This window comes from Xiphophorus maculatus, chromosome 2, assembly GCF_002775205.1.
Source record: "Xiphophorus maculatus strain JP 163 A chromosome 2, X_maculatus-5.0-male, whole genome shotgun sequence".
Taxonomy (NCBI): Eukaryota; Metazoa; Chordata; class Actinopteri; order Cyprinodontiformes; family Poeciliidae; genus Xiphophorus; species Xiphophorus maculatus.
Genome location: NC_036444.1, coordinates 11,684,920 through 11,799,492, shown reverse-complemented (window position 1 = coordinate 11,799,492; position 114,573 = coordinate 11,684,920). Strand labels below are relative to the sequence as shown.

General features: G+C 38.1%; 3 protein-coding genes across 4 annotated transcripts; 1 reads left to right on the top strand and 2 right to left on the bottom strand.

Moving 5' to 3' along the window:
* The first annotated feature begins 48,372 nt into the window (after nt 1–48,372).
* Nucleotides 48,373–97,926, top strand: LOC102237526 (metabotropic glutamate receptor 3-like). 2 transcript variants are annotated; one of them, XM_023351448.1, is made up of 14 exons: nt 48,373–48,520; nt 51,464–51,524; nt 68,528–68,584; nt 72,064–72,623; nt 73,365–73,508; nt 77,443–77,712; nt 78,105–78,705; nt 86,368–86,610; nt 86,706–86,895; nt 87,284–87,593; nt 87,711–87,904; nt 88,010–88,142; nt 90,946–91,123; nt 93,049–97,926. In XM_023351448.1, exons 4-14 carry the CDS (start codon nt 72,312–72,314, stop codon nt 93,123–93,125), a joined length of 2,652 nt encoding a protein of 883 aa, XP_023207216.1. In that variant the 5' UTR covers nt 48,373–48,520; nt 51,464–51,524; nt 68,528–68,584; nt 72,064–72,311; the 3' UTR covers nt 93,126–97,926. The 2 variants fall into 2 exon arrangements, with proteins under 2 accessions (XP_023207216.1, XP_023207210.1); XM_023351442.1 differs by having other exon boundaries at nt 72,061–72,623.
* LOC106700194 lies at nt 57,167–60,307 on the bottom strand. Its single transcript, XM_023349779.1, has one exon. The coding sequence runs from the start codon at nt 60,227–60,229 to the stop codon at nt 57,167–57,169; it is 3,063 nt and encodes a 1,020-aa protein (XP_023205547.1). The 5' UTR covers nt 60,230–60,307.
* A 2,496-nt stretch (nt 97,927–100,422) lies between the features above and the next one.
* On the bottom strand, nt 100,423–114,286 carry LOC102237262 (UPF0577 protein KIAA1324-like). The gene is made up of 22 exons (XM_005802011.2): nt 113,974–114,286; nt 111,949–112,069; nt 110,171–110,360; nt 109,947–110,094; nt 109,739–109,828; nt 109,114–109,219; nt 108,832–108,984; nt 107,575–107,663; nt 107,303–107,483; nt 107,092–107,220; nt 105,744–105,834; nt 105,551–105,653; nt 105,326–105,463; nt 104,783–105,046; nt 104,512–104,685; nt 104,226–104,412; nt 103,633–103,729; nt 103,424–103,525; nt 103,168–103,294; nt 102,007–102,185; nt 101,213–101,381; nt 100,423–101,118 (listed from the first exon to the last, which is right to left on the bottom strand). The coding sequence occupies exons 1-22, from the start codon at nt 114,067–114,069 to the stop codon at nt 101,050–101,052; spliced, it is 3,003 nt and encodes a 1,000-aa protein (XP_005802068.1). The 5' UTR covers nt 114,070–114,286; the 3' UTR covers nt 100,423–101,049.
* Between the last annotated feature and the right edge of the window lie 287 nt (nt 114,287–114,573).

The following is a 114,573-nucleotide window of genomic DNA, read 5'->3' as shown; positions in this document are numbered from 1 at the left end:
TGTCAGGGTGTGCACTTCCTCAGGATGACACACGCACAATAGAAAAACTATTAGTGATGAGCAGCAATGATGACATAAATTGTAAAGAGGAGCTTAGTCTATTTCATCCCGGCCCACTCAGCCGGGAGTTACATTAAATGCTGGGGGACCATGTATGAAAGTGTATTCATCCTTTTTTAAGGCGATAAATACATGCAAATACTAACACTTTACAGCTTAGAGTATCACCCTACCTGTTTTACACATTTAGAGACTCTATTTTTCCCCTTTATCTTTGCAAAGTAGCTCAGTTTAGTCCACGTAGGCATGGAATTGAAATGGATTTTCCTTTTCAAGTAACTCTGAAAAGCATAAACCCCTGTCCTTTCAAATCACTGTTGTGTGTGTTTGTCTGTTGCATAAAATCTCAGTAAAATACAGTTTGAAAGCTTATGAATGTTTTTTTCAAGCCAATGTGATCCCTATCAAATCTCAAGCAACAAATATTGTCCCCTGTATGTGGGTTTATAATCACAAATTGCCCCATTGTACTATTTTTGTGGTGCTGTATACTTCAAAAAGGAACAAAAGTATTATGTTAGAATTCACCCAGCCAGATAAAACCATGATGATTTCATGTAACATGTCATGGCAATCTAATTGAATAAGAGGACCAGAAGCTGATTAGGAATAGCATATTAATGCAACTTTTAGCATCACTTTTGACACCAGTCATTTAATATTTTTTATACTTTAAGTTGTGTTTTTTGTTGATTTCCTCTTTACAAATGAAGTGGGGGTTTTTTCTGTATTGGATGTGGAAGTAGTTTCTCAGAAGTCACAATATTCCACAAACCTCACAGGTTTCTTTTTTTTTCTTCTGGAAATCAGTTCTGGGGGAAAGAGAAAAACCTCACAGAGACACCATAACAAAAAATAATTTATTTGGTTCCCACTTGTAAATCACTTGTCTCATTTTTATTAGCAATTTTTTAGTCATTTTTGCACTATGTAAAAAAATATGGTTTAACTCAAAATGCAACTCTTTATATGCCAGAACCTGTCATGTGAAGATTTGCGCAGAAATACAAAAAAAATATATAGATACATATGCTGGCGATTCTTCAATAAACATTAGTGTAAAATCACATGATTTTGCAAAAAAAAAAAAAGGAGTCCCAGTAATTTTCACAATATCTAATTGTGTTGATGCTTCCAATGTTAAATGGATTAGGTGGGAAGCTGCAGAAGTTTCCAACAATTAACCAGTCTGGAAAGTGATTTCCATTCTGTGAAACTGTTGGGGCTAACTTTTAGCAGACGATTACAGACATCCAGGGAGCGCAGATTTCTCTGCAATGATACATTTTTAAGAGTAAATAGCCCAACTGTGACTGGGAAATATGTCCTTTTGGATTAGTAAGAGCAAAAATATCATGTTATAGTGTACAGCTTATATTCTCTTTTTGTCAGCTGGTAAAATACTCAGGTTTAACCTTTAGTCTTGACTCAGCTAAAGGATCTCCTGGAATGAAATAAGAGTACAGGAATTTACATATTATTTGCCATTAATTAGTAACTTTGCAATACTTCTTTGTTTAAAGAAGGAAACAGCTTTTCTTACATGCCTATGTGTATTCCAAGGGGAGATGGCCTTTTGCACAGGAACACATGCAGTGTATGGGGCACAATGCACAGCAATCTGAGAGTAATTTCCACACTAATCGCCCAAGATCTCAAGAGGGCAGTCATCCAGGCTCGATCACACAGGGAGTTTAACACCCACACACAAACACGCACACTGCCCTCCAAGCTTTAGTGCTACACTTTAACTGATTGATCTCAATAACAGGAGCTGCCAACAGGCTAGTCCTACTCCAAAGCAAATGGAGCAGAGCTAATTGCCAATGATTGTCTCTTATCAATGAATAGGGATCAGAATCATTTATTAGCCATCAAGTAGATGTGTCACAAGGAATGAAGGGGCCTGAAAATTCCCAGACAACTGAAATATACAAGAAGAGAAGCAGATGCACAAAGGTATATATGTCAACAATTGGTGTATAGGAGTATTGGAAATGGGCATTATTAATGTAAGGGTGTTTAAGGATCAGGGCATCTGTAATGTACTGTCAATAAAAGACACTTTGTTGGTTGCTTGATCTTTATAGGTTCAAAATCATATATTTAGTTTGTAGAGTAAAAACATTGTTTTATCAAAGAGTGGATTAAAATGTGACATAAATTTTGCATTTTGGAATCTGATACCCAAATATGAATGTGTCAACTGATCTGAGGACTCACAACATGAGAAATAAAAACAGGTGCGCATAAACTGACTGAAAGAAAACAATGGTTACTGCATTTTTCTAACTGGGAGGCAAACAATTGAAGCCTCTAACATCACAGTCTTGTACGAACAATAAACCCAGAGTCCAATTAGAGGCATTCTCACAAACACACACACATACTTCAAAAGAAACATTTGGAATTTGCTAAGCCATACTGCCAAAGGTAAATACAAAACATACTGCCCCATTATCCTGAAACTGCAACAAAAACATAAACTCAGAGAGTGGGAAGGGGAGTATGGTGAGAAAATGAGTTTGTTTTCCACTACATTTATTTGTTTTGGGTTTTTTTTCTGGAATCTGTTAGTGTGCAGTAAGTGTCTGAGCATGGGATTATTTATTTATTTATCCATGTACAGGTTTGTAGGTTGCACAGAAACAGTCTCAGTAGTTAGGATAAAAAGATCTGAAGTACAAGCTGGAAAGATATGAGAGCTAGTATGAGAGAACCATGACCAACATGTAAAATTCATTAATGTTTTTGTTGTCAAGTTAGCTTGCAAGACGAGAGACAATCTTTTTTACACTGCTTATATATCAGTTGAATCAGGAAGATTCAACTGATTTGTTGAAACAGACACACTGTGGCTGTTTTATTCTTCTACATGCTGCCAGACAACTGATTTAAAACAATTGTCTGGCAGCATAGACAGACAATTTATGATGCCAGATTTTTGTCACTATAACAAAATTTGCATTGATTTTCTCAAAGTAACTGCTCTAAGAAAGTCAATTATGTTGTAACTAACTGTTGTTGAGGAATACGTCATAATCAGTTTTCTACATTTAAGTGGAAGATTTTAGGCCCACTCTTCTTTCCAGAATTGTTTTAATTTAGCCAAAATGGAGAATTTTCAAGCATGGATGACCTGTTTAAAGTCAGACCACAGCATCTCGATTGGATTTCAGGAACAGACTTTAATTAAGTCTCTCCAAAACTTTTAGTGTGAAGTTTAAAAGTGGACTGACTTTAGATTTTTGTCCTGTGGTAAATTGTTATATCACAACTGGACAACATTCTCCTTCATAAATTTAAGTTAGAAAGCAGAATTAATGGTTCCTGGAATAATATCAAGTTTACCAGGTCATGAAGCAGCAAAGCAGCCCAAGGTCATCACACTGCAACCACCATGTTTGGTATTCTGTTTCTAAAATGTTGTACTAGCTAAATAGCTTTTCTCCACTGTAAAAAAGGCAAACTGTTTTCACAACATTGTACATATACCACACAATTAATATATTGTGGAAAAAGAAATGTATTGAATGTTGTCAAATGCTGCCATGAATTATTCTTAATATTTATAATGTTCAAATGGTGAAATCCTTAGAAAGCACAAATTAAGGAAATAATATGCTACCTGTAATGCTTTTATGTCTACTGGTTAATCAATCAGGTTAATCAATCTGATTGATTAATCAATCAATCTGATTGATTAACCTGTCCACTTAGTAAATGAAGAATTCCACTATGGATTTTTATTTTTTTATTTTTTGGTAATATTCTAAAGAAAACTGTCCACTAAAAAGACTGTGATAGCCACGATGCTTAAGCTTTAAAATGGAAAGAGGATTTTGGAGATTAATGCTCAGACACCTTTACCATCTCAAGTCATACATAAGTTATAACTGTGGGTTAGGTCATGCTTTTCCTTACATCAGATCCAGACACACTGTATAAAAAGTGCATCCAGATTAAATAGCTCATCTGACATCTGTCCCAAATCCTGACAGGTCTTCACATTCCTCCCTTGTGAGAAAAACATCTGGGGATCTCATCTGGTTAGTCAACGGTGCTTCCTAGAAGAAAGAGAAGAAAGACAAAGAGGAATAGAGTGTGAATTAGACCCTTAGGGGTAGGAGGTAGACATGCAACCTCAGATTGTCAGTAAGTCTTTCAACAAAACACATCTAACAACATTCTCCCCTGTGTCACGTGTGAGTGGTGTTTGTGTGTCTGTGTGATACAGTCCAGCTGTGTTCTGTGTTAAATTATCAAGGAGACCTCCTCCCTCCACTACCAGTTTGGACTGCATAAATCCAGAATCTTTAGTAATAGTTCAAAAATCTGACATTTTTATATTTAATTTTACCTCCAGTGTTTATTAAAAGATGACTGTTCAGTAAAAACAAATGTAAGAATGTGAAATATGTTGGCAGAAATCTAAGCCGATGACTTTAACCTCTTGACTACCCAACTCTTGGGTGAGGTTTGGAAACAGTAACAGATAAATAAATGTTGTGTGACAGATCTCACCTATAATTACATAAACCTTTGCTAATTCAAAAAACGCATCTGCTCCTTTCTGCATGCTTATTAACAAGTCTGAAGAATATGGGACCTTCAGGATGTCAAACATGCATCACTAAGTGAAATATCAAACTGGCACTGAGACACAGTAATCCATAAGATGTGTGAGCTTTTGTGTTCTTTTTGGTCAACAGTAGACACCAATACTGGCCTTGACTGAGGCAGGTAAGGCTTAAAGTGTTTTAAATATTGTTTGGGCATCTTCTGTTACCTCATGGGTGAGTTGTCAATGTACTCTTGGAGTTTCACTTTTGTAGATGGTGAAAAATTTAAGGGAAGCCAAAACAGATAACAAAAAAATTAAATACCCAAAGAAAACTTTATGTTGGTAAATATTTTTTCATGGCACATATGTATGTGCCATGAAACTGTAAAACAACTGAAATATAAGCAGTATAAAAAAGATTGTCTCCCATCTTGCAAGCTAACTTGACAACAAAAACATCACTAGAAGTGCTGGAGTTAGTCCATTTTGACATTTACCTATGCAGTCTAGAGATAGGCCAAATGACCTGAAGGATTGCTTTTGTTCTGTAAATAAGGCCATTACCTTACAAGTACCCTGGTAATGGCCTCAACGCATCTCACAGTTGCACAATTGTTCCTTAGACTTCGACTTAGACTGGATAATGCAGCACATCAGCTGCAAAAGGTCACATCTCTCCAAAAACACTTCATGTATGCTTCAAAACTAGACTGAAGAGCATTACCAACAGGAGATCTGATCTCCTGTTGGTATCATAGATACCCACCCCCAACATGGACTATTCACACTCCTACCTTCTGGCCTGACGGTCAACGACCACATTTACAATTGAAGAATGGATGCTAATTTGAGCCATCAGAGTCGTCAGTTTGGACTCAGGTTCTTTTGGCCCTGTTTCAGTAAGTCTGGGGAGAAATCGAAAACCTAGTTAATGAATTTTACATGTTGGTCATGGTTCTCTCATACTAACTCTCATATCTTTCCAGCTTGTACTTCAGATCTTTTTAACCTAACTACTGAGACTGTTTCTGTGCAACCTACAAACCTGTACACGAAAACTGTAAAACAGCTGAAACACTGACTTCCTTTAAATCTCAACTGAAAACCCACCTGTTTAGAATTGTATTTGAAATGTAATCAATTACAAATTTATTGATGTAACTTGACTTAATGATTGATTCTATATTGCATTGTGATTCTGTGTTTGTAATGATGTAAAGCACTTTGAAATGTCTTGCTGCTGAAATGTGCTATACAAATAAAATTTGATTGATTGATTGATTGATTGATTGATTGATTGATTGATTGATTGATTGATTGATTGATTGATTGATTGATTGATTGATTGATTGATTGATTGATTGATTGATTGATTGATTGATTGATTGATTGATTGATTGATTGATTGATTGATTGATTGATTGATGTGTGGGTATATGTTGAACTTTGTAAGTATTAAATATGGGTGCATGAAGTATTTTAGCAACTCACCCAACCTTTAACAAATCTACCTACATAATAATTTTTTAAAAGATGAAATAACTGGTACTGTAAAAAACGAGAGAGAGAACCCATAAACTGATACTTCGTAAAGATCTCAGTTCTCTGTAAGACAAATGCTCTAAAATGTGATCTGGAATTATTTACTTTTGAACATGGAAACAACAGGAAAGAACAGGCAATCTCATCATATAAGAAGGTAGTGTTTAGTGTGTTTGTATTTCTATATGGGTCAGATGCAGCAGCTTATTCAAGTTTCTGTTGCATAGTTTTACTTTTGTCATCAGCAGATTGATCATTTCTCCGTTATTCGCTTTCCTTCTTGTCCAACACTTTTGATACATATCTAAATCTAAAAGCAATCAGAGTGTGGGAGAGGAAGAAAAATGTGAGACAACTGCAGATAAGTTTGATCAGGCTGAGTTTACAGAAGAGTTTTCACAGATTACCAAACATCTAAGTTCACTAAGTGAGGGACTCATCCCTAAGGTGGGCCCACATTCATAAACACAGACCAGTTGCTTGCAAAGACAGAACTGAGGTTCAGCACACTAGAGCAAACATTTGTTGACCTGACTCCAGCAAATAAATAGTGTGTGGACACACTATTTACTTGCTGGAATTCCAGAAAAATACATTTGATTGTTTTAAATTTGTGTACACTCTTTGCTGTTTTAGTACATTTTAAGTCTTGTTAAGTACCGTGGTCATTAAATGTAAGCAGACACAGAATAAAAGAAGGATAAACAAAGGCAGAAAAATAAACCAAAATGTGAAATACATTCATATAGACATTTTATTCTTCATTGTTATGCTGCAAATGTTTAGGTTTGGGGACAGTCTGATGTGCCAATGAAACTTTTGCTTACTGTAGAATAGCCCCTCTGCCGTTTTCCCATGGTGCTTGTGTATTTCTTTCAAAGGAAATACCAGAAAGTATGTAATTCATTTAACTTAATCAAGCACCAGCTGTCCTCTGTTTCGAGCTGCTAACCCTTCACGCAAAGTTGGAGGAGACACGCTAACACTAGAAACAAAGTTGGACTGTGATCAAGTTACTGATACAAGCTAGCATCAACTCCACTGTTACTTTTAATCCTCTTTAACATTCCACTGATCCCCCACCATTCAGTCTGTTGATATTGGGCTTGTATTTCTGCACCCATTCATTACAACAATAGGATCCATTTACATGACCTTCCTGAAAGTCTCAGAGGAAAATACTGATGATAATGTTCACGCTCACTGAAGCGTGACTCCTATATCCCCAAAGTCTGCCTCAGGTGTGTTTTCAATTTCCATGCTTCACTTTAGGACACTCAGTATAGATGTCGGTGGGAGCTTGGTTTGCTGGCAGCAATAAATCACTCTATTAAAGTATTTTAAAACAATTGAGAACAATCAAGAGCAGTTAATCACCCAATTACCAATGTGTTCTTATTACTGTTGAGCCCTTGCACTGTTAAAGAAAATTCTTGTGCTAATATGGTCACAATTCATTCTGAGGTGACTCTATAACTCATTCAGGTCCTCTATAAACTGTAGACTTAACTGACCAATTTGAGCAAATTGGAAACAATTTACAGCAGTTAGAAGAGTTAATAAAATTGAAGACATTTTATTCAGTAGTTTACAAGAGATCCAAGACGTAGACACATGTTGGTTGAAAGGCTGTGCATGAGCATGGATCTGGATCTGTAAATAGTTGCGTAAAACTCGAACGACATTTGTAATAAGGGCCTCACAGAAAGCCGCAGATGGAAAATGACCAGCTGAACAGGCCAGACCTGGCCATTAAAACACCTTTACGTCCATTAGGCAATAATGAGTGCTGTGTTAAGCTGCTGTCTGGTACACTCTGACTGCCACCACAGAGCCCAAACCCTTACTGCAGAGGAAATGAGGAATGATTTGTACAATGAGTCACTGTGAAGTGAAAGCAGGAATTGGACAAACTGGAATAATGTGGTAGGAGTGGTGGCAGGGTTTCCCTCAACGGTGGCACTCATTAACCTAAAGGGTGTTGGTGCTGAAACAGGAAATGACTTGTACCGGGTTCATCTCTAAGCAAGTGTGGTGGCGTATGGGAAAGATAAAGTTGCAGCCCTCGGTTCTAAATGTGGACTTTCACTCTCTGTGGTACAAATCCCTTTTTGCCCCATGTTAGCACACCTCCCTGCTGCACACTGTCACAGCCTGGTAACACTAAATTGTTTCACGGAACAATAATCTTCAGCAGCTCATTGCATGAATACAGCTATACCACTGTGTGGAAAACAGTAGCAAATATGTGTTCGGTAAGTAATCTTGAACTGTTAAACCCATGTAACTGCCAAGTTGCAGCGTATAGAATTGTACTGAATTTCAGGTGGTTTTTCTGGCCAAGATAATTATTTGCAAAGTGACCTTATCTATGGTTCTGTAATTCAACAACTTCATTTCCAACATGTTTTGTCTAAATCTTATGTGTTTTGCCTGACGTACCTACATTCTGTTTAGATGGTGTTTGCCAAAGCTACTTCAGTCTGAATGCTTGTTCTACAATTCATTGGATTAGGACAAATGTCACAGTTTTGCATTGTAGGATGTGGGAAGTTCAAATAAAAATAATGGTCAAAACAATCATTTTGCTGTGCATCCTTTCACGTCATCTTCTGCAAACAACAGTATTCATTGACATTGGACCATCTGACTTTGACACTTTCATATGACAGTAAAGAGGAAGGAGAGAAACAGAACAGAGTTAAGAAAAAGAAAAGGAGTGATAAAGTTTGTAATAGGAAACCCTTTATCTGCTTATCGTCTCCAGTAATGGTCATTAGCTGAGCTTGTGGTTGCTTGCAGTAAATTTTTAACCTTTCAAATCACAGGGTCAATTTCAAGATTCAGTTAGGAGGTGGTTATAAATCTGTGGGGTTTTATTTTTTTCTTCCTCAAGGGATAGCTCATTATATTGGAGCAATGCCACCAAAACCAATACCATATGGCTCTTAAAAGAAGAAATGCAATTAGCAAACTAACAAGTTTATTTGAGGTCCCTAATTTTCAACAGTGACATATAAAATAGATATAAAGGTTGCACGTTGTGCAATAAGACTATACAAATAAAGACTGGTTCCTCTGTAATATCTACAAAACCCAGTGTTGTGGTACATACCATAATATGCTTTTTTTCCATTACACAAACACATTTTTGTAGGTGTTCATGTACCTCACATGGTCAATCAATGCAAATGTTAAAACTGGTTTAGTAGCTCAAATAAATTGAACTATCATGAAGATGCCCAATTAAATCCTACCCTCCTGATCGCTGGGAATCTAGACCCTAATCTAGCTGTCACCTGGTAAAAGGCAAAATATGCCTTGAACAACTCACCAGTCCATCTGACGGTAAACACAAAGAGACACAATCACACACTTTGATACACACTCATTAATAAGGTCAGTTATTGATCTTGAAATTACTTTTTACCTGATTTTAGACTCTAGAAGAAAAAATAGACTACCTGGGGAAAGAAAAATTGTATTTAGTTGGAAAACATGAAAACTCCACGAAGAAAGTGCAGCATAAATTAGAAGCAAATATATAAATTCTGACGGATAAGTCAGCATACAGTACATTTTTTAAATTTGATGACACTATTTATTTTTCGGATTTTATGTGCATTTCCCATGAATTTCCCTGCACATTTAATCTGATTAGTTTCCTGTCTCTGTGCAAACCACAGAGATGCAAATCATTTTCATGCATTTAAATAGGATTCTAGCAGTTTATAAGTTGAAGGTCTATGTGAACCAATAATTATTACTTTAAGGACACCAATCGAGCTGATAAAAAAACAACAAAAAGAAACACCACTTTAAAAAGGCAAAGTTAAGGTCTATGATTACAGAGATAGCTGGCTTCATATGTAAACTTGTCACTTCTCTCCATATCTATCTGTCTGCCACTTTCTTTCTTGAGATATTGCCAAAAAAGCATTTATCTCAAGTGAATCCAAAGTCAGTTCATACTTGCAAACTTCAGGGACAATTTTCCACAGCTGACTCTTCATTCCAAAAGCACAAGTTGTGCAGGTGGTTACTCTAAGATAAAAGGTTGCATGAAGCGCATTAGAAACTGCCAGCCATCTGGCAGTCGGGGATTCAAGTGATCCCACTACATGAAAGAAAATAATATTGCAAGTCACAGAATCATTTTTTTTTGTTGTTGTTTTCAGCAATAGTTCTTAATCTCAGGCCATAAAGAGGTAACCACTGCTGGGCAAAGATCAAGAAAAAAAATATATTTAGTCAATACTAAATGTAATTTTTTTGCCAATATAAATTACACAAATTGAGCAAATACTAACTGTTCAAAGACAGAACTGATCTGCACATATAACTATCTATATAACATACAGTATAGCCACACTTAGAGTGAATGCAAGAAATAAGAGAAGACATCAACCCAGTTATAGACATATCTTCTTTTACATCTGTCCCTATGTCAAACCAGCTGCAGAATTGTCTCTAGTCTCATCTCTAGTGGGTGGAAGACCCCCCATGAATCAAGACTTCAATGAGTTAATGGCAACAAAAAAGGGCAAGGATCTTTATAGAAAGCTAGAGTTAAAATCCAGGAAATTCAGAGAATGCAATAGCCTGAGGCTGGTAATCAATCACAAGGTGTCCACCATGGGGTCACCTGAATACTTATGTATGAGAGTGTGTAAGAAAGTATTAATTGTTTCTAGTTCGCTATCAAGAGTTTTTTTTTTGTTGTTGTTGTTGTTGTTGGTTTTGTTTTGTTTTTCTTGATTGATCTCTGGAAATAATGGAAAGCCAGATTTCTGGCTAGCATTTCGGCTAGCCAGCTGTTTCATCTGCTTTCATAAAAAACAAGTGTTTATATTCAATGCAATGTAATCTAATGTATCCAAAGTTAGAACATATTATTGGCAGTTCTCTCATTGAAAGCTTAACATGCCTTGCTCTTTACTTCTTGACCCTTTTGCCCTTGTGTGAGTATTAGCTTTCAGTTGCTCCCATAGTTTTTTTTTAAGATACACTGTGTATTTCATTCAGTCATTCAGTTATTTTGCATTGTCACTAAATTTCCTTTCAAACTCCATGCTTACTTTGACATGTGTAATATGTGGTTCTATTTATGCAATTAATTCAAAGTAAAATCTACACTTCATCTACACTGTAAGTATTCAGGGTACAAAAGAGGACCACAATTAGTCAGCATTGAGGAAATATCTTATCCTAATGCCTGTAACATGTGTCACTAGTTAGAACTGAAGTAGATTAATTCTTTCTGCAGACAGTCTACAAGATCAGATTTAGCCATCACAGCAGCAATATATCACGTTAATATGGAATGTTTTGCAGCTGATTAGCTTCCTGTCTCAATGTGCATGCAGGCACACCACACAGATGCAGGCTTCCATACACACCAGAAATAAAGAGAAAAATACATTTTTCTCAGGGAATGAGACTTTCAAGTTTTCAAGTGAAATCATTTGCAGCTTGATACATCACACCTGTTCAACTGACACATGAGCTGAATAAAAAAAGAAGACAGCTCATTAGATGCACAATCTCCTGCTGTTTATCACTTTCTGACTGAAGTTCACCAACTGCCTCGTGTGATTTCTGTTCTTTCTCCTGACTCTTAAAAAAGACATAGCTTGCAGCTACGGTGAATGTACCGTATCACTGCCTGAGACACACCAAGCTTTCATCTTACCCCTCCACCATGCAGCAAGTATGTTGACATTATTTGCTTATGAAGGATATTGTTTTCATAATGTTGCCATTACTGTCAGGTCAAATGTAGGTTTGAGAAAACATGCTGTCGATTCAATAGTCTGGAAAAAATTAAGAGAATAACACTTGAGCAGTGCAGAACTTGTTTCCGCTTTCCTGTTTGACATGAATGCAGGTAATATATCCACAAGAAAAGTAGATAATAATACAGCCCCTTACCCTCTCCAAATACTGATTTCAGTATTATTAAAATGCTAAAAACTGCTTTGCAGTCAATGGTCTAGGAAAACTTTAAGGACTTTAAAATCTACCTTTTTTATGGAATACCTGAGATGATTTTTTTCTATAAAGTAAGAAGTAAAGAAAAACAACACGCTGGCTAAGAAATTATGTCCATGATGAAATGTTATATTTTGCAGGTACAAAATCTTTGTGCTTTTTTATGTGAAATTTATAGTTTCATTTTAATTTTGTTTGTTTCCAATGTGTATTGAACTTCACTGGCCTGTGAGTCAATGTGTCTTTCTAAAAAAACATAAAACAAGCAAATGTGACTTTTTTTTGGTTTGTTTTTTTTATTGTTTTTTTCTTTGCTTCTTTCTTTGTCTCTTTACAGAAAGTATGCTGGCAAATTTATCCCTTAGCCAATTTGTTCTTTTTGGGACAAGTAGAAGTTTTAGTTTATTCATCCGTACTTTTCTGGAATAAATTGCAACCGTCTGAAACTGGGAGTTTTGCACGAATTCATAGTCACCAGGAGCATTTTGTGCCTGCTTTGATAATTAAGTAGCAGAAGTGTCTTCCATTGTAAGGAAATGTGGTCAATTTTTGTCAATTTTCAAGCATGTTAAGATTATTGTGGTATGAAAGTATGCGTCTTTTGCATTCTTTGTTCATGTCTATTTTATACTGCTATCATGTTTTAAATAAAAAATGCTAAAGAAAACAAACTTCTGTCTACCCACGTGGTACAATGTTTTGTTTATTTGTTTGATGTCTAAAGTTTCTTTTAATTTAAGTCAGCTTGTTCCACCTGGGAAATAAACATAGTAAATGGAAATTCCATTTAATATTAAAAAACATTCTGAAAGTGGATTAACAATCCCATTTAGTCCTTTCTGGAAGTCTGGAGATCATAACAATCTCACGTCTTTATATCATGTTAAGTTTACATAAAGTCATTCAGAGTCAGTTTATTTAATCAAGACATAATTGTAAAACCAAATAAATAAATAAATACATACAAAGAAATTAATACTTGGGGGCACCACTGCATTACACCAACTCAAGAATTCAATACAATATCCTTAAAATATACAATTCCAATTGTATACTGTTACAGGTATAGTATAAAGTTCCCATTTTAATTGTTAGTCTTCAGAGCTCACTATATAAACAGCTGTTGTCTTCTTTATTAACAATACAAGCCTGGAGTGTTCTGCATAGGGACACAATAACACAAATGGTTCAATAAATGCACAGCCTCCTGTGTAAAGCCGCTTTCAGATTAATGGCTACCAACCACAATGAGAAAAGGAAGGTTTTATGAATTGAACTTCAATGTTTCAACAATCAAATGACAATGTTGTGTGCTTCACGGCTTCCTTTCAAGGATCACTTGGAAATAACTGAGCATCACTCCCACTCTCTTGTTACCAACATTGTTTCATGAGCTCACTTTCCCTTTGAGACCACTAAATTTTACTATAACTTTTCAAAGGAAATGGTCTGTTGACTACCCAAAAAGGACCCAGTGTCTTGGGAGTGACTGAAAGGAATGAGAGGACAGATGGAGCCAAAAAGGAACTGAAACCTTTGATGTCTGGTCAGTGAAATAGTCTGATTATGTGTTTGATGTCTGTGAGCCACACATACCTTAAACAATATAAAATATGTATATCACATTAACATTTTTTATAAAGGCAATTTGACAAGATCTTTCATCTGCAGATGAAACATTGTAGTTTAGACAAATAGCTCAAAATCTAGTGTTTGATTAAAAACACATTATTAGTCTAAACTTTATTTTTTTATTATAGTTTTATAAATCTGAAAGATTTAGTTTATTGGAAGATCCTGTCACTCATGGAAGCTAACATAAATACTATAAGACTGTATTACGAAAGCCAAACAGTGTCCACAGAGGAGTTCTTTTCAAAGTGACTGATATCTTGGTGGCGAGGACTAGAGGTTATACAGGATCTTAAGCAAAGATTTCAGTCCCAACTGAGTAGATATTTGGTATTATCTTGCGATCATCTAAAATCTTCTCAGGTGTTATGTTGAGCCCAACAGGTCAAGTCATTTAGGCTTTTAAAAGCCTCAAGGCCTGAAACTTCTGAGTAGGTTGGATTAAAAATACTCCTATTCAAGTATTGCTGAAGTAAATAACTGTGAAGCAGCCTCTGAATGCATTTCTTTACTCGTATACTTCTTTACCTTTCAACACAAAAACAACCTAAATGGGTGTCTTAAAAAGCTTGAAGTATGACGACACTTGTAGGAGCTTTTTTCTCCTAAAAAAGCTGTTAAAAGTATTAAAATACATCCCCTTTTTTATCGCAATAGCATCTCAAACAAAAATGTTTAGAAACTCAGCATTTAGTTTAAGTAAATTTATTCACTGGGTAAAAAACTCTGAAACCAAGAAGAGACACATTTTATAGAAATACCTTTTTGCAATTCACAATTAGCTGCATCTCTGACAGTTTCTTAGTAATAAACCCTAACAGAAATATTATTTTATTTTCCACTTAGATTTTGGAGATCACTAGTATTTATGACTTTTTATACATTTTTCAACACTTCCTGTTTCTCTGGTGTGAAAAACTGAAGTGATCTGACAGAAACCTGTTTCTTTTACAAACTCTTCAAAATGGAAAAAACAAGCAACAACATTTAATTAAGGCCTACGTTTGTTAATCTAACCGATTTCAACTCTGGTCATTTATATAATCCCAGAATATAATAATTTAAACCTGGGGCAATAAACAAGACAAACTTATTTTGGTACATTTTGGTCAACTTCAGATACATTTTTATACATTTGATCCTAAAAATAACTGTGCATTCAAAGTCAGCTGAATATATAAAACTTGGGGACTTATTAGTGATGAAATATCTTAGAGAAAAGCTACTTGTCTATATAGTTAGATCATTATTGCCACAGTTCCTTTAAATAAAGCAGGTTGGGGACTTGAATTAGTGTTCCTGCTATGCACAATCAGAAGACCAAAGATCATGATTTGAGAACTCCAACTAACCTTACAGTGTGAAAACATGCTGCTGTGAGAATCGATTAAGTTTTTTAGGCCTTTTATTACACAGTTACCGACAGTGCAATTAATCATGGAGTGTTGATTGTTTCTCCACTCCAGGAAGTTTTAAACTTGTGTTAGGTATGTTTTTCTCCCAATAAAAGGGTGAAGAAGATTCCATTTGAAAATAAAAGTAGACCCTGAATCCTGAATTTCAGAATTCCATTATATAATATGGCTGCTGTGCATCAAAAACTTACAGAAAGTTGCCAATAAACTATTAGAACTTCTGATGAGTTGCATCTTCTTAAATCAGTAATACATAAAGTGCTGGACAATACCTATGTGTACCTTTAGTATTTACACGTATAAAATAGAAAGAGTTACAGTAATAGTGTCTTGCATTGCTATGTTGTATCAAAAAAAGACACACACACAAAAAAATTAAAATAAGAACAAATAACTTCCTCCCAGAATGCATTCAACTCAGTGTTGACATCAATCTCAGATTCAAGCTCCAACTTTTGAAACAAATCAAATGGAGCATAGGAGCTCTCTTTTTGACACAAGCACACACACACCCATGCGCACGCCTACCTGTGAATACAAAGAGACATACAGATTCAAAACTCCCCTGATAATGCTACAATTAAGCCTAACCACATGGAGGCCATTGACTGTGAAATTGAAAACACTGACAGGGATGCCATTACCATGTCAGCAATATAACGTTATGACAGCAGTTCAGTATGGGATCAGGTCATACTTATGTGAGCAGTCAGTCCCAAAATAAAATAATTTATTCACCCTGTTTTGGTACCCATGTGCACATATGTGTCATAGAAAAATCTGCAGTCAATTACCATAAATGTGGTAATGTTTGGAACACTTTAGATCTAGATGTCACATTAGGTAATACAATAAGAGATCCTTGAGTAAACAGGTAATTACCATTAAACCCTGAAAATAAAGCTGCTTAAATTCTAGTGTAAGCTAGAAATAGTCAGACAGCTGCTACCAAGTTAAAGCTGAAGTAACAATCACAGTTTGACATATAATGAAAAAAGTGCGGGTACTGGCAGAGAAAAAAACAAGTATTGTCTTGCAAAAAAGCCTTAACTATACCACATTTTGTCATATTGCAAGCATAAAACACAATAAAATTACATTTATTGAGATGGTGAACCATAAACACAAATAGAGGAGAATTTATTTTCATTTTATTATTTCTATTGTTATTTATTTTCCATTTGACCTGAAAAGTCTCACATGGATCTGTATTCAGTCCTTTTTAATCTGATGTCCCTAAAGAATGAATTGCAATTACTGTTTCTACAAGGTGGCTAAATTGGCAATAGAGTCAATTTAATTTCAGCATAAATAGTTGATCTTTGAAGACCTTTAAGGCTTGTTAGAAAATATTAAGTAACATACAGGATCATTAAGAATGAAAGACACTTATTTCTCAGAAGAAATGTTCTGAAGAAGTTTAAAGCATACTTGGCTTATGAAATAATGTCCCAAGCTGAAGAAATTTTGTGGAGCAGTACTCGATGCATGACACAAACATGGAAAAAATGTGGCACATCTGCAAACACACTAAGACATGGGTATCCGCCCAGGCTGACAGGTCGGGCAAGAGGAACATTAATCAGAGAAGCCAACAAGAGGCCCATGAATAACTCTTGAAATCCACAGCTCAGGTGTAATAATCAACTGGGTTAGTGAGTGTAATTGGGTGAAAATGGCTGTAGTTAAAACACTATGGTATGACTTGAAAAGCACTATAAAAATGTAATCACTTTATCATTTGTGTTTTAAACTGACCTATTCACAGTACAGATCTACTTAATATCCAATTCTGGCAATTCTTGTCTCTACATCTGGAAAGCTGGTGAAGATCTAGCCAAAAAACATTTAACTATAATTGCACTGAAAGATGATTTTACAAATTATTGACTCCCAGGACTAAATATAAATATAAATGGACACCGCAATTTCCATTTTTTATTTGTTTTATTTTTAAGTTGTTTTTTTGTTTAGTTTTTTTTTTTTTTTGCAAAACAAAGTTTGAAAACCACTTCAAAGTTATGGATCACTGAAACGGTTTAAGTCGAACACTTTTATAGAGTTCACTCAATGTAAAGTAACAACCTACTTAATTTTGTTTAAACAAGTGCTGCCTTTTATTAACACACAATAAATTCAACTTTGTCGAATTGTGACAAACATTGCCCCCTTTCCTCCAAATAAATAACAAACACTCACATTCACACACATCTACTCGCTAATTGCCATACACAAGCAACTTGATAATATCTGACCAAGCTCTTTCATCTACAATGTTTTGCTTCTGTATCCTTTTCCAACTCCAGGGCTCTTGGCTATTTGTGTTACCTGTCCCTGTAGCCTCAAGGCTCTAAAAACAGACCAGCAACAAATTTTAATCCTCTTTCCTCTGGCTCCATGTTCCAAAGATAAGTCAGAAGGACGTATGCCTCTTGGGGGTTCAAGCCATGCCCTCTGTTTTGGTCTTTAAAGAATACCTAAGAGAACCACAATTTTTCTCTCTGTAGCTTAACCCTCCTTCCCCTCGTTTGTCACTGTGCCTCCCCGATGACAGCAGGCTCACTGCTCTGCTTTTTGCTTCAACCGTGATAGACTACACATAAAGTTTACATTTCACCACCACTTACTTGATGTCATGATAATGCCTGACTCGAGTCCGGACAGTCTTTATAAATTCACTTAGGTGTCAAAATTGCAATCTCTTTAGTATTTTACCATGTAGGATCAAACCGAAGGGAGGAACTGGGAGAGTCAGGGCTGTCTGCAGGGATTCATGAGAACCCACAGGGCCCAGTGTTGATATACTGATCTGTCATCTCTCTCTGTCTTGTTATGTTCTGTCTGCCCAATAGGGGTTGTGACATCCCCCCTGCCTAATGCGCATTTAATGTCTCGTCAACCCTGTCAACACACAGTTAGGATGAAATTTGCTCTGCCTTTTTGCTGGACGTGCTGTTTTGCTTTGAGAATAGTGAAGCTGTGGGTGTGTGCTCTGTCTGTCTGTCTCTTTGTACCCCACATCCATCCTGTTTCTTCATTCTATCACCCCTATTCTCCTTTGGTTTATGTTTTTTCTCCCCAGTTCTTTGTCATAGCTTGTCCTATCGCTTCTAAGGGTGTCTATCTTGTGACACGAGAGCACCGCAGAGAAAGAGTGTGTATGTTTGTGTTCATGAGAATGTGTGTGTGTGTGTTTCACCCAGCGTCATCTTATTACATCGTAATCAGAATACTAGCACCCAACAGCGGGGAGCAAATCACATTAAGATAATTGGGAAACACTTCATGCTGGACAGCTGGGGCTTGTGTAGAATTGATTAAATAAATTTGATGTCACAGAAAAATACAGCTATTCTAGGCCTGCATCTGTGTGAGTGGGCGAGTCTCTTCCTGTGTACATGGGCATACAGACACATCAAGATTTTTAAAAAGATTCTAGGCCTCTAACTTTAAAAAAAATAAATAAAGAGAAATCAAAGCACAACAAAGGGAAAATTTCATGCACTCCCTTTGGGAGAATCTAAAACTGGTAAACAAGCAGAGAACATTTTTTCGATAAAATCTTCAATACTTAACACGGCCACCAGATGACACTATTAACTCTTTGTTATTATTTTTACTCTTTCTGACAAACTTTGTGCTTGAAAAAAATTCGACATAGAATTAAAGTGTCATTTTACCACAGTTCGATCAGCATCTAAATTAAATTAACTTCAAAACTAAACATAATAATTCTTTTAAGATGAATTATTGTAAAAAATTATTCAATAACTAAGATAGATTTGTTTAGTCATCAAATTGTTTTTAGGGCAATAAAACAAAAAAAAAAGTAAATGTAGAACTTGTTTCTAAACAGCAGAAAGTTCTCCGTGAGTCACCCTATTTCTGTTTAACAGAGGACTTATGGGCTTAAACCAAAATTATGCAAATGAGGAGCAAGTAATCAAAGTTCAAACTGAATTGTTCAAGAGTGTACTGAACTGGAATAAAAAGACGTAGAAGAAATTACTTGAGTTTGTCATCACTGTGGCAAATTAGGCAAGCATGGCCTAAATGGATCACAAAGCATGTGCACATTACATGGTTGTGTGTTGGAAGGGTGCTTGAGTGTGTGTATATTTCTCGTGTATATTTATCTGCATTCATGTGAGCGTGCAATAATTTATCCCTACACACACACGGTATATGTTTCTGCCTCTGCGCAGAAATGAGAGACTTAGATACACAACATTGCTTCCATCTTTTTAATGGCGTACATTCTACTCCTCCCTGTGTTGTCATGGTGATGTGTCCCTTCCCAACCTTTTTTTAGATAGGTATGTGGGGTTTGTTTCTGCTTCAATATATGACACACATGCAGCAGAGCAACCACTGAAGATATAACATATTACAAACTGAAAGACAATGTGGACAGGCTGGGGAAGGGTGGACCATAATACCAAATATATTTAGTTTATCGTTATAAGGACATGTTACATTTACACTCACCGGCTGCTTTATTACATACACCTCATAATTTTTTTTTTACATAAATATTGAATAAACCAATCATAAGGAAGGAAACTGCTGATCTACTGAGATTTTCACACCTAACCAACTCTCGGTTTAATCAAGAATCAAGTGTGTGGCAGTTGGGTGGACCATGTTATCTTGTTAATGTCAGAGATCATTAAAACATTTTGTTCAAAATGACAGAAATGCTCAAGCAACCACCTGTTACAAACAAGGTATTTTTCACACAATCTCTGAATGTACGACATCATAAGCAATAAAGTAGATTGGCTATAGCTACAGAGTTCCACACTGGCTGCCAACCCTATTAACTAAGAACTGGACCCCGAGGCTACAAATTCACCTAAATTCACAAGTTATGGAAAAAAATAGCAAGTCTTGATTTTAGCTGCAACATTCAGTCAATCAAAAGATGGATCCATTCTGTCTTGTAACAACAGTTCCAGGTTTTGGTAGTAATGGAGATTTTCTCAGGCTTTGGGGTCCTTAGTTCAAGGTGAACCTTAGTGTCCACCCACTTATGGAAACAGAATACCCGTCTCTGGATTACTATGTCCAGAAAAAGAATGTCCCATGTGACAATGTGCCATGGGCGCCGTCTCAGACTGTTATTTTAAAGACACAATAATGGACCTTACCAAGCTCCGCCCACAACCGACCCACGTGACCGCAAGTCTCACAAGCAAAGCCTCGCGGCGCGTTGTTTCTATGTAAACATGACTGGATTAGTGCATCATTTCTACCGGATTTTCACAATATATCAGCTACTACAATGGACAGAGGAACTAACAAGTTCAGGTCATCATCTGGGAGGAGGTTACTGGTTTCTCAGTCACAAGCTGGTTGCAAACCTGAGGCCAGCAGGTGTCAGTCAGTTTTGTAGATCTGAAATTTGGTTTGATGACGTCAATATGAGAAGGTACAGACTGATAGGAGGAACCAAAGAGCTCTGTAAAGGTAAAGGCAAATCTTCTGAAGTTGGGATATAAGTAATTTAATTTCACATAATTATCGCGGTAGAAGCCATTTGTTTGTTAAAATTTTATGAAATATATTTGTTCTATTTGATGTTTGTTGTCAATGACGTAAACCCAACGTTTAGAAACTACAGCGGCTGTAACGCGCCACAGCAAAGGTAAAATAACCCGAACAGGTGATCAACTCAAAACCACTCCTACCTTTTTACTCTCTCTCTCTCTCTTTGTAGTTTAAGCACACCTGTTACCGTGGCAACCGCCTGCTCCCAGCAAGACGAGAAAAGATGAAAACATAACATTCAGTCCGTTACGATATCAAGTTTCCAGGCTTGATATTTATTTCTCGATTATTAATCAGCGCTTCCCTGAACACAGCGATGGTTGATTGACTAGCTGTACTTGGTGCTAGAGTGGCTAACACGAGTAACAGTTTAGTCCAAAGCCTTTTCTGCTAAAATAAAATCTTTAGTGTATGTCAGATACAGTAGACATTGCATATTGATCTGTTTAGCTAATGTAAGACTGTGTAGCAGACAGGCTTCAAGGTGTAGAAGTTGTATCAGTTCTGCCTTTATGCTGTACTTAGCTAACGGGAAGCTAAGTGTGTTTGTGAGATGGCCACGCACGTGACCACGTAGAATGGGCATCAGCCAATGAAAAGCGGCCACTCTGGTAAGGTCCATAGGTTTTTGGCACATCAGTGGACCCCACAGTCACCTGGTCTCAGTCCGTTAGAGTAGCTTTGAGATGGGGTGGATGGGGAGATTTAAGGATGTATAGCAGACAAATCTGCTGCAGTTGTACAATGCTGTGAAGTCAAAACAAACGTATTAGGAATGTCTAAAATATTGTCTTTAGCTTGTGTCATAATAAATGAGAAAGTTCTGGTGACAAAAGAGGTCCAACCTACATAAGAAGGTACCTAAGAAAGTGACTAGGGACTATATTCTTATTCTGATGCCAAATTTAAAGGCATCATGAAGCATTGTACATTTAACCTAACACTTATTTTTAAGTTAATTTGAGATATTCTGGTTTCTTTTACATTATTTTTTTATATGTAAACTGTCCTACATCATACATCCAAATGTTCCACCACCTAAATTGCAACCTAACTGAATAAAATGCAGGGGTTGATATGTGCTGAATCGATTAGGAGGAGATGTGAGGACTTGGCCGCTGAGAGGGCTTTAAACACCCAACTGATCTTATTTAGATTTAGTCAAGGAGAAGAGACGGGCAAAAGCAGAATTGTGGATAGACAGGCTTGGCTGTCTTATCTGGAGCCTGTGGTCACATCCGCTTTTCACACCTTCTGTTCTATCTTGTGCTCACACAGACAGATAAACACACATGCAGACAGATGAACGCACACACACGCATAAAATTTAGGACATTGGAACTAATATGAATAGTCGCAAAATGATTAATTACCATGTGTATTGAAAGTAGTTTCACTGAATTAATACATGTGCTGGTTGTTTAGGGTCCTTTGCACAACACTGATGCAGACAATAGCAAATTTATTTTGCATGTGCAAAATTTAACACACCTGTAACAACTCTATTATCTCCATCTGTAGCCTGTTTCCTGTTTCCAATTCCCTGTTGTGTCTTGTTGCTGAATAAAGGCTTTGTTCCATACAAATACACACAGCCACATTGAGCAAAAAAAACCCTTTGCACTTTGTCTGAATGAGTAGTTTCCAATTACATTTCAACAGGAAGCAAATTAGAGAGAGGAGTCTGCTGCTGATGAGAAGTGTGTGTCTGTATGCCAGGTGCAGTTGAGAGCTTGTTTTGCATATCAGAGAAGTGTGATTATGAGTAGAGCCATGCATACTCTGCATTAGTGGACATAATGACCAAATGAGGGATGACTAAATAAGAGGTTAGCACACAGACACACACACAAACAGCACAACACAATTAAAGTAAATGAACTCACAAAAAATTCTGTTACTGTACACATGGAGTGCAGGGTCATCAGAAACGGAGAAGAGCGTGTAAGTGGAAGCGACGGCGGCGATGGATGTGCATCTCCATAAAACCTGTTCTACCTTTGGAACCCCGTTTGCATATTGAGAGTTGCTGACTGAAGTCTTGCCACATCGTTAGCAAATGAAAAGTAGTTTAGCATGAGAATGAGTTTAGGGGTCACAGGACGAGAGATTGCAGAGAGACGAAACTGATTCCACTCAGTCTGTAATTGGCAGAGAAGAAGAAAGAGGATAAGGAATGATAAGGCAAAAGAGAAATACTTATTTAATTTGTTTAGTAAGGACTGCATTTTACAGAGCTTCTAGTATCTTAATCTGCCTTTTTTTTTAACAACACCTGTCTGCATAATAAATGCATTGTTTCTGGACCTAGGCATCTGATATTGAAATTAGACCTGGCTTTGGTTAGCTTTCAGGTTCAGAAAGATATTTGCATCACAAGGGGTTCCACATTCTCATCTAACACATTTTCTCACCACAGTTGCATCTTTGTAGTGTTATTTATCTATATTTAATAATTATTTTGCTTGTCTTAGGGGTAATTTCAAATTAGAATAGAGTAAACTGAAAGATAAATGTTTTGGTTTTCTTTGAAGTTCCTCTAATTATTTCTGGATTATTATTAGAAAATGTATTGCCATATTCAGTTGTTTATTGCTGTTAGAGTTTTGTTCATTCATTTGCAGATAGTTTATTCTTGTTCTTTGTGCATTTGGCTGTAATTCTCCTGCATAACTTTTAGTCTTTTTCCACTTGGTTTGTACTTTCTTTGGGTGTAGTCCAACTTAGTTTGTGTTAATTATTAATCTTTTCTTAATCTCCCTCCTTGCTCGGTTCCACAGCTGTTCCTAATGCCCTGATTACCTCACCTGGATTCAATGTCATGCTCTGTTCTTCTATCAAGAGTAGAGACACGACAAGATCACTGGTTCTCATTGTTCTTTACTGGTTCATCTGCTAAATACAGCTCATTGTGGTCCTCCAGATTTTTTTTCTACTTTTTTAGTTTTATTATCTTCAGTTATTATCTCTGGATTGTGGACCTTCTACTTTCTTTTAGTAAGTTGCATTTTGTTTTATTAAACTTTTTTTTTTTTTTTTGCTCTGCTTCTGATGCCCTTTGTCTGCCTGGATCATCCACAACCAACCACTGATAACTGAGTAAGTACCACTTTACTGCTCATTTTTAATACACAGAATATTTGTTGAGGTTGGCTTATCTGTTTAAGAACAGATTGCTTTTGTCAATAGACAAATAGCTGTTAATATCACAAGTTTTACACATTAAAGTCATGTATCATTAATGTAACTTTCAGAAATTGAGTTTCTGAAAGAAAAACATTAAATTGTTTTATTATAGAATCTGTGTAACACGAACAGATTATAACCTCTCTTTAAAATCTTGGTGTACCGCAATTTAAAGTGCAAACTTTCAGTGTTGTCATGGTTGACTTGCTGCCAAGAAATCAATTTACAAGGAACAAGAAGGAAGTGTAAAAGTGATTACTTTGGGAGCAACAGTGGTAGGAGTTTATCCTGTAATTGGTGGGTTGCAGGTTCGATCCCTCACTCTGTTTGTCTCTTTCGTTTTGTCCAGATACTTTACCCGGCCTGCCTGCTGGTGATGGTCAGACAGTCCAGTGGTACTAGTGCATGGCAGCCTCACCTCTTTCAGAATGTCTCTGGGTAGCGATGGCTACAATGCAATAGCTTGCCACCATCTTGTCACCTCTGTCACTCATCAAGCTGTTTGTTTCTTATCCTAATAAAAAATACTAATAAAAGAACTTTTGAATATGTTGTAAGCTAAATTGACCAATTCATGAATATGCAGCAAGCACTATTGCAAAATCTAAAGAAGACATATAATATGAAAGCATACTCAAGTGCTGTCATTTAATCCTTATTGTGTTCTAATAGCTTCATGTGCTTAACATTTCCTGTCCATATAGTTTCCACTACACATCTGTTTCTTTTGGTAGTTAAATGTTCTAGCAAATTATGAAGATTAATACTAAATTAATTAAGTCCTTAATTTAAATCAGAATTACAATATATTTTAATAAATATTCCTAAAGTCTCAAATTTACACATTGTTTCCATTTAGTGTAGTTCTAACAGTAGTTTGAGCAAAATCCCAATATCAGAAATACAGTGTCATCACATTACCCCATTCTTATACAGTTGACACTGACCACATGACACACAATTACTGTAAATCGTCAGCTGTCAAAGGGTTTACAAATTATTCTATAATGCAAATTAATCTATGAAGAGACAAATGGGAGGTACCTGAACTTTTCACACACAAACGTTCAGCAAATAATTTTCCAATATAATGAATTTTATTTCCCCACTGGAACAATTATTAATTACAAGAAGTAAGGCATCCTACATGTTTTTTTTACTTGAGAAACAAATATTGTACAGTAAAATGTGTTTATCTTTCTCATTTCTGTAGTAATTGGCTCTTTGTATACAAGAAAATAAAAAAGGAATTTCTCTTTACTGGACCTGATGCATATGACCAATCTACACTGACTGTAAATATTTATTATATCAAGACATTTAACCAAAAATGTTAAAATAAGATAGTTTAATACATGCCATCAGATGTCTTTGGGTCAAATCAAAGAGGGAATGGAAAACAATCTCCTTCCTAGTTCAGGTTGGAGGACTTGTTGGACAGAACAGTCGCAAGAGCAATCAGTAATCAAGATCAACACCAGTCCAAACCAATTTACACAGCCTTAGTAGACCTGACATGCTCTGCTGCTCACCCCTCACTCTTTCTCCCTGCATTGCTTTTTTTTTTGTCTTTTTTCTGTTCTTCTTTCTCTCTCTGCCTTTTTTTATACGTAATCTCTCTTGGCCGGGTTTTTCCATGAAGCGCAAAGTCATTAAGTGAGAGGCGACTTTGCAGTGATGGTTCAGCCTGAGAGAACACCGTCTCTCACCAAGGCTGCACACGGATTAGCTTATTACAGGTCAAACACCTTCCCTTGCAGCAAAAGCAGAGAACAAATCTAAAGGGCAGTCAGGTAAAGTTCTCAATAAGACAAACAATAATTCTACAAGTGTAAATTCAAGATGAAGTTAACCAGGTGAAAACACAAAAGCCTTATGAAACTTACCAGGAATGGTTTATTAATTGCATATGAGACCAACAAGCTATAACAGCTGACACCTGAAGTTCAGTGTTGTGTGCCTGTCTCGGTGTGTGGAGAGAGTGGCTCATTAAACCCACTGGAGACATGGTGGCCTGGCCAATACTCTGAATTCTCTTTTACTTTCAATTCACAAATTTCTAATATCCCCAGTCAACTCCTCAGCTCTTGATTGGTTGATACATGTGAAATTTTAAAAGTATTTTGCAAAATCATGTTCTACTATTCTGCTCTAAAGGGTAGTTTTAATACTGGGATAGAGCAACAGGGAAAAACACCACATCACTTTGCTTTTTCTGTTTGTGTGGTAGAGTGTCTTAGGAGATTTCCAATACAGCGAAAAAGAAAGTCCCTGTGCAGTACATAATTGGAGGTGTCCATAGCCTCTGCAGACAACATCCACTACATATTAAAATTGTTACCCACCTTTCTCCTCCTACCCATCCAGTTAACCAGTTGGAGGTGAGTATATGTACACTTCTGATCTCTATTATAAACACACAGACACTGCCATTAGGCTAGGTAGAACACAATGTAAAAGCAAAAATATTCCAACTCTCCAAGACTGCAAGTTAAACTAAATGCTCCAAGTTAAACTAAATGCTCCAAGTTAAACTAAATGCAAACAAGTGTCCCACATATTCATCCAGCAATTATTCCTACATGCAGTGAAATAAAGTTCAAACAAACTTTTAAAGATATGTTACTTGCCTGGACAGGCTAATCTTTGACAGAGAAAATCTGTCTCGTCTCACATCTTCTGGAGTTATCATCAAGAATGATGTGAATATTTATGAGCTGAGAAGAATGAGACACAGTCACATCTAAAATATGAATTTCCTAATCAGAGCTAATAAATATTTGACTTGTGCAGGCTATTGTGCAGATTAATAGATATTCTGGAATAAATTCTTAATGTGAAACAGCCTATACAGGACAGTGCCCCTTTTGGGTTTGAGACATTTTTGTCACTTAGTCCTGACAATGTCATTTCGGAGTTTCCCTATTTTCTGTACAGTCTTTCCAATACGGGGAGAAAAAACTGGATGTCACTTTCTACCCTATGAAATCCACAATTTTAATTACATTTTACCCCAAATATGTTTGAGATTTTTACTGTGGAGTTTTTTTTTTTTTTTTTTTTTTAGATTTAGATTTATTCATACAAATTTCTTCCTCCTGTGATCATGTCTATCCCTTACTTTTCTTCTTCTCTCTTTTGTGATGTCCTAGTTCTCTACTTTTGACAATACCTTGTTCCTTCAACTTTGTCAAGAATTTAACATCTTACTGCCCTCTGCTCACAAGAAAAAAAAAGGAAACAAGAGACCATCCATTTTTCACCTGTGTGTATTGGATTTAGATGTTAAAGCCTTTAAGCCTTTCTAACAGCCATTCATAAAATAGTAGTGTATGAAATGAACCTTTCAAGACATAAAAGGTTTCATTTTGCTCTTAACTTAAGCATTTTGAATTGTTTTCATTTTCAGGGCTCAACATGGAGAGACAAAAACCTTGTGAGTGTCTCAGATTTTACTTCGTCATTGTTCCCAAATAGTCAGCAGCTTCTCAACATCTGGGTTATGTGTTTATCATTACAATATGCTATCATGTGCCCCTTTATTAGGTTTATTTATGATACAATTCATGGACACTCAATCATATTAGGAAAAACACTCTTTTAAGCAGTTTAAAAAAACACACAGAAAACATACACCCATCTCCAAATGTCTGAATGTCATACATTCAGGTGCACTGATCAGAAACACTCATTGTTAATATGTTTTCTAAGGTAGACAATAGGATGTAGGCATAACATGTCAGGATTTTTTCCAGCCTATTCCAGTAATTGGGACAAATTAGGGACACAAAACCGGATTAAGAACTGATTACAGCAGGTTTAGACCTTTAAACTGTGGTGCTGAACTTACCAGAGCATAACTTCAGCACCACCAGCTGCTGGAAATGTTGAGTAATGAGAAAAGCTAAGAGGGACTTTTTGAAACTGAAAATCAAAAACAAAATCAGGGAAAAGGAATTTGAAAAAAAAGAATTGAGCTGAGGATAAAACTGGCAGAAAACAGGACTGTACATCAAAAGAGAATCTGCCAGAAATTATGAAAGAAAGAAATTATTATTAGCATTATGTGGAATGAGTTGAGATGATGGTAGCTCAGGACATCATTGTAAATTACCAATAACAGAGTCAAACAGAAATTTAAAAAGAATAATTCAAACTTTACAAAATGGACAGGAGGGACATGAGTCATGGAAAAGCCCCTGAAAATAAAACAAGAAATAAACATCAACTAAACAAACAGAAGAAAAGCAAACACAGGACTCAATCCCAGCTGCAATAAACAAAAGAAAAGGCTCCAAACTAAAGATAAGATTCAAAGCATTCACCAACAATGAATTGAAAAGCCAGGCAATAATGATAAGAACAATCAAGACCAGGTCAGGGGATAATCATAGAACATGGTGCACAGGACACAGCATGGACCAATATTAAACTCAGTTTTAAGTTAATTTTAATGTGTGTGTGCAATTAAAATTATGGAAGATCCACAAGAGGTAATTCAAAAAATGAATAGGTTTTTTAATATTCTTATTGTATATTCGACAACTGAATTTGACATTGTCACTTGTCAAAGCAAATTATACTTTTTCTATTTATTAATGAACTGGATGATCATGAGTTATGGTAAGTAATGCTTTTGTAAATTAAGCATTACTTTTGGCTTTTACCGTGACTGTAAAGTGTTAAAGTCTGTTCCTCTGAACAAAATTCATTCAAAATCTTTTTATGAACAGAAAGTTGGGAAGTCTGACGAGCGGAGAAACTAGGAAAATGCAGTCAGTAGCGTGAAGGGGGAAGAGAAAGGTACTCAATCTTTTGAGGTCTAACAATAGAAACCTGGAGTCAGAGCCAGAATGGAGTCGATTTGAATTCCCTCAGACTGCCTATAAACAGGACCGCATGCTGCTAGTGATAAACTGGTGGTATTTATTCATGTACCTCATCCCATCCACTGAAGCGGTCCATATGTCAGCATCCAGCCAATTGAACGAAACTGTAAAAAAAAAAACTGCACTCAGAGAGACAGATAAAGTAACTCTATTAGTATGTATAAGCAGGTTCCTTTAATGGTGTGTGTGATTGGGTGTCATTGTGTATATGTTCATTTTCACTACCTTTTAGCAGAACCCAAACAGAAAAACACTCAGCTAAAAATAGAGCACACCTGTGCACTATTTTGTAAACACTTAAGTGGGGGTGTGTTAATTGGTGCACCCCAGATTGCCAAATACGATATGAAAATGTGATATGAAGGGACTTCCCTCTCCTCTCATTATCATTACAGATACATAACCATAGCTGCTGTACTTTTATGAAAAGATCAGAGTCCTGACTGATGAATGTAAATGAAATTTACTGCTGAGCTTGTGATATGTCTGTTGCATGGCAATCAGCGAGAAGAGGCAAAACTGATCATTTGTCTGTGCATTTCAAGGTGAGGTTAGTCCACTGTGAATGACATATGCTTCAAGTTTAAAAAGAGTTAGATGCCTGTACAAAAGAAGGAGCAGAATGTGAGGTAAAATTAGATAAAGAAAGTGCCTGCGTGACACCTTAAGCTCTGACACAGTAGAGTGAAGTCAGCCTTCAGTCATGGATCAAGGCTATGCAAAGAAGCCCCACTGAGTATGAAAGGTGCATAGAGCTGTGCGGGAGAGTAAATCAGCTCAACATAAAAGTACACTCATGGACTGACTTGTATTTGTTAGTTTGGAGAATAGTGCATTACTTATTTTTAGAAAAGTATAAAATACTTATTCAACTGGAAAAAGGATTTTGTTGTATTAATTTTTTGTACTGATTATGAAGGGATAAAGAATTTTGTTTTTGTTTAGGACATACAATTAGGTGTTTCAAGTCACTCAAAATCCCAAAAGTATAAAGATTTGGCTTTGATCAAGGGTTGAAAACTTATAAATCAGTGAAACGAATGTTTATTTCCCTTCAGTTGAGGTGTCAAAGCAGAACTTGGACCAATAAGTCAGATTTGGACTTGTTGAAGCTGCCGTCACTCTGTATCATGTCTTGAAAAGTGTTCTGGCATTTCTAAAACTGCATTAAAGTGAATTCAAATATAAAGAAATTAAACATTTCTGCCACAGATATAAGAATGGATCATGTTGGATGTTTCCCTTTCATGCAGAGCATCTTGCTAAATTATTCGCACACATAAGCTTATTCATGTTTTGTCATTTTATAGCCATTTTTCTAAGTCTAACTGAGTCACAAATCATACTTCTTGCAGTTTATATGGAAAACATTTGACTGCTATTTATAATTTTTCTTCCACTAAAGTAACCAGAATGCATTACTTCATGTTGATCAGCAACAAATAAATCCAGAAAAAAATAAAATTATTCTATATGGAAAATTATAGGTACATAATTCATGTATACCTTCATGTTGAATCTCCTGGAGAATGAAAAGAATTCCCTGGCATGGCAGAACATTCCCTGGCATGTCCACTGAAAGACTTTGACTTTCATGGAATCTTGAACACTTGAAAATATAGACAAACGGGACGGCTTCTATCAAAGAAAAATGGTTTATAACTGTCATTCAAGCATCACACTATAACAATTCACTGCTCGCTCTAACAGACGTGTTTATCTCAGATAGTAAAGCTGCAGAAAGTAACTTGCATTTCTATCTTAAAACAGCTTCAATATTCAGAAAAAGTTCAGGTTGCAACACAAAGAAAGTTAAACTTCAGGTAAATCCTTGTTAAATTGAAAGTGTGAGACACTATAGGAGGGTTACTTCAGTTCAATGCTGTCTCTCAACTCTGTCTCTGTTTGTCTCCCACTTTCTGTCTGCTTCATCTGACAACACATCCATCCAGCAACATGCAACTCTTGGCTTGATGCTTAGTGCATTTCTATCACATATCAACTACTCCTGTACCAAATGCACAGGAATAAATAATAACAGCAGGAAGACACACACACACAAGCCTTTTGGGGGGGGGGGAGTCACTGACTAGTCTAAAAGCTACACACATTTAGAAATACATATTTCTGTGAGACAAAACTTATTGGTTATCTAATAGCTTTTGAAAATGTGTGGGAAGTGAGGTTTTCAGAAAGATGCATAACAGTAGGAAATAATGAGAGTTGATCAAATAGCGAGGTCATGTATCTGAAAACAAAATGCCATTTTTTAAAAAGAAAAATTCAAGGACAAACATTGCATTTGATTTATTCTGTTTCTCGGAAAACTGAAAAGCTGAACAATTTCTGTAGCTAAACTGAAGTGAAAAGAAATTATGGCACAGAAATCTTCAGGTGTGATCTTCTCTTTATCTTTTGTCCTTCCATGCTGTGATGTAATGATTTATTGCTGTGTTATCTCTCACTGGATTTCAATCCACCACCTAACAAAAAGGTCCAAGTAAAAACACCAATGCAGTAATAGAAGGTAGATTTTGTGGGTAATAAGGTGAGGACATGTGATGTATATGACTCATCACGACAGCAGTTTGAGAGATTTATGAAGTCAAAGCTGCCACTGTGCAGCTGAAAATTGTAAACTATTCCTGTAGCTTTACTTAGCACAGCTGAGCAGTGTCGAGGTAGCAGCTTTTATCTTCTTCTAGAATCTAATGTAGACACACATGTGGGCGTCTGCACAGTCACATACATAAAGCCAGATTCCCTCAAGCAAAGCAAGGTGTGCTATCCAGATTCCCCATACTTTTCTGAGATCAAACTGCTCCTCTCTCAAAGAGGAGACAGTTCCCCCTACCCTGCCCTCGACTCAGCAAGGAGGAGAGGGGAGGAGGGAGTGAGGAGAGCTGAGGTAACGGCAAAAAGAAATGAAAGAAAGGTGGGGAAGAAACTGAGCAAATGCAAAAATAATACACATAAATACACATGGCCATATGAGACTTTCTAAACACTCCATGGCAAAATAACTAAAGGTAAACTAATCCACAATCAACACAAAGGTAGTCCCAGGCTCTTTTCAATTTAAACAGCCCATTTTAAATTGAAAAAAAAATAATAATAGTGATGAAACTAAACAACACATGAAACATCAAGTAATTACTCACAGCTATAATTCAATTAACTTCAGTATATTTATATATGTAGAAAGGTGATCATTTGGGTAACATTAATATTTTGCTTTCCCCCCCCCCTCTGTCTATTTGGGTTTAGTTAAGATTGATGTGTTCCATGTTTATTTAGTTTTTGAGTCATTTTTGATTTTATTCATGTTTAGTTGTGAAGTTGAGGCTCTTACCCATGATGTCGCTCGAGCCAGAAATGACCACTCACTAATGGCACAGGTGTTTTCCATTAGCTGCAGTGTGATGGAAGGAAAACAGGAAATAGGAAGTGGACCAGGGATTGAGATTCCAGCAAGAAATGAATGCCTGTTTGTTTCTTTTCCTCTCCATTTGTACTACGGCAAAAAGATAAAACGTTAGAATTTAGACTTATGTGCAACACAATAGTCTCTGAGTCAAAATCTGTATGCAAATTCATCATGCAAGCTGCATTTGTAAATATACAGCCATTCAGTACTTAAAATTAACATCTTATAATCCTTTTGACAATGCCTTTTTACAATACATTATCATTTAGCCAAAGATTGCTTCAGAATGACTGACAGTTCCTATGCCAGTCTGATGGTGCTATGATGGATAAAGAATTCCTAAAAAAGGTCAGAGAGAAACTAAATCTTCACATCAAAACAGACAACAAAATCAACATTTGAAGCTGAACATCCCTACTTCCATGGCTAAGAATGGCTTTTTATTTGCTTTTTCCTCTAAGAAGATTAGTACTAAGATGTAAAAATACCCTCAGATTAGGGTGCATTCAGTTGTACTAATGCAACATTTATTACTTCCTTAACCACCTTACTACAGTTGCTGTAATCCCGCCAGCATTTATCTATCATCTACACATAGGCTCCTTTCTATAAGATATAGACATGCTTAGTTCACAAATATGGAATAGCCATTAAACGACAGAAGTGAAACATAATCTGCAGAACTACCTTTTCAAAGGTTACTCAAAATGGCTTTGTAGGATGAAAGAATTTGCTAAAGCAGACTCTCACTCAAGCAAGCAGTGGTCCAGTGATGTCAATAATCATATTTTTTGTTATTTTGAAATTTGAAATTTCTTAAAATGTGAATATTAACTGTGGATTGTGTCAAAGTTAAATGTAAATGTTGTATTCATTGATAAAGTGATTCCATGCAAAACCAGGGAATAATCAATGCATGATGAATTTAATTCTGTAAGGATCAGATTGTATAATATATTGTAGGATCTATGAAGCTCTTAAGAATAACTCACTAGAAATAATTTTTATAGCTTTGACACTGTGTTGCCTTTTTCAAATAATATCTGAAAAGCGCTGAGAATGAGCTTTTAAATTAAGTTGATCTTGTCCTGGTTTTGTTGGTTATTTCAAAAACTGACAGTTCTGAGAAAAAGATTGAACTAGATCTCAAGATGCCGAAAAACAGATCCAAAAGCACTGCTTAATTCCTGAAAGTCGACATAAATTTTGAAGAAATGTGTGAAATTAAATAAAAGGTTTAAAAAGATCAACTGCTTTATTACTTTTCATATCTCCCCCATGCTGTATATTAAAAGTCTTATGAGACTGAAAATTGCAGGAAATGAAGTTCACTTCTAACAGTTCAGAGAATGCAAAGTATTAGAGTCTCTTAGAAAACAATTAACTTTTGTGGATGATTTATTCTTCCTCTTTGTTTCAGTATAACAAAATGGGAGAAAAGTTTAAAATCTGATCCCAGGAATACAAGAAAACTAGGAGAGAAGGTTGAACTTGGTTCAACTTGAAATTCTGAAACATTTAGAGACTGAAGTAGAGATATTTTGAAGAAATCCTGAAACTGTTTTGTTGTCTGATATGTGTGGGAACAGCCTCTTTGCCAACTGATGCCAAGTTCACAGAGCAAGGTTTTTATACCGATTATTGTTTCTTCCAACAATCTTAAGGATGTCCTGATTACTGGCATGGTTCTTAAGATAATCTTAAGAAATGTTCCTGCTGTGTGTCAATGTTAAGAGTGATCTGATTAGCACAGAAAAATGTTGATCAATCAATGCTGGCTATTCCAACTCCACTGAAATGTATCTGAGTGAGATGGTTTTATACCCAAACGCACAATCTGTGACGTAGACATCAACAACGCAGTGCTGTTGGAATGGAAAAATTTGATTGCAGTAGCCACCGTTCAATGCATGAAAGTCAGCACTAACATAGTTTTAGGCCTATTGGAGAATAAAACTAATTTACACAGAAATGTAAAAATTTGCACAGAAATATATTGATAGCACCCTTAAGGACCGATTTAGACAGCTTACCTGCAAAAAAAAAAAGTTGATTTGGGGCTTGGTTACTCTTTGATGCAATTTAAGGCTCTAAATATGACACAATCAATTTAATTACTTGTAATGGCCTTCAGACACCCTGGTTAACATTGTGGTTATTCATGCATCCTTGCAGTTTTAATTGTTTTACTCTGGGATACTTGGAGGTGAACAGAAAATAGTGCATCACTAGTTGATCTGGTGATGTTCTCAGAGAACTTTAAATGCTGCAGTGTAGTAATTTAAAACATAATTGTCATTTGGGACAATAGAAACTTACTTGTCAAATGAAATTTATAAGAATCGACACAGCCACCTACACTTTAGAAACACATAGATTTCAACCAGTTAATTTCACCAACCAAACAGCAGTTTGCCTGAATGTCTATGGCACTTCAGATGGTCACATATGGACAAAATTTCATAATTTAATCTTCGCCAGCTCTTAGTTTTTATAGTCTAATAAAAGTGTCATAATTTGTGTTGAATCCTGAGAAATAAGCTTTTTGTGCTGTCCAGACAGCTCTCTGAAAAAAAGAAAAGTACGGTATTCTAAAATCCGGTTACATTTGAGAAGCTATGATTAGTGAACATGAACATAATTTAGTGCAGTTTTAATTTCATAAACACTACAAACCACGAAACAAGAAGCATTAAAGAAAACATTCAAACATCACCAGCAATCAGTTTTATTACAATAATCTAAAAAGTTAATTCTATACTTACTTCATAATAAGTGCTAGTATGAATAAAAAGAAGATGACAAGAAGTAAAAAGCATAAATTGACTTCCTAGCATCATCAATACTTTAAGCTGCAATGTTTCGATTTATACTCTGTTTATGTAAATGCTGATATGAGTATCTGTCACTCTATTTAATATCGTATGATTAATTTATGCCGTCCCACATTCGGGTAACTCATCTCCATGACTTCCTGGCAAACGTTGTTAGGGGACTGACAGATTTGCAAATATGAGCATGATGGGGTTTTTTATTAGTGTGTTTTTTATTTTTTGTTGATGATGATTTTAGCTGTTTTGGAAAGGGAGATTAAGTATTCAGATGAGTCATGAGATTATTAATGTTGTATAAATGCACACATACAAACACACCCCCACACACACTAAAAATTATGTTCCACTTTAAAAATTGTGAATCTCCTTAAGGAAAGGGAGTGTTTTATTAAAATGTATTAACATTTGTTAATACATTTAACAAAGTATTTAAGAAGCTGCCACCGTCTATAAAACTATTCATATCCCTTAAATCTCTTCACATTTTGTCACACTACAGCTATCACTATCAGTGCATTTTATTCGGATCTTATATGACAAATTAAAACAATGTTAAGGTAAAAGATGAATTGATTTTACATTTTTCTTATGAATAAGATCTTAAAACTGTAGCTTGCATTTCTGTTTCACCACTCAAGTCAATATTTAGTCGCATTTTGCTGCGATTAAAGCTCTAACTGTTTTAGGGTACGTTACCCTATTGTACCTGCAGTGACTGAAAGTTTTGGCTCAAGTTAAGTCAGATTGGAATTTTCAAGAATTGCAACAGATTTCCATTTAGGGTTAGGGCTAGACTTTAAATGTGCCTTTCTAACAAATGAGTTTTGATCTAACCATTGTAACTATGGTTGTGTATTTAGGATTGATTTTCTGCTGGACAGTGAAAGTCCTTCCCTGTCTTAAATAGGTTTTGTTACTGGATTGCCCTGTCTTTAGCTTAATCCATTTTTTCAATCCACAGTGTCTGAAAAATATTCTTAATTAAGAAAAGCATCCCCTTATTATGATACTGCCACTTACTGTATATGTTCCATAATGGGAGCAGCATGTTCAGGGTGATGGGCAGTGCTAGTTTTTCCCAACACATGTGTGGTAGTCAAAGGCTATCAAAAGTATAAGTCTGTTGTAATCTGTGAAGAGCACGTTGTTCCACCTTTGCAATGTCTCCTGCATGACTTGTGCATACATACTTAGGTCTGTTTGTGTGTCTTGAGCACATGCAATTACCTGTGAGCTTCAATGCCTGGTGGCAGTGTCATCATGACGGTTAGAGGATATTGGCCCCAGCAGGAGCAGCAGATATCTCAGCACTGCCGTAGGGCTGTCTAATAGTGCAGAAAATAAAGGCTGGGAAAGTCATTAAGGCTCGTTTACAATGTGTTGCTACTAAGTGCTCTAATTTAGGCATGAGACTGACTTTGGATCTGCTACTTTAGTTTGTATGCTGGCGTAAAAAAATGGTTCATGTCACAGCCTCGCTTTAATCAGTATATTTGTATAACTGTAGTGAGAATGTCCAGTTGTAAAGTCATAAATCACATGTATCACCTGGAAAATGTATGTCCAAAAACAAATTAAACAAAATTTGTGATTACAGTCTACACACGCTGGTGAAGATTCAAGGTTTTTTATTTGAAATTCAACTTTTGATCTATCTGGGTACACACCTTAAATCTGCTTGGGGGAACTTGAAAGACAGAGTTGAAACCATATATTTACATAAATGGAATAGAAAGATGCCTGCAATTGTTTTTTCACAGTCTGAAGTTAAATCAAGTAAAATACATTCATAAGTGTGTCTCCAAATTAACTCTTATCCTATCAGTGGATCAGAGCTGTGACATCATCTGGGTTTTCCTTCATTGTTTAGAGAAACATTAATCATTCTGTATGTACATTTCTGAATTTGAAGAAAATTGCAAGAAAATCTCTTAAAAAAAAAACGTTCTCACTAGGTTTTCGGACAATCAGCAAATATAAATAATTTTGATAATTTTAACTGATTTAAAACAAGAGACGTTTGGTCTGATTCAACTTCAGACATTGAGAAAAATGCATGTGTCTTTTTGTTTGGTGTATGTAAATTTTGAATTTGAATTCTTCCTGAAAAAAAAAGAAAATATCACAAATAATTTTTAGTGTTTATCTGTATTGACATCTTGTCATGTGACTAACTATATTTCTAATACTAGACTTTAATGGAAATGCATTGCTGCATATGAATCATCATATCATTCATTAACATTGGCTCACCAGGTGCACCGGAGTATCTGGCTTGTTTAACTTAATAAGTGAAGAGGCAATCTTGGGGCTGTGGCTTCAAATTGTGGCTCCAGGACTTGATGTCACACTTCACGCACTCCTTTTACTCAGCTTGCAGATGTATTTACACATACACAAACCATCTCAACAGAAACAGGAAAAAAAAAAAACTTGTCATCAGGCTTATGCATACTTTCATGAACAAATGCATTCTGAGATATATGTAGTTTGTCATCTCTTAGATTACGTGAGCAGGAAATGATTTATTACCGACAGAGTTTCTCTTGGAGAAGCAGTTTGCATCTTTGTGAACATGCAGGCTGCAAATGATTCCAGGGGTTAATTTAAAATGTATGTAAGATCTTTGTCTGCATTTGATCTAGTTGTTTTTTTTTTAAATAGTGGTGTTGTGCAGGTAAATTGTTTAATGCTTGTTTGTGTGCAACACTTGATTGGTTCTTCTTGTTTTTGTTCCTCAATGCATAGGGCCTTTGCCAGCAAAATAATTCTCAAACAAAGCTGTTCTTGAGTTGCTGTGAAGGACATCAGAGTTTCAAAAAATAGGCTTTCCACAAACACCAGAGAGACTTCATGATCATCCATTTCTGAGGTGGGAAGAAAAAGGTCTGTTAGGGTTGTAGTTGGTGCAAAGCACATACATGGAGACAGACAAAAATAAGCTTTAGCCCTGAGGAAACATCAGTCCTGCACAAGATTGCTCCAATGTATTCAGACTATTGAGCCCAACTTGGAATTAACTTTTACTGCATTCTGTGTATCTACAGAGTTGGTTGGACAAAGAAAAGCACATTTTGATAACAATAATTACAAACACCCACTCAAGCACATATGCCCTCACAATCTGCATCATATAATCTGATGGAAACATAGAAAAAAAGTAAAAATAAATGAGTATGAAAAAAGGGAAGGACTTAAGTCCAGAGTGAGAAATAGACTTTTATAGTTTTTATTATTTTTGTTATCATTATTATTCCAGTCTGTTTGAAACAGCCCTGAGGGAATGCTGTCTGAGATAAATTTCCTCCCCTTTTCCCCTATGGTTCAACCTTACATTTTAACTTGAACTTAATTGTGTTCCTGGAAGAGTGTGAGTGTAGGCAAACTCACAAACCAGCTTTTTGTATGTCTGCATTACAAATGGGCTTTTTGTATGTCTGCATGTGTGTTTTGTGAAATTTCAGTGGGGATTTGAGTATTATCCATAACACTGCAGGGCAATTTGAGTCCTCGAAGGGCACTCTGTGTTGTGAAAGAGCGGAAACACTTTGCCTTTGCCAAGCTCTCACCTGGACAGCTCTTCAAAGCTCTCTTCTCATAGCTGCAATCCTGGAGCGACTGGCACGGGCAGAAATAGCAGCTTGATGGCCAGACATGTGCAGCCAGCTCCAACCAAGGCATCTGCTAAAAAGGAAAAAAAAAGTGGGGGTGGTACTTTAATAGCAAAGCATAAAAATTTATCCAATGTCACTTTCTGCTCAGGAGTAAAGATTGGCTGAGTTAAATGCCTATTTCAAGATCATTTTAATTATTTTGTTGTAGCTGTAGTTGTCGCTCATTAAGCATTTGCTCACTGCTAGACTATGAGTCCTCACTGTGACTGGCAATGTGAAGATGATGAGTGGAAGACCAAAAAAAATTATAATAAAGGGAGACACAAGCAGAGGAAGCACTTCAACTAAAAGCTTTGTAATTAGAAACAGTGATAATTAGCCAAATGGGAGATTAATGGGCAGGGATAAAATGATTTCTGTACAATTTAAATGAAACAGGCAAAAGTGTATATGAAAATCTCACCCTTGATGATGCTGACCAGGAGATACACTAAAATTATAAATTGGAATGCTAAGCAGGAAGCCGAATTTCAGAGACAAATGACAGGACCAATGTGTTCAATTACTTCAAAGTTGGGCTGGACAATATGGCTGTAAAACATATCACAATGTAAGCGTTCCATATCAGTCGATAGATAATTATTGATTGGATTTTAATTTAAATATATGAAATATTACATTCTTGTAATTCTACACAAACTATTGACTACATTATAGACTACTTCGGCAGATAGAAACTGAAAAGAACCGGATGAAATAACATCGAAGTGATAACCAATACTTTATTTTCTGATGTAAGATCAAAATTGTCCCAAACTACAAAACCTTTCGTTTGCCTTGAGGCTCCATAGTTGACACAGTACTGTAAAAGATCAAGAATTCTTTTGGCAAATGCATCCCGTTGAAAGATTTGCTTCCTTATAAATACAGCTTGGTGTGCCAGTGTCATTTCGAAACAGTTCCTGTATTGGTCACGTGACTTGCTGAAAGCAATACGTGCACCGACATGGGGTTTTGTCTAAGGGCTTGACGCATGCGCTGACGCATCGGTGTTGCCGGACCCATCACTATTGCATAGCTAATGTTCAGTGTGTTTTTCAAACATCATAAAGTTGTGTTAATCTACAATATTCTGAAGTTAGACTGCAACAAGAGCAGCACACAAAACTAAGACTAAAACTGAAAACTGAGTGCTGGTCTTAACTGAACTTATGAATTCAGGTGCAGTGAGTAAGCATGGTCCAAGCGGCTCACAGATGCAGAGAAGTCTGTTCAGGCTTTTAGAACTTTAACATAGTTATCATTTTCAATGAGCATTCCCTTCAGGAAAGATCCTTTTAGCCTTTTGAGATAAAAAAACTATCAACTGTTAATAGCCCCCTGTTAGGAGCTATAAACAACTTAATCACAATACACCATCTCAGGCACAAATATTAGTTATATTTAGTTACTTTTTTTCTGAAAAGTAACTAAATATGTTTTCATTTTTCATTGCACCTGATAAGCAACATAACTACATCCTTCAAATCTGCTAATGATCACTCTCTCTGAGAATATCAGTGGCTGTTTTTAAGAAAGATTGTCAACATAGAAAATATTTGTGCATCAAAATTATGATTCAGTGGACTGTTCAGTTTTCAGTACATTAGATTCTCTGCCAAAAGTAAAATGCCTTAGTTTCTCTATCTTCCCATCAACAAATGTTTGATTTTAAATCCTTCTGCATTCACCGTACCCAGGAGGTGTAAAATTAAAATATGTTTGCGTTTGCATCAGGCTTTACGAGGCCAACACATTCTCAGCTACAACTATATAGCTCCCTCAAATCTAACAAAAATGATAATGCTTTCCTGGCTTGCTGTCCAATGTTAAAGTTTTTCTTTACATTAAATGGCACAATTTGTAGTGTGTGCCGAAAAATTCCATAATCTGTAAAACCTAGCCTAAAAGCAAGCTTACTAATCACAGGAGAGCCATATACACTTAAGCACAGATTAAATGCATTGTATTATGACTGACTGACTGGGAGTTAGTGCATCATTTGTTCAGGCCTCTCCTTCAGCTCATCCATGCGCTCTTATTGTCAGAATGTTGCTGCAGATCGCCTCATATCATTAATCAATTATTCACCAGTAGGCCGTTAATGTTTAATGAGTGAGGCTGCTGCGGTCAATTACTAATGAATTGTGGGCGTGGTGAGAAAGCTCAGAGAAGAAGCCAAAAACATACCATACGCAAAATGGGTACATGTGTACCTATGTGAAAAAGGTAAACACATTTTAAACGGACATAGACGATTCATGAATTCAAAAAAATTACGTATTTCATATGCAGTACAGATGTATTGCACTTGATATATTTTGTTCAACAAATACACTTACACGTGATTCTGTATAAATATACCTATAAAGACAAATATGAAGACACAGATTCAAAGCATGCCAGTCTGTCAAATTGTTTGCAATATGAACAATTTCAAGCAATTATGTGTTACCCTTTTGTAATTGCAATCTTTTTTAATTTTTAATAAAAGAAATTGATAAATTACAAAGACCATCTAATTTCTCATAAGTTGGCAGCAAACAAAGTTCAAGTGTAAAGCACCCCGGACAGAAGGTCGTTCACATGAGTCATTTACAAAGTGTTTAATTTGTGTGTGCATGTAGGTGTGTGTGTGTGTGTGTGTGTGTGTGTGTGCATACATTTGTGTTTGTGTGGGACTGGTGAGCAGATGAACAGTAGACAGGTCAGTGCTCGTTCTGTGAAGTGTGTGTGGCCTGCAGTCTGTTGGCCATGCCTCTGTAACCAAGATAATTAGAGACCAGCCCCCTGTTATGAGCTATAAACAGCTTAAACACAATGCACAATCTCAGACACAAATTTTATTATTTTGTCATCTAAACTACATTAAGGACATTTAATACAAAATTTTTTATTTCTTTCAGCCTTTAGTAGAACAATGAAAGACTTCCTCAAAGTACTAAGGTTATAACATATTTAGTTCACTGTTGTCATGTACTCAAATCCACTTGAAGAAGCAAAAACATCCTGCTAACACTTTGAAACGTTATTAATTTATTTATGTATTCTATTTTTTATTATAGAAAGTCCCTCAAATCAGATAAAAGCCCTATAATATTGATTATATAATTGACTTATATAAGCAATTATATTTGCTTGCATAAATCAAATATAATTTCTGATTTATTCTGTTATCCATTTCCAACTTAGTTCAATCAGTTTGGATGGAGAGCTTCTGTAAGGGAAGTTTTCATACCTTCCCTCAGATTCTCAATCAGATTTGGGTCTTGACTTGACAAAGCCATTCTAACACAGTAGACTTTAAGCTACTTCATCGTAGCTCTGGCTGTATGCCTAAGAGTTGGAATCCTGCTGAAAGTTGTGCCCCAGTCTCGATTTTTTTGTTAATCTTTTGCAATCTCTACAAGGTTTTTTTTCTATTACTGCCCTCTGTCTACATTCCCATTAACTCATATGACCTTCATTATCTTCACTGAAGAAAAAGAAGAAAACAGCTTGGTGCTGTCACCACCATGGAGATGGCATTCTAGGCACAAAAATGTCATTTTGGAGATGTGTTTGACCAAATAACTTTCTTCCTTATGTTTTCTGTGGCCCCCAACATGGTGGCTTGTGGAAAACTGGAAATGAAACTTTGACAAATATATGTCCAGTAACCTATTCTTCCTCCTAAAGCGTTGATGATCACGTTATCCAGAGTTTTTGGTTGTAGCACAATCAAGTGATTATGTTATCTTCAGTTGTTATATGTCAAGTCAAGTTTAGTTGTATGGCACATTTACGTGACAAGGCAGTTTAAAGTGCTTTCCATTATAAAAACATCATACAGTCACCATTAAAGCTGCTGTACATCATGACATAAAATATAGGGCACTGAGATGTGCTCTGTGAGGCAAAAGCTCGGTTGGAGACTGCAGCTCCAAGGAGGAGCTCTGTGGAAATAGGCGGCACTTTGTGAGAGCAGCCACTGACAGATAGCTGCCACAGGAGATTCAAGCATTCCTCAAACATGCATGAAAGAATCAAAGCAATGATGCAGGTATGTTTTTTTGATGAGGGAATAACATTACAACATACTGTACAGCTCATAAAAGTTGATTTTATATAAAACCCCCATCTAATATTTATGATGCTGTTTTTTCACTAATGTTCTTTAACAAACGTCTGAAGATACAATGTTGCATTGAGTTTTATGGTATTTAAATAAAGGAGACTACACACAAAAGCACACCGCACTTTTTAGTGTTTTCCTTTTTTCTAAAGAATTTTATTTTATTTTATTTTTTTTATTTCCATGTGATGGAGTGCTTTGATAAAGTACTCTGTTTTGCTTTATCATGTAAAATGCCAAGAAGATTGAAGTTTGAAAAAAGGGGAAAAAATTAAACTGTCTAATTACTTTTGTGAGGCATTGTATTAATTTTTTTGGTCTCTAAAATAACAGACAAATGTATTGTTTGTTTCTAAAATAACAATTAATTCTTATGCCAGTGAAGAACTGAGGCAAGGGAATGCGTTCCATGCTGTTTTTCTGCAAGATTACCAAAAAATCCTCTTGCCAGATTTTGTGACACTTGATGGAGCCATGGGACAGATAAAAGAGGAAGCTATTTAACTTTGGAGCTAGTCCAGATAACCTTCTTAAAAACTGAGAGAGGATATTGGCTTTGATGGAAGCTACAGCCTCAGAGTGCACTTTTAATTAGGCTTTTCACAAAACAGGGAGGTATTTGTTTATAAAGAAGAATCATGCAGGAGTAACATTATGAAACCCATTCCTCTACTATATTTCACACTTTGTGTTGTCTATTGTTTGCAAATTTCAGCCACATTCTTCCTCATCAAATACTATTAACTATAGTATTAGGTTAAGGCCTTTGAAAAAGGGCTTGAAAAAAGGCTAATTACCACGTTATGCGTTGTCTCTGCTGTAACTCGGTGTTTTTTTCTGTTTTGGGATTTTCTCTGTTTCAGCTGTTTGCCTAAACAACAGGAAATAATGTCAAGAGCAATAAGAAGAGAGAAAACCAACAACAAATACTGATTACTTTGCTTGAGTCGTACTGTAGGGAAAGACAATAGGTTTTAAACTCCAGTTCAAAATTACTTGCAGACCTTTGGAATTTTTCTTTTTATAAAATTATCTGCCAATTAGATCATATTTGTTTGTGATGTTGTGTAAATTGTCTCTTCACAAAACTTTAAGAGAGATAATAGTGTGTCATGCAGAATTTTTCTTAAACTTTGTATGTCAAGTAGGTTAAAAAGTACAATTCATTCATTGTTGATAGAAAGATCCTTCAGGAGCCTTCCACATATAGTACATATTTCTAGTACAATTAAAACCATTAAAAGACGTAAAATTTTTTGCCTTGTGCAGCTTTCAGTGACGTTTGGGTTTACAACTGTGCTAATTTGCTCCTGTGAAAATTTCAGTTTTCCTGAATTGAAAACCAAATGAATGCATCCACCTTAATTTTCTGATAAAATATTAAAGAAATATTTATTTATCCCTTAACCCTATTAGATAAGGTATGTCTTATTTGCGTAATTCAGAAGTGGGTATTTGGATTTTGTTAATATTTTGGCCAAACTGTGGCACAAATGCCCACAAGAGAACTCCAAAATACAAACAATACTTATTAGCTACTTATTTGTGCTTCTCTCTAAACATGTAATTTCATCAGCCAAGTTAAATGCTTGTTACTAAACCTATTGTCTGATAGATACTCGGCACACTTCTGAGCATTCTCACTCCTCTGTTGCAAGTCTTCATCCGTCGTAAGGCCAGAACAGGACAGAGGACCATGGGAAATGAAGCGTGGTTAATTCTATTAATGCGAGGACACAAACAATCTGTGGGGAATCAAAGACTGAGGAAGCAAAATCCCAGAGGACCTTCTTCCTGTTGTTTGGGCTGGAGCAGTTCACCGTTATGAAGCAGACTGTTAAATTCTTCCGCATGCCCAAAAATATACACACATGACAACTCACCAGTGGAAATAGTTTCATATTATCAGGATGCCCGTATTTATCCCACTGATTTCTTCCTTCATTCTTTCTTTCTTTCTTTCTTTCTTTCTTTCTTTCTTTCTTTCTTTCTTTCTTTCTTTCTTTCTTTCTTTCTTTCTTTCTTTCTTTCTTTCTTTCTTTCTTTCTTTCTTTCTTTCTTTCTTTCCTTCTTTCTTTCTTTCTTTCTTTCTTTCTTTCTTTCTTTCTTTCTTTCTTTCTTTCTTTCTTTCTTTCTTTCTTTCTTTCTTTCTTTCTTTCTCTCTTTCTTTCTTTCTTTCTTTCTTTATTTCATTTTTCCTTCATTTCTTCATTTCTTTCTTTCCTTCTCTCTTTCTTTCTTTCTTGCTTTCTCAGTATTTCTATGGGGAAAGGCACAAAGCTCTCTCGCTGAGCGACCCTTATGGGACAAAGCTGGCTTTCTGGGCTTTTTGCATATATGCATGCCATGCAGACAATGAGGCCTTTATTAGAGCGGCCAGCATACCCGAGCTGGAACGGCAGGGACCAGGGATGAGCTCCTAGAAACCTGTGATTGACAGTGGGAACAGTGAGAAGTGTGCATGTCTGTGTCTGATTCCCACATCCACTTTCTCATATGTGTGTGTGAGAGTGTGTCACAGAGGTGTGAAGTGGAAGCTCTTACCCGTCTACTCCTTCAGTGAAGTAATCAATATATTTCCCCGCAGCGTTTCTCCATACCATATGGTGTCCTGCAGGACATGCATTGAAAGCATCTCAGCCAAAACTTCCTGCCACAAGACATCTGCATACATAGTAGACAAAACAACATGCCAGGGCCTTTGAATGCAATCAAAAAGGGACCCTAAGCAAGTCCTCACATGGTGTATGTCTAAGCACTTGAGTAACTTTTACAATACATAAATCAGGCCTCTAGTCTGAGTGTTGGACTGTATGTAGGGGGTGTGGGGGTGTGTGCGTGTGTCAGGGTGTGTGTGTGTGTGTGTGTGTGTGTGTGTGTGTTTGAGATTGTGATGTGCATTTGTGTTGAGCAGAGAGAGAGAGAGAGGGAGAAAGAGAGAAAGAGAGAGAGAGGATGCTCTTTGACTCAGTCATGCATGAAGAGGATTTTCTGTTCAATAGCAGCTTCAAACTTGCATACTTGCATCCTAATGAATCTTTGAGCATAATCATGCAAACTGAGTATAGATGTGCAGATGTGCATTTGCGCATGTACACACATTTACGTGCTTTTGCATGTAACACCCACAAAGATCACTTGAGGTTCTTGTTTTGGTTCTGATGTTAGACAAAATGTGGATGGAGAGAGTGAGCTTTGCAAAATTTGTCAAACCACTTAAGCCTCTTCACATTTTGGTATGTTACAAACATAGACTTCTTTTTATTTTAATTAAATTTTATTCTTTTTGCACTTTTTAATCATGTCATAGCTGTGGAGTGGAGCGAAACTGCTATGAGGTTTTTAACATTAAAAAAGTCTGGCATACTTTGATACACTTAAAATACCACATAGTGTTTAGAGGTGACTTGACTGGGCCTATGGTAGTTGTGGAAGAGCTGCTGAGATCAAGAGGTCAGATGGAAAATTTGACAGAACAATTATACATACATTTTACAATTTGTGAGTGGCAAGAAGAAAACCACTGTTGAAAGAAAGAAACAAGAAGTTATGTTTGCAGGTTGCCACACTCCAAATAGGGGAGTGGCCACATGAGACCCTGGCTGCACAAGACCAAACTCTTTTGGCTTCTTGCATACCACTATGTAAAGTGGAAAGCTAACACTGTATATCAACTGGAACCTGCACCATGCAAATAAAACACAATAGTTGTAGCGTCATGCTGTGCAGGTACTTTTCTTTAGCAGGAAAGCCAGCTGGACCTTAAAGTTTCAGTATGTAACTTATAGACAGTATGTCTTTTACTTTATCATATAGTATTTCCTAAAACTGTTACCATGTTGTGACAGCATTAGCCGGAAATAGTTCATCTGTGAAAAAAAATCAAGCTCCTTTCTGTCCTTCCTGTGATCCTACAGCTATCTGAAGAAATTTACTGCTTCCAGTCAGAAACAACCAATCAGCCAAGAGAACAATCTTAGCACTGTCAATCACACTAGTGTACGCTGCTCAATGCGCTAATGGCAGAGAAACAACTGACTTGTTCCAGGAAAACTGTTTGTTCATTTGTTCATCAGCGGCCTTGCTAACTAGCCTGATCATTCACAGCAAGCTCTGGTATGGGGAGCTAGCTCAAACCTAGCAGAGAGCAAGAGGAGGAAGTTGTGATCAGCGTGTACACAAGGTTGATTGACAGTGCTAAGACCCTTCTCCTGGCTTTGATTGGCTGTCTGACTGGGAGAAGTGTATTTCTGCAGTTGGCAGTAGGACTGTAGGGAGGATTATTTATCTCATGTTATTCTGTCATGATATCATAACAGTTTTAACAAATATGTAAAAAACATGTTGTTCATAAAGTTACATGGAACAAAATCCATTCCAGCTCTGTAAGAAAACTTTTTAGAGGATGCAAAAGGACTTGAGACAAGAGAAGAGTTTCCCCTTTATGCACAATAACAATGGAGCCAGAGCTGACATAGAATGTTTATGAAAATCATGTCAGATTTTATGTTCAGAATGGCTCAGAATGGATTCACTACTTTGGCCTAAATACAGTTGAGAGTCCAAGGCTAGATCTGGTTACTGGGGTTCACAGACCCTCTCCATCCAGTTTGACTGAGTTTCAGCCATTTTTCAAAGAAAGATGGGAAGACATTTTGGTCTCTGGAAGCGCAAATGCTTCCATTTATTATAAAGGTGGTTTGACAAATCCTTGACTCATGGGGGATGAATACAAAAGCACACAACTGCTTTCTTTGATAAGCAAAAAATAATTAAAAGCTATGCATGTCCTTCCGCTTTAAAATGTATTCTACTTTGCATTGAAGATCTCTGAATGTGATCAGCTCTAAAGGTGGATATTCCTCTCATCTGAGGAACACTGCTGTGGTCTTGAAATGTGCTTGACTTAGTTGGAGCATGGACAGCATGCAGTTTTCCCACTTATTTTTCTACTGACCCCAAAGAGTGTAATAATGTGTTAAAACATTAATGGAGCTTTTGCTTCAAGCAAAAAAAAAAAAAAAAAAAAAAGGAAAAAAAGAAAGAGAAAAAAAATGAATAAAAATTACTGGTCTGCTAGATGTGCTTTGAGTAGGATGCAAGGACGCAGAGATGCTGTTGGATTCAGCACCTCACACACGCATGTAAGATATTCACCTGCGGGAGCATCTGTCTGACACCCCCCCACCCCCTTCCCTATTTTCGCACTACATCAGTCTTGGACCTTACTCACTAAGGCTTGAGTTGTTGTTCTGAGAAGTAAACATGTGCTATGGGACGTGAATGGCTAAGTTATCTTTTTATCCAATAAAAATGTCTTCTCGCTGGATCGATTGTTGTTGCTAGGAGACTGAAGCATCCTTTGGCAAGGGGCTACATCTCTCCACGTCTGTTGTTTCCCTCCCGTCTCTCTTTCTCTCTCGTTTTTTTTTTTTGCTCTCTCTCTATCTCTCACTCACTTTCTCTGTATACCTCGTGCACGCGCGTCCTCTTACACGTGCGCTTGCACATACACGCGCACGTCCACGGAGCTGGCGCGCTGAGCAGTGGCGCCCATCCTCTCCCTCAGTGCGACTCCTCCGAGGGATCAGGAGTAGACTAAGTCAAACTTCCAGAGGCTTAAGATTTGTGCGCAACCCTCGAAAAGGCTTGAAGTCCTCAAGGTAGGTCCAAACATTTTACACATTGCTCACTGGCGGGCTGTTGTGAAGCAGTATAAGATTACAGGTTAGGGGCGACAGAGTGCAGAGGAAAAAATTGACAGTCCGAGAGCGTTCAAGTGCGCGTCAGCCATCCGTTTGGTGGGGAGCAATTGCTTTGAACTTTGCGCAGGATTTGAACATCCAGTTGTTCTGCACGCACGTACTTCTTATGCTTTTCCTTTAATCAGATACAGATAGCGATCTATGGGTTGTGATAGAGAGGTGGCGGGGGGAAAAAAGCCTCGAAGCTAATATCTGCAGGAGATGGAGGATAAAGATAAAAGGGGGGCTGAACAAAGAGTATCTGCAGTTGCGTATTTTAGTTACACCTTGAAGTTTTTTTGGGTTCAGAGAAACAGCTCTAAGGCATGTCCCTCAGCTTAAGGCGTCCCATGGGGAGACAGGGGAGGGGGAGTGCGCTTCTAAAAGCAGGCGTACAGGTGGATCAGAGAAGCGGATCAGCTAACTGTTTATCAGCAGCATTACTCTCCCAACAGCCGCCCCGCACCTTGCGCCAGAGAACAGGCGCATGGACCAGGGCTGCAAAATGTAGCTGTCCTAATGTGATTTTGCTGACTTTAGACAAGGACTTCTTCATACACGAGCAAATTCATGGTTTCCATATGCAAAATTAATGTAACAAATACGTGAACTTAAAGGCTTGAAAACACATGTGGTCCACAGTGATTCATCCCAAACCAACCTTATAATTTGCCTGCAGTGGGGGTAATCCACTTTTATATGCTCAAATTTACCTAAAGTATGCAACTGTTCTGGGTGAGCCCATTTGTTTGCATTACACAATTGTCTTTAGATGTGTTCTACCTTGTTCCACCCATGTAGATGCTGACATTTTGATCAGCTTCAGCTTTTTCTGAGTGAAGCTGCCAGCTTAGGCTGAAATCACACCATTTTTTGTTTTGCTTAAACAGTTTTGCAGTAAGACTTGATCACGGGAGTGGCGCAAAATGTTGGAGAAAAAGGTGGGGATTGACGCTTTTTGACTATAACAAAAAAAGGTTGGAGTCAAAGCTGATTTTTTTTCCTTTTTTGTGTTTATCTTTAGCAAAGAGTGAAAAAAAAGACATCTAATTAAACTTAATTTCTGAAGCTCATTTCAATAAGAAAAACATATGTTAGTGTGTTTTGTAACATTATGAATGGAATCTTTATATTTTCTATTTGTATTTTAAGGGTAGAATGAGCAAATTGTGCATGTGTTACATAGACATGTACACCTTGCTTATATTTAATTAAAACTTTCCTTAAAACAATTTAAAATACTTGTATTTCTAGTTTCCACTTATGCATTTAAATAGTTTATTGTCGTACCTCTGATTTTGTGGTTTGAGTCACACTAAAATACATTTCAGTGTGTGCAGGCAGATGTTAAATGAATGTCCTTACCTGGTTGTGTAACTTGTTGAATAACCCATTATTTTTTTCTGAGCTTAAAAAAATATGTTTTTTGTGTTTTTGTAAGGGTTGTGGTGGGTGTTTAACTGCACTGTGTGGTCAAACCTGGTGTAGCAGTCAGAGAGTTAAAGACATGAGTGGAAACCTGGTGGCCTTGTCAAAACTTGACGCTTAGTTTGTTCAGTGATACATGTTGCTGTGTTGTTTGCATGTGTGTGCACATGCTCGCATATATGTCAGTGTATGTGAGTGTGTGTGAGCGGGAAAAAAATCTGTTTTCTGTTGGTAGCTATACGTACTTGCTTTTGATATTATTCATCACTGCATGTGTGTGGGTATGTAGGTGTGTGTATGTCTGTGATTACATGAGCAGAAATGCCCTTGTAGGTTTGACACGGCTTCTTTCACCGGACTGCATACAGCACAGTCCCCAGCATTTTACAGTATTAATACCATGCATGGAGTAGTACACGTTTTGTAACACTGTCATTTTTATTTTATAAGCTACTTTGTATAAGGAGGGTTTAGATATTATTTTGTAGGACATGCAGGATAAGTGAGGTAGCTTTACCTGAAAGGCTTTCTTCCATTACAGCTGGAATTGAAGCATATTAGTAATGTCTCTAATCTATTAAGTATAATTAAATATGTGTTCTGACATTTTATTGTGTCATCTAAGTTTAAAATATTCTGGTAAAATGTCAAGATCTCCATTTTACTATACCTTGTGCATGTCTAAAAGTGGGCTTAAATCCTAACAAAATTGTGAGGAGCATGACTTCATGAATTATTTTTTCTTGTACTTATTTGAGCTGCCTGAAATCATACTTCGGTCCAAAAATTTGAGTGTTTTTAATTTAAGAAAAAGAAAAACAATATAGGTTTGTTTTTAAATTATGATATGTGAATCACATTCTTTATTTGGTCAAATAAAAAGTTGAAATAAGAAACTGAGTTAGTTTTTCTTGTATTTCTGTCACCAGAGTTGTGTCATCCACTGCAGACTCGAAAGTCACAAACTGTCATATACAGTATTTCTTTATATTAGGCTGTATTTCACTGAAAATCAAACCAAGTTTTTTCACATTTTATTTAATAACATATGTAATGAAAAGTGTTTTTTTTATTGTTTCAGCAGAGGATAATTGATTCTGTGTGATTTCTAAAGCCTTTTGTTAAACCTGCCATGACAACTGTGACAGAGAAAGGACAACAAATCTGAAAGCACATATACAATCAATCAGCAGCTGTGCCATTGTATGTATCATTCAGTAACAATCTAATTTAAAGGTTAAGTGCCACTGAAAACAGCTGAAGCTCTACAGGTGTATCAAAGAACTGTTTTAGAAGCATTTGATGCCACTGTCCATTTGACTAACTTTAAAAAAGCTGATATTTTTTAAGTATACATAAAGACCTGAATTGTCTAGAAATGTTTATGGAAACATATATGTCTTTTTCATTTCTTGTTCTTTCTTTTTTTCAAAGATGAAAACATGGGATCACACACCAGCTTAGTCAAAAGGACTCAAACACACTAAGAAAACAGGTAGGTGACTATGTTTCACCTTTTCTAAAAACATGAACTGAACCAAAGGAAGGATTTCCTGTTCCTTTTATCATTCTAAACAAACTTCTTTAACACTTTTAGGGGAACCAATGTTTGAAAAGGATTGCTGTTTTGATTGTAGTTCTGATATTGACTGACTCCTTAGAATAGATATAGCTGCACTTACTTTTGAGAATACTAAGCCGTAAAAGTGTAATCTTCATTTTTACTTACCAGAGAGAAACATTAACATTTAAAATTTAATGTTAATTGTTCTGTAGCCTTGGTTTAAGTTCATGCCTAAAAGGCAGTTGTATTCCGGGTCTCATTCCATGTCTTATTTTTTCCTTGCCAAAGCCCTTTTGCAGTTTTTTGACATTATGGGATTCTTCCAAAACTTGCATGATTATGAGATTTGCAAAAATACTTCTGAATTATTGCTCAAAGATGTTTGCAACATAAATTTTATCAAGCCAATTTTGACTTATTCATATCCTTGTATCACAAGGGAGCCTATTCAAGCTATATCATAATTGCGAGATACTGTAGGTATCTCATAATGATAGATATTAGCTCATTATTACGAGATTGTGAAGGCCTGTGCCGTAGGAGGCCTCAGAGAATGCTTTATGCAGACATTAGTCAGAGAAGAAGCTAAGAGGCCCCTGGTAACTCTTGGGTTACCAGGGGCACAGTTGAGAGTGACGAATTTGTTGAAAAGACATTTATGTTTTAGTCAAAGACCCAATTGCGGTTTAGTTGTGATGTCACAAATCTGATTTGCTTTCGAATGCAGCAAAAACAAAAGAAAAGAAAAAGAAATCATTTTCTTAAAAGACAAATTGTGATTGTAGTTTCATAGGACATACATGAGAAAATAAAGTTAAAGAAAAATCTGACATTAAATTTACCTTATTGGCCTACACTCAAAATGCAATGTGTGCAGACATTAAACTGTGCAGATGACCTTAAACACACTATCTCCTCCTCGAAACAAAGTGGTGGCAGCACCATCCTGTGGGGGTGTTGTTGTTGGGCTGAAACAGGGAAGCTGGTCAGTGCTAGTAAAAAGATGAATGGAGGAAGCTACATGGAAACCCTAAATGAAAACCTGGTAAAGGCTGCAAAAGTCTCGAGACTGTGGCAAAGGTTAATCTTTCAATAGGACAATATTACCCTAAAAACACAGCCACACCTATAATATAATGGTTTAATCAAAGTATGTCTGTTTGTTATGGGGACGGTTCAAACTTTAAAACTGTATCAAGACTTGAATGATTTTCAAAAATGTGATATGATGTGATATACTTATATATGATTTGGCTATTTTATAAATTGGAAAGGGACAAAATTTCAGTGTTGAGGTGGACGTATTTCAGACAAGTAGGAGGAGTTCAACATCACTGAATGCTGACTCTAAAAAGTGCTTGTAACTTCTTTTTACTCATTCCAGAAACTTAGAAAATACATAAAAACAAGACGCTGATTACTGGAGTCAAAAAATGCAGCAAAAAAATATACACATTTTTATTCATATATATTTTAAAACACTCCACTGAAGATTTTCTTTTTGTTTAATCTTTTCCAACATTTTTCCATCTGCAGTAAATGTTTTGACCTCAAAGGGGCAAAAATACAACTGTACACCATACATTTTTACATTTTATTTCAAAATATTTGAAAAACATCTGAACTTTTCTATCTACTTTACCTTAATAACATACTTCATAAAAGACTGTACACAAAATCCCAATAAATACATTGACTATCGTAATAGTAAAATAGAGAAAGTATGAATACCTTTGCAAAGCATGATAAGATAGACATGAATACTTATTCTTTAGTTGAAGGGAAAGGATATTTTATTCTGGAAAAAAAGTGTCTTTGAAGGCTTTTCCTTTAAAGGCCAGTTGAAGTTCTTTGTTTGCCAAGTTTTTATTAAAACACTGTTGCTGCACTCTACATGTTCCTTACACTGTTCTGCTCCAGTGAGGAAACAAGGAGGTGTCTGGAAATGACTGCTGTTTCCCACAGCTCGCCTCTCATCATCCACTACAGTCACAACATACACTGAGCTGTGCACGCCAACCCACACAGAACATTCACACATCCTGGTTTGCGTGCACACGCCAGCACACACACATACACGCACAGCATAAGCATCACAATGTCTGTTCAGTGACACACTCCTGTTTCCTACAAGTACAGACACTCACACATTCATACGTCCGCTCAGGGGATGAGGCAGTGAAAGGGCAGTGGGATGTACAGCTGTGATGGTGTGTGTCTACGACAGATCAGACTCTTTAATAAATGATGATCTGGAGGAGGAAAAATGTGTGAGTGTGTGTAAGAATGTGTGTGATGGTGAGATGGATAGTGAAAGGTGCTTTTGTGGTCATGATTTGTTTATTATCAAGACAAAAGCTTTCACTAAAAGTCAACGGGTGCATCTTTTAGCAATTTTAATCCCAGTTCTTAATAATGTCCAGTGGGACACCGATGAGACAACGATCCTACAATTGTCTAATATTTGGAAATTCGAAATACAACCATCACCTAAAATGCACTTTGTGGAATTTGAATTTTTTTATTGTTTTTTTTCTTTCCTTCATAGTGTGACAGTTTGCAGCAGAGAAGAGCTCATATTGTTTTAGTAAGCATAACACCAACAGTGTGGGTGTCCACATCTTTCTCAGCAATGTCAGAGGTTACACAGTTGCACATTAGATGTTTGATTGTTTTATTCATTGACTGAGTTGGTTTATTTATGTCATAACTGATGAAATTACCTCTAACACAAGTGATTACACTCCATCAGCTCCAACTCTCTCCCCACTTTAGATTTGACAGAAATACAAACCACTGCAGCACACAAAGTATGTTCCTGTTCAACAAGTAGGAAATAATGGCTACACATAAATAAACTGAATTTTCCACTAAAGTTCTAAGACCTTTTCTGTCCATTAAATTTTTCTGTCTAACAGTTTTTCATCTAAACATAAACACAGTCTTTCCCATGTGAATGATAGATTAAAAGCAACAATTGCCCTTTTAGTCCTCCTTCCCTGTTGCATCTGGTACAGTAAGTACCCTGGATATTCACTGCTAATGAACAGGTCGAACCCTCTCCATCAGATCGCTCAGCTTTTCCTTGCTCACTGCTGTGTGGGCATCTGCTGCACACTCAGGAACTGCATGTGAGCTGTGAATGTCACTGGGAAGTAATCAATGTAGTTTACAGTATTTATAAAAATGCTTAAACTGTAATTAGAACTTTTTAGCGGAGCTGGACAGTTTATACAGTTTTATTTTCAATATGAAATTGTGTTTAACATGCTATACAACACTGTTATGCTGGTTGAAATAAATACAATGATTGTGGGTTTTAATGTGCAGGGATGCCAAAGGTTGTTGGAGGAAGAAATAGGCATATTGCATCACATAATCAAAATCATAATCAATATATTTAACAATATTATCCCCTTTGCAAGATTTCCTAATATCATACTGCTTCCCACTCTTGTCAAGTCATAAAGGAGAGGTGAATAATCACACTTCTTTGAAAACTGGGGTGAGTTTCAGTAGCCTCACTCAGATTAAAATACTGTCTAGACTCTACAGTCAGGGAATCACTTCAATAGAACCAATGTACAATATGAAGTAGACTAAAAGATCTCAAAAAGTGAAACATTGTCCCCTGAACAGTAAACACAGAAACCAAGTTATTGACATCTCTCAGTTGGGTTAAACAATCAATTTCTAACTTTCTGGATGATCAGTGAACAAATGCAGAAAACATGACACAATGAAAAAGCTTCCCAGGACTACCAAGCCTACCAAGAATAACTGCAAAAGTGCAGTGGTGACTCATCCTGCAGGCCATAAACAAACAACAAAATCTAAAATACTCCAGGCCTGATTTTAACTAAAAATTCCACTTTCCAGCAGAAAATCCTGAAACATGCAGCTGTCAACTAATCCTAAGTGCACATAGATTGTGCAGCTGCATAATTAATAAAAGCAATAAAAGCCACAAAAGTAATAAAAGCCGGCTTGTTAAAGGAGCGGCTTAGTCAAAGTCTGGACTTTTTTTTCCAGTTGAGACACTGTTGCATGATTACTTTAGATAGCTTACTTCTAAGAAGAAGAAATTAAGTCATCATTTAACTGTTGTGTCCAGCATTTCAAAGGCATTTTTTAAAGTTTTGTACAGTGTTTCCTTACCTTTTTATTATTATTTGATATTTAGAACAAAATTCAAGCCATTTTAAGATGTCACAAAGGTTTTCAAATGTGAATGTGGTTAAAAAAAATCTATGTAAAAGCTTTTTTTTTTTTTTTTTTTTACAAAAAATATTTGTTTTATTTCTTTGCTTCTTGATTACTTCTTGGGATTTCTGCATTGAATTTTCAGCATACAACCTCTGACATCTTCACCAGAAAAAGATTTTTGTTGGGAGGAATAAAATATGTAATCCTGACTGTGGGATGACACTTTTAAAACTACTTCTCTTGACTGGCTTGGAACCATTAAAATCTTTTCTTCTTTATAACCATTCAAGATTTTTTAGCAATATAAAATTCTCTGTTGCAAAAGAAGACTTGGAACTGGTTGTTTCTCAGGATTTACCTAGAAGTAAAAAATACATTAACAAGGTTTCCCAATAAGAGCTGGTACCAGCAGTTGCACTTTGTCAGCTTGAAGGCAGTTGGTCACGACCTTATTGTCGGGAGTGAAAATGATGCTGTGTTGGCTCCTTGTTTTTTCTAGATTAATTCCCGGCTCTTCACTTTATTCTGTCTCGGTTCGCCATGTTCTCCCAATAACACATTTTCTTTTCAATTACAACCCCGAGGAAAAAAGATTGCTAAAATCATTCAAAGAATTTGCTTATAAAACACAAAACATTTGGAGAGAAATAACCTGCTTTAATTTCTCCTTTAAAGATACTGTCATATGAATCTTAAGTTGTAGATGCAGTGTTTGCATAGTAGCTTACTCTGTAATTAAAGAAAGTCAGGTTTTCCTCAACTGAATTTAACTTTTATGAAAACATATGCTGTCCCAAAACAAAGAAAATGCATTTTGTTCACAAATATTTGTTCAGCTAAATTGGCAGACATATTGATCAAACAAAAATCATTTATCTAGAGAAAAGTATTGTAAAACGGGGTCCACGGATGGATTGTAAAGGTGCAGGATAATAACCACTCCAGGAGGGAATAATGGTAATCCTTCTTTAATGAAGACAACCGAACAGGAGTACAGCTGGGCGGTTTATGTGCTCTAACTCCGATGCAGACGAACTTTACGTGTCCACACCAGAGTAAGCGAGCATCCAACAACAACAGAAAAAAACGTCCCACCTCCAACACCTTCCCCTGGAACACACACCCACTGCATGCAGAGTTCCGTTAACAAGATAAATGCACAGTAACGCACCTAAACTCAGATCGACCTAGCAACCATGGGAAATAGTGCTGGCATAAGCCGAAACATACAAGTACTACACTACCCCCCCTTTTCAAAGAACATCAAAGGACTATGGCATGCTAAGCTTACAACCAGATACACATTTGCAACATTACTAGTGCAAACATTGGAACTTTACCATAACTCATCTTTTACTGCAGGATCATTATTCAGTCCAGTCATTTTGATAGCGGGCAGGGGCCCGTACTTCTCGACCCCTAAGAGTCTTTTGATTACGGGGTTCTTGTTTGTCTCCTTCTGATCCAGAGGTATGTGGTTCATCTTGCTGCCGATGTTGTGCAGCCAACCTTCTCCGACGGGCTGCAACCTGACGCTTGCCCTTTTTCCTTAACAGTTTCGGAGGGCCAACCAGAGCTTTGCTTTCGCTGTCACTTCCAGGGTCATCTGATGTCGGTGTAGGGGAAGTGGTCATGCGTTTGGCTAATGGGACTACATCTTGGCACTGAGGGAGGACCACATGTCTTTGTCGTCTGACCCATGCTGGTATGACATCGCTTGTATAAGGCTTCAACTGATCATGGTGCATGACCTTTTTGCCACGTTGTGTTAAGATCTCATATAGTACAGGTCCGAGCTGGGCTTTAATAATACATGGGCCTTTCCAGGGGGGCTGCAATTTGGGACTAAAGCCCAGCTTCTTTGTATTGTCCTTCACATAGACCAGATCCCCTATGTTGTAACTGCATTCTTTGGCACGCAGATCATGGGTCCTCTTCTGTCTGAGCTGAGCTCCACGTAGATGCTGCCGTGCCATGTCATGAGCCTCGCCAAGGGTCTTTTCAAGGTCATGAACGTACGCCAGGGGGTCCTTTTCGCTCCACGTTCGTTCTGCAAGACCAAGCCAGAGCTCTTGTGGCTGATGAACTTCTCTCCCCAGCATCAGCATATTTGGCGAGAATCCGGTGCTGGAGTTCTGTGCACTGCGATATGCAGCTGTTAGAAGAGGCAAATGCTCGTCCCAGTTCTTCTGATTTTGGTCTACATAGCAGCGGATCATCTGCAGAAGGGTGCGGTTAAATCGTTCCACTTGCCCGTTTGAAGCAGGATGGTATGGAGTGGTTCTAGTCTTGGAGATCTGAAAAAGTTGACAAATCTTTTTGAAAAGCACACTTTCGAAGTTGCGACCTTGGTCCGTATGGAGCTCTAATGGGGCTCCAAAACGAGCTAGGAAGTTATTGACTAACATTCTGGCAGTTGTTTCTGCTCCTTGATCTGGAACTGGGAAAGCCTCAACCCACCTCGTAAACTGATCCATGATGACAAGAATATACTTATTTCCAGAACTTGAGATGGGAAAAGGGCCCAATATGTCAAGGTGCAACCGGTCCATTGGTGCTCCTGCCTGATAACTTTGTAGTTTAGCTTTCTTCGAGGGGCTGCTTGACTTCAGGCCTTTGCACTGGGGGCATTGTTGAATGTATTTGTGAAGGTCACTACCCATGCCATACCAATGGAAGCTCTGCCTAAGACGTTGGAGGGTCTTTGTTTCACCTAGATGCCCTGAAAGTGGTGGGTCATGGCAGGCCTGCATAACCTCCATTTGCAATGAAGCAGGGACCAACAGCAGCAAGGAAGGTTTTAAGCTATCAACATTTTCCCAGCGATAATATAGAACCCCTTGATGGAGTTCTATCTGTAACCAGCAGAGCCAGTACTTCCTAACTGCTGGACTCTCAATTGCAACTTCATCCTTTGTTGGAAGACTCCCTGCTTCCTTCCAGCTATGTAGGATGGAAAGTACAGTGTCCTCTTTCTGTGCTGCTGAAAGCTGCTGGCTGCTAAGAGTTTGCATCCAGTTTATTTGGGGAATTTCAGTTTCAGCTTCGGCCTGGTGCTGCTCCTGTGTGCTGCTTCCAACTTCCTCCCCTGTCACATGCCTTATGACGAGTGGGACAACATCATCAACATCTTCTTCAAATCTGGCCCACTGTTTGTGCAGTCTTTGACAGTGAGAACATCCTCTGCAGGGAAGCTCCATTACATCCTTGCCCGCTTGATAACAGTCACAGTTTGTTGACCCTTCTGTAGCCTGTCTTGAGAGTGCATCAGCATTTGAGTGTTGCAGACCAGAGCGGTGTTCGATGTCAAAATCATACTGACTTAGTTCTTCAAGCCATCGAGCCAGTTGTCCTTCAGGGTGTTTGAAGCGAAAGAGCCAAGCTAGGCTTCCATGGTCTGTTCGAAGAAGGAACTTTCTGCCCAGGAGAAAGTGGCGAAACTGTCTTGTGTATTTTACAATTGCCAACAGCTCTCTTCTGGTCACACAATATCTCTGCTGTGTAGGAGTGAGGTGATTGCTCGCATATGAGATGACTCTTTCCTCCCCCCACTGGACCTGTGACAACACTGCACCAATGCTATAACTGGAAGCATCAGTGTCCAGGATGTAGTCACCTTCAGCTGCTGGGTAAGCCAGGACAGGTGCGACAGTCAGTCCATGTTTAAGTTGCAGGAAGGCTTTTTGCTGAGCCTCACCCCACTGGAACTCAGCTTTTTTCTTCAGGAGATTGTTAAGAGGGGCAGCAAGTTCTGCAAAACCAGATACAAACCGGCGGTAATAGTTGCATAGTCCTAGAAAAGCTTGCAGCTGCTGTGTGTTAGTGGGAGGCTGCCACTCCTGTACATCCTTAATCAGCTCTGGGTTGGGACTTATTCCCTCTCCGCTGACCACATGCCCAAGAAAGAGAACTTTGTCTCTTAGCAGTTGACATTTTTTTGGCTTCAGCTTTAGACCATAGCTATGAAGGCGTTCAAAAACATCAGCCAAGTGTTGCAGGTTTTGTTCTACACCTCTGCCCAGTACAATAATGTCATCCAAGTAGATAAGGAGGATCTTCCACTGAAACCCCCGCAAAACAAGCTCCATAGCTCTCTGAAAGGTGCCAGGTGCGTTACACAGGCCAAAGGGCATCCTGGTATATTCATAGAGGCCGTAGCGGGTGATAAATGCTGTTTTACAGCGATCATTTGGGTCTACAGAGATCTGCCAGTACCCACACTGAAGATCGAGGGTAGAGAAGATGGTAGCCTCTCCCAGCACATCAAGACACTCCTCCATCTTCGGCAGTGGATAAGCATCCTTCAGAGTGAGGTCATTTAGGCGTCGATAATCCACACACCAGCGCACCCCCCCATCTTTTTTACGAACGAGTACCACTGGCGAAGCCCACTCAGAAGATGATGGTACCACTACTCCAGCTTCCAACATGTCCTTGAGATGCCTTTCATCTTCACCTTGAAAGCCCAATGGTGTCCGTCTGACTGGCTGCCGTACAGGTCTTGCGTCTCCAGTGTTTATCTTGTGAGTAACAGCAGAGAGCTGACCAAGATCTGTATCATTGGCTGCAAAGAGAGACTGGTATTTTAAGAGCAGCTCAATTAGTCTCACCTGCTGATCTTCACTGAGAGCCTCACTGGATGTTGTGTAGAGGGCTTGAAGGTGTTCTGGTAGATCTAGAGCATTTTTCTCAACTCTTCCAACCTTTGGGCTATCTGTGTGGCTGTTTTCTTCCACTGCCATGGTTGGTAGTTGTTTATCATCCAAATCCAGCATTATAAGGGGGTCATCCGGAAAGGTTTCAACTAGAATGCCCACACACACTCCACAGGGCAATGATGCGTTGGTATTTGAGAAATTACAAAGTCGAACTGGAACTCTGGGGTTCATGTAGATGGCAACACTTCCTGATGAGACAGCTTCTGTTATGTTAAGTGGTTCCAGGACACCTGGAAGCCCAGGTTTGGGTTTATCAACTTTTCCCCAGACAATGCATTCACTTTCTGGTGGTAGTGTGACATTGTCCTCCAGCAGCACACGGGCCACAGAGTAGTCACTCTCACTTCCTCCAATGACACAAGCTGGAAGTGGCTCTTTACCCACAAATACTTGGCGACCAGCAAAGACGGTCATCTTGGCTGCCTGCATTGCATCAAGGCCTAGGAGCAGGGCATCGTGAATCTGCCCAACAAAGACCATCCAGTTGAACTTGTGTTTCCCGATTCCTAATATCACCTCCAACTCACCCAGAGCAGGCATATTACTTCCTACTCCCGCATTACGGAGAGAAGTTTTCTTGAGCGGCTTCTTTGCTTCCTGTGGCAACATGTTATAAACTTCTTCTGAAATTACTGTGGCCTCTGCGCCAGTGTCAACAACTGCTTTAACAGGTAGGCCATTGACAGTCATGTCAACTTGTAAGCTAGGACCCTTTTTAGTTGTACGTCCGAGTTGTGGTGCGAAGTGCTGAGCCTCCCTACTTTCAACGCCCCTGTGAGATTCGGAAGTAGACTCCCTGGGATTGTTTCTGCGCCGACTTGGACTCGGTGATCTTGAACACTCCCTCATCATATGCCCAGCTTCACCACAACGAAAACAGATGGGCTTGTTCATTTGGCTTGGGCTTGGTGACCGGGCTCGGGAATTTTGAGCAGGTAGCTGCCGTGACGCCATCTTGTCACTTTCTTGTTCTTGTTTTCTGTTGGTATAGACTGACATAGCAGTTCCACAATCAGCTGACACGGTCTGAAGGCGTTCTAACTTTAAATTTAGTTGCTCTACTTTGTCCATAAGCATTTTAAACTGATCCTCTGTTACATACTTTGGGCTCTGGAGGCGTCTGGAGGTGGGGCAAAAGGCATCAAGAACATCTCCGCCCTCATCAGCCCAGGAAATACGCCGGGCCCTCCCTGCTCTCATCTCAGCCTCACGACCCAGAGTTGCTTTAAAATTGTGTTCGTGGGCTTCAGCGAGCTTTTGTGCCTCAGCCAATGATGGAGGGTCACGATTCATTACTTCATAAGCTACTTTTTGGTTCCTTAGGCCTTTCAGGAAGACATCAGTTGCCAGCTGATCCTGGAGTAATAAATCTGTTCCTGGATATGCCAAACTCACCAGGCGTCGCACTTCCTCTGCAAACTCTGCTGGTGATTCTTTGCACTGACGCAGCTCTCCCAACTTCCTGCGAACAGTGGTGGGGGGGTCTTTTACTCCAAATCTTTGAGTAAGCTGCTCTTTGAGGAGAGTGTAGTCTTCACGAATGTGTTCAGGTAAGGAGCAGACATAACGTATTGCGATCCCACGAAGACATTCATGAAGCTTATCTACTCTCTCTGCCCCTGTCCATCCACATTTACGAGCCTGACGTTCAAAGGGAAGCAAAAATGAGTCCCAGTCCTCTCTGCCGTCATATGTTGCCAGCTTAACTTTGGCTGCGTCATGTAGGGGTTGCCTTGTCACCTCATGCCGACTCTCAGACTGGCCAAATCCTCCATATACATCCTGTGAAATAGGGTGTGCCGCAGATGAGCGCTGATGTATGTCTCCTACTCTACGTCTAACAGTTGGATCGTGGATGGCTGAAGTATTGGGTGGGCCTGCATTACGCGACCTTTGCCGAATTACTTCCAATTCAGCAGTAAAAGGCGTGTGTGGTTGAACACTGGATGCTTCTGGGGTGTCCTGTAACATTAAGGGAGGAAGGGCAGCCCCAGGGTTTGGGATTTGGCTGCTTGTTGTTGGCTGCACTGCTCTAGATGTCTCTCTTTGCTCTGCTGTGACATGCTGTAGCACTGGTGTTAGCAGCTGCTTTAACTGTTTTGACTGATGGTCCAACAACATTTGTAGCCACGATGGAGGTTGGTCAGATGGTGCTGCTGTAGCTCCCAGTAGTTCCTCATTTTCATCCATTATTATTATTCATTTATTATTCTTTTTTTTTTTTTTTTTTTTTTTTTTTTTTTTTTTTTTTTATAGTCACCTGTGCCGCTTTGTTTTAGCCTTCAGCACGTCTAGCTACTGTGTTTACAGTGAGGCCGCTGTTATTATTATTGTTATTTTTCTTCCGCCTTACTTTTACTGGAGCGATTCATCCGAAAAAAAAAAAACACCCAAGACGTCCCGCCGTGTCTTGAATCCAGTCCGGCAAATCCCACTTCTGACACCAGTGTAAAACGGGGTCCACGGATGGATTGTAAAGGTGCAGGATAATAACCACTCCAGGAGGGAATAATGGTAATCCTTCTTTAATGAAGACAACCGAACAGGAGTACAGCTGGGCGGTTTATGTGCTCTAACTCCGATGCAGACGAACTTTACGTGTCCACACCAGAGTAAGCGAGCATCCAACAACAACAGAAAAAAACGTCCCACCTCCAACACCTTCCCCTGGAACACACACCCACTGCATGCAGAGTTCCGTTAACAAGATAAATGCACAGTAACGCACCTAAACTCAGATCGACCTAGCAACCATGGGAAATAGTGCTGGCATAAGCCGAAACATACAAGTACTACAGTATTAAAAAATGACTTATGCTTCAACGTTAAGAGCTAACAGTAAATAATGTACGGTTTTGTCTTCATTATTGTGTAAAGTGACTTGCATAAATGCAAAAATTACCAAATTAATACAAAGAATAGATTTATAAAATGAATGAATGTTGTAACACATATTACGAAACATATTACATGATTTCTTTTCATCATAACTAAGAAATGTTTATATAAATGAACAACTATTAATAATTAAATTTCCTAACAAATGAAAAGGCGTAGGTTCAATTTAAAACTACAAGCCATTGTGTTGTGGCTTAAATATGACTGTTACAACTAAATAAGAATATGAAAAAGTGAAACCCAGGAATAATGTGAAGTGCAAAATGGAAAATACATTATTTAAATTCTAATAATTACAGAGCAATGACTGCAGTAATTGGTTTTTACACATCACTACCTAACCTGAATCAACCCAAAACAACCAACATTATTTCTGTCTAAGAGGCTTTTGTGTCCACACAAGCCGATTATATGCATTTGTGTAACTTCCTCAGATGACTGTGGTCACCGTTCTCCATTTTTCTCTCCTTTGTAAGTGCTCACCCCCGTATATCAACCTGAAAGATGACAGACCAGCGTGTGTGTGAACATAATTTAAGTAGTATGCAGTGAGACCTGTAGCATTTCAAGGTTGACTGATGTGTCGCGATAACTCCCAGGGTCATTACATGACAGTTAAGTTGATAGATTCCATCCACAGAGGGGTAATTCTCCATCTGACAGGCTTGCTGTCTTTTACGATGATGAAATGTGGTTCTGATGAATGCTTCCACACATTTCACCGCCACTGGTCTGTTTTTAGGCTGAACAGACATTTCTATCCAAGTCATGTCAAATGAGTTGTGGATCATCAAAACTTAGGGAATATACAGTGTGAGGAAAATGAAGACAGAAACTGTTCTCACTCAGAGAATCGTCAAGACAATGCCTCGTTATGCCACTGTGGCTGTACTGTGCAGTAGCAAACATAGACGGGCTCTCAGATCACATTTGTGGTGCAGAAATTTTACGACGTTTTAATGAAATATGGAAAGAGCAACAAAATTAATGCAGGGCTCAAAGTTGTACACAATATAAAAAGATACCTGTATAATAAGTACAGGCCATGCTGTTTATTCCTAAGCTTTTCTTCTCCTGTTTTCCACAGTATTTGTCACAATACTTGTTATTATCACATTTTGTGGCTTTACTGTGATGCACTGCATTTCAAACTATCTCTGTAAGTTTGTAGCTATCAAATTGTTCAAGAATGTACAGAATGCCCTGATTGGTTGAGGGTATTCTTTCTTTGGAGCAAATAATAGAGAGGACCTATTGCAAAGAAACAGAAGAGAACTCCTATTTTTATTTGAAAATATACCGTTAGCAGAAAATTCCGATCTTACCAAAATTGCAACTCTTGAAGAAGCTTTTCAAAGAAACAAAAATTTTAGAAAACATTCTGTGGACTCACAAAAAAAAAGGTGAATATCCCTCCTATTAAATCTGGCATAAAGCAAATTTCAGAAAAGAGCATCATAAAGAGTGTAAAACATGGTTGTGGTAGTGTTATGGTCTGGTGCTGCGTTGCTCCTTCAGAACTTGAACCACTTTCTGCAATCATATAACTGTGAAATCTGATCTCTAACAGAAAATCCTGAAAAAGAATGTCCAGCCATCATTTCATGACCTTAAGCTCAAACACACTTTTGATTCAAAGCCATAGGTTCACCCCTGAACAGCTCAAACAAATATGACAGTTTGGGAAAAAACAGAGTCCCCATCTACATCACTGAATCATCGAGGCGGCAGAGAATGCAGTGTTGTCCCAAGTTGACTGCATCATTTGCTGACCTGTTTGCCCACTAGTCAAATTGCTGTGGGTCCACCAGGGGGCCTGCCTTCACACATTTCAACACCAGTTGCTCAAAGGATTTCATGAGCACAGAAGTCAGAGCAACAATCCTGTAATCATTTAATCCTGTGATGGTGAGCTTTTTGGGGACTGGGAAAATGGTGGAATGCTTGAAGCAGGAGGGAACCTCACACAGTTCCAGAGACTTGTTGAGGATCTGAGTGAAGATGAGGCTGTCAAGCAGAAGAGGGACATACTATCAGGTCCTGGAGCTTTCTTGGTCCTCTGTTGTTGAAAGAGCCTATTTATATCTTCCTCAATGATTTTTAGTGTAGGCAGGGCGTCAGAGTGGTGGGTGTTTGAGAGTTGTTAGGGTTGCAGATAATGTTTCTTTCTAAAACGGGATTACTGGTTTTAAAAACACCCGCATATTCACAGGGGACCATTTTCAGAATTTTTTTTTCATTCACACAGAAACACAGAGAACAGCCCACAACACTGTTTTTACTTCCCAAGACATGTAAGTGGCACCAAAGATTGAAAATGGGAAATGCGCATGAAGTATTCACACGAGGTACACGATAAGCATGACAAGAAAACAAGACTGGCAAATAATAAAGTAGGGTATTGAAGAACATTTTGCAGTAGTTTTGCAGCAGTTGCAGCACGACTACGAATATGTAATCCACCATTGCTGTTGCTATGTATAACGCATAGTACACATTTGGGGTCAGAGGTCAGGTTTGATGTCAAAATGTCACAAACACGTGAGGGCAAAATGTTCACTCTGGAACCCGTTTTTTCTAGATCTGTTTAAAGGCCATTTCCATGGCAACGCAGGACAAAAATGTTTAAGATAGACGTGGACTGTGTGGGAAAGGCCTGTATGATAATTGGTTGGAGGTGTGAATTGCTTTTTTTTTTTTTTTTAAACCATACATCACAGTGTGGGTTTATGGTCATCTGTAGCTAGTGATGTCATTCAAGCTTCTCCAAACTGCTTCTCTGTCGTTAGCTGAGAAGCTGTTTTTTAATCATGATCAGAAAATTACCCAGTTGATTTGTTCATTTCTACTTTTGAGTGAATATTACAGCAGTGTATAGGAGAATCACTAAATAAAACAGTTTTTTTCCAAATACTGCAAACAATACTGCTCATCAAAAAGTAATTCTTTTCACAGGGCCATGAATGCAGCATGGATGAGTTACTCCACACTTGCTTCTTAAAAAAGTAATTAGGATATAAAAATAAGTTCTTATAAAGAAATAGATGCACAAAATCTGACTCCCTTCAAAGAGACATAAATCCCATCTCAAACTTGTGCAGAGCATGTATTTCTAACATAACATAACACCATATGTATTTGTTGATGCATGTCTGGACATGCCAGCTCTTCTTCTCACCTTTTGTGAGGAGAAAAGGCTTAACCTAAATGCTGCCTCATGCTTCTTCACGTCATATGCTGATTTTGCTGTTGTAAAATTACATTGAAAGTGTTTTAAGTCAAAACAGCTTATTGAACATTGGTGAGAAGGGAAAGGTTGTGGGCATTTTGAAGTTAATTAATCATTTCTTGTGTTCCACAGCATTTTGAATGAGTTTTTTGGGGTCAAAAGTGAAGCAAATAATTCACTCTGGATGCTCCCATGCAGTCTAAATTGTGTGTAGTGCTCTAAAATCCTTTAGTGGAGAACACTTCTGGAGCACAAACTGCACATGGGAGCACAGTTTAGCCTCCGTGGCCCTGAAGCACAACACTTCTTGCGGGGGTTGATTATAATTCCATTTTAAAAGCCCTTCTTTATCTGTCCCAGCATGTGGATTGCACACTCTGCAGTGCGAAATTATGACCATGCAAAGCAAAAATGAATGCAATTTAATATTATGAATTTCAGTGGTGTGCGAAACCAAAGAGAGTCGATTTTTATGTTTCTAACATGGCATGGCTTTTAACCTTTGGACGTAATTCTGCTCACGGAGTAGACTGATTAATCAATATAGGAAAGGCTGAGCTCGGAGTAGCTGATTATTGACTTTGATTGGTAAATGAAAAGGGCTCTAACCCAAGTAAGCCAAGTACTAAAACATCCAGGGCACACACACACAGAGACCCTCCGCTCTTCACCCCCCCCACACACACATACAAATGCACACACATAATACATTTTTCTATCTTCACTAGGATTTTGCATTAACTTCCATTCATTTCAATATCCTAACATCATTTCTTCTTCTAATGGGGGCTGAGTTTTGGGCCTCACGAGGAGCAGTGGCTCTTCACAACATAGCATTTATTTGCAAAATGGACCTTACAAATTGCTGAGACACACACACAAAGCTACTTCCCAAAGCAAGTTGCTCTTTTTTTCTTACTGATGTGTGCTGATACAAAAAGGGAAGAAAGAGTGTGCATTGTTTCTTGCTGCCCACTTGTTTTTTTGTAGTTTGTTGTATCCTTCTGTCCTATTTACGGATCATCAGGCTTTTCCCCCTTAAAATGTACTTTGTGAATAATTAATGGTCACAGCCCATTGCACCGTTTAGACTGAGTGAAGTGTAGGACACCATGTAATTGTTTAGCGAGGGCTAAGTAAAGGTAGTCCTCTTTTCAGACATTTATCAAGAGATTAAAATTTGCTCATTTTCCTTTTCTTGTATTGAACAGACAAAATGACAGAAATAAATATGTAAAGATCTAAGATGTAAGTGTTTCACTTTATGAAAACATTTCTTTTTATATTCAGTCCTTTAACGCACAGTTTCACATACTGTATCTTCCCTTACTGTGATGTTTACGTTACTGTTGCATCTGTGAGTTCTGTTGGATTCACAGTAGGCCAATAAACAAGCATACACACGCACATACGCGGTGGAAACAGACCAAATACACAAACACACATGAGTTGCGGGACTATCTCTCCTCTCAGTACCGCGGTCCATCGACCCTGTATAGCTGCTCTCAGCTGGATACATGTCATCCACAGCAGCCGTGCCTGTTAGGGGAGACTGAGGGCTGTGGAGGCTGCAAGGGAGGTGGAAATAAATAGAATGAGTAAAAAAAGAAGAAAGGACAGAAGAAAAAGCAAAAAGGGGATTCAGGGAGGAAACAAATGTGAGAACCCGAAGACGAGTGCAGTGCCCTGTATGTAGCTGACTCACTGACTTAGGGAGGTCAGAAGGGAAATGGGGTTTTCTGTCAGATCTTACTCTGCATAATAACTCCCTGGCAGAAGGGTCAGTAGTACATCCTGCACTTTCCTTGTTTTTTATTTTATTTTCAGTCATCCTTGCAGATCTGTTGCTAACCCACCATGTGTGTCCTACACATCTCTTTAAGGGGTCTAAGGTGATGCCATGTGCCAGCTGCAATCTTCTTCTAATCTTCTCAAATCTGGTAAGGCAACTAATCACTCATTAGAAGCAGAAGTCTATGTTTTATGTTCCAAAACATAGCCCTCCTGTAAGATACAAAAAAGCTCGATTAAAAAACTAGCTGAGGCATTTATCAATCGATATCAATTTCCAGCTTACATTGACATCTGATCTTGCTTTTCTTCCTCAAGACTGTAACTCATAAAAAAGAAACAAGCTTGCTTCAGACTACCTGACAGAGGAAGTAGTTTTGAATCAATTAAGGAACTTTCCCAATTTATGCACCAGAGCATGTCCTGAACTTTTAGATTATCTTTAATTAAACTCAAGGAGTGTATCAAAGTACACTTTGTTTATTGATGTGTCTGTTGAACTAGAATGGTGGGTGTCCTCAGTTTTAATGCATCTAATGGATAGAAAAAAAAGAGATTATTCTGTATTTGACCTGCCACTCACCAGTCAGAGCTGTTTATAGAAAAACTGTCCTATTGTAATCTCTGGTGCATCCCCAATTAAAACTTGCAGGAAAGGGGAAAAGTTAAGATGTTTCAAATTTTATTTTCTGTGATTTGCAATTTATGTAAACTACAATGGTACCAAGACAACTAGGCATGTGCTGATACCCAATGTAGAAACATTGTGTAAAAATTCATAGTATCACAGTGTTTGCACGCTCGCTATGAGGGATTGCTGAAAAGGCAACAACAAAATGCAAGTGATTGTCCATTGTTGTTACTTTCTCGTTCAGGAGGAGAGAAGGCTGCAAGTTAATGACTCGTTGCAAAGTGCGGGGCTAACTTTGGTAGAAAACTTTTTAAACCAATTTAAATAATAAACTGAACTTCACTGAACTGCTTGCAAAGCATTAATTGGAATTTAATTTTGTTGAATGTAATTGACTTTTTGTAAAGTGAATGGAATGTAGAGGCTACATAGTCTCATAATTTTTAATATAGTTGTTAATAATATATTTTAGTGATTCAGAAAATCTGTCAAAAAGCAGTAGAGAAGGCTACAAATCAATATTTAAATGTTATGATAGTTTCAGATAGCCTTTGGTGTGTGAACTTAATTTTACACGGCATTCATAAAACAAAATTACTAATCAAACAAAAAATGATTTAGAAATGGTGCTCCATTCAGAGTCGCTTAGGAAGGAGAACGTCTGATTGGAAAATGATCCTTTCCAATCAGAAAGGATAATTTGATTGATTGACTTTGATTGATCAGATCAAATTGATTATTTGATATGATCACTCAAATGTTAAAGTGACAGATCAGTAATTTTTATAGATTTACTGGCTTAATAAAGACAAAGAAGTATTTCCAGTTGAATAAAGATGTTCACACACATCAAAGCTGCTGCGATTCATATTCAGCAGTACTGTAGAGAGCAGTGAAACACGTTTTGGTCTCTGAAATGGATTTCTGTACATTTGATTTCATACACTGTTGTTTCTCTCAATACACTTGATTTTGTACCTTTAATAAGGTAATATAAAAGCAAATATTCCATTTCTTTGAGAATCTTAGGGGCAATGATAAACATAATGTTACATGTTGCTTGACAATCTTTTTAGGACATTACTTGTAGAATATGCGATTTGGAATAATAATCATACTGTCAGTAAGGCATTAGAGGAAACAGTTAATACAGATCCACCTTCACAAACAATCATGGAGAACATAATTTTTTATAAGTAAATATTTTCTCAAATCCTGTACTGCACGTTTTGACTTGTTCTTCTCTCATAATACATTTGGCCTCCCGTGTTTAATTGTACCTATTGTGAAACAAAAAGGCCATTAAAGCCAAAAGCCTTTTCTTACTAGTTTTTTTTAAGGGAAAGCTTGACTGGTACTCTTGAGTGTGTTAGTAGAGTGTGCTAATGTTAATTAATTAACTAAATAATGGTTGCTTGAGTTTTGAAAGTCATCTAATCAATATAATTAAAATAATTATCACTTTCAAAATGATCCCAAAATGACCCCAAATTGTCTACTAGAAACATTATACTTTTCTCGAAAGAAGTATAATGTTCTTGTTTAATGAAATCCCAGTAATCACCCTGTAACACGCTTTCTGTTCTGTATCTTATTGTAGACAGATCACTCATATTTAGATAAAAAAAACTCTGAAGGTCATGTCAAAACTGTAAAAGCTGCCATCTTCAGAAACTGTGATATTTGCATCTTTTTTATTTTTTTGCTGGTATTTAAGTTAGACATTTCTTCCTCATAGTGAAATGTAATAGCGAAAGCCACAAGATCTGACTCATGTCCAAAATTTGGTCATTCCAGCATATTGTTTAAAAGTTTCTTTATCATTTTTATCCTTCAGATTAACTTTGTTATGTACAGACAAAATGTCTCTGCATAAATTCATCAGTCTGTTGCACTATAGACTTCTTCATAGTGGTACATTTTCCAGTGTTTTGTCAAAATCTTTAGTGCTGGGTAAATGACCTAAATGCAGGACTGTAGGAAGTCAGGTACATCATCCCTTGAACTGAATTTTACAGGAAAACATCTAAAGTATTCAGGGACTCAGGGGAATAATTACAACTGGCTACAAGGGGGTTGATTGGAAGCAGAACCCCACCCTGTGTTTGAATTGTAGTGATCCTCTGTTCCCATTTGTGGCACCATGTGCAGATTTCCGCTCCTCACTTTGAATCAACGATTTACAGTACATGACTATGTAAAAAGAAATAGTGAACCATTTACAGGGGGAATAGATTCTAGTCATATAATGAATGAATGTTGCCTTGCAATAAAGTTTTAGTGTTGGAAAATTTGTGTTTTATAAATAAATATTTTAGATTATCGGATTAAACAAGAGGTGGGAAATGATGGGCAGCAGAGCTGTTGAAACTCAGCCTTAATTGAGTAATAAGCTGTGCTCAGCAGCATCAGATTCTGTTGGCCGTATTGTTGTCAGATAGCATCTTTCATGATAAAATCCATTCAGTCCTCACACTCTAATTATGCGGGGGAGCGTGGGAGTAATAAATATTACACACACACACACAGAGAGAGAGATACATACACACATGAACTGTAAAACATAAAACTTCATGGGCAAGGAGAGAAATTTTCAGAGGGAGATCAGATTAGCGGAGCTTCTCTGATCTGTGGCATGAGAATACTGGGCTCATGTATCAACCAGCCATCTAAGCTGGCGTATCCTGTCACAACCAGAGGCACACACACAACTAAAATATGCAATCACATACACACATGTACTCTGTACAAAAAAGTTTTTGTGAGTGACGCAATAAGGCAGGAGGTAGGCAGGACCTCTAAGCAATTTGATATCCCTACACGGCTGAGTTTTTGCTGTGAGGCACGAATGTCTTTGAGCCGTTGTTAACAATGTCCTCAAACCCCACCATAGGTCTGATGCTTCATTGTACTAATAACAATTTATTGTGAAGTCTATTTATTAAAAGGGATTTTTTTTTATCTTCTTTCCCTGCTCTCCCTTTTACCTTCAAGGAGACTTGATGCCCAGATGGTTTGCCCCTTCGTGTGTGGTCCAGTTCAACACTTCCTGACCATTCCATGGGCCACAAGACGACGCCAACATCCACGGCCGCAGCTTGACTCAAACCCTCTGCGTTTTCTGCTCCTCCTTTTTTGCCCCTCACCCCTAACATCAATCTCTGCCCTCTTGCTCTCCTCCGCTTCAACTTCTGCTTCTGCTCTGACCTCACATTTTGACAATCCAAGTCCTCCCTGAGCCCAACATGGTGTCCCACCTTCCCTCTTTAGTTTTTGTCATGATGTGTCAAGGCGCCCTGCTGGCAGACCCACCTCAGTCCCGCCGTGAGATCCGCATTGAGGGCGACCTGGTGCTCGGCGGCCTGTTTCCAGTGCACGAGAAAGGGGCTGGGATGGAAGAGTGTGGGCGTGTGAATGAAGACAGAGGAATCCAGAGGCTGGAGGCCATGCTGTTCGCCATAGACAGAATCAACATGGACAGCGCTGTGCTACCGGGCGTCTCCCTTGGGGTGCACATTCTTGACACCTGCTCAAGAGATACATATGCGCTAGAGCAGGTGGGTGAGCTCAATTGCTTTTCAAAAAAAATCAGTATATGTGTAAATTTTGGATGTTTCTGGGTATGGTTTGAAGACACGTGCTGCCTCTGTGCTGGTAAATAGTCAGCACACATCCTGTGTGTAGACTGTGGAGTTTTCATTTGCATCAGTTGACATCTACAGCTGAAAATGAACAAAAAACAAGATCTGCACAACAGTGCAACAAATCCAATTTGAACTGAGAAAAACAGGTCTAATTAGAACTACATATTCAAGTGTTCTATGACTTGCTTATTTGAAATTTCATCAGAAATGGGCCAAAGATCTTGTCTCTGAAGATAAACGTTAATGCTTGAAAGAGGCAGACTGAAACTATTTTCCATTAGGAAAATGAACCAAATTACAAGAAAGATTACTGCACTTTGCCGCCAGGAATTGTTATCTTTTAATAAAAAGACCATATATTATCTCGCCACGTCCTCATCCATCTATTTAACAAGCTTCAGGATACATCATAATGTGCTGGTCCACAAAATGCCAATAAAATATATTGAAGTCTGTGGTTGTAATATGATAAAATGTGAAAAAGTTCAAGGGGTTCTTCTTTCAAGTTCCAGGTACTTGTTCTGTTACTGTTATTCCAGAAGGATCTCATTTGAATCACGGACCTCTGTACTGAGGAAAACATTGAAAGCCCTGAACATATATTGATAATTGCGTGTTCAAAGAGATAGAAACCCATTTTTGAATGATTTCCAGGCTCTGGAGTTTGTGAGAGCCTCCCTCACCAAGGTGGATGACACAGAGTTCATCTGTCCTGATGGGTCTTACGCTCTGCAGGACGACAGCCCTCTTGCCATTGCAGGGGTCATCGGAGGATCCTATAGCAGTGTGTCCATACAGGTAAAACTAACATTTACTCATATAAACAACATATTCAACACTTCGCCCCACGTTACATCTTTGTGAGCACCTTCCTGATTTTTTTCGCATACCGCCTTAAGGGTTTGAAAGTTGACATATTCCGGCTCCCATGGTCTGATTGTGTGTTAGTTAGCATGCACATGCATATTTCTTTGAATCAAGTTCAGTCAGCATGTTCGTCTGTGTTTCCCTAACTCCTGTTGCTCTTGTCACAGAGCTGGGTGATTTACATAGTTTAGCATAAAACCTTTTTCTCTCTTTCTCCTCTGTGACTGCACAAAAGCCTCCTCCTATCAGTTCTGAAATCCCTAATCTGAGCAACTGTCTTTCAGTCTCCTCACCCTTTTCCTTTTCCATCCCTCTCTCTCTCCTGTATTATGCATTTGTCTTTTCATGTACTTCAAATCTTTGCTTTGTTCTGTTTCATTGTGGGTTGTCTTTATGTGCATCCACAGGCATTCCCCTTGGCTATTAGGGAAAAGATCAGTGTATGGTAACCTCAGCCCCCTTCTCCTCCTCCATCCTGGGGCAGTCATTGTCAACATTTTCGCTCTGCCTCTTGTCCCTCCTTAACCATTATTATACCTTGTTTCCTTTCACCTTATTCTTGTTGCCCCCCTTTTTTTTTGCTTTTTCCATTTTTGACATCTGTTTTTAGGTGTGAGTGTGATTCACAGGACCTTAACGCTGCCCTACTTTCTGATCTCCATCCTTTAAAGATTAGCTAGCTACGCCTCTCTACTTGGCCAGTGTGTCTCTTGCTTCTTAATGAAGTCATATGGAATTATTTTATGTTGAACCATGCAGTTCAATGCCTGGAAGCTATTTACCTTCCTTTATATGTGTGGATGCATCTTAGTTTGTGTTCTTATGTTCGTGTGCCTGTGCTGGAGTCTGAGACACATCCAAGTATTACTCATTTTATATTTCCCTAAATATATTTATAAACAGTCACATCATGCATATTTTTACTTGCAGAAATAATTATGCCTCCTTAGCCTACAGTTACCCCATTTGTAGCATAAAGAGTTCAAATTTAGAACAAGGGTTGACAGGTATTGCTCAACGCTACATCTTCTGAAATCATGAGTAAGTGTACCTATGTGTTGTTTTTTTTATTCCTTTATTTAATCAGGTAAACCCCGTTGAGATCTAGATTTCATTTTCAAGGGGGACCTGAGTTTGGGGGACCTGTTTTGATGCTTTATCACTCCACTTCTCTGTTTTTCCTCTTTCCATTTTTCTCACATTCAATCTATTTCCACATTATTACTATCTTCCCTCCCTGCTTGCTCACAAGAATAAAGCAAAGTGAACTCGCCAGAACTCATCCCCTCAGATAAACCGTGTTGGTAGATGTTGTCGCTGTCTGGTGGCATCTGACAGAGCAATCCAGTTACACTTCTAAGTGTGACCTTTAGTGGCAATTAAGTCAACACCGTTCATTGCTGTTAAACTCATAAAACCTTCCTAGATGGCTAAAAGCAGACATCAGTGTGACTGTGGCAGTGTGTCTAAGAGTGTTTGCGTGGATTTCAACCTGTGTGCCGTCTACTGAGCTGTGTTATTAGTCTAATAGGATTTTGACATGTTGTCAAAACAGCTCATCAACTGCACCATGAATGAGATACAGAAAAACCTAGAGCAATGCACTCTCCAAGGATTAAACTGAAGAAAGCGCAACATTTCTGTGTAGTTTGTTGATTTGTGCATTCAGGTTAATGATGTATATTTATGAGTCTGTCAGCATGAGCGTGCGTAGCAGCTGTGTTTGCATTGTTTGCGCTTGATCATGTGCTGGGATTTATGGAGAGAGCATGACTAGATTCCAATCATCATGAAAGGCAAATGTTATGGAAACCATAAACCTTTTAATGATCTCTGTGTCTGTTTTATGGATGCTGTACAGCATGGGTGCCAGTATCCTGCAACTTTTAGATGCATCTCTTTTCTAACATACCTTAGTCAAATGAATTAATTCCCTCATCAGCATGCCATTCAGCTCTGCAGAGGCCTGGTAATGAACTATCGATTTGATTCAGGTGTGTTTGTGAAGGGAAGCATCTAAAAGTTGCACAATGGAAGCTCTCAAGGACTAGAGTTGGGCATCCCTGCTATACAGTTATGTCTAACTTTCTGCATATGATGGGTGTTTGGTGAATGGAATAAAAATTTATTTAATTTGGAAATTGCAAACAATATTCAGTGGGTAACCCAAGTAACAACATAAAAAAGAGAAAATAAAATGTAGAATAAAATAAAAACATGAAGCAAAATGCACAAAAATATAGTTCCAACTTCAGTTATTTAATTTACAGATCAGGAGAGAATTAGGATTAAATGTACTCTTATTCTCACCTCTTGGCCACAGGACATCAGTTATACTATTGATTAAAGATGAATTTTGACTAATTCCAAAATGTGAATAACACAGAAGCATCAACTAAGTGACAGAAACATTTACTGAATATCTAACATCGTCCTCTTCTGAAAGGAAATCCAGACCTTCGACTTGAAGGTCTGGATTTCCACAGTTTTGACTCCACACGTAGAAATCAAAAACATTTTGAGTAATGAGTAAGAGTTTTGAAGCTGAAAACACCTCTTCAATTAGGATTCTGCTCCTCTACCAAAAATATGCTTTGAATATTTCACAGCAATTGATTATTTTTTGCTCTGGGCAATACTTGTGCTGTTTAGAAGTTTCACTATATCAGCAAATTTCAATATTACAATATTTACCGCAATGCTTGTTTATGCTTAAAGCTGCTGTCACACTATTACCTATCTTGCCATGTATGCTGGCATATTTAAAAACTGTATTAGTATGTATAAACATGAGGAAATGAAGGTGATTTTATAGAACAGCAAGTCCTGTTGCCGCTTTTAAGTGTGTATTTCTCTTGAAATTCTCCCATCATTGGCGTGTTATCATGAGCCTGTACTGTATACGGGTGAAAAGGCTCATGACTCAGGGCAGCACCATTTGGTGGATGGGACAAGAAGGGGAAAAAAGACTTATCCATCAAGAGGGATATTCATTATTTTATGAAATAATTAGTTTTCATTTTGTATTTTATTTAGTCTACTACAAATCTGGATAAAAAAATTTTTTTTTTATTCTTACTAGATCAATATATGATATTTTAGGCCATCTAAGAACAAAATTTCAGTACTTCATGCATGTCCCCAAAATATTAGATAGATTATTCTGAAAGTAGGTCAAGCCATCACTTTTATGTGCTGTTTCAAATGTACTGCATGACATGGTGAGTAAATCTTCATCAGCAGAGAGAGAATCTTCATTATGTAGTGTGAGATTAATATAAGTAATGTCATTACTAGGCCATTGCAGCAGTATTCGAGCAGAAGTTGTCTGTATGCTAGAGTGATGCTACATATGCTGAATATGCGCCAAAGGTGGTTGTGCGAATTCAATACTTCTCAGCTCAGTTTTTTGTGAATACATCACAGTAGATTTGTGTAAATGCCCTATGAACTTCATGAATAATCTAGGTGTTCATAGTTTATCTCCTATTTTAAAATACATCATACCTTTTTTAAATGATTTGATTCTAGTGTAGTATATTGGCCCTCAGTGGAAAACTCTTCACAGCTTTGCAACAGTGCATAAAAACATAAAATGCATTGAATTAACTGTTTCTTTAGGTTAACAGAACAAAACTTACTCAAAAGAAACTGGCTCAATTGTTGACACCTCACCAAAACATCTTTGATGTAAATGAATTTTATAAGAAAACTATTTCCCTCATGGGTTTGCATGACCATTTGTTAAAGAAAAAATCATGGATACAGAGAATGTCAAAGTGAGCAATAATTTTGGTAAATTTGTGTAGTACGTTAGAAAAGGTTTCCTGTGATTTATGCCTTATTTTACTGTCTATCCTTGCAGGTTGCCAATCTTCTCAGGCTCTTTCAGATCCCTCAGATAAGCTATGCTTCAACGAGTGCCAAGCTCAGCGATAAGACCCGATATGATTACTTTGCCCGCACTGTACCGCCTGACTTCTACCAGGCCAAAGCCATGGCAGAGATCCTCCGGTTCTTTAACTGGACATACGTGTCCACTGTGGCGTCAGAGGGAGATTACGGTGAAACTGGTATAGAGGCCTTCGAACAGGAAGCACGAATGAGGAACATCTGCATTGCCACTTCAGAGAAGGTAATGAAAGAAACAAAAATAGCTTAGAATCCGAATCTTAAATCGTCACTGCACCAAAAAGACTCACTAAGGTGCTAGATTTATAAGTTTCTCATATTTTTCCTTTATGGCTTATCTCCTGTTCTTCTGAATTAGGGTTAAAATTACTGTGTTATCAGTGCTGAGGCAGAAAATAAAAGCTTATCTCTAAGAATTCTTTCTGAGTGCTTTCACAGTCTCATTTTTTATGTCATTTACTACAGAGGTGAATAATAGCGTGAGACTGTTAAGCACATTTTCTTGCTTGTTTTTCTCCATTAAATGATGATGATCACGGATTGCAAATAGCATTAGAACGGAAGAAGCATTTTGTTTTTTGTTTTTTCACTCCATAATCCCCTGTTTTTCTCCAGGTGGGACGTTCGAATGCAAAAAAGTCTTACGAGGCTGTAATCCGTCAACTCCTCCAGAAGCCAAATGCCCACGTGGCCGTCCTTTTCCTGCGCAGTGATGATGCCAGAGAGCTGATTGCAGCTGCCGCCAGGCTTAACACCTCTTTCATTTTTGTGGCTAGTGATGGCTGGGGCGCACAGGAGAGCATTGTCAAGGGAAATGAAATAACTGCTGAAGGAGCTATCACACTTGAACTGGCAGCAAACCCTATACCAGATTTCAACCGCTACTTCCTGAGTCTGGACCCTGTCAAAAACCACAGGAATCCCTGGTTCAGGGACTTCTGGGAGCAGCGTTTCCAGTGCTCTTTGGGAGCTGGAGGCTTAGGCTTCGGGGGAACACCTCTTCCGCCGTGTGACAAAAACTTGTCGATGGACCAGAGGTATTTCGAGCCAGAGTCCAAGATCATGTTTGTGGTGAATGCAGTGTATGCCATGGCCCATGCCCTCCACAACATGCAGCGGAGCCTGTGCTTGAACACCACCAAGCTGTGTGACAGCATGAAGGCCCTGGATGGGCGCAGACTCTACAGGGATTACATTCTTAATGTCAGCTTCACAGGTAAGTGAGCAAGCGCATGGTGAAGAGAGTGTCGAGTTCCAGATAAGGTGCTGAGAGTGGATGAAGCGAAAAGAGAAGCAAATGTTGGAGAGGAAGGATACAAGATAAGAAGAAATAGACAGGAATGTGAATGTAGTGCCTGCTTAACGGTCTTCTAATGAACACATGGCTGTTGTCCATCTTCTATGCCACAGAACATGAAAAGTACTGAAACAAATCCTCTTAATTGCTATGTATTGTCAGAGCCAGCTTGCCATTGACACCTTTTACCCATGCGTAATTGATACGACACTACAAAGTTGCTTTGAGGAATGAGAGCTGCAGTTAATCCGTGAGCCATATTCTTCTCTCTTACACTAATGAGATTGTGTGTGTGTTATAATAGCTCCTATAGCATGCAGCTTGTCTGTCTGTCAGTCTCTGAAGAGTCGAGAGAGAGGAGACAGAGGATTGGCTTGACTGACAGATCACGCACAAAGGAAGTGTTATAAATAAACTGCTGCATCTCAGGGACTGACACAGGTTTAGAGGTGCTTATTCCCCCACCAACCGTGACCAGAAGCAGACTTCAAAACACCCTGGCAAACAACATTAACAGCGGCTTTGCCATGGGACATTGGGGAGAGTGAGCAGGAGGGATGGAAAGAGGACGAGGGAATGGCATCATCCATGAAGGTTGGGGAAGAGAGAGGGGCTTACAGATAAGACTGACAGGCAGACTAAAATGAGAAGAGAGAGTTTGGGGTAAGGTGAACAGAAGTGAGAGAAAAAGTAGTAAAGAGAGAAGCGAGGAGTGAACAAACAAGAGCTGCAGCAGAACCTGAGTGGGACATCATGCGTCAGCTGAAGAACACGGTTTTATTTGAAATGTTCCCATCATGAAAATGTGGGTAGATAAAAAAAGACTGACACAAATAAAGCTGACCAGATCTCATAAAAATGAACAGTACTCTCCATTTTAGATAGTTGCTTACAATATTGATTGAAATACCTCACATCCAGTAAAGCACAAGATCCCTACCATTTCAGATCCCTACTCCATCCAGCAGCAGTGCAAGGTACTATTTATTCAAAGTAAATTGTACCGTTTGTTTTTGCTATGCTGTTGCCCTTAATTTTTCTGTTTTATAAGTTGCAAAATTTATATCATATAATAGATTTAAGAGTTGTCAAAGATTATATTATATAAAGATATATTTATTTAGTTTATTTAGCTGAACTACTTCCCTTCATACTTCAAAAAAAATAGTGTCACAGATAAAGCCCTCAAGTTCATGCCTGGTTCTTTTCACACTAGAAAAGAACCAGCCGCCAATGAAGTCATCCTCAAAAAACAACTAAAAACACATCCAAGAGTAACTATGGGTTTATAAGAAATAAGAAAATAACTTTTAATGTGTAACCTTGTTTAAAAAAAATCAAAACAATGTTTCACTTTGTCTCACCATTGAACAGTAGAAGGATATGTCATATACTTTATTTATGTGAAGGATGTTTATGGTATAGATCTGGAAGAAAATCAACAAGATCAAATGTGATTTTCCTCACTTTTCTCTGCTCTCTTTTCTATGTCTCTTTCTTCCGTTACCTATCAAAAAGTCTATGAGATGGATGTATTCATTCAGAGAATCCATAGCTATAAGAGCTTGATTGTGATTCAGTTTAAGTGAGCACAATATGACAGCACTTATTTTCAATTGTTGGTTGGCCCTGAATGACTCATTCTCACTGCTCTGTAAAGCTGATACAGTGAGTGGAAAAGAAGGTGAGGAGTGTTGAAGTTTAGCTGCAGCATCACTATCCGCAGTGCTCTCAGTCAGAACTGGAGAACCGAAACTCCTCAGCGCACCATAGATCTAATGCACACACAGACTTTATATAGCATCAAAGTTTTATTCCACATGTGCTAAAGTAGTATCCTCTTTTAGTGGATTTCCTTTCACAGCACTGTGGACGATGTCTTCTTCTGTAATGAGGTTGTTTGTTGTGTTTCCCTGACACTTTATGTGACGCACTGATGCAGCATGTTGTTTGGTTAGGAGAGTGTTTTCAGTCACAGCTCTCTTCATCTAGTCTCATCGAGCTAGTTGCTATGGTAATAAAGCCGACTCTATTGCCAATTGTTGAGGTGATCTGGTAGATCACGGGAACCGCTCCGAAAGAACTAGCAGCAGACAGTGGGGCAGATTTGTGCATTTTGTGCATTTTTTATGAGTCCTTGTTACATGAGTCAACCACAAAAACACGGATAAACATGTGCCAAAAAGACACATAGACAGGAATCTGCAAAACAGTCAGCTATTTTTTTTTTTTTTTTTTTTTTTTACAGAGGCAACTTGAAATGCTTGCTTTTTTTCTGCCAGCATGGAATTGCAGACACCCCCAACCCACACACTTCTCAGAGCCATCATTCAACTCCCACCCACCTCCCCGATCTGCAGCAAACAGATCAGTATATACACACATGCATGCAGTCTCTGTTCAAATAGTGGTGATAGATGTGATATTCCCCCTTTTCTGCACTGTGTGTGCGTGAGCGGGGGTGCGCGTGTGTGCGTGTGTGTGTGTGTGTGTGTGTGTGTGTGTGTGTGTGTGTGTGTGTGTGTGTGTGTGTGTGTGTGTGTGTGTGTGTGTGTGATACGTCTGTATTAGCAGAGGCGGTGTGCCTTCAGGGCCATATTGAGCACAGAGCTTACTGCAACGTTCAGATGCAAGTGAACAACCTTCACTCATTCCCTGCGTTGTTTTCACTTGACTCTGTCTCTTAACCTCCATCTTTTTGTCGCTATTTCTTTGGCTTTTTAGTCCTTCTTTTTCCTCTATCTCTCCATCTCCCTTCCTATTTCTCACCTAGAAAACATCCCACTTTTTCTACATTCAGAAACAGCTCAACCCACACAGACTTCACAAGGTTGCTCTCCTTCTTTCAGCTGTCTCTCCACACCGGTATGTTCCCTCACACTTTCCTTTTACTTGTCCTTCCATCCTTCTTTCACCCATTCTTTATTGATTCTTACCTCTGAAGAATTTCCTCCTTCCACCTGTATCTCTACTACCATGACAGTGGTTTGTGGTACTTCCACTGGTGTATTTCCTCTCTTTTACACCTGTATTCACCTGTCTCTCCTTCCTTGTCACTTTACTTCTTTTCTTACTCTTATCTTGTCTCTCGGCCCATTCTCCATCCCAGAACCTCCTGTTTTTGGCTCAAGGTTTCTTTCTTTTGTCCCATCTATCTCACCCATCTTTGTTTCACTCAGGCCTTAGGTCTCCTCTGCTTTCCTTCGTCCCTTTTTCAATCCAGACTTCCTTTTCTCCTTCCTATCTGTCCTCTGGCATTCCCTTGTGGCCTTCTGCAGTGTGACCCAGGCAACATTTCCATCCTCTGGGATTGAATCTGCTGGGAGAACAAAAAGCTAATGTGATCTCGCTTTTGTGTTCATTTGTGACATGCGAGTGCATCTTTGTGTATTTATGCACGAGTGCTGAGGGATGCGTCTGTGTCAGACATGCACTGTGAAATAAAAGAGAAAATCATTTCTCGATGAGTCTCTGTAATTTTCTCTTCGTCCTTATGAAATTACTTATTTTTACTTATTCCTCTATAGACCACTTGCCTTCTCTGTCTCCCTGCCTTTAACACCAACATACCCCCTTGGGCCTTGTGTTAGCCCTTCATGGCTGAGAACATAATTAATTTCTCACCTTCTGAATGAAAAGCCTGTCTTCGCCATGCTTCTAATTAAGCCAGAATAATAAGGTGTTTCTCAAGTTAGTAGAATTGGTAAAGTGTCTCACTTTAGAGATGTTTTCATGCAGAAGGTTTCCAAACTAACTGCATTTGCTACTTTTTGGAATTGCCCCATTTTGTTTTGTTCAATTTTTGGTCTTTATGGATTTTTTAAATATCCTTCCATTATCTAAGCCCAGTTATCCTAACAGGGGTGTCTAAATCTGGCAGTTAGCAGGTGATAAGTGGCGTACACCCTGGACTGTGGTAGGAAGCTGGAATTTTCTCTGGAAAGCTCCACGCTTAAAGATAAAAGTATGGGATTTGAACCCAGAACCTGCAAGGCAATGGCACAACCAACTGCTCCAGTGTGCAGTCCAGATTTTTAGATAGTTTTGCAAAATTATCACATTTTTCTTGTCAAAGCAATGACTTTAATGTTTTGTTTATTAATTTATGTCATGTAGAATTGATCTAGATTTTGTTTGCTTATGTGTTAGTCTCACTTTTTAGATTTTGTCGAGTGTTTTCTTTGTTGTGCTACCCTGCAGTACTTCGTCATTATAAGTGGTCAACATGCCTGATCCCTGCCTTATATATATATATACATATATATATATGTTTGAGTTAACCTGATGCTCTTCTGAGCTTGTTTTACACTGTTTGTTCAGGGAACTGTGCAGATTAATAGTCTAAGCCAGATGTGTCCAACTCCAGTCCCCAAAGACTGGTGTCCTGCATATTTTACATATATCCATACTCCAGCAAAACTGTTACAAATAGTTGGATTTACCTTGACTTTTTAAGTATCTATAATGTTGCATTTGATTTCTTTCACCAGTATTGGACTCATACTGTCAGAACATAGTGTATTTTAACAAATTTGCAAGATATAATACATTTTCAAAATGTCATCTTTATATAAATGTAAATACCGGTGTACATTTTTCATAATTGGTACACTTGTTACATTGTCTTCTGATATTTTGAGAGACGTTTGTTGCATTTTCAGTCAGAAAACAGTGTTTTGGTAAAATAATTTTAAAAATTCAAGTTCTAGTAGGGGTATGAGCCATTTTGGCTTAATTGTACGTGGCTAAATTAAAATCCAAAAATAAAAATTACAAAAAGCAATCTACTTCAAAAGTAACAAATGAATGTTCAACAATCTTATCAGTCAACTGCTTTCATTTTCTCTTTTTGGCACCTGCCCTATCCATTTTCAGACATGCAACGTAACACAGATCTGTCCCACTTAATTTGGAATGGAAACTTTACAACATACTAGACAAACTTCACATAAACACACTCGGAGTCTGAGGCAGGACAACAGTCGAGCATGCTGGTTTACATTAACCTTTACTATATCACTTACACAATGCAATTCAAACTATCAGATTTTTCCCACGCAGTTCCTCGTCTTCCATATTCTTGGAAAAATCTGTTTTGTAGTTTGACACTTAAAAAGTCATTGCAGACCACCAGTTGCCTAAAAGTCGACTAGTTGGTGGAACCCCTAGTTGTTAGTGGGTGTGTATGTATATATTTGAGACAACTATTATATCTTTAAAGGGATGGTGTGTATTTTCCAGGCATATTGCCATTTTGTAGCATAATCAAGTATCTATATTACCTTCAGTTGTTATAAAAATGCAGTATATATTAAGCATAATTTAAAAGAAGTTTGACTTCATAATGTGACACTTTGGGCTTCTGTCTCTTTAAGAAGCTCATGCTCTTTCTGACACTCAACACGTCATCACAACAATGTTTCTCATTATGCCATTTACAATCATTCTTAGCAGTGTTAGACTGAGAAGTAGTTCATATGACAAGCTCAGCACCAGGTATTTGATAATTGCTGTTTTTGATGAGAGAATAACATTATAACAGGGTGTATAGCTTAAAAAAGTTGATTTTACACCTTTAAAATTTATATCATAGAAAATGTGGAACATATAATAAAAGTTAATTTAATGTATCTATGCAAACTTCTGACCTGCAATGTAGGTTTCTGTTCACTATGGCATCTGAGTTGAGATTCAAAGAGAAAACAGCTACCATCAGTCTCCAGTACATGTCTCTCCACTCTGAGGAGTCGTAGAGAATTTCACTGGCTCAAACTTGCACTCGCAGACACTTTCGTGATAAGACATTCTGTGAACTCAGCATATCCACCTCCATGCAGTCAATAAGAAGTCGGGGGTCCTAACAATCTATTTACTCGCCGAACTTGATTTTTAGGTAATTCAAGGACAACGCTGAAAGGGACCATCAGAGGCATCTGTAATCTTTTAGGCTGCTTTACATGTAATTACTGACATACAGCTCATTTGGCTTCAGTACACATCCAAGGTCCTGGCAACATATTTTTGATAATTGGCTGGCGGGAAAGTGTGTTTGTGTGTTTCACTGGCAAATAGCCTGGTTTACCTATTACTCTGTGTTATTTTGAAGACTTTATTATAAGCCAGCTGCTGGGATAATGATTGATATCTCTTCTTCATCTTTTGATATTATCGCCACATTCTTATTGCAATAATTTAGCTGTCAGCTAACCATTTAGCCCCAAAATTTAAATAAGACTTGACGCTTTGAATTTCCTGTGACAGAGGGGAGGCAGGAGGAAGATAAAGGGTTTTGCTGTCTCTGTGATTTATGGATTTCATAAACGCTAACCCCCTCTGCTGCCATCTGACATGCCATTCTTCCCTGAACACACTGAGCTTGCACAACAATTGGATGGCTTTTGCTGCTGTCAGTGCCACCCATTTGTACATGCTTGTGTACACGCATGCACGCGCAAGCTAACAGCAGGGTCAAAACTTTGGTTCTGTCAGCACAGCCTCCCACTGAGCTCAGAGCAATACCTTAGCTATCACACTGGAAGTACAACCTAATAGGGTCCTCACATGCATTTGTGTGCACATCCTCACAGAAAATCTGACGGCTTATTTGCAATCTGTTAAGATTTATTCTACTGATCTCGTTCTGTATGTATAAAAATTGAATTTGACCTGCAAATTCTTCTGTCAACCCAAGCATGGAATGATACTAGGAAGGCGTTGCCATGTTATCAGTGCATCTATCTACTGAGGAGCTGAGAGTCTTGAGAAATCAAAAACCTGGCATATCTTGCACTATCCCCAGTCGCATCATCATTTGACAGGTTGCAGTGTATAACACATCTATGTGTCAGCAACATAGATTTGATTGCTCTGCTATAGGGACAGATGTGGCATTGTGGGAGAGACACACTTTGTCTGAGTCAAAAGGACGAAGTGTCAGCACTATCAGGTCGGATACTGCCAACAATGCGTCAGGTTACTGTTTTCCCAGTCCAAAGTCATTTTCTCCTTTTTTTATGGCTTCAGCATCATGCCAATTTTACAATCTCCTTTCTTCCCACATCCTCGGGGTAGATGGTAATCCTTTCATAACAACATGTATACAAACCAATTTGGCAGTTTCAGCACTGTGCCTCCCTCGCAGAGGAGACACACAGGCTAATTCCATCAATGAGTGGGTACTTATTACATTGCCCAGGGTCTTTATTCCTGTGCCTTTATGACTATATGGTTTTATAGACAGAGGCTTAACGATGCCTTTGGTGATACACATGATCAGATAAGATATTAGGCCAGCGAATTTATCCCTATGGTACCTTGGAGAGGGATATGAAGCCAGTGACATGCGTATCATCAAGCATCACTGGCACTTGCGGCCTCTTTGCTAATATCTGAAACTGTCTGGTTCTCAACAATAAAAACATAATTTGAATGGTCTTCATTTATTTCCGAACTCATAGGCCAAGGTAGCTATTGTTTATTATCTAGTGTCCACAGCTGCTTTTAAAATGATTAAGTACAGCAAGCATTAATGTGATGTTTGTTTGTGATTCCTTATCTTTTATCTCCTCTTCCCCACCACAGCCCCTTTCTCCCCTCCAGGCAGTGAGACGGTAGTGAAGTTTGATTCCCAGGGGGACGGCATGGGCAGGTACAACATCTTTAGCTACCAGCGTTCTGGCGAGCGTTACGGTTACGTGCCAGTAGGTGAGTGGGCAGAGAGTCTGAGTCTGAACAACGATCTGATTCGTTGGCCCAAAGAGGTGCTCCCAACCTCACAGTGCAGCGACCCCTGTGAACGAAACGAAATGAAGAAAATGCAGGCAGGTAGGAGAGGGAATTCTAACTTTTTTTTGTCAAAGTGAAGCTGCATTGACTTTATAGGCATGTTCCCACACATTTCTCATATTATTGTTCCCCAGGTGAGTACTGCTGCTGGATCTGTACGGCGTGTGAGCCTCATGAATACCTGGCTGATGAGTTCACCTGCTCACCTTGCGCTCCTGGCCAGTGGCCAACTGATGACCTCACATCCTGTTACGATCTTCCTGAGGACTACATTATGTGGGAAGATGCTTGGGCCATTGGTCCTATTACCATTGCATGTGTTGGGTAAGTGAAAAACATTTTTTTATTTTTTTTAATAAAGGAAAAGATTTTAAAAAATTAAGAAATATATGCAAATCTGCCAACAGATAGATATACATTTTGTAAATGCAAATTTAAACAGAAGTTAAACCAAGTAATTGCAAATCAGTTTCCGAAATATTTCTCAGACAAGTCTGGAGGGTGTTTCCTTTTATAAACCCGGTTTAAAATATGATCATATATTTTTAAAACTTAAACCAATAGACAATGAGTATTCCTCCTCTAACTGCCAACAACAGAATATTTTTGTCTTTATTATTTCTAACATTTCTAGTCAAGCAACACATACGCAACATAAGCTCTACTGTATGTTCACACCATTGATTGTCTGATTCATGCTTCCCCTCTGCAGCTTTGTGTGCACTGGCTTGGTGGTTTGGGTGTTCGTCAGACATAACAACACACCATTGGTGAAAGCATCAGGCAGGGAGCTCTGCTACATTCTCCTCTCCGGAGTCTTTATGTCCTATGCCATGACTTTCCTCTTTTTGGCCAAACCCTCTCCGGCCATATGTGCTCTGCGGCGCCTCGGCCTGGGCACGTCGTTTGCTGTGTGCTATTCTGCACTGCTGACCAAAACCAACAGAATCGCCAGAATTTTCAATGGCGTGAAAGATGGAGCGGGCGCAGTGAGGCCGCGCTTCATTAGCCCATCCTCTCAAGTGAGTGAATGCTGCATTCTGTCCATCAATCTGCATCAGCCAGAAGAATGGAGAGAGTAACTGAGACACAGAGAAACTCAATGACCTCAATTCTCCTTTCTTCCCTCTCTTTGTCAGGTATTTATCTGCCTGAGTCTGATCTCTGTCCAGCTAGTCATGGTCTCTGTGTGGCTGCTGCTGGAGGTTCCTGGGACTCGCCGCTTTACGTTACCAGAACGACGACAGACTGTCATCCTCAAGTGTAATGTGCGAGACTCCAGCATGCTGCTGTCACTGGGATACGATGTGCTCCTGGTCATCTTGTGTACTGTGTAAGTTGTGTTGGAGTCTAAGAAAGTGACCAACTGCTAAATTGATTGCCAATCCTTTCATTCAGTGTTTCAGACATTAGATATTGGGTTTGTGTTTTTTTCTAGGTATGCCTTCAAGACCAGGAAGTGCCCTGAGAACTTCAATGAGGCCAAGTTTATTGGATTCACCATGTATACGACTTGTATAATTTGGCTGGCTTTTCTTCCCATCTTCTATGTCACATCCAGTGACTACAGGGTATTTTCTGACACACGGAGAGGCATGCTAAAGTGCTGAAAATTATTATTCAAAACAAAACAACTAATGCCTGAATCCAGAGTTAGGCACCTGCAGTTTTTGAAGCAAAAGAAAAAAGTTTTCAATCCAAACAGAATAATTTATCACACTTTTTGGCAACCTCATTTTCAATTATTCATATTTTTCCATTTAACAAAATAAAGCTTTCCCAGACCAATATTGGTATTGAACTCTTAAAGATTTATTCAAAAATGTAAAAGATTATATTGCTTCCAAGGGCATATTCACACAGGTTATTATTACAGTTAAATGTTGGATACCTGACTTTGTGCATTGTACCAGGGCAAAGCTCATCCTAAAATACCTTCACCAAGCAGTGTTTCTCTGCACCGATGCAGTTTTTTTCACTTTTAAGTGAGGTATTATGAATGTATCTAGAGGAAAGCCTACCCATGTCTATTTATTTATATCTATGTACATAACAGCTAGAGCAAATTACCAGATATTTTCCAAGACCATAACTGTTTGTATTATGCACATCTGCTGAAAGCTGGAGGTAATTTTGGTACGGAAATAGAGAAAAGGGGGAGAAAGGGAAAAACGGACCTGCTGCGCTGCTGGATTTTCAAAAAGCATTATTAAGAATGTCACAAAAGTTACAATTTATTATCCATACTTGCAAAGTATACCCAATATTTTATACCCATTTTTTGTAATCAAATAAATTGTTTAAATTCTTTTTTTTTTAATCAGAGATGTTTCTTTTTGTTCCCACTTAACTACAAGTTAGTGCAGTATGCTTACTTTGACATGCAGTAAATTTAGAATCATACATTTTTGAGAACCAAATAAATTAAAGTGATGCACTTATAACCTCTTTTTAAATCTGTCTGCAAAGTCACTTTTGATGTAGAAACACCATTCTGACATGATTTCTTTAGTCATGTGTTATTCTTTAGGGTTTTGAGAAGCACCTCATCGAGTCACAAATAGGAGTTCTCTATTATTTTTAATAAAAACAAAAGTAAATTTCATCTATGATCACTTGTGCACCTTCTGTCTTTATGCACAGAAAGAGGGTAACTGTAAAGTGTTTCAAAAATAGATGCAATAGGTTGATCCTCTGTATTTATTAGTACCAGTTTCCTCAATCCACAGAGAACAAGCTAACAGTGACAGCAAAACAGCTGCAAAAAAATTTAAGAAATTAGACTGCACAAGTTTCCCCACACATATAAGAAGGATTAATTATCGAAGTCAATTTACAACAAAAAATGGGGGGAAAAAAAGTCAAAGTTCTTAATGTTGAAATCCTTTGTAGTATAACCTCAAAATAATACTGAGGCGATCTGACTTTAAAAATCTGTAATTTCTGCAATGGACTGACGACCTGTCCAGGATTTACCCCGCCTCTCTGCTGTTGACTGCAGGAGATACACACCACCCCCCTCATGACCCTGCAAGGACAAGCGTGTTAGATAACGGAAGGATGAATCTGTAAATAAAGATAGTTTTAAAGCTAAGAATAAATATAAAAAAATCACTACTTTGTAGCTATGCCTTATTGCAGCTCCTTCTCACTCAGCATGATTGACAGAAACAGTCAGGTAACACAGGACATTAACAGGTGCAGTGGCAACTTTAATTTGTAGCTAATCCCATCCGCAGATGTCCCAATTCTGCTGTTCTGAGGTGACAAACAGGCTCTGCTAAACTGCTGACACATGTCCAGACTTACCATCAAAGGCGAATGAATGTTCTTCTGAACAGCAAAAATCCTGAGTGTACACCTACACACCTTAAGTAGACGTGTTCACAAACACAGTCTGTTTCAAGGGGCATGACAGAAGTGGTGCTGTCTGAGCTGCCCATTTGATCCCTGAATAAAAGTACCATTTATTTATTTATTTATTGCTGTCTGTCTCTTTAAATTTGTCTTTTTCAGAAAAAAGAAATATTTCTAAGAAATCTTTCTTAAAGATTAGTCTAGTGCAGACATAATGTCCTCCCACACTCATAAATATTTACATAAACAGAGGAGATGTTGAATTGTTGATTACTGACGAATGTGCTCAGCTGTGCTGTGATTTTACTTGCTGTAACAATTAGAGCAGTGATTAGGGGAGCCTGAACAGAGCATGCAGCAGACACCTCTGCAGCCATGTGATCAAGAGACTGGGACAGTACTTGGCATCGATTTACACAATGAACACGTAGGACAAACTTAAAGTGAGCACCAAGAGACTATTAAGTTTGGCTTTTGTGTTCTGTGTTGATTAAGTCTTTATTGATCTATTCAGTAATTGTTATTCTCAGAACTGGTGCAAGGTAAGGAGATCTGAAAACAAGAGTTGTACTCTAGTGTCGTACTGGCTGTACTCATTATTAGAAGTCAGATACACTTGTATCTGTCTAGCAGCATTTTAATGTTTTATTTTTCAGAAGTACATTTTGTTTTGCATGTAAGCCAAAGACTTAAGTTTTGTTCTCCTCAGAAGATTTACTAGGGTCCTTCTGAGGGAAACTGTTTGCACTGGATTTTACTTTGGTACAAAGGCTGAATTTGGTACATGGCTCACTTTTCAGATTTTAACTTGCTTCATAATTATGCACTATTTTGTGTTGATGAAATCATAATATACCATAACAAAATTTCAAAGTTATAACATGACAAATTGTTAAATTATTTCAGTGGTGTCAATAGTTTTTACACTGTGCAGTCAACAGCTACTGAAATATTTAACTAAACAAGCATAAACTTTATTAACAACATTTCAAATTATACTTTTATCATTCTTTCCAGGTTCAAACCACTACCATGTGTATCTCTGTCAGTCTAAGTGGCTTTGTAGTCCTGGGTTGTATGTTTGCACCCAAGGTCCACATCATCATGTTTCAGCCCCAGAAGAATGTGACCAGCCACCGTCTCAACCTCAATCGCTTCAGTGTCAGCGGGGCTGCCACTACATACGCATCTCATGGTAGGTTGTTTTTATTGAAACGGCAGGTTTTCTGTGACAGATGGGCTTGTTTGGCATTCACTGTTCAAAAGGATTCCGTGTACTGAATCCTGAATTACTGGCATGGTATGTTTACTTAAAGTTATTGGTTTTCTAACCAATGTTCTTTTTCACAAACAATGAAACCCAAAGTTAAAAGTAAATACATGTTTTTCATTATACTATTTCACTATTTCACTAAAAATTGTACAATTAAATATTACAATAACAACATTTTACATTTTATTGACCAAGAACATAGAAATATGTTCTAGGGAACAAATATGTTCCTCTTAAATATGTTCCTTTTATGGTCAGGGGAGACAAAAATTGTCATTGTTTGGCCACAATGACAAGAATGTTTGGAGGAGTCAGGAGAAGGCTATTAAATCTAAGAGCAACTGTCAGTCAAAGTGAAGGTGGTATTATAATGATGTCTCTTTCACTGACAATGATCCCAAACACGTATCTAAAATAGTTCTGGAAAACATAAACTAGGCTAAAACTGAGCTTCTGGAGTAGCTCTCATCAACTTTTTGAACATCTCTCACTCCTGAAGAGGTAAAGATTGCAAAGAAACCAACTCTATGATTTGCCAGTAAATTTATTAAGACTAAAATAAATTTCACATTCACACCAATGATAAGTGCATTTAAATTTTGGATTGTTTTTTGAGTACAAAAACACGTGGATTTGGGTTTACAACTGTCTTAATTTGAACAAAGCGTTCTGTTAAAAGAGAAATATTGCTCACCAATTTCTATTAAATTGGGAAATATCAAGTTTTGCTAACAGGATTTAAAACATAGAAGGGAATAAATGGTTTTCACAAACATTTTTACTATTATTTTTTGTTCACACAAGAAGTAAAGAGATTAAAGTGGCAGAGTTTTCTCATGTGGCCACAGGGAATAAACAGTGCTGATGTGTAGGACATTAGAGAAGAGAGGAGAGATTGCGTCGTTTGCGCACTTGCTGTACCTCAGGATGGAAGTGGCGCTTAAATTGATTGGTTCTGGTCTCAGAAGCAGTTAACTTTTTTCCGATGGGTGTTTGTCCTAGTTTCTTTGTCAATCAGTTTGACACACACTGCAGACAGAACTCACAGAATGAAGTACAGCTGATCAAACAGGCAGGAATAAAACAACATAGCCAAAAACCAGAGTAGTTCATTAAAAAGGCACTTGAGGTAGATGCATTTTCTTTCTCAAAACTACAGAGTGATTATGAGACATGAATAAGATCGGCAGCTTTCATGAGAAATTCAATGTGTTCTTAGAAATTTTACATTTCAAATTTTCAAGTTTGAAGCCCGTGGAGCTGTTTTCATTTTCGTGTCAAAAATTTATTGAAAAAGGAAAGTAAAAATAAGAAACCAAGTAGAAGCCAGCCAAGAGTGGAGCCAAAATCCAAAGAAACCATTGAACTCATCCACTCAAATTTTTAGAGCAGTTGTATGTTAATTTATAAGGCCAAAATTTATACAGTGATTTATCCAGGTAGGATGAAGAAGTCTAGTACTAGTACTAGTACTAGTACTAGGGCAATGATTGAGAAGTAGTACAAAATAAGATCAATCTTTATTGCCATTTACCCACCTACAGTGTAGTAGTACAATAAAATTGGTCCACTGATCCATATGAGGTGTATATAGGAATATGTAAGTATGCTGGAAGCAAGCACTAAACTTTGATGTATAGTAGTGGTTCTTTTTTCTTTAATCACTCAAATATAAAATAATAATACTTTAAATTAGGAAAGAAGACAAGGAAATGAATCCAACAGATCAAAATAGGAATATGGAGAGGGCCAGGGACAAAACAAGGTTCCTATCCAGTAAAATGTTTTCTTTACTTATTAATTATCAATCTTTGTGTTTTAATCAACTTGTTCCTTCTTGTTCGTAGCTTCTGTCAGCGCCCACTTCGTCCCAACAGTGTGCAATGGGAGAGAAATAGTTGACTCGACCACTTCCTCTCTGTGACAGCATCCAGTCCGCTCTCTAAACCCGCCCCTGCGACTGTTAGCCAAATAACGAACATTTTTCACCCCAGCTCTGTTTTACCCCCCTTTTACACACAAACACTCTTTTACACACACACACACAAACACTATTACTGAATACAAGCAAACGCCTTCCTTGTGGACTAGAACTGTATTGTTTCACAAATGTAGAAAGTGTGTAACTATAATTAAATTATTTTCTAGGGATGTATATACATGGAATCAACATTGTTGTACGTAGAGAAACAAAAGAACAAAAAAAATGTTTTTAGGAGGAATTTTTTGGAACCTTTGTTTTTGATAGCTTTGTTTCAATGTAAATGGACATGAGCTTAAACATGGTAGAGGGGCTGAGTCCTTCCATCTGGATGCACATTTGTGGCTCTGCTTGCCTCACTGCAATACCCACAGACTTTTGATTCTCATGCTTTTTTTGTAGTACATCATTGTAATAACTAACTGTGTATGCATTTCTAATGTGGATCTGTACATTTGTATATTATACTACTGACGGTTCAAACAGCACAATGTTAAAGGTCTTGTGACACCAGAATGAATGTGGGAAAATAAGCTAAAACTGGACAAACTAGAACAGCCAGAAAAGAAATTGAAAGGGAAAGGAAGGAACAAAAGAGACATTCATTAAATTTAGTGATATATTTCTGTTTGAGAATATATCATTTTGCATCTTGATAGATGTTTGTGGTATTCTGGATCTTTGTAAAATCCTTCTGTGGCTGTTTTGGCAGAAAAACATGTTTTGCTTTTGATACAAATGTTCCTATTTTCTAATTATGGGATCCCTTTATCTAAATGGCCATAATTCCAGACGTGTGTTCAGCAAAGCATCGCTTTTTCACTCCCACTCCTAAAATGCTGTGTCTTTTAAAGATTGCTGTGATGTATTACTAATAATAATGAATAGCTGCACTGAAAAGACAGTACTGCTAATGCTTTATATAAGCCCCAAAGAACAAAAATAAATCAGTTTTTCACCCAGTAATTGAAGTGCCTTGCAAAAGAATTCAGATCCCATGAACCTTTTCACATTTTGTCCTGTTACAACCACAGACGTCAGTGTATTTTAGTGGGACTTTATGGGATAGAGCAACAGAAAGTTGTGAAGTAAAAAGAAATTATGCTAGGTTCTAGCATTTTACAAGTAAAAATCCTTTAAGAAGTGTTGCATGCATTTTCTGCTGAGTACTTGTAGATCTAAGTTTAGTTGTAGTTACGGCTGCATCAATCAAATTCTTTGGGGTATATCTTTACCAGCTTTGCTCAATTGGAAACTAAAATTGTTGCTCTTTACGCTTTGCAATGCAGCTCAAATTCAGTCAGACTGAATGGGTATCATCAGTAAACTGCAATTGTCACGCTTTCTGACTGCCATTGAAGCTCTAGCTATACGTTTAGTGTTGCTGTCTGCTTAAGGATGAAGCTCAAGCTAAGTCTGAAGTGTTTTGAAGCCTCTAACAAGTTTTTATTCAAGATCCCCCTGAAATCACCTGTATTCATTGTCTCATTAAATTGACTAGCTTTCCCCAACAGTGCTTACTTCTTGCCTATATTCCATAAGAGCTGTATCTGGGCTGGATAAGTAACAACAGTTTTATCCTCAAAAGATTCTCAGACCCGAGCAACAGATATCTGGAGCTCTACTAATAACTTTTTTAAAAAGGGCTAAAGTTACTCATTACAGCACTGAATTTTCACTGGCAGCATTTTAAAATAATGCCACACTTTTCAGATTTAACAAATGTAACAATAAGTGAGCACTGCCCCGTTACAAAGCAAACCAGATGGAGATCTAGCATGTTTGGTCAGCTGGTTTTACCGCTGTGTGTGTTGCACAATGGCTGCTGGACAAGACAGGTGTTTTGTTGTTGACATACCCCCAGAAACGGTTCATCCTTGATGGTTGCGCTGGAGGCTCCGCTTCTTCTGCTTTTAGTCTGATTGGGGGTCAAAGATGTACGATTGCGCATCTGCTTTCAGCCATTTTCATGTGTATAAAGTGTGAGTGTAAACATTGTACTGAGGAGAGCAACCAGCAGCACCTTATTTGTATTTAAAGTGAGAGGAAACCCTAAAACAGCTGTGAAAGCAGTTCAAAATAGACAGAGAAACTCTCATTATCTGAGAATGATTTTGTGTAATGAACATGTTTTGTAAAGCCCATTGGTCTATCCTAACTTGTTCAATAAAGCAAAGTATGTCCACTTTAAAACCTTTTGAAAACTTCATATCTTTATACTTCTATTTTATAATAACATATTTTTATGTTGCTCTATTACATAAAATCCCAATAAGATATATTATGCTTGTAAAGTCACAAGAATACTTTTGCAAACCACTGTATGAACATCACGTTCTTAATTTGCAAAAAATATAAATATAGGAAAAGGGTGTATTTTGCTGAACACACATTGAATTTTTCCACCTATAGGGGAATAGTAGCTTAAGATTCATACCCCATAGATACCGTCTGTGGTGATATTTTTAATATGGCTATGTGCCTTAATGTGTGTTTGATAGATTGATGTTGTTAGAGATCAGTTTTACACTACCAGCTCCAAGTCTTTGTTTGGTAAATGTAAAAAAATTAAATTAAATTAAAAAAAAGTGGCCTCAGTATGAAGACCATGCCACTCAGGCAACAACTTTGTTTTATGTGCCATTGATTGTTTACCTAATGTAATGGACCAGTAACTTCGACAAATCACAAACTTAAACTGGCTTTCTCCAGTCTGACGAAAGGAAAAACAGGAACATTCTAGCAATTTATATTCACTTCCAATTCCCCCTGCTTCTAACACAGTAGTTTCAGGTAAGGAAAGCGAGGTGAGGGGTAGACAGATAGGCTACATCATTAGGAGGAATTCAGTGAGTATTTGACTTGTTGAAGTGTGCAGTTTACGAGCTTGTGTTAAAATGTGTTTACGTTGGGAAGCACAGTGGAGCAGCTGGCTTTGGCAGTCCCACAGAGGCTCAGGAGAGGAAACAGAGCACATTCTGTCAGCTGCTGACTGATCGCTGCTAACAAAAGATGTTAAGAGTAGAACAGATATCCATAACATAACATAAAGAAGATGAGGTCATTCGTGCAGATGCAAATGTGGCAAGGAAGACTACAGCCTCTCTGTTGGCTATTAATAAGATTGTTGAATAAATTCAATCAAAAATATGTATTAGGTTCTTAGGAGGAAACTTAAATAGCTGAAGATAGTGGAGTAATTTATTAAAATTTTATTTCAGTCGTTTGATTTTCCTGAAAATATTTGTTGAATTTAGAGATAGTAGTAATTTATTAACTGATCTTAAATGTTTACATATAATATGCTGTCTAAAATAAAGTGTGACTGTTACATTTGATGTTTTCAACAGAATGTGATCAGAATCACTTTTTAAAAGCTGTTTTGTCAACAACAACAACAACAAAAAAACATACAATGTAGATGTGGGGAGAACTTTTACAGATTCCATCTTTGACTGGTCAGCATGTTTGCACTGCCTCCCATGACTACTACACTGAATGATAAATGGAAAGAAATTTCAAAGGATGTGTCAGGAGGAGGCGACCTACATTGGGGTGTGTTTGTTAGGTGCAGAGTGCAGTGGGAGAGAGCGATGTGGCAGAGGAGAGGGATGCTGCTGCTGCCGCTGCTGGATTATGTAAAGCCCTCCCACAGCCCAGAAGTCAGCAGCGCCTCTATGGAAGCTCAAAGCATCTCAGAGATTCACAGTGTTTGTTAGAAGAAGGTTTAGCCATTCACTCTGTGGTCCTGCTCTCACAAGATACACACCACTTGACAGGTTGTTATGGACAACCACAACCAACACATTCAATGCTGGAATGTCTTAGTTGTCAGCAGGGCTGGGAGAAAGGGTGATGAGTGGCTGAGTAAAGAGGAACAAAAGGAAGAGAGATATCTAAAAACAAAATGGGTCGATGGTTCTGATCCAAGTTGGCAGAGTCCAATAAGATCGGGCTAAGTAAGGCCCTGTACTCACGGCTTTTTAATGGGCACACAAACAGAGCACTTAACCCTGATTCTCCACTCATTTAGTCCAGAGACCAGTCCAAGACAACAGTCTCACACTCTTCTCTGACCCTTTCGCTCACAGTCCAACTCACCCTTTAACCTTTCCCTCACCACTTTTTGTGCAGCCAGGTCGCCGCTCCGTGTGTGAAACTTGTGACTGATTCGGTCTCAGCCAAGACCACCAGAGCCAGAGCGACAGACTGGTGGCTCACACTTGAACTGGAGCGCTCTCCTGAAGCACATATCATGGAGGCTGCTTCGACGAGGTTAGAAAAGCGATACAGGAATGTCAGACAAAAGGATCTGAGAAATGAATGTTGGGAAGTTAAATTGAAAACTCAGATGTAAAGAAATAGCATTGCTTCAATACTCATTACCTTGCGGAAATGATCATTTCATCTCCCCAATAAATTAATCTGGAGACTTCTTTAATTGGTTTTCCTCATGAATATCCTTTTCAAGCAGCCATCTATTAAGGACACTGTTCCTCTATTCAGATCTTGCCAACTGTCATGTGCTTTTACAAAGGTCTCTATGCTGTAGTCCCCTTCTATATAACAGAATGTGTCCCTGGCCTCTGGGCTTTGAAACAAGAAGGGATCTCAGGAGACAAAATGAAGCGGATGCCGATCTGAACTCTGAAACTGGCTGGTCACAAAGCAATAGATCCTGCGTTTATGAAATGTGCAATAAAGAGGCTGTGATGACATCATAATAAATACCATGAAGCAAACATCTGCTGTTGTCTCTTCATCCCTCTCTCTGCAGTGTTGTGGTCAGCCACCTTTCTTAATGCTGAGAAATGTGTAGGTAGATTTGTCTCATCAACACCATCACCTACACACACAAGCACACATAGGCTCTATTCACAGAGTTTGCTGGCAAACGTTTAAAGATGTCTCTAATACTCTGCTTCATCTGTTCCCACAAGTAATGGCACTCCAATTAAACCATCTACTGGAGAGCTCCCCAGTTTTGGAAAATACATGCCAGTATTGAATACCAGTTTGTTAGAAAGGGTGACAGTAGTTTAAAAAAGAAGAAGTGGAATACAAGATAAAGCTGAAGATTTTGTTTTGTCCAGTTTTTGCAAAATCTTTGACTTTTTATATTAAAAGAGTAACTTTAGGATAAAAGTACAGAGTGTTGATTTTTTTTGTGTATTTTTACATTGGTTTAATTATAGTCCTTTCCTCAATAATCGTTTAGGGTTGCATCATAATTCTTAAAGTTCATAAAAACAGACGAGGGTGAGGAGTCTGTCCATTTAACCTGTGTAGTGATCTCCCTCTGCTGGTTGACTTGGATCACTGCACCATTCTTGTGCCTTCACTGGTCCCAGCTGCATAATAAAAAAAGAGAGAGAGAGGCAGTGCGAAACAAAGATGTTTCTCAAGGCACTGGAAAACATCCTTTCTACATTTTATGTACTTTTACTGGGATCTTATGTGATAGGACAACAAAAAGTGGTGCAAGATTTTTTTTTTTTAATTACTAATTCAGATTAGTATGCAGCCATCCAGAATCTTTACTTTGTAGAACCACTTTTCACCACAATTCCAACTGCAAGTCTCTTTTTATTTGGCGTCTCTAGAAACTTTGCACATTTAAAGACATTTTTACTTGTTCCGGAATATTTTTACTTGTTCTCTGATGCTCGCAATAGGTCGCGAGCAACAGATCCTTTAATTGTCCATTGACTCTGCAGTAATTGAACCCCTTCCCCACATCCTAAACTTTTGCAACCTCTAACCTCTAATGATTCCTCATCTGTACCCACCAGTTTGCCTGCCCCTGCTGAAGAAAGATATGACCAAAACATAGTGTTTCAACCACCATGTTTGGTTCACGGTGCTCAGAATGTCAATTAGTTTTTCTTTTTTTAATCACACAGAATTTTGTATAAAGGTGAAACTTTTATTCACCTTTAAAACATTCACCTGACCAGAGCACCTGCTTCCACGTGTTTGTGTTCCCACTAGCTTGTGACAAACTGCTAAGGGAATCGCTTCTGACTTTCTTTCAACAGTTTAATGATCTTGTCACTCCTGAAGCTGCAGTATGTAACTTTCATAAAAAATATATTTTTACATAGTTGTTAAAATTGTCACTATGCCATGACAGTATGAGACAGATAATCTGTGATAAAAAACATGGAGCTCCTCTGGCTTTTCCCAGTGCTGCAAGTCTTACTAAAAACAACCAATCATGACTAGGAGGAGTGTCTTAGTGCTATCAATCATGTCCATGTGCATGCCACTCAGTGCTCCATACTTTGCAATTAAACCTCAAAAAAGCTCAAATGACAATGCAATGACTTTGTAAGCTTATTTTAAAATTATTCAATTTAAATATATTTTATTAATCCCATGGGAATATGACCTACGTGGACTTGTTTTAAGCAAACACCTTAAACTATGTGTTGTGTTGAGTGATATAGAAAATTTAAAGAAATATGATATGAGGAAAGGAACTGTGGACCTTCACAAGTCATGTTCATCCTTGAGAACAATTTTCAAATGCCCAAAGGTTTTCATCTGCTTGAACAATCATAACCCTGATAAACACAATGGAAATGTGCAGTCTTAATTCAGGAAGGTGACAGGTTCTGTTTACCAGATGAATGCGTTTTGATGTGAATTAGCTATTGAGAGAGAAAATAAAAACAGGCAATGAAGATACTCAAAAAAGCATATTACAGTTTACAAATGCAGAAAGACACAAATCATATATTTTTGTGAAATCTATGGTTTTATGAAGCAAAAATATAAGTGCTTGGGCATACTGACCTTTGTTACCTCTTAATTAAATAAGGAAAAGATTGCAAGACTGCAACAAAATCCCAAATATGAAGTACAAGGATGACTTCGTCATGCTGCGGAGGAATTTTAATGCAAGAGGGAAAAGTGCATTTCACAAAATAAATTGTATCATTAGGAAAGAATATTAGGTGGAAATATAAGTTTCTCAAGCCATCAGTAAGTCAAAGCTGGGCACAGAAGAGTCTAGCACAATGTGGATTACATTGTCAGGGTTCCTTTCGCTCAAAGGAAAGGCCTACCACATTTTAAATCAATAAATCACCTAATTTGGAATAAATTGTTTACCAATGTAACTTCACAGCTGATTCACCATTAGGTTAAAACACACACACCATTGTCTGACAGATTTCTCTGCAGCTGAGGTCATAAAACAGCTTTTAAACTCGATAATTAAACAACATGGAGTCAATTTCTACAGAAATATGTATTTTATTTGAAGCACAATCTCAACAGCTTTATGTACTATGTTCATTTTCAGTCCTTTATCTTATCTCTCCACTACAATGTCTTCAACAAAGCAAAAATAATCAATAAACCAAACAAACAAAATGAGAAAGCCATTATTCTAGACCAAAGCAAATTGATGTGAGAGTGCATCTATGGGATATGGAAACACACCAACAGTCATTGTGTGTCTTGACATCAGGATCTCCACAATAATAATAATAATAATAATAAAAACATTACAAATAATTAAATAAATGTACACAAAACTGAACAAGAACTCACATAAGTCCTTGTATTACCCTGAGCTCTCCAAAACACATTTTCCAACTAAAGTTTGAGCCAGAAAATGCTAGAAGTGTCTTACACACTTGTGTCACAGTACTTTGGCTCTGTTGTACCAAGCAATAAGGCCACCATGATGGTGTGACTTTTTTGAACCTGGCTTTACATGAAGAATGTAATTTTTTCATCTGTGCATTTGTACACACAGGTTGTATTCCAGGTACCAAAGCTTATAACAGGGACAGTTTTAAAGTGGACCACCCAGTGTAAAGTGTTCTCTCTCATTTTAGCTTCCGTTCACACAGCTCTAACTCCAGACCAATGCTTTTGAGTGGGATGAGTTCAGCTGCACATTTTCATAACGCTCTCCATTTCCCTGAAAGCAGAAGCAAAAGTGTTTATTCTGCAGCTGTCTGAACGCTTTTATCACAGTGAGACAACTCTTTGTGTGACGGTGCTGTGACTCTCACCTTGGACGCTATAGCTTTGAGTTTGCCAAGCAGTGAAGGTTTGGTATACACAACTTCATCCTCCATGTCTCCTTCATTCTCTCCCTCCATCACAGCACAGCTGTCAGCAACCGGCATTTCACACTCCTTGTTGGCAGACATAACCAGCCGGGAGTACTTGTACTCCAACCTTCCAGAGACAAGCAAGAGAATAAATATCAGATAAGCAAATGTGTACAAAATAGACAGGTAATGTGACAAGGGGAAAATGAAGAACAAAAGAAGAAAAAGAAACAAGAAAGAGCCAAAAGGACAAAAATGATTAATGAAAGCACAATGAAAAATAAACATAAGAACTAAATGAAAAGGAAACAATGGGAAGGAAGATGGGTCAAAGGAAAAGAGACGAAAAGAAAATAGGAAACAAGAATAAGCAGAAATGAAGATTTTTAAAAGAGAAAGGAAATGAAAATGGAAAAAAAATGGGAAAAGGTCAAAGGACCAATGGATTATGAAGGAATGGTAAGCAGAAAGAACAAAGCAAGGAAAATGGAAAAATAGCAAGACAAAAGGAAAACATATAAGGTAATAAGAAAAAAGAAACATTACAACATAAATTGATAAAAGAAAAGCTGGAAAGGGAAAGAGACGATCTAAGGGAAAGAAAACAGTTGAGTGAAATCAAGTTAGAAAAACAGAACATGAGGGAACCACATTGAACAATAATGATGATGACTAATGAACAAAAGGGAAGCATAGGTAAAAATACAGGAAAATAAAAATTGAAGAAATCTCGAGGGAACATTGACAGGTACCGTTTATTCTTCTTCCAAAAGTAGCAAGTGAGGCAGATGAGCAACACAGCAGTGAAAATCCCCGTCCCCGCACCAAGATGAACCCAGAACTCCATACTCTGACATGGCACAGTTTTCTTATCAGGCAAGGTTACGCCGCCTATACACAGCTTCGGCTCAGTCCACACATACAGCATGTCCTGAGGAAGAAAAAATACATTTACAGAATTACATAAAGCCATGACAGGACCCTAAAAGGCACAGAGTTGGATTAAAACTGTGTTTCATTGTTCTGATGTAGATTCTTTATCTTTTTAGGTTTTGTTGGCTCTAGTGGCCTTTATTTGAAAGTACCGTATTTTCCGCACTATAAGGTGCACCTTCAATGAATGGCCTATTTTAAAACTTCTTTCATATATAAGGCGCACCGCCGTATAAGGTATATAGCATAGACGCTACAGTAGAGGCTGGGGTTACGTTATGCATCCATTAGATGGAGCTGCGCTAAAGGGAATGTCAACAAAACAGTCAGATAGGTCAGTCAAACTTTATTAATAGATTACAAACCAGCATTCTGACAACTCCCAAAATGAATAAACAGCTGTTGCTTCCTCCACTTCCGCACCATTGATTCGTTAATGTTAAATTCTCTCGCTGCTGCTCTATTCCCGTGTTCTACTCCGTGACTGATCGCCTTGAGTTTAAACTTTGCGTCGTAAGCGTGTTTCTTAATAGGAGCCATTTTGGGATCTTTACGCAAACACACAAATGGAAAAAACGGCTGCTTACCGTAGTTAAGAATTGTGGCTCAATATTGGTCCATACATAAGGCGCACCAGATTATAAGGCGCACTGTCGGCTTTTGAAAAAATGTAAGGTTTTTAGGTGCGCCTTATAGTGCGGAAAATACGGTAGTTCAACAGGAAAGAGGGTAATGAGAGAGGGGAAAGACATGCGGCAAATGTCACCTCCATGTCGGACTGCAATGGGAATCGAACCTGCAACCACCGCCACGAGAACAAAGACCTCAATACGTGGGTTGTGCTTTGTCCTTGCGCCACCACAGCATCCCAATTCTTTAATATCTTAAGTTGAATATGTCTGACTAAAGAGCCAAACGAAAAACGCTCCACTGTTTCATGTTATGACATCAGACACACACACGCACACACACACACACACCTGTTGTCCTCCTTTGCAGACTCCCTCTATCAGATGATAGTCTCTCACTGTGCATGTAGGACAAGCCCCTGAGCTTTCCCAAAAGAAATGAAAGGTGCAGCCATCACATGTTCCTTCAGGGCACTGACTGAAATGGCCAAAAGAAGACCATATTACTTCTTCAACAGCATTACTCTTCAGTCTGTAACCTTAACAGCAATGATAAAGGTCAAAGGTATTGCTGGAAATAAAATGCAGAAACATGGAAAAGTAATACCTCGGAACAGACAGCTCTCCTTTAGTGCTCATATCGGGATTACAGTGAAGAGTCACCACTGTACTCCGACCCGATTCACAAGATGAAGTTCCCTCAAAAGATCTTAGGAGAAAAAATAATACAGAAGTATACATTATACATATAGTTATATATATTTGAGTTTGAGTTTTTTGTAAAAAGACAAAAAACATCTGATATGACAAAAATACCTGAAGAAGAAGTTAATATCAGGCACTTTCTTAGACTTCTGAGGAAACAAGTCTGGTCTTGCTTTTATTCCTTCAAGATTATCATCTACAGTTGCACCTGGGCAAAAAAAAAAACATACAATAAGCCCTGCAGCTCGAAAGTCCTGGGGTCTTTCTGCGTGGAATTTCTATGTTGTTCCTGTGAATGTGTGGGTTCTTTCCTGGTACTCTGGGTTAATTAGTTACACTACATTTGTCTTAGTTATTAGTGGATGTGTGAGAATGATTGATTGTCCTGCGTTTCTATGTTCCCCTCTGACTGACTGGTGACCTGTCCAAGGTGAACTCCGCCTCTCACCAAATGACTGGTGAAGATACACACCAGTGCCTCCATGACATGGATAAACAAGTATATACAACAGGTGGATTGATATTATGTGCAGATTGAGTTTTCATTACACTTTCATTTGTATAGGGACCTACATGTACTGTATATGCAAATGCATTTCTGTTGGCTTTTAAAGGGGAAAAAAGGGCAGAAGAAAAAAAAACAGCAATTCTATTTATTTTGACTGCTGCTGGTTTTCACACTAAGTTATCCAATGTTCACTTACCAAGAAAGGTGTCAGCCAGGTTAATGGACTGCGAAGAGAGCGCAGCGAGGAATCCTTGCCTGCTTGCTGGGATTATTGTTGACTGACAGATGAAGGTCTTCACGGCGCTGGATCCCTCAGCTTTCTCCTTCTGGGAGCTGGAAACTGACATGTCCGTAGTGTTGTCTGCGCACACTGCCATGCGATCCTTAAAAACGAGAGAAAACGGCAAAAGGAATCCATCTATGAACAAAAACCTTTAGCTGATTGCGTTATTTACACTTTGTGGGGGCTTTTCTGTGCACACCTGTCCTCCACACAGACTAATGTTGAACATGTGGAAATACTTGGTTCCCTTGGAGGTAAACTTTGGACCATTCATGAGCGATCCTGCTGAGCCAAGGGGACTGAAGTCAAAAGTTAGCGTGACATTGCCCTCTGTGTGGATAAAGTGGCAGTCACTGTAACACAGTCTGTGGTCCTGGAAAGCACAGATACGGTTTTTGGGGTTAGTTTTCCCCTCTAGCGTCCTAAAATAAAAAAACAGCATGATCCATAAATCTGCACCGCTTACAGACCTTATCGCTCCGGCTAGCTGGCCCACAGGCTTTACAGGCATCAGAACCCGGTGTTGCGTGCGGCTCGAGGTAACTGTTGCGTGGACACTCTAAGCACTTTCTGGTGAGTGTGTCTATGTAATGTCCAGGTGGGCAGGGCACACATGCTGAGCTGGAGGGCTGGGTGCTGAGGGCACAAGCCCTGCAGCTGGAGGACACACCATCAACCGCGTTAGTCACAGTGATGGAGAAGATGCGTGCCACGTCATTGATATACCGACGTACCTGAGGGAGCAAAACAGTATCACCTTACTTGTGAGACAAACCTGTATTACTATTATTATTGCTGTTGTTGAGACCCATAAATGTAATATTTTTCTTAATAGATTTATGTGAAAACCAAGATATATCTTTAGAAATAAAAGTATGTGATGGCAATCTCGCTCCATATATGGCATCTTGAATATATCATGAGAAAAAGAGGACTTTTATTGTAACCAGTAATATTATCCATATTGGTGACTATGTTCTAAAACCTGAGTAAAGCTGTGTATTCGTACTTACATCTGAAGGTTGGTTTGTCCTCTGGAAAGCCCATGTGTAGGAAACCGCTGCATTTTTTGACATGGTGTGTGTGTAGGTTTGTCTTTTTTGTGTCTTCTCCCATGACTGCACAACTGTAGTGCTCTTCCTATTGATATCCTAAAAGTGAACATTAAAAAAATGACTCTGCAAGCATTAATTTATGCATTTACAGAGCAGCGGAGCTGTGTTAGGAGGCGCTCTCACCATCATGAAGTAGAACTCACAGTCAGCCATGCACGAAGTTTCAAATTCAAATGTGATGCGACCAAATTCTGTCACTGACTGGCTCGGCACTGATGTAGGCAGCCTGATGGTCAATGCAAACAGAAATAGGTGGAATCAGTCACAACAGGGGGAATCGGAGAGCTGAGGGACAACACAATATGAATGCACTTACTTGAAGCCGGGAACATGGATGTTAAGGATGAGATAATCATTATCAGAGCTTCCTGCTCCACTGTGAATATGATCTCTTGCTGCTTCCCAACCTGAAAAACACATCAACAAGACATTAGTTTATCTTATCTGTTTTTAATAAACAGATATGACTATAGCTGCAAGAAGGTAGACGTTTTTTTGTCATTTTTCAAAAGGGTTTGGCTTAATAGGTTACTTGGCTGTCTTGAGATTCTTTTAAAGGTTGTGACTTTGTTTCTTTCCTGTCCTTATACCTGAACATGCAATCATTTTATGAGTGTTTGTGTGACAAAAAATAAAAACGTGGGCAAAAAGGAAATATTAAAACCTATATCAGGTTACATTGTTTATTTCTCTTGTCAGTTAAGCATTGTTGATTAACTATTGAGATCAATTATCAAAAGTTTTTAAAATCTCACCTGTAGTTAAATTGTGCATTATTTTCTGAAGATTTCAAAAGTACATTTCCTTTAAGCTGGACTTACTTACTTTGTCCAGCTGGCTCTTATAAAACATATAGGACCCAAGATCTATCAAAAGAACTCAACACAATGATCTGTAAAGAATCATTGTTAGTTGTTATGAAGCATGAGTGTGCTAGATGGTCCTTTTCTATAACTTGAAAAGCACAACAGGAAATCACCAAAACTGGAAAAGTATGAAATGTCCAAATGTTGAAATGACCAGCATCCCAATAAAAAACACAAAATGTTACAATGGTAAATAAGATAAATGAAAAAAACTAAGTCGACTACAACGGAAAACTTTAAAAGACCACAGCGAGTTTGATATTTATATTGGACATACAAATATTATGATTTTTTCTTTAATTACTCCTAAAACTTACACGTTTTATTCACTGGCATCGATCGGCCATGTAAAAACCCAGAGATGATAGATTTAATTAGTTTGTAAGAAAATCCAAAACCAGGACACCATGGGATGGGTAATGTTGCTTTTTTTTTCACGTTGTCCAGTAGCTGAATCAGCTGATACTGTTCTGCTTTCATACAAGAGATATCTGAGGTGCCAAAAAAAATATATATACAAGCCAAATCATAAAAAACTGCCATTTCAAGATCAAGTAGATCTTGAAAAAAGGACTATTTTAAGAGAAATTCTAGAAAATCTGGATCAATAAAAGGCAAATATGAAGAAATAAAGGAATATTTAGCCATTTGTGGAGCAATTAAACTTATAAGCTTGTATAAAACATTAAACTAGCAAATTCTATTAACCTAAATAAATTCAGAGGCTCACACCGTAGAAGGGGCGGAGTCTTTTTAGACACAAAACGCTAGATTAAACACAGCATGTAAGACACCCACCATTCATATGGTCACATTTAGTGTTGCCAACATTGAAACAGGAGGTCTTCATGTTAGACGGAAGAACATTCCACCATTTATACTCATAACCCAGGATGGGCTCAGTACCAGCTGGACACCGATGGCACGCTGGAAAATGAAAAACGTTAAAAAGTACAGCTAAGATAACACACACAGGATGAGGGTGAAAAAAAAAAACACAAGTTTTTACGTTTCAGTCCGTCAGAGTACATCCCGGTTGGACAAGGGGAGCAGGTGGCCGTGTCGTTGTTATAGAAACCAGGGTTACAGGGGGGGCATTCCTCCTGTTCGCCACTCTCAGGCAGCGCTTCTGCTCCAAAGATGCCCTCTAGACAGATCTTGGGCTCAATCCACTTATATATGACCTGTGTCTAACATTACGCAAAATGACAAAGATCTCAAAGTGAGATAACGTAACATGCCCACTCAGCATTGTTTGACAGGTGTCAACTTCTTCCTCACCTTGCCTTCGTGGTCACATGGTGTGTGAATCTGGAAATAGTCCTTTTTGGAACATGGAGGTCTGTTCTTGCACTCAGATGATCCTTCCTCTGTCAGGTAAAATATGATTATCCAAAGCAGAAGCATTAGTATGTGGAAAAATTGAGAGAGAAAGAAACAGAGCACATTTTCTAAAGGGATATTTTACATGTACAGAACTGTTTGCCAAAAATTCCTGCTAAATAAAATTGGATTTTTTCAAATTAGATTGATAATGGACTAAATGAATCTCTATCCTCAAAATTCTAAATAGCCCGTTATGACAATGTGGAATAATGTTTCTATGTTATATACATTTAAGAATAGAAAACTAGGAAATTACATTTACATAAGTATTCACTGCCTTTGCTTAATACTCTGTTGATACACTTTCGGCATATGATGGAACAAACTTAGTCCAACTATGTTTAAGAAGTTTCACCCATTTTTCTGTGCAATACTTCTCAAGCTCCATGAAGTTGGACGAGAGACATCTGTGCGGAAATTTTCAAATCGCACCAGAAATGTTCAATTGGACTCAAGTCAAAACTCTGACTTGGCCGTTCCAGGACCAAGTCACTGCTTCGAGATCTTGGCGACACACTTCGGCTCATCGCCCTGCTGAAAAATGTTGAACTTCATGGCAAAGGCTGTAAATACTTACATAAATGTGATTTCTTTAAAAAAACAAACAAACAAACTTGGATTTGGATTAGGGCTATGGCGTAATATGAAAAAAGTGAAGCACTGTGAATACTTTTCAGATGCACTGTACAATACAAAAATTAAATTATTTGGAGAGTTGTTTTGTGAAAAAGACAGAGCAAATCCTTCAGTAAAAAATTATCTTAGGTTTTTAAACACTTTACATTCTGAGGCACAATGTTTGCAGCTTTCCAGGATTCTTATAATGTGGCTATAAAGTGTAATTGCTGTGACAGAATCATTGGTTGTAGATTTATTGTTTAAAATCATGGCTTTCAATAGAGATTTCAGTAACGTCCACTGGCAAATGTTCTTGGTAAACTCAACACAGCTGCATTTGATGAACTACCGACCCTGGTCTACAGCGGAAAAAATGGCCAGTGAAGATAAAAGTTCAGGGAAAATAAGAATTTTTAAAAAAATGTCCCATAGTCAAAATGTATCTTCAGTTGTTTTCTATGCTTCATAACAATGTAGTGTTCTTCAAATACTGAATTAATTTAAAAAGATTTGCATGTGCCTAACATGGAATACCTGCATACTCAGTGGTAGCGTTGCATGGGGTGCATGAACTGGCTCCGTGGCCAGAGTAGGTGTCCCGAGGACAGGATTCACATGTTGAGGAGCCTGGAATGCGACTAAAGCTCCCTGGCTTACAAGGAAAACACTCTGATGTGTATGCAACACCTTTTGGATAGAAAAGACAGGTTGGGGAAAAACAAGGTAATATTGGATATGTTTCTATAATTTAATTTAATTTACTTTTACTACACAACCAAAATGCAACCAACACGGATAAATTCACTCTTCTCTGACCTTCAATTTGAATGTTTTTCAGCAGGACAGGCTTCACAACACTGGACCTCATGACAACACCTCCTGTCCTCCAGTACAAGATGTTGGTGCCAGATTTCAAGTTCACCTAGAATACATGTTATGCATCATCAGCTTGCCATAAACAACGTCTGTGTTTACAGCAAACACTTTAGATTTTCTTAACAAGGATGGCTAAATTACTGATATAGATTGACTTTTTCATGCAATACTTATGGTATCAACGCAAATGGTTTGAAAGTGTCGACAAATTAGTAGAATTAATGGATAAGAATGTAAAATGGCACGCTATGCTGCCACACAACCTTCTCTTAATGAATGCCTAACACCATATTCTTAAAAAAAAGAAAAAAAAACACTAGTTCAACAGATACATTTGAAACGGGTATAAAATGTTTCTGCTCACACTCAACAATTTGAACTAAGCACTATGTTCAACCCAAATGAATTATCTGGTTTTATAATGTGTGGAAAAATATTGCAAACAGCCTTTTGTAACTTTAGTGTCCTCCTGTGTACCAGGAGGCTTCCTGCTTGTATCCACCCACTGTTTGCTACTCAAAGCATTCATTTTAGAAGAGCGGGGCAAGCGGCCAAAAACACCTACCGTGTGGGTTCCCCATTCTCCATGATTGGTGAGCTGGAGCCACTTTGTATCAGTCGACTGATCCATCTCCTGACACTGGTCATTCTGAATCTGCACAAAAAAAGATCAGTAGATAATACTCTGTTTATTAGCAAAACTTCTTGCATAATTAATACCAATAAGACTGAGACACTCTTTTACTAAAAGAAAGTGCTTGTGAGTTACTCACAAAGAATTCAAACAGCAGACTTTTATCAGGATACTGATACTCAAAGCTGACAGAGCCCTGCTTTTTCAAGTGAACAGCATAAATAAGAGAAACTGTACACTCGTCCCTGTTGGACTCAAGATAGTTTCCTTGAGGCACCCAGGAAGAACTGTAAGTAAAAGAACAATGTGAGTAAAAGTGTGGTACAGGTTGCAATACATTTTTATTTTTTTTAACTTAGTAACCTGTTGCAGGTAGGTTGGGCATCTCTTTTGGGATCGTTCCCCAGAGAAGTTGCCACACTTCTGAATCCAGCAGGCATGGCATCCCATTGGTCAAAGCGAATACCGCTGCCAAGGGAGTAGCTTCCTGCTGCGCACTGGGTGCACTCCTGAGCAGACATCTCCAGGAACTCCCCAGCTCTGCATGAGAAGGCTAGGGAACACAAAAAGGGACACAGAATGAGATGAAGAGGAAGAAATGTCCAATAAATAAGTCATTTCTCAGCCTTTTTCCCCTAAACTATGTTACATTCAGATACCCTGAGACAGACTAAAGCTGACAGACAAACAGCGGTGCGAATCACTGCTGCACTGAACTTAATCCTTACATCCTGTTACACACTGTGTCTATCTCTGCGCTATTTTCCCCTGAGCCATCAAGTCGTGGTGCCTGGGTTTGTTTGACAGTGTCAGCTTTTCCTCATACCTGATCTGGCTTACTGACAAAACAATGGAAGCCACTTTTTTAGGAAGTGTGAGAGAAATATGCCTCTGACTAGCAAGAGTGAGTGAAAAGGCTTATAGGTGGCATGTTTCCACTTAATCAATCTGATGACATACCGGGTGAGAATTATGCCAGCTAATGTGGATCCTATGAACTGCTGTGAACACAAGAGATGGTTGTTCTCTCAGTAAAATTAATAGAAAGCTGGAAATTAAGAAGGAAACAAAAACAAAACAAAAAGTAAGAGCCTTCTTACACTGCAGAAACATCTGACACCATAAAGGCACCTCTTAGGAAAAAATTGATAGCTACCATTTTGTGCAGCATAAGGAAGGAAACTAACAAGGTTTAACTCTCTTTGTCTAACATTTGTCAATGCAACATTACAAAAGATTGTGTTTGAGATAATTATTAAGACAGTAATTAAGTTTTGTAACAACACAGGATAAACAGGCTCTAGATTAATCTAAAACAAAACCTGCCTTACTACCTTGCTCAAGATCCGAATTCATTGGATTCAAAGGATTTTAAATGTATTTTAAATTATACTTTTTTAAAATGTCAGGGCAAATTGAGAAATATTGTAACATTTCTTGCACTTCTGTCTGTAAAATGGAGCTATTTTTACCCATTTTGTTGAAAACATTAAATCTGTAATTAAACAACCCAGCTTTTATCTCTGCTACACAAATTGAAACATATGCTGTAGCCTCAAACACAGAGTAATATGTTACTCAGTAGCCAGTTGCCTGGGATACTTGTAACATGCCTTAAGTTAAATTGCAACATTATGACATAACCTTGACCTTAACCTGCCCATAACCACTGGAGAAAGGCACCAGCCCCCCATCAGCCTACAACAATAAGTTAATATAGACAATGGATGGATGAAGAGATGCTGCTAAAACATTAGCACTGACAACTTGCATTACATATAATTACTCTCATACAAAAGTAACATGATCTTCGTTTGATTAGCTTACCATCAAAGCATGAGATGGCATCATAAATAAATAGTAACTAAATAGTAACAAAAAGACTGCCTGTCCTACTAACTTGCTGGAGGCCAGGGATTCTTCTAGAAAGAAATGATCTGGCCACACAGTAACGAACAAAGCACAAATAATATAGTTATTTTTTTTGCAAATGCAACAGAGTTACTGTGTTACTCTTTATGCAGTAATAATGAGGGATGATGGATTGATAAAACTGTGGATTCTCTAATAAACCTCATAAATATATACTAAAATATAGTCAAAACAAGTGTTAGCATACACTCCACATGATCCCAACTTACTGCACTCTGTGCCCCTCACGGGTTGTGGTAGTCCGGTGCAGAACCCGGGATTCTGCGGGATGGCCACTCTCCACCGAGATCCTGTGCTGTCACACTCTGTGTACTCATAATAATAGTCAATCTGTGAAAAAAAACAACACAGAAAGCATCTGCATAAGAGATCACACACCACAACAGGCATAGCACCAAACAAAGAACCAATCAGGGGTCAAGGCAGGTCATCACTGTGAGGTGGGGCTCCACCCAAAGGAGAGCGCTGAGTCACCTCACTGTGAACATCCGGCAAGAGAGTGCTGCTGCAGTCGCAACAAACACTGATATCACTTTCCATGTCCACTTGCTTAGAAGAACTCTAACAAAACATGAGTGCCTGCTCTAGCTGTTATCTGTCCAGCTCTGACCCCTCCTCAGGCTAGGACACTTAACATACTATCTCCATGGAGATGGCAGTGGGGACAACGGCATTTTACCAGGAACTGTTTGCAGAAACATCTAGACATTTCCCCACTGAATCCAACAGTTTTAGTATTCAACACGAAAGTGAAACCCATTTAATAAATGTTCATGGACATGGGCTTTGTTTCAGTCTTTGCAAGAACAAAGAAGGGAGGCCTACTATTATAATTTATCACAGCAGATGAAGCCCATCATTTGTGAATAGCACTAAAGTGAAAATACGTTGACAGTAAAGCAAATGCAGCAGATATCTGAGGCAAGATACCAAAAAAGATTTAAAAAAAAACAAAAAGTAAATTAGGATCATAGTTGCATTCTAATGACTTGTGCTACTGTGAACCCTAATCTTCTCTTTTTACTCTGTCAGTAGTTGTGAATTATCACAGATATAGTAGTTTTTCTTTTTAAAATAACAGAAACTATACCAACTAGGGGTGCACCGATTGCAGTTTTCTGGTCGATACCAATTTTTTTTTGTCTGAAATGTTGATCAATAGAAGCAGAAAGTCGCTGAACTGGCAACAGAGGGGTAAATATTGCTAAATGTAAACGTGCAGACATGACCTGGTGGGCCGATCTATCAGTCAAACCTTTCTCACAGGAGAGCAGAGGACAGTGGTTTATTTTAGACCTTTGCCAATGTAGATAAGATGTAGATAAGATCGGTGGATAAGATCGGCTACACATGTAAAAATTGGCCAATTGCTGATCTTCCAAAATTAAGAAAATAGGCACAAATAAATCAGCTGGCTGATAAATCAGTGCACCCCTAACAACAACTAGCTAGAATTTTCTATAAATTAATCAGGCTTACTTCAGATCAAGTTTGTCCCATATGAAACAATGCATCATAGTCAGTGTTTCTTTATATTCTATTTTATCATAAATTATGATTTAATTAAGACAAAATCTATCCTCCCGCAAACAAGCTTCCATGCTGGTTTTTGTTCTTCTGATTTTAGCCTTGTATTTTGTTAAAACAAATTTACAGGAAATTCACGGAAGCTCAGAGTTTTGTTTTCTTTCAAACAGACATTTGTATAGTGATATAACACTATATCATCCTTCAAAAATCAAGGAGAATTAAAGGCCATAGAGTAAAGGTCCGTCTCCTATGTTTAGCATAGGAGCAACATTTGAGCCAATATTTTAGAAGAACGTTGCCCCTATCTGGTGTTTGGATGTGTGGCTGTGCTGCCAGCCTCCTCTGAGGAGGTGTTGAGGGAAGACAGAGGCACAGGGAAGGAAAGGCCAGTCCATGCAGGAAACTGATAACAGCCTGAACAGCTCTTAGTGGTGAAGTTCAACACACCCCAGAACTCAACATAGATGCATGCTACGTCGAACAAACCCACTGAAATTAAAGCAGTAAAGATGTAAATCAATATCAAGGGTCTTACCTTAAACACATCACATAAACTAACCCGGAAATATGTCATCATTGTATTAATCGTATTCGCTCATCACTTGATTTGTTTATTTGTAGCCTCTAGTCAATGCGTCCTCATTCTTAAATGTCAGGTTTGGCATCACTATAAATGCCCACAAGACAACCGCTGTTTTCCTTACCTCCGTACACTGCCGCTGTCCTTTGGATCCGTCAATGAAGAAGAGTGTGTAGAGGATGAGAGCGCATCGGGCGACGAACTGAGCCGAGGACCGCATTGTGGATCATGGAGAGAAGCATCAAATTTAATTTTTGAAATCAAAACAACGATCTCGATCCAGTAGGATTGTTTATAAACGAAAGCAGCGAGTAAAACGCTTGCTTAGCCACCCCTCGACACCTGCTTCTATCGCCTGTCTAGATGGCAGATTGTCAGCCCGGCCTCTCCACCTGCGATTATCCTCAGATTGTGTGCGCTCCAGGGGTTGACTCTCATCTGATCGAAGCAGGGCTCTGCAGAACACCACTTCCGCTCGTATGTCAAAATAAAAACCGGATATGTGCGCACAGCAAGGATCATTCTTATTTTGCAAACCAACACCATACTAACCTGCCTATTTGAAGTATCACTAACAAACATTGATGTTGATGTTGACTCCACAATTTTCCTGAAGAACCAAAAGTGTGATAATGTATTTTGAAAGGAAGATGTTGTTAACTTGATGAATGTGCATTTTCACATTGTGAGCGCGTTAGGTTGTTTTGGATTCTTGGTCTGTGAC

Bases quoted from the DNA above. Each gene is read 5' to 3' on its own strand.
- LOC102237262 (XM_005802011.2), bottom strand. From the start codon at position 114,069: ATGCGGTCCTCGGCTCAGTTCGTCGCCCGATGCGCTCTCATCCTCTAC. The intron at 105,047-105,325 runs GTAAGTACGAAT...TTGCTCCCTCAG, and splicing joins GGACAAACCAACCTTCAGAT to GTACGTCGGTATATCAATGA. The intron at 102,186-103,167 runs GTGTGTGTGTGT...TTTCTTCCTCAG, and splicing joins TCTGCAAAGGAGGACAACAG to GACATGCTGTATGTGTGGAC.
- LOC106700194 (XM_023349779.1), bottom strand. From the start codon at position 60,229: ATGTTGGAAGCTGGAGTAGTGGTACCATCATCTTCTGAGTGGGCTTCG.
- LOC102237526 (XM_023351448.1), top strand. From the start codon at position 72,312: ATGGTGTCCCACCTTCCCTCTTTAGTTTTTGTCATGATGTGTCAAGGC. The intron at 72,624-73,364 runs GTGGGTGAGCTC...AATGATTTCCAG, and splicing joins ATACATATGCGCTAGAGCAG to GCTCTGGAGTTTGTGAGAGC. The intron at 91,124-93,048 runs GTAGGTTGTTTT...TCTTGTTCGTAG, and splicing joins CACTACATACGCATCTCATG to CTTCTGTCAGCGCCCACTTC.